This window comes from Mauremys mutica, chromosome 1 (genome assembly GCF_020497125.1).
Source record: "Mauremys mutica isolate MM-2020 ecotype Southern chromosome 1, ASM2049712v1, whole genome shotgun sequence".
Classification (NCBI taxonomy): domain Eukaryota; kingdom Metazoa; phylum Chordata; order Testudines; family Geoemydidae; genus Mauremys; species Mauremys mutica.
Window position 1 is genome coordinate 135,892,119 of NC_059072.1, and position 116,138 is coordinate 136,008,256.

Genomic DNA, 116,138 nt, shown 5'->3' on the forward strand with positions numbered 1-116,138 from the left:
ACCGTCACCCACTCCCTTCACTAGGCTGTCAGTTCCTCTGCCTAGGTCTCTAAGTCTCCCCCGCAAACTCCCCCTGTAAACTCCCAGTGAAACTTCCCTGTTTACAGCTCTGTCAAGTAGAGTAGATCAGTCAAGAAGAGTCTTATTTGCTTAAATGTCTCCCAGTGATCGTTCATCCCCAAACCTTCCTCATAGCACCAATCCTTGAACCAACTATTCATTTCCATTATCTTATTATGCCTTTGCCCAGCTTCTCTAGGCACTGGGCGTATTCTGCAGAAAATCATGTGAGCTTCCACTTCTTTAAGCATCTCACCTGAGCGTAGTCATCCTGGATCCATTCCAATGGGAATCCAGCAGAGCTGTCATTCATCCCAACATACAGCACAATCAGGGGATTTTTGCCCATCCCCATCAGGATCCTCTTTGGCCTCACATCCACATCTTGTGTCCTTGCTCCTGGCGGACAGCAGACTCTGCTGTTCTCTGGACCTGGTCTGGCAACAGGCCTGTTGATTCATTTGAATATGGAGAACCTGATCACCCAGACCTGTCTCTTCCTGACGTTGCTATAAATCTGTTTTTATGTTCTTTCTCGCAGTCCCATCCTCATTTTTTCCTTAGGCTCTGGTCCCTGGCTGTCTCCATTTCTTCCTCTCTCCTGCAGGGGACTGGCTTCTTCTTTTCTTCCTTGCCAACCCATCCTCTGCCTGTTTCTCTTTCTCATTCCCCAGTACAATAAATCTGATACTCAATTCAATTTTACCACTACTTGCTGGTCTCTTCCTCTGCTTTGTCCTTGTGGTCACATTCTTCCATATCTCTTTCCTCTTCTGGCAGTCCTCCCTCCAATCTGTTAGTCATATTCTTCTGTTTATATTAGAAATTTTGAATATAATTGGAATAACAATAATACTGACCTCATAGGACAGGTAAATTAACTGGTGTTTGTAGAGCACAATAAGACCCTCTGATGGAAGATGCCAGAGGCAAGACTCAGTCTTCCAAAGCGATGAGCACTACTTGCAAAGTGCTAGGTGCCCTCAACTTTCTTTTTATTCTTTGAGTTGAGAATGCTCAGCCCTTCCTGGGAGGTTCTCCGCATTCTGAAGAATTGGGCTATAAATGCATGGTACTCTTAATATGCCTTTTTGGGGAAAAGAGCACACCGGTAGCCCAGATCAGTTTAGTGGGATCCTGACCATCACCCTCTAGACATTTGCCATTACTAAATGATAAAATCATTTAAAGGCCTAATCTTGAGGTGTTGGAGTAAATGGGAATTTTGCCATCAACTTAAGCAGGAGCAGTAGCAAGCCTTCCTATCATAGCAATGCTTGAATAGCAACACATTTCACTGCTCTAGCTGAAGGTGTGCTGAAAGGGGAGCATACATCACTTTTTTTAAATTCCATTTTGAGCACTGGTTAATAGCGTGGCTATGATTAAGACTTCCCAGCTATTTCTGTTCCAGTATGTTCTGCCAAATGACAATGTCACATATTCAATGAACGCATAAATTTTTTATCTGTGGATTAAAATGTTGTTAGCAACACCAACAATGTGAATACTAGTCAATTTCAAAAAATGAATGATAAAATAGTTTCAGGTCCAATATCTGCTTGTGAACTCTCCTGTCAATTTTTGTGGTTTTCTTATTTTAAAAAAAGGTTTTGCTTTTGCTTTCTTCTGTTGCTGTCTGAAAACCCACCACAAACAGCATGCGCAAATGACTATACACATAGCCCCAAGTCCTCAAAGGTATTTAGGTGCCTAACTCCCATTGAAATCAAAGGGAGTTAGACCTCTAAACTCCTTTGAGGATCTGGGCCAAGGGGCTGTCAAATGCACAAAGTAAAACAATTTGAGCAAATATTTTCCTGGTCAATTGTAGTCAGCACAGTGGTTACTTGTGAAACAGTAGGTGTATCCCAATATACATTGGAGAAACAGGGACAGATTCTGATCTCTTTCCTCACGTTCAGAAGTACCTGACTCCATCAATAGTCCCACTTAAACAGATAGGACTCTCTGAGGAGTAAGGTTCCATATGCTGGTAGACTCGATAACCAACCTGGGAAAAATAATTGGCCATACCCACATCAGTTCATAGCCCTGGCCTCAGGGCTCTGTTTATTGTCCAACACAAAAAAAGGAAATGTGGAGTGAAAACAAAGTGACAGTCCTGTTGCCAACCCCCTAATCTCTGGAAGTTTAGTAGTCAAAGCCTCCACCCAGGCTACAGGCATTCACAGGGCCTCTCAGGCCCTCACAGTCCTCTGTGGCAGTTACAGGAAATGTTCTTCCAGCTCTGTCCTGGTCCCAAGCTCCCTCATGGGGCTGAAACCCACATCTATATCTCCTAGCTAGGATTCATCAAACCTAATCACCTGATGCTACCCGGATGATTTGGACTCCTCTCCAGAATCAGGCAGGTTGCTTCCCAAACCACTTGGTCCTAAAAGGAGCAGGCCACCCTGTTACAATACAATTCAGGGTGAGTAAAGACATTAGCATCTGGCTCAAAGAAAACAGTAAAAATAGCTTTAAAGGAATCATAATTAACTGCAGAGTGAACAATTTGTTTTACTGCCAAATTACAGTTTAATTTCATTCTACATAGATACCATGTACCATGATCCCAAGACCATAATCTTTAGACCATAAGAAAATGGAAGTACTGTACATTTCTCAGATGAAGTGAAAAACAATAGAAACATGTCTAAAAGGTTAAAAGCAGACAGTCGTTACACTGACAAAACAGGAACCTAAGAAAAGCTTACGGACAAGTTTACACCTTCAGCACTGTTGGCTTTTCACAACTTCTAGCCTGTTTCATTTGCAGCTGATAAAGAAATTCTCAGACAGAAAGCTAGTCAATTTTATCCAGTACATGACAAGAACACCTTTTTTTGTGCCTAATACCTTTGGTGGCTGGAAGACATACAGATGAAGACGATGAGGCAACAATTTAATAAATTACATGTGAGTAAATGCCCAATATTTATATATAATAAAAAAGATACATACATCTCAAGGAATATAAACAGTTAATATTTTAACTATAAGCTGAATATATTTAAAGTAAAATAATAAGTGGAAGGGGAAAAAAGCTACAGACATCTTCATAATACAGAAGCCACAGATTTTTTTAAAATAAACATTATCCCATTTCAGCAAAGGGAATCACTGCACTTTTGAGACTAATATCTGCACTTTAAAGTGTCCTGTCCAACACCACCAAAAAAGTAAACACCAACCCCCTGTTTATTCAGAACTAAAATGATTTTTTAGTAAGATGGTTGCTGAGAGGTAAACTGAGATGTGACGTGGCCAACAAAGCATAACTAATCTACCATTTTAAAAGTTTTGCACTCATCACATTCAAATACTGTATGCCAAATTTAAGAGGGTCTCATGCAAAATCCAGCAATAACAATTCATCACAAAATGTTCCCAAATGATGAAAAGTTAAATTTGTTTTCTAAATAACTGACAGATGTCAATCTGTGAATGGGATAGAAATCAATACTGAAAGTTAGAGATGTCAGTTTTCTAACTGATACTCTAAAATATAGCTGCTGATTTTCTGTTACCTTCTAGCTCACACTATCAATATGTAATATTCCCCAAAGCTACAGTGGAGGGCAATGAATGACAGCTGGAGCATCTGCCTAGCTAGATTAACATCAGAGCCAGTACAGCTAACTTTCTATTGTTGCTTAATGGGAAGAAAAAACTAATCACAAAACAAATTCCTATTATGAAGCAATAGAATCCTTCTGATGTACAACATAGTTTTAGATTTATAATATATTTTATACTGACTATGATCTCAGTAATGCTATCATGACGATGTGTCTCAGTGGTCTTCTGTTTTAAAGTAATCGTCCTAATTGCCTGTAGCATGCAAAGCTTGGAAGAACCAGAAATTCACAGTAAATAGTACAATTTGATTATGCATCTTCTGCCATCCTAAAATTAACCAGAGTATTGAAGACTGTTTGCTTATTTTGCCTATATAATTGACAAAAGTTATGGATCTGTATACTGTACATTCATAGCAGGATCCCATCTCCATGTGGCACCAACAGGAAGGATCAGGTTACCAACTTTCCACCAGAGTACACTTTCTAGGGTCTAATGTAATAGACCTGCAAACAATTGTTTCTAGCTTGAAGTGCAGTGGATCTAGATTTGATGCAATTCTTCTCTCTGTCTCTCAAGAGGTACTTTTGCTAGCGCATTTTGTAGTCATTAGATACAGATGTTTCACACAGCTGTCCTTTAAAATCCAAGTCTACTGTGAAATCCAGGTCACGCTGTAATGAAGATTTAGATGTAACATGTAAGTAAGACTATAAGTAGTTTTGTGTGCAAATTTGATTATTTTTATTCAAGATAAGAAAGAGTGCAGACTCAGATATGCACACAGTGTTCTTTTTACCAATGAAGTATGAGAATAAATGGCCCAACAGCATTCATTGGGTAATTTACAGCAGTGGAAGCTTTGTACATTCTTCTCAGAGGTTTCTTTATAGGCTTGTTGGGAATTTACCAAAATAGCTGTTCTGAAATAACTATTCTAGAACAGTTATAAACCACTATGTGGAGACACTTATTCTGGAATAGGAGTGTTTTCCCCCCAATTTAGCTTAATCCACTTCCAAATGAAATTCCAATTTTCCATCAAAAATAGTTTTGATGGAAAGTATTTTGGCCTGCCCTATCATGTAGTAGCCCAACACCCACTGAAGTCAATGGGAGTCTTTCCAGTCCCTTCACTCTTTTTTGGATTAGGCTATAAGGGTCACATTTTCAGAGTTCAGCATCCACATCTGGGGCCAGATTTTCAAACAAAGCTCAGCTCCCAGTTTAGCACCCAGCTGAGATGGGAGAATTATTAAAGTACTCAGCAGCCAGTAGTTGCCATTGAGACAATCGGAACCTATACACGAGCTGAGTGCATATGAAAATGTGTAACCCCTTACCTAGGTGCCCAACTGGGAGCTGCCATATGTCAGTTCTTTTGAAAATATGGCCCAAAATGTGTAACTGAAGTAATTATGCCTGATCATCCACCACTGAAAGCAATGGGAATTTTATCACTGATTTCAACAGCAGCAGAAACATGGCCTTCCCGCTTATGTTACAAAGTGAGAGCCATAAAACATACAAGATACACTGTACAACTGACTTAACACTGCATTTGGAACCTTTCTTTTTTTTTCCCAATCCTGATTTTTTTGCAATTTTAACAGTGCAACATTAGCATTGTATAAACATAGTTATTTGCATCCAGTTTCAGTGAGGTTGTGAACAGACTTCATAGATTCAAGGGCTGGAAGGGACCTCGCAAGGTCATTGAGTCCAGTCCTCTGCTTTCATGGTAGGACCAAATACTGTCTAGACCATCCCAGATAGACATTTATCTAACCTACTCTTAAATATTTCCAGAGATGGAGATTCCACAACCTCCCTAGGCAATTTATTCCAGTGTTTAACCACCCTGACAGTTAGGAGATTTTTTTTCCTAATGTCCAACCTAAACCTCCCTGGTTGCAGTTTAAGCCCATTGCTTCTTGTTCTATCCTTAGAGGCTAAGGTGAACACATTTTCTCCCTCCTCCTTATGACACCCTTTTAGATACCTGAAAACTGTTATGTCCCCTCTCAGTCTTCTCTTTTCCAAACTAAACAAACCCAGTTCTTTCAGCCTTCCTTCATAGGTCATGTTCTCAAGACCTTTAATCATTCTTGTTGGTCTTCTCTGGACCCTCTCCAATTTCTCCACATCTTTCTTGAAATGCGGTGCCCAGAACTGGACACAATACTTCAGTTGAAGCCTAACCAGCGCAGAGTAGAGCAGAAGAATGACTTCTCATGTCTTGCTCACAACACACCTGTTAATGCATCCCAGAATCATGTTTGCTTTTTTTGCAACAGCATCACACTGACTCATATTTAGCTTGTGGTCCACTATAAACCTTGATCCCTTTCTGCCATACTACTTCCTAGACAGTCTCTTCCCAATCTGTATGTGTGAAACTGATTGTTCCTAAGTGGAGCACTTTGCATTTGTCTTCGTTAAACTTCATCCTGTTTACCTCAGACCATTGAGCATTGGCCTGCTAAAGCCAAGATTGTGAGTTCAACCCTTGAGGGGGTCACTTAGGGATCCAGGGGAAAATCTATACTTGGTCCTACTAGTGAAGGCAGGGGGCTGGACTCAATAACCTTTTAGGGTCCCTTCCAGCTCTATGAGATAGGTAAGACCAAAACAAAAGTCATTAAGCATCTCTGCCAATTCCTGTTACTGTTTCTCCCTCCTCACTGAGCAGTGGGCCTACCATGTCCTTGGTCTTCCTCTTGCTTCTAGTGTATTCTTGTTTCCCTTTATTCCTGTAGCTAGTCTGAGCTCATTGACTTCCTGTGACTGATCATGAGTTCAGATCCTTTAACAGGCTCACTCTATTTACTCTTGTGTATGGTACATCTAGCATTACAGCCACAAGTTAGAACCAATGAAGCCAACCTACCACATTTTTTGCATTTGGTTTCATTGATATACTTCCATAGATTTCTTCACCTCTTCTCACAGTTAGGTAGTCCTCTAAGTAGAAGACAGTTTGCTTCCAGTGGGTATATGGAGCATCAGGGGCTACAAAACAGATGTTGGCATTTATATGAATTAGGCATTTGTGTCTGTTCTATGAATACATTAGACTTTGAAAATATTGGAAAAAATTCTCTTATGGCAGATTTCAACTCAGATAATATAACACTTGTATGGCTCCTACTTACCATAGTGTAATTTCATTGACTTCAATGGACTTACTCCAGATTTACATTGGTGTTAATCAGAAGTGAATTGGACCTCCCTTATAGTGCCTTTTACTTAAAGCTCTCAGAGCACTTACAAGAAAGATAAGTATCATTATACAATTTTCAAGGTGGATTAACTAAGGCATGCAGAGGCTAAGGGCGTATCTTCACTACTGCGCTACATTGGTGCAGCTGCAGTGCATCTGGTGAAAACGCGCTATGCTGATGGGACAACGCTCTCCTGTTGGCTTAATTAGTCCACCTCAACAAGAGGCGAGGGAGGGAGAGTCTGAAATTGTCAACATGTCCTATTTTGACATCTTCTAAATGAAAAATTTTGGTTTCCTGGTTTGAAAAAACTTTTAATTTGAAATTTAAGTTAATTATGTTTAAAAAAAATATGAAAAATGGTTGACCAAAACTTTTGAATTTTGCAACAAAATATTTAAATAGATTGAAACAAAACAAAAAAAATTTGGGTTGTTGCTTTGTGAACATTTTTGAGCTTTTTGACTTTGTCCCAATTTTGGATGGGGAAAAAATGGTCAAATCTTGAATATTTCCCCATGATTAGCAAACCATTTCCAACTAATCTTCAATAGTCTCTAAATTCTCCATGTTCCTAAAAACTATGATGTCTATAAGAATCTACCCAACTAATAATGGCAGGTTGAGGGGTAAAGTGGATAGACTATGAACCAAATTCTCTGCTGGCGTAACATCACTGAAATCAATGGCTCACAGTGTTTTTGGGAGATGTATAAGATACTGAATTGGCAAGAGAGAGCCAGTCACTACCTTAACCCCTTTGGGCCAATCCTCAGCTGGCATAAACTGAGATGGCTGCACTGAAGTCAATGTTGATTTACACCAGCTGAGGATCTAGCCCATTATCCTTTGGCTAGCTGTTCTTTTGCTTTTGCTTTCTCTGTTTTAGATTGAGTTCTTTGGAGCAGGGACGGTGTCTTCCTTTATATTAGTTCAGCAAACAGCATAGAGTGTGTGCTACCAGAAATGGGCAAACCAACAACAATAAACAAATAATTCTCCTTGAGAATCATTCCCTATAATTTCTTACTTGCAAAAGAAGTGAAGGCTCAACCCTGCAAAAGTATTTGAATTAACTGAATCTGGGGTTTCCTCTTCTTAGGATTTCAGATATTTAGCTGATCTTTTAAATGTGAAAGTATGCCCTGAATTTGTCTGCACTTCTCTATCAGTCTCAAGGCCTGAGCCTCTTCTAGGCTATAATTAGTTTACAGCCTGATATTTTTTTCAAAAGTCTCAGTACTGTTCATTGCATTTGGGAGTGGACTAAATAGGTTAGAAATCATCATGAAGACAGCAGCAGGATATAAAGCCGGATTTTGCTCTCACGCGTCCCACTTTAATGTTTAGCTTTTGTTCTAATTTTCTGAGCAAAATTCAATTTTTCAAAGCAAAAGAGAGCTATGATGGGGGTAATCCTGACTGGGGTAACCCTCTCTCCTGTTCCCAGAGGAGTTTACACTGAATGACTACATGCAGATATGTGATCCAAAGCTTATCTGTTACAGGGTATCCTTTAAGATGATTCAATATCTCAATCATTTTGATTTATTAATTTCACACACACATCCCTATACCGGAAACCCACTGACCACTATACTTACCTACATGCCTCCAGCTTCCACCCAGGACACACCACACGATCCATTGTCTACAGCCAAGCTCTAAGATACAACCGTATTTGCTCCCATCCCTCAGACAGAGATAAACACCTACAAGATCTCTATCAAGCATTCTTAAAACTACAATACCCACCTGCTGAAGTGAAAAACCAGATTGACAGAGCCAGAAGAGTACCCAGAAGCCACCTACTACAGGACAGGCCCAACAAAGAAAATAACAGAACGCCACTAGCCATCACCTACAGCCCACAACTAAAACCTCTCCAGCGCATCATCAAAGATCTACAACCTATCCTTAAAGATGATCCCTCACTCTCACAGATCTTGGGAGACAGGCCAGTCCTCGCTTATAGACAGCCTCCCAACCTGAAGCAAATACTCACCAGCAACCGCACACCATAAACACTAACCCAGGAACCTATCCTTGCAACAAAGCCCAATGCCAGCTTTGTCCACATCTATTCAAGTGACACCATCATAGGACCTAATCACATCAGCCACGCCATCAGGGGCTCGTTCACCTGCACATCTACCAATGTGATATATGCCATCATGTGCCAGCAATCATAGAATCATAGATCATTAGGGTTGGAAAGGTCCTCAGGAGATCATCTAGTCCAACCCCCTGCTCAAAGCAGGACCAATCCCCAAATGGCCCCCTCAAGGATTGAACTCACAACCCTGGGTTTAGCAGGCCAATGCTCAAACCACTGAGCTATCCCTCCCCCCTCTGCCATGTACATTGGCCAAACCGGACAGTCTCTACACAAAAGAATAAATGGACACAAATCTGACATCAGGAATCATAACATTCAAAAACCAGTGGGAGAACACTTCAACCTCTCTAACCACTCAGTGACAGACTTGAAGGTGGCAATTTTGCAACAAAAAAACTTCAAAAACAGACTCCAAAGAGAGACTGCTGAACTTGAATTAATATGCAAATTAGACACAATTAACTCAGGCCTAAACAGAGACTGGGAATGATTGGGTCATTACACTAATTGAATCTATTTCCCTATATTAAGTTCTCCTCACACCTTCTATGGGTCATCTTAATTATCACTTCAAAAGTTTTTTTTCTCCTGCTGATAGCTCATCTCCATTGATTAGACTCTTCCTGTTGGTATGCATACTTCCACCTTTTCATGTTCTCTGTATGTATAAACATCTCCTGTCTGTGTGTTCCATTCTATGCATCCGAAGAAGTGAGCTGTAGCTCACGAAAGCTCATGCTGAAATAAATTTGTTAGTCTCTAAGGTGCCACAAGTACTCCTATTCATAACTCTGATATCCTTGTACCACACAACTTGATGATTTCTATGAACACATTCCTTACTAGGACAACTATCTGGGTTCTTGGGCAAGTCACTTAACAGAGTCTCTGTGACTCAGTTTCCTATCTATAAACTTGGGGGATTAATACTTCCTTTTTCTCACTCTTTGTTTCTCTTGTCTATTTACATTGTCAAATTTTGCAGCAGAGACTTGTCTTTTACTCCCAATCACAGTAGTAACTACAGACCCCAGTAAGGCTGTGTCTACACTGCCCCACCGTTCAGACTACAGGGGTGTGAACAGCAGTGCACACCAAAGTGCTGCACTATAACTCCCCCCTCTGGACACTGCAGTTGCAAACTAAAAGGTTCCTACTTCGCATTACTGTAGTCCTCTTTGAAGAGGACTATATTAATGTGAACTAAGAACCTTTTAGTTCACACATGTAGTGTCCACATGGGAGTTACAGCGCTGCACTTTGGTGTGCACTGCTATTCACACCCTCATAGGCTGAACTGCAGGGCACTGTAGACAAGCCTTGAGATGTCTATATAACACCTAGTACACTGGGGCCCTGATCTCAAGTTGTGGCCCCTAGGCACTAAAATAACCGATTCCATGACTCTGTTCAGATATGGTACCATTTTAAGACCCATCTCTTCCTCCCAGTCATTAGCCTCATGGCTAATAAAATAATCAAATCTTATGTGAAAAACATTCTAACTTCCTCCATCATTATATCTATTTTAATCTCTCACTTCCATGGAACTAAAATACTGCTTCTTCCGATTAGCTCTCATGTCCCACGGATCTCTCTCTTCTCACATATTACAACGTAAATCCAGAGTAAATGAAGTCAATGGAGCTACACTGGTATGAGAGGAGAATCAGATCCAGAGAATAAATGACCAACCAAAGGATGGGAGCAAAGATCATGGATGAGGAGGAATGTAAGGTGAAAATCTACATTAACAAAAGGCTGGTATATGGCGCTAAATGCCCTTTTGCTGCTCCTTACTTTTCTTAGATTATCTACAGATGCTGCCTCTCTGAAATACTGTGCTTGTAAATGTGTTTTTTATGCATTGTAATCAAGAGGTCTGATTCTGCTGTCACACTGGTTTTACCTAGTATAATTCCATTGATTTCAATCCAATCACTCCTTATTTACCTCGGTATGAGAGGAGAAGGGCCAATGGCTCTGTGGAAGTGTGAAAGATGATCTTCCAAAGTAAATGAGTCATATAAACCATAGCAATATTTTTCACACGTATTTTTAACACAATAAAAAATCTTTTTAAGACTTGTATGTGATACTGTATTTAAGACACATACCCCAAAGCCATTCCACTGAAAGCTGAAAACACCAGAAAATGCCAGAAGGGCTATTTAGAAAAAGAAAACAGAATGTTTTTCTCTGGTAAATGAGTCTTCATGTTTATTGGCGAGCCTGGGTCAATAAGACCAGACAGAGAGATGAGAGACACTTAAGAATTCAGCAGTCTTTTTGCATGTCTATCAGTTGGTTCATAGCAGCCTGCTTCTCTCTTTCTGCTAAGAAGAGTCAATTTAAATTGCTGTCTGCTGGAGACAGTGATATGTGTTCAGTGTGCTCTTCATAGTAAAAATGCAACAGTCTGTGACAAGCCAAATTGAGTTTCTTCCAGTATTATTATCATGCATTCACTGAGATCACATTAACATAATCAAACTCATGAGATGATGAGAAAGATGCTGAGACCTGGTCTGCTCACAGATTTTGTACCAGTATCAAAATTTTGCTTAGGGGTGCGATTTTTTTTAATTATTATTATTTAGATGAACTGGTTATACCACCACAACCCCGAGGGTGGTTGTAATTATACCAGTAAAAATGTGCCTTATATCAGGAGAGCTTATTTCCCTTCTCTGATGGGAATATGCCACTATATGCACCTTTATACTTTTTGGCCCAAGAGCCTCATCTGGGAATAGAAATTGTATGGCGGGCCATGAATGCTCACAAAATCGGAGTTCAGGTGCAGGAGGGATGACCCAGGAGAGATGCACTGTGGGGAAAGAGTGCAGGGGGTTCAAATCATCCCTAATGTTCCTTAGAGAAGATTGACGTAATTTGACCGTCTGTTCTCCCTGAGCTGAAGAGAGTGGTGTGTCTGAATAGATGGAGGCATGTAGTCATTGATGTTCAGATCTATCAGGCAAATATCAGCCTATTCACCCATTTTAAAAAAGTATAATAATGATGTGCCAAATACCTAAATGAGGCTAATAGGTGTAATTCTGTTGACGTCCGTGGTTCTCTGCCAATGTACACCAATTGAGGGGCTGGACCAGTGTCTCTAATACAAATTTCACACACACACACACTCCATTATCATTGGGCCACATTTTAATTTGCACTAAGGTCCCTTTGTTCTGCTCTGGTTATAAATTACATTTATATTAGGGACGTTGAAAAAATTATGTCAACTATTTTTTGACAGAAAATTGGCTTTTTGACTAAACAATTTTTACAAGTGTCTGATTTTTTTATTGTAATTAAAAAAATAAATAACTAAAGAGCAAAAAAAAATTTCAGTTGAAAACTAAAATATTTTGATTTGGGTATGCCACTGAGGTGCCTCATGGGAGTCGTAGTTCAGTAGCTTCATGTAGCTATCCTCCACTATGGTTCAGGCTATGCAGCCAGACTTCATTTTCCTGGGATGCCACACCGTCTGTGTGAAACCCTGGTGCATCATGGGAGATGTAGTCAGACCTGAGAATTCACATTATAGAGGAGAATGGGTGCATGAGGCACTCAAACTACAACTCCCATGAGACACCACATTGGCATTTTGGAATCAAATTCAACTTTTCAACATATTTTGCTTTTTGATTTTTCACTGAAAAGTCAAAATTTTCTGGTGGGGTGGCATTTTCTGTCAAAATCTAAGTTACAGCCACTTTAAGGCCTGCCACAGCTGAATAATGGTGTTTCAGTGCAAATGACAATCTGGTCCAATGATATTTTGGTATCCTGTCCCTTTAAATACAGTCAGTCAATTATTTGTTTTTCTTTTTTAAAAACGAGTTATACTGGCTAGGGCAAGACTGTGAACGCCTTACTCACTTTGGCGAGTAGTTGTTCACAAGAATAGAGCTACTCCAGTAAGTATCTGTTCATCAATGTGAATAAAGGATTCACATTCTCGCCTTCAGGATTATCACACAATGGAGCTGTGGCAGTAGGGAGATAGTGTACCTGTTGAAAATCCCATTTTCTTGTGGCACTTTGTAAATTCGATATTAAAATAGGTGACCAAGGCATGAATGTAATCGTTGCGCTGAATTTGGAGGCAGAACGCAGATGTAAATGCCAGTTCTTCAGTCTTCACTGTATAAATATCCACTTCCTGCATTGAGGAAAAAGAATAAGCCATTTACATAACAGAAAACTGTATGTCTTGACTTGTCTTGACTAGCCTAGGTGAGCAGATCTGTTTTACATGTTGAGTGATGTATTTAAACATTTTATTTATTGCTTAGCAATGTAGGCTACTAGCAGCCCATTGCTCTGTAAGAAATCAGTGGCATGTTTGAGAAGAATAGCATCCATGAAATCAGCAAATGACCTGGAAGGGGGATCTTACAACCAGGCAGCCAGCCAATTAACTCACTAGCTCAGCAGAGAACAATGGAGAGGTCAACCAGTGAAAGGAAATTTGCCCTGGGGGGTTGCAGTAGTTAGAAACAAGGTAAGAAAATATGCTTTGAAATATAGAGGAAAAGTAGAAGAGGGAGCCTTTAGGGCCCAATTGTGAGACCCTTACTCTCATGTAATTATTACTCAGCATGAGGAAGGGTGGCAGAATTGGACCCTTAATAACCAGCAGAGGACAGTTAATATTACTGTAGGAGTGGGCATAAGCCTTAGGGGTTGGAAAGAAATCAGACTTTGGACTTTAAAAAAGGAGGCAGGGCCATGAAAGCTGGCAGCAGAGACAGCAAGAAAATTAAGCCATAACACATCTGTTTACCTGGGTCAGGCCTGAGAGGAGATGGAAGGAGTTTTCATCACTTGTAAGAACTGCACACAGATATATAGCTGAGTGAATAATGCAGAAAATATTCCATGAATATTCATTTGAATTTTTAAATTTATTTGCTTCAGCCATGTCTGGGCACATTGTAATGGACAACCCAGCATTGGCAGGGATGTGAGTAAGATGAGTAGACTTTGCTACCTCTAATTTCTACTTGGCAACATGGTTAAATTTGTTGATATCTAAGGCCTCTTCTGTGAATTTTGATTCGTAAGGGCATCTTTTTTCACTCTTGGATCCTCTTCACAGAAGGGAATATGCATTAGCTGTATGGAGCTAAATAAACAGAACCTGCAAAGTAGGTGACATGGGTCCACTTCCCCCGATCATGCTTTCTGACCTTGTATCAAAGAATGGATTCCAAATATTAGGCAGAGGACTTTTTTAGACCACAGAAGAAAATTATGTAAGTCTTAATATGGCTTGAATGTGGCATTCAACAATAAAGATACTGTCTCCAAGACAGTGTGCTTATGTTGATGCTCAAATCAGATCTCACGCTTCAGGGCATAAGCTGATTGCCTCAGGAATCGGGATGAATTCTCCCCACACATGTACAGCATTGCACAGTTGGTTGGGATGGTGTATTATGCATGTTCATTGTTTTCCTCAGAGGCATCAAATACTGGATACTGTGAGAGGCAGTATACAAGGCTTGGTATACCATTGTGGTCATATCTGATGGTATGGGATATCCTATATTTCAAATGGTGAATTTTAATTATATCCCTGTAAATACATCTGCCTTCACTTCCTCTTTTGTGGGTGGCCAGGCACAACTATTTGGTAATGAGTCCAATACACCATATATTATACTCTTCATATCAAAAGGAGGAAAATCAATTTCAACATTAAAATAAAGAAAAAGACAAACAGTTCATGCATTCTGAGACATAAAGTTTGCTCTACACTACTGAAGTCTGAAAAGGAAACATATGGGCTAGATTCTCTTCTCCATTACATCAGTGTAAACCTGGAGTAATTGGATTGACTGAAGCGGAATCACTCCAGATTTATATCAGTATAATGGAGATCAGAATCTTGCACATTTATATAGAATACAATTCTATATTTTGTCAAGAACCTGAAATAATATAGGAGAGGCACAGTAAGACAAACACAGACAGACTCAGCTATTAGTCAGAAATGGATTTCTTTGCATTGACCACACAATTCATAGGTTTTTCCAAGACGATGAAAACATAGGGTAAGATGGCCTGCATCTTTAACAACAGAGCTCTAGTTTTGGCTTAATATATTGGAGATATTGTTCAGGAACAGTTCAACCATATGAAAAATGTATTCTGCTTCCAAGGTCATTGAGTATCTGCCATGTGGAGACACTGACTTATCTGTCACATGTTTATAAGTGGTATAAATGAAAGCTGCCTGACTGCTTTAAAGTGCAGTACTTCTCTGAAAAGTGATTCTGCATAAAAGGCATTGCAGAGGTTCTGCGTTTATTGTCTCTTAATACCTTTCCAAATATGATTAATCTGCAAGTAAAAACATTTTTTTAACTGCCATCCTTGCAAACCCACCTGCAATGTCCTTCTCCCTCATTATCACCGGTATTGATGGCTTTCACCCAAAAAGAAGTAGCTATTCTGGATGCCTCCATTTTTGAGTGTCTGACCTGAGACATCTTTAAGGGTCTGATTTGCAAAGAGTGGTGAGCACCTGCTCTGTATAAATCAGACCCCTAAAAAGGGTCTCCAGTTGGCAACCCAAAAACTTAGGCACAAATTAGGCACCCAAAACAACTAATCACTTTTCAAAATCTTGGCCAAAGATTCTGCAAGTCAAATTGAGCCTTCAGTGACAACTGCAGTTCCATTGTCTTCAGTGGATTTGCACAGATGTAACTGACTGGAACTTAGCATACATTTTTTGTTATTGTTGAAAGACTAAAATCCAGCTCCCCCTCTCTGAGCTGCATTGGCTCTGCAGGGTGAAGCAGAATCAAAAGCAATAAAAAAAATTATTTTGTCAGCAAAGTTAGTAAAAATGTCTCTGGAAATCTATAGGAAACAAAAATACTGGTAAGAAGGTGCCATTTTTAGTCATTTTTCAGAGCAGAACCATACTTTAATTTGCCATGCAGAGTAGGAGATTAAAAACATTTTTGGTATTGATTAATTTGTACAATTTTATACTGACTCAATCCCTGTTCTTAACCTCCATTTAAGCTGCCACACATTCCTATACTAGATGTGTGTTCTGCTTCTCAGTCAAAATCCCAGGTGGCTGAATGCTAATTTTGCATAAAATTAGATGGAAAAGTCATGCTCCTCCACATTTCTCTCTAAATTATGCGAAAATTGGGCATAACTGAGCGCAGGGCTGGTCCAAATAGAGCCCTTAATTGTAATAAAGTGTTAAGTTGAGAAATAGTAAGACTGATAAACACAGCAGCTAACTACCTAGGACCAGATTGAGTCTGGGGGCCTGTGGAGAAGCACAGAGGGGAATATGGGCATAAGGAACCTCCCCTGCTATGTGTCCCACTCAGTTCTTGTAGTCAGGAGGGTGGAAGATTTGGTTTGTGCCACAAGTGGCACTAGTCACCTCAAGGGGGTGAGAATAATTAGAAGGGAAGGAGTGGGAATCACACTCCCCACTTTCAGCCCTTGACCGTTTGGGTGGCTGTGGAGAGGAAAGAAGAAGAGTCTGAGGGTGCTTTGTGCAGCTGCCTCAGTGCTCTGTTAACCCTGCCTCCATGCTGGCCTCCCAAATAAGCTCAATAACAGGAAGTGGCTGCAGTTGTAGTCTCATGCCAGCAGGGCCCTCAGCAGTGTCATCCTGCTGGGCAGGCAAGAGCCTGCAGCTATGGCTCCTTTCCTACCTGGGGCCCTCCCGCACCAGCTCTGCAGGAGAGAAAAGGCCTGGCCAGGGAAAGAGGGTGCAGCACTGGCTGGTAGCAGTTTCTCCTTTCACTTCTACCTCCCACTGCCAGTGCTTCTATGTCCTGGGAAATTTCCCAAAACCTGGGAATTTGTGAGTAAAATGTTTTGAGAAATTTCCCAGGATATAGAAGCACTGTAAAAATCTTTATTTGGGGATTTTTCACCAGTTTTGGGAAATTTTTAGCGCTAGGTTGGGAAAAGTTGGCATCATGATATAGAAGCACTGGCTAAACCCTGCTGAATGCATGATGCCTGCTGCTCAGAAGGCATGGTCCTCATGACAGATGCAAGTTGGTGGACTCTTTCAGAGGAAGATGTTATATAAGGAAGAAGCATTTGTAATGTTAGGTGAATGCAGAGTTTATTGCACTTTACATTTTGAAAATAAGCAGTTACATTTAAGACCACACTAGAAAAGTTCACAGAAGGGGTGTTCACTTTCTTTCTAAGGGCTTGTCTTCACTGCAGTGTTGACTCAATGTATAACTTAAGTGGTGCCCATAGCTCTACTCCTGTGCATGCACATAGATCTCTAGCTCAAACTAAGTGGTGCTTTAAACTCAAGCTAGTAGGCCTGTCTGGGGATGTAGGTTGAAGTCTGAGAGCTGCTGAAATCGAGTTAGTAATACAGTGGGGACTCACCTACCCTATGCTGCTAATCCAAACGCTCTGGGCAGCTAACTGGAGAGGCATTGACTGCAGTGTAGAAAATTCTAGCTAACATTGGTATGAAAAACCTTACAACAACAGGTTTGTTGCTACTTCTTACTCACTCCAGTACTAGCTTGCATAGCACAAACTTGAATAGGAGGAAATTTAAGACCAGGAACTCAGTCTGTCTTTCTATACCCTGTTGATTTCAATGAGTTTTTGTTAAAGGTTTTAGATTTGGGCCAACAAACACGCAGCTCTCACATTACGTGGTACCAGGGAAATCAAGCTATTCAACCACCTGTTCTTGTACTATGTACAGGGCCGGCTCTTGGCACTAGCAAAGCAAGCAGGTGCTTGGGGCGGCACATTTGCAGAGGCAGCAGGGATCCAGCATGGGAGCTGAGAACCAACAGGGGGCCCTGGGAGCTGTAGTTCCTTGGTTAGTTCCCTGCCTATAGAGCCAGCCCCGGAACAGGGAAAGAACTACATTTCCCAGCATTCCCTTGGCAGCGATCAACAGGAAAGGGAGGGGGAAGGAGTGAGGTACCTGAGACCTCATGCTGCAGCTTGCTGTGAATGGAGAGCTCACTGCTAGAGCGGGGTGGAACTGTGAACGAGGGAACAAGTGTGCCCAAGGAGTAGAAGGCTTTGGCCCAGATCTCCCCTTCAGAAGACAGCCCCAGACTGGATTAGGGATACTGGTGTGACCTCACCTTGCAGCCCCCAAAGAAAGAATTGGGTGGACTAAATGGACAGTGCCCCTCTATATCTGAAGCCTAGCAAGGAAGAAACGTGGATCCCACTAGAATTTAAAATGAAAAGTAAGGGAGGGGAGGCTCTACTAGAGGAGCTGGGCAGCTTTAGATACAGTACCAGGCAGGTAGGAGGATTTCCACTTCTGAGCCATGGAAGCAGAAACTGACTTTTCCTTTCCAGATTTAGCTAATATTCAGAAAGGGAATCTAGCACCTGCCTTCCAGATTTGAACACCTCAAAATTCAGGAGTGCTCAAGCTCAATTTGGGCAGCTGTTACTTCATTTCTCCCAAATCAAATATACTGATCCACTGTAACTTGATGTAGAAAAAGTAGGATAAAATTGAGCAAGAAATGCTTCCCAGTGGTTATTGGGACTGGAATTGCTATTTTCAACAGCCATTGCCTTTTTTAAAAAAAAGTTTTATTTGTTTAAAAGGAAGACAGTGATATTGCATTGGCAAATTCCCCATAGAAACAAAAAGTGGAACAAAAGAGTAATAAAGGCACCTCAACTTTTCCTCATTTACATAGGACAGTCTTATAATATGCATCCAGATATCCTCCAATCACACAAGCTGAAAATTGTTCCACTTTACTGCAGTTCTGTAACCATATGGGAACCAATCCTGTCTGTGTTCTGTGCACATCCAAAATTCCTGCTGAATGACCCGCCCTGGGAACGAGTTACCAGTGACCGAGGGCTGGGGCGGCAGGAGGGTGCGGGGGGGAGCCCAAGGCTGGGGTGGGGGGCAACTAACATTTTTTTTGCTTGGGGTGGCAAAAAACCTAAAGCCGGCCCTGACTATGTAGCCATCATTTGTTTAGTTCATTTAAAGTTCATTTTAGAGCTATATTCCATTTTAACTATCATGTGTGCAGTAGTCTATTTAGCTAACTGTTTCCCGTGTGCTATGATTTTAAATAACTAAGGCCTGTGCTCTCTACAAAGACAGACAGCTCTCTCATGTTCAACTGAGTGCAGATACAGCATGCACACGCTGTGTTCTCGCATAGAGCTTTTACTTTTGTTCTTTCCTGTTTTCATAATCTGAAATATTATTCAGTACTTTGCCTCTTGCCAGCCAGAGATACAGATAACAATAGGGAAAGTGAAATTGGCTCATGCAAACTGTTACTAACGCAAGCAGAATTTATTCATTCAAGTAACCCTATTGAACTCCCTGAGACTATTCAGGGGAATAAGGACTATAAGGATTAGCCCTAAAAGGGGGGAATTTGGGAACTTCTATGCCGTGTGTTATACAGAAGGTCTGACTATATGATCACAGAGGCCCTTTCTAGCCTAAGGGCATCTCTTCACTAGCAGCAGCGCTTTAATGTGGCTGTGTATTCTGTGGCACCAGTGCTGAGAGAGAGCTCTCCCAGCGCTATAAAAAAACCACCTCCATGAGGGGAATAGCTACCAGGGCTGGGAGCGCAGCGCTGGTGCACTGTCTATATGGCCACTTTACAGCACTGAAACTTGCAGCTCTCAGGGGGGTATTTTTTCACACCCCCGAGTGAGAAAGTTGCAGTGCTGTAAAGTGGCAGTGTAGACAAGGCCTTAGAATCTATGAACTACCGTGGATTCCCAACTTGGGGTTGTGAACAGTCATCAGGGGGTTGTGACCACCCTACCCTTCACATATTACTAAATAGGAGCTGAGTCACAGTTATATCCAAGCTAAACAGAAGAAGAGTGCTGGGAGGTTCCAGTATGAAAAAGAGTGAGAACTTGGCTACAGAAATCATGTTGACAATTTAAGGCCAAAAGTGGGTCTCATACACTGGGGTAAAACTGGAGTTATTCCAGTAGAGTTAATATCATCTGGTACCATAGTCTTTTTATTGTAACTAGAATCCATTTAACACCTCTCCCCAGTAGCTTTCCATCTCAAATTTGCAATATCTGTTCGCAGGGAAGAAGAATAATTAAAATACATATCGAAATATGTACAGTGTCTCCATTTGCCCAGTACTTGCACTGATTCCCCACCCCTCAAAAAAAAAAGATTTATTTTTAATTTGTGAGCATTTAAAGGTATGTTTGGAGATCCATTTATAGCAGCAGCCAGATGAGCACAAAATCCCACTCTCAGGTGACATCTTCCAATTTGGGTAGTACCATATGTGACCAAGGTATTAGTATTCATGTTTAGCTGAGCTGATGACACTCGACATGTGCAACATGCATATACTAGATATTATGAAAACTAAGATTATTTTCCCTCTTAATTTTATCACACTCCATACTGATGGTATCTGCAGCTTGTTAGTAGCCGCAAAAGACAGTGTTAAAGAAAAAATAATGCATCTCCAAAGAATGCCACAGTAAGTGTAAGCATTTAAGTACATTTGGAATTACCAGACCTTAATTAAACACGCATTGGTCACCACTTGCTTTGGATCTACTATGTCGACCAGGGGCTCCTTCATGGCAACATCTCTAATACAGGTCATGTCGAAGCCATACACATTCTCCCACCCTGTCAATGCAAATGGATGTGTCAAAGGTGAGAAGTAATATAAAATAAATAAATAAATATTTTGCACTTTGCTTAGCTGCTTCTGTTCCAGAATCTCAAAGCATTTCACAACCAATTAGTTAACTTTCACAGCACCCCTGTTGAATAGGTAAGTGGCAAAATCTCCATTTTGCAGAGAAGGCACAGGAAGATCAAGGCCCACAATTTTAAAAGTGGCCTCTTGTTTTGGGTTCCCCAATAACTAAGACACCCAAGATCAGTGGACACTTTTAAAAACGTAGGCATTTAAATGAGTTGCCAAAAATCACACAGCAAGTCAGCCAAATTGTTGTGAATAGAACTCAAAAACCCTGGATCCTTGTCCCTTGCTCTGTCTTCTAGATAACATTTAATCTCGGAGGCCCTGATCCTGCAGAAACATGAGTAGCCCCTATCGCAAGGGTGGCCAACCTGAGCCTGAGAAGGCGCCAGTATTTAACAATGTACATTGCCAAAGAGCCACAGTAATAAATCGGCAGCCCCCCATCAGGTCCCCCACTCTGGTCCCAGAGTCTCCCACCCACTAGCAGCCCCCCCAGTCAGCACCTTCCCTCTCCGCACCTCCCAATCAGCTGTTTCATGGCATGCAGGAGGCGCTGGGGGTAGGGGGGGGAGGGAGAGGAGTGAGGGCACTGCAGGCTTGGGGGAGGGTGAAGCAAGGGATGGAGTGGGGGCAGGGCCTGTGGCAGAGCCAGGGGTTGAGCAGTGAGCACCCCCGGGCATGCTGGAAAGTCAGTGACTATAGCTTCAGCGCTAGAGTCGGTGCCTATACAAGAAGCCACATATTAACTTCTGAAGAGCCGCATGTGGCTCTGGAGTCACAGGTTAGCCACCCCTGCCCTATCTTGTCAGTGGACTAGTCATGAGAGTAAAGTTATGCATATCTTTAAGTGTTTGGAGGATCAAGACCTTAATGCAAGTACATCATGACAGATTGCCTTCTAAAAAGCTTGCAAGCTGAGTTGAGCTCACTGGGTATTTGAACTGTTCTGATGACTGTACCAGTAAGTGCCTTTTATCTTGCTGAGTTTCTTTCTTTGAACAAATGATCCCCTAGGGGGAAAGTACATTGGCTCTGCTCTTATGGTTGACATTTCTTTGTGAAAAAATACAAAGAACTGTTACATTTTTGGATTTGTTTTTTAAAACCAAAATCATATTACACTCTCCTGAACCAGATGAGTCAAATTCCATTAAACCACACTGCCCTGTTAAAAGTCTAAACTGAAAGTTACAAAAGTCATGTGGGCTGCAGTGTGTGCTGAGTAGAAGAATGGCTGGAAAAGCACTTTGAGCATTTAAAAATATTATGCATGAGAACAAGCAAGGTAAATTGACAAACCATGGTAGGGAGCAGATTTGCAAAAGCTTCTCCTCTCAGAGCACAGCAGTTGAGTTCTTGGAATTCCCAGCAGGGTCAGAATTGGCAGCAACAGTAAAAGGTCAGTGAGTAGGATTCTAAATTGCAACATATTTGGCAAAGATACATTCTTTGGTAATGGTGTCTTTTGATGGGGTTGTCAACTTGCCCACATTTGGGAGGTGGAGTGACCAAGGGCGGCTCTAGACATTTCGCCGCCCCAAGCAGGGTGGCGTGCTGCGGGAGGTCCACCAGAGCCGCCTGCCGCCCTAACAGCGACTGGCAGAGCGCCCCCCGCGGCATGCCGCCCCAAGCACGTACTTGGCGTGCTGGGGCCTGGAGCCACCCCTGGGAGTGACTCCTGAAAATCTTTTTTTCTTTTTCCACCCTCTTGTTGCGATTTCTATCCTTACTCACCCAATATTGGTGTGTTTTCTGACAGCCCCAGCTCCTTGAGTCATGTTACTATAGGAGAATCTCAGCTTTCATTTTAAGTGCCAAGTTTATAGCCCTCATGGTTCCATAAAAAAAGCTGGAAAATATGAACCCTGAAGGATCACAGATCAGAAAGCAAATACCCCCACTCCCCCCAAAAATAATTATTTTTAAACCAATTTCGAGATTTGGGGCAGGGGAATGATTTCTGAGCACCTTCTGAAGCATCCATCACTGCATTTGGCATGTGAGAGACTCTGGTTCCCATCCCAAGAAGCACAAAGTAATGGGGAGAAACCAGGGACGGCTCTAGGATTTGCAGTGCCCCAAGCAGGGCGGCACACCACGGGGGGCACTCTGGCGGTCGCCGGTCCTGTGGCTCTGGTGGACCTCCTGCAGACGTGCCTGCGGAGGGTCCGCTGGTCCCGCAGTTCTAGTGGACCTCCCGCAGGCATGCCTGCGGATGCTCCACCGGAGCCGCGGGACCAGCGGACCCTCCGCAGGCATGCCTGCGGGAGGTCCACCGGAGCCACCTGCCGCCCTCTCGCGGGACGCCACCCCAAGCGCGCGCTTGACGCGCTGGGGTCTGGAGCCGACCCTGGGAGAAACAAAAGTGAAGCGAGACTAGGGAGGAGTTAGAAATGTAGAGGAGAGAGAATAATGCAGTGGGAGAAGAGATTTGGACAGAAAGGAGTAAAGAAGACAAAGAAAAAAATTGATAGTATAAATAGGGAAGAAAGGTGATATCAGAAAAGAAAGGAAGGAAGGAATATAGGCTGGGGGGGCGGGAGAACCAGACATATTTAAAAGGGATGAAAAATCTTACAGACCAATAAATCAGGGAAAAACAGGGATACTGGATATGCCTTAAGAAAAGATATCAAGATATAGAAGGGAAAGTAGGAAACAGGATGGAAAGAGGGGGCAAAAAAGTGAGAGAGTCCTTTTTTGGGTGACAGGAAGCAGGTTTTGTTATTTTACATGAAGTGTCCCATGATTTTATGGGATTTTGTCTGCTTCTGCAACCAAAAAAATCTGAAAATATTCCTGGCTTTGGACAAGGAGGAGATGACAATCCGCTTTGGATATTGTAGATCTGTATTTCTCAACCAGGGTTATGCATAGGGTGACCAGGTGTCCGGTTTCCGACCAGAACACCCAGTTGACAAGGGATCCTGGTGTCTCCGGTCAACACGGCTGACCGGGCTTTTGACTGTCCGGTTAGCAGCGCTGTGCAGTGGGGCTGACGGGCTCCCTGCTAGCCTCCGCGCCGCTCGGCTCCTGGAAAGCAGCCACCATGTCCGGCTCCTAGGCTTAGGGGTGGCCGGAGGGGTCTGTGTACTGCCTCGCCCGCAGGCGCAGCTCCCATTGGCTGGGGCAGGGCAGGGGCCGAACTAGCATGACTCAAGAACGCTCAGCAGGTGGCTGTTGAGAGGTCATGGTGCAGGCCTCTTCCACTGCTGCCAGCCCACTTCTCCTCCTTGCGCTCCTCCTGTGGCTGGGCTCGAGCTGCAGCATGTGCCCTGTCGCGAACCGTGGTCGGTCGCCCCATCGCCAGCACCCAGGAGATCGAGGTATGTATCCCCATCTCCAAGTGGTGGGAATGGGGCTGCACCTCTGCATCCCCCACACTGCATCTCTCTCCCCTGTCCCATCCCATCCTGCCCTGCCTCCCTCCCCTACCCATCCTAGCCCTGTACCCCTTACAACACTCTCCCACCCATCTCTCCACCTCCTAGAACCGCCCCCATGTCCCTCACCGCCCACAGCCCTGCACCTCATTCACCTCCATACACTGCTGCACTCCCATTATGTCTCTATACACTCCTGTGACCTCCACATCCTCCTGCACCTGTAACCTTCTGCCTCCCTCTGCATCATAATCAGAGAGAGAAAATAAAAAGGTAATAAAACCAGACAATAAAACTCAGACAGCAGCCCGGGGCCCAGGCAGAGCAGAGCCCCCTCAGTGCCAGGCGGCCAGCCTCTGGTCCCTTCGCTCTGGGGCTCAACCTTCACGCCGGGCACAGCAGCACTGCAGCCCCCTGGGCAAGGGGCCCGCGGGCATGGGAAGTCTCCTGCAGCTAGGGTGATCAAGTGACTGTGGGAGGGGCATGGAGTGAGCTGGAGGCGGGGCCTTGGGAACGGGCAGGGCAGGGAGTTGGGCAGGGGGCAGGGCAAGGGTGTTTGGTTTTCTGGAATTAGAAAGTTGGCAACCCTAGGTATGTGTACCCCTGAGGGTACATAGAGGTCTTCCAGGGAGTACATCAACTCATCTAGATATTTGCCTAATTGTAAAGCAGGCTACATAAAAAGCATTAGCAAAGTCAGTACAACGTTTCATACAGTGACTTGTTTATACTGCTCTATATGCTATACACTGAAATGTAAATACAATGTTTATATTCCAATTGATTTATTTTATAATTATGTGGTAAAAATGATAAAGTGAGCAATGTTTCAGTAGTAGAGTGCTGTGACACTTTTGTATTTCTATGTCTGATTTTGTAAGCAAGTAGTTTTTAAGTGAGGTGAAACTTGGGGTATGCAAAACAAATCAGACTCCAGAAAGGGGTACAGTAGTCTGGAAAGGTTGAGAGCCAGTGCTATAGATTAGTGGTTCTCAAAGCCAGTCCGCTGCTTGTTCAGGGAAAGCCCCTGGTGGGCCAGGCCAGTTTGTTTACCTGCCGTGTCCACATGTTCGGCTGATCGCAGCTACCACTGGCAGCGGGAAGCGGCACGTGCTGAGGGATGTGCTGGCCGCTGCTTCCCACAGTCCCCATTAGCCTGGAGCAGTGAACTGCGGCCAGTGGGAGCCGTGATCGGCCGAACCTGCAGATGCGGCAGGTAAACAAACCATTCCGGCCCACCAGGGGGTTTCCCTGAACAAGCGGTGGACCGGCTTTGAGAACCACTGCTATAGATGACCCTTGTAATGGGCCCAATCCTGAATCCAGTTTGTGGTGCTAATGAGTCCCATTGAGCTCAGTGGAAGAACAAGGCCCGCCCCAAGACTGCACTTCAGTCAGAAAAATCAAGACTTTTTTTTTTTTTTTTGAAAGCTGTCAGGTTGTAAGACTGGGATGAAGTCAATAAGGGGGAGTTGTGTGTGTGCATCTGACTGGTAATTGAGCCCACTAGTTCTTTTCCAAGCTCCTATATACCACATGGCCCAATAAGTAGAGCTGGTTGGAAATTTTCCCATGGAAACTTCTTTTTGCCAGAAAAGGTCTTTACAGCCAAAACAAAAATTTCTGTGAAAATTTTTTAGTAAATGTTCATGCAGTTTTTTTAAAACCTTATTAAAAACTTTTGTTTTGGTGGGGGGAAAAGTCAACTCACTCTTGCCTTTTTAATTCTCTACCCTATTTTTATTCCCCAGTGGTAATTTTTTTTAAGTAAAATTATGTTTTTCTCCATCAAAATGAAATGAAAAATTATGTTTAGAAACTTTTTTCATAAATAAATTCTCAGAAAATTTTGGACAAATTAAATACTTTTTTCAATAATGTGAAATATATATATTTTTACCAGCTCTATCAATAAGCTTTCACACATACAGTGGTTGCCACTTGTAAAAATGTTAAGTTCCTTTGCAAACTGTTAACGTTACAGTTGTACTTACTGTGCTGAGAATAGGGAAATATATTTGCTTTCCACAACGAACGCTCTGTATAACTTTTCATGAGTGATGTACTCAGATACTTGGATGCTAATATCTAAACTGCATTGTTAAATCTATTTACCTTAATTTGGGTTGTTGCTGATTATGCACTGTATGTATCTTCTGACTTTTAAAAACCAACTTTGTATTTGTGGATAATCTAAGCACTATACCCAGATGTACAGACACTCTTTTCTTAACCTGTGTATTTATTATATAATTTTTTAACATGAGCTTTAATAAAAATTATAAATTTCACCTGAGTGCTGCCTCTAGGCTACCACGACACTGCATACCTCTAGGCAGTCAAAAGTGTAGATTTTTATGGTAATTGCTCTAGATAGCACAATGGAGTGATGCAGTTTTAAAAAAAATCCCAGACTCTAAAATCCAGGAAGTTCATATTTAGGGAAGATTATGGGTGGTGGTTGTTTTTTTGGAGGAAGGGGGCAAAAATCAGACATTCAACTGACAATGTTCTATACATGCTTTTCCCCTCCCTCTTAATACAGTGTTCCATACTAATGAATGTTTCTTTGTGTTCATCTGGATATTGTATTTGTGATCTAGTGCCCACACTCCGTTAGCTTTCTCGGCAGCTTCTCTTATAGCAAGACTTTGCCAGAGGGGAGCTTGCAGCAGTGTGGCAGGATTGTTGTTCTCCGCAGGTGCAACTAAACACTGGATGATGTAAAACAAATACAGGACGAAGAATGACACCCCACCACCTTCCCCCTGCAAAAAATAGATTGAAATTCAAGGAGTTGAGAGCTATAGGCTTGATGGGATGTGACAATGAAATCAGGGGAGTGTTATATAAACACAAGGAGCTTGCTTCTCATCTCACTGACACAAGTCTAATTCAAGAGCAATTCAATTTAGTTCAATTGGCCTGATTCTGATCTCGCACCTGGTTTACACTGGTGTGATTCCATTGATTTCAGTGCAGTTTCTCTTGATCTATGTCAGTTTAAGGGAGACCAGAATCAGGCTACAATAAAGATGTGCTTATGCAAAATGCTAATATCAGCAGGGGCACTGTGCATCTTCACAGCCGCTAAGGCTGATAAAACACCTAGAGCAATAGCTTTAACTTCTGGCCATATGCTCAATTGGTGTAAATCAGTCTAACTCCATTTAATTTGATTTAGTTGGTGTTGGTCCTGCTTTAAGCAGGGAATTGGACTAGATGACCTCCTGAGTTCTCTTCCAACCCTGATATTCTATGATTCCACTGAAGTCAACAGAGCTATTTTGATTTACACATCTGAAGATCCAGCCTATTAAAACGAATAGTAATTCTTAAACTGCAGTGCATTTTCTCATTATTTCACACAGTTTGCAAATCACACACCAAGTGTAAGAAAGCCACCTGAGGGTTTTGTCTTATCTAACCTCACACTAGTGTAAATCGGGAGTAACTCCAGTGAAGTCACACTGATGTAAAATTAAGATAAGTGAAAGGAGAATCATGCCCAATGTATCTATTATGAAGAGTCCATAAGGCTACTCTATAACAATGTGAATGGGGGAATAAAAATATTTTCATGGAACTGATCACACAGGAGGAATGTATTAGACTTGTACTTACAGTGAATTTTGAAGTCCTTGTACTGTCTGTCTTCAATTGCTACCACGTACAAAGCGGCCCGGTCTGGAAACATAAGCCCTCCAGGTTTCTGTTGATGAATTGTGGGGAAATGGATCTCGTAATCTATTCACCTGACAAAGACATCACATTTTGAACTGCACATACAAAAACCAGACAAGCACCCCCCACCCCCGCATGCCTTCATTGTTCTCCTTCAGATTTTCACATCGGCTTTTAATATCTCAGCGATTCTTGCACCCTGCGGCAATGTTGTTAGATAAATAGCATCTATTGGAATTGTACCAGCTGTCACTCAAAAGCAAAGCTTACTTTTAAAATGAAAGGTTTCCCAGTTTACTGAGCTCCCCATGCTAATCTTTCTATTAAAGCCTAAGAAAGGGCACTTGAACATAACTGTGTCTTTTTGATGCTGGTGGTAGTAGAAGGGGAGGGCTTGCAACTGGAAAATAAACGACCAGACCTCCAGCAAGGAATATGACATGCAGAGCACCTACCAGCCACTTGTCTCGTGCAAAGATGACTGTGTTTAGCATTGACTCATAGAAAAGACAGTAACCCATCCATTCACTGATGATGATGTCTACTTTATCCTCAGGCAGTTCAACTTCTTCCACTTTACCTTTAAATATTGTGATGACTGAAAAAAGAATCCAAAAGAAATATGTTTCACATAATAAAAGCCTGACTAAAAGTACCTCACTGGTGAATGTCACTCTACCCTTGCTTTTCATTTTGATTTAAATATATAGACCTGATTCTCCTCTCTCTGCAGCGTAGATCAGGAGTGACTCCACTCAAGTTCATGAAGTTACACTAGTAAGGAAAAAAACAGTGTATGGGAGAAGGGGATCAGGCCCATGCAATATATAATACACAGAAAATCATTAGGGTATGTCTGTGGTGCACACTGCTTTCATCAGCATGTGGAGTACATACACGATGTCCTGTGTCTTCCACTCCCCCCACATCCCCAGCATGGGTATAATTACCATTACCAGTGTGGATGGTGTGAGGCTCGGCTTAGGCAAGTAGAGTAAAGACATGCCAGACCCTTATTGTATGCATCCTACATGGGGCTTTCTACATGCTCAAGTAGTGCCTTTCCCTGTTTTCAGCCACGTAGTGTCCTGCTGCTGGAGCCTGCTTTTCCCCACCACAGGCAGCTGCTGAAGCCTTTCCCTTCCACAGGGAGCTACACACCATAGTGTGGATACAGCCTGCTTTTCACTATGGCGTGTAGTCACACATTACGGTGTGCAGTGTAGATATACCCTTAGTAGCAATATAAAGGGACGTTGTCAAGATTAAACAACATATATTTAAAAAAACATTCCTTACCTGTTACAACATCTTCGATTACCAGCCCTTTGGAAGCTGGCATATGTCTAGGTCGTCAGTAGTGGGATGTAAAGAATTCATCCAAAACCCTGAATACACCCAACCCCAGGCTGTGCTTGGTTTCTAGTACTATTTGCCAACTCATCAGCCCAAGTCCTTGAACATTCATGGAGCTAGGAGCTGTCTGATCTCACACTGGTTTTACATGTGTTTTTCTTCCTTGACTTCAATGGAGTTACTCCTGATTTACATTGGTGCATGTAAATGAGATCTACATTGGGCATGTTGCAGTTTACACAGTTCTAAACCCACCCCCACTATCCTGCCCTCTCTCTCACAAACACATTCCCTTGTCCCAACCTCAGTCTCTCCCTAGCTATTTTTTCCAGACCTATTCCCAGCTCTGTCATAAGGGTTTATGGAAACACAAGATGTCTTCCACCCCCATCTTCCATCTTTGGAAACTCCCAAATTCACCAAGGTCTTCAAGCTAATAGGCAAGAAATGGTTCAAACCTCCATCTCTCTAAAGCAGCAGAAATGGGCAAACAGTCTCACTCCTGGTATAGCAATTGTTACACTAAACTCAGGATTAGAGACAGACACCTCAAACATCTTACTTCAATAGCTAGAGAACTGTCTTGGATTCCATGCAGCTATACGCTAGGGATTATGGAGCAATTCAGCTAGTATAAAAATGTTTGGAAATTCAAGCTATTTCATAAGATGTTTCCTCACTTCTCAACCCCAGGATTCTAAGGGTTAAACTGGAAAATATTTCTATGAGACAATTCTAATTTACTTTTTGCTTTTTATGTTGTTTTTAATGTCTTTGCTTGTCACCTGACCTTCAACAGTGAAATTTAGACTTGTTAGTTTCACTTCCTGGTCCTCATAAACAAGAACAACCTGGTGCATTTGGGTTTATAATGTTGCAGGAGAATGTTTAAATTTCAATTAAAGTATTTTAATTGAAAAAATGTTGTGATTTCAAATGAACCTTAGTCCATTTTATCCTGGGCTTGTGTAATTTTGAGCTATTTTCACAAACATCTGTCTTTCTATGTGCTGATGCATCATTGTGCATAGGGCAAAGTATAGAGAGCAAGGACAATATTCAGCCTTAAGTACAAAACAATGACTGAAGTTCAACAGCAATTTTAGGAACTGGAAATTCTTCAGATCACATCCAATCTGATTTCTTTATGAATGGTGTATACTTTTCCAGAATGGGTTGTTAGTCTATTTTGGACCCTTTTTCTCTGTCCTGACCTTGGTTTTCTTCTTTTACCTTCCCTAACAAATGTTTTTCATATTTCATGTTTCAGAAAATATAGGGGAAAAGACTTTTGTATTGAAGATTACTTAAAGTTTAGCTGGAATTAATTGAGCTGATTCTACTTCTTTAATGACATCTTTTCTGTCGCATCTCTAATTTCTGTTCTTTATGCCTGCAGAAATGAGTTCCGGGAAGAAAAGGATCTTTTTTTTGGTTTTTTTACACAAATTCTTTCTAATATCTAGCAACTTCCAAGAAGAACCTATTTGTGATTTCTGATGCCAACAAAAGAAATGATAAAAATCCATCTAGGTTTCAGTCACTGAAGTGTAATTTTATTTTTAAACACAGACTAGCAACCCCATTTCATTCTGGCCTTGTCCCCACTATGGTGAACAACCATAGTATGGGCATGGGTGTTACCCGCGGGTTTTTTATCCCAGAGCTCTTGGTAACTTTTACTCTGTGTGAGATGGTGTCAGGAAATAAATTAGGAGAGACATGGCCGTCCAACCGATAGATGGCTGGCACAAACAGGACAACACAAGAGTGCTTTCACTTAAAGCTAAACTTTACTTAGTCTCAAGCACTTATACACGTCTGTAACAGATTAGTAAAACACCCCCAACCCTTGATAATTACCAAAGCTGAGTGTGGCTTTTAAGTGACACAGTGGCAGGCTTCCGGTGCCCAAATTTTCCATCTGCTGGTGGGGACCGTAAGATGTATCCAGAGGGAGAGTCCAAAAAGAGTCCCCAAACGAGTCCAACTATCTCAAGCTTTTCCCCCTTATTTATACATTAGTAATAGAAGGACATGCTCCTTAAAGAAAACTTGTTAAGTAAGCAGTTTTAATGATCAAGCAAGAGGTTCCTTCTGATTATTGATTAACCCAGGTGTGGGTTTTTTCAGAGTTTGCAGCCTTGAGACCCCAATAGACATTCCTGGGGCACAACCTGCTCTTTTGAAATGCATGTATCAGCAACTTCAATACAATTCTTATCAGGAAGGACGCGGGGTCAAGTTGCCCTTTCTGTGGCACCCCAAACCCCCCTCCCTTCCTGCCTTGGTCAAGCTGAGACTGCTCAATGGCCAATTTACAGCTTGCTGACTAGGCTGCCTTTAACAATAAGCCATAGTGGTTTCAGGCACTTTACTGGTTTGCCAAAGTCTCCTCATACAGGGGGTTAAGTTGAACAATTTACAGGGAAAAAAGAGGTTCCACAAATGTGATGGGAATTAATCCTGACATCCTAATGACTCTCGTACTGAGACAACATATCTGATTTTTCTGTCATTCAACCCATGTTTCTGGAATAATAACTCTTTCAACTCTTCAGTCTGTGCAGCCATCCTTGACATAGGTACATTTTGTAGCTTCAATTCTTTTTGTAGCATGCATTGTTCCTCCCTGTCTATCCTTATATCCATGACTGGTGGACATTATTAGCTCTCACTTTCCTGGTAAGTTGAGAAGGGGTGTGAAGTATCAAGGAAGAAGATTTATTCATACATCTCATCTTCTTCATCATGTCCCTTCCATGGCTGGACTCTCCACAGGCTGAAAAGTGAGTCGTTGAGTCCATTGATAAAATGGAAAGCCCCAGGACAGAGAATTCTGTTTTCTTGAACTTTGATGTAATTTCTGGCTTTTTGTGTTTTTAATTCCCAACTCCAGGGGTCAGCACGAAGGGCTTTTCCCAAAGATTTTAATACCTCATCATTCCTATTAATGCCTCGGTTTTTAAAACAGGTTGTTTGAAGCATGGGTTGGAAAGCCGCAGCTGGGAGGCAGGTCAAGGAGGGTAGATGGTCAGGAAACTCTAGAAGGAAAGGCAAGCCTGACCCAAGGAAGGTGACAGAGCGCAGGTGTCCAGGGAGAGAGGAGGAGGAAACTGGCAGTGAGTGCGGGCTGAGATGAGCTTCAGAGAGTTGCAAGAGGTCAGGCAGCTGGGAAAGGATTGGGTCTCATGACAGTGGGAAAGCAAAGGATCAGCAGTCCTTTATTATATGATTATCTATTGTCATTTTGACACCCCCCAGCAAGTGCTGTTCCATAAAGTTCTTTTTAACAATTGCAGGTTTAACTTCTCTAACTACACAAGGTGGGAGCTCCTCTGCTTTGTTTATTTATGTCTGAGGGAAAAATTGCAAGTTACAAAACCAGCTTTGTTTCTTAAGCCTTGTCTTTGATGATGGAAATGTTAAGAATGTTACAGCAAAAAGTTCTCAGCTTACTTACAAAACTCTGAGGTTTGTTAACTCCCTTTCCCCCACCAAAGAGAAATACAGACAAACATGGATGAAAAAAGAAAACATGAAAAAGGAAAAGAGGATACTCCCTCTTCCGGTGAGGTAGCAGGTAGTTAAGAAAATATACTGTAAATGGTAAAGCAGGGTCACTTGAATTGGACTTAATTAGAATTGGTCAAAAATGTTCAAGCTAAAGTTTTTTTCATCTCCAAATGAGCTTTTTTGAAGAAAAAAAATCCTGTTGACTTTTTTGATTGATCTCACTTTTTGCAATATTTTTCATGTCATTTTAGTTGAAATTATTATTGAAAAAATTATAAAACATTGACATGATCATTAGAATATTTTTTTTACTCAGAACCTATTTTTCAGTAAATAAAATTTGTTCATAATTGTTTTGTTTTCTATAAAAGATTGATTAACAAAATCCAGGACAAGTTCCAGGACAAGTTTTTAAAAATTGATCAATTTATAACCCAGAAGAAAGAAAACAACTTCAACATTTGACTGGCCCCTTTGTGGTCAGGTTAGAAAGGCTTGATTGGCGTTCCAGTTCCATTGTTAGACAGTTTTCTATCCCAGAAAAATGAGCAGGCAAAATGAAATCTTGGATCTGCTAAGGTAGGTTGGTAAAATCCTGGCCCCATTGAAATGAACTGGAGTTTTGTCATTGACTTCAGTGGAGCCAGGATTTCACTCTTAATGTTCAGTAGGTTGGACACCCATAAGCTGGAGTGGAAAATAAAGAAAAGAACAGATACAAAACAAAAGCAAAGACAAGAAAAGCGTTTTCTCAGTTCATCTTGAGTTTTATAATTTTCCATTCTTGGAAAACTACTAGCCTGTTCACAGCCATCCTTTCAGAATTTTCCAATAGCTCTTAGTTCAAAATCAAGGAAACTTGAACAAACTCAAAACAAATCAGAGCCCAATTCTCAAAACAAAGTTCAGACAAGTTCCCAGCATTCAATGGGTAGTTCTTAGCATGACTCTGGTTAAATGATTTAACTGTTAAGGCAATAATTCATAGTGCATAGCCTTAAATCTGTTAAAATCTCTCTCTTGGAAGTAGGACCAGAGGTATTTGTTAAGGAGCAGGAAAGAGGAACTGAGAACATGCATCCTTAAGCTTAAATGACCAGATAAATACATCCCACCATCTCTTACAGACATACAGCCTGACTGTGATCTCACATCAGCTTTGCAGTGGTACAGCTCCTTTGGCTTCAGTGGATCCACTCCACATGTGCATTAGTGGGACTTTCAAAGTATTATTCCATCTTCACACTGAGAAGAATCAGGTCCATTTTCTTTAAAAATCCTGGACAGCTCACTCAGCAGAGAGAGGTAATTTTATCTCCATGGAACACAAACATAAAAGTCTGCACAAACACCTGCCCTGCTTTCCAAAATCATCTGCTTCTTGACAGACTCTTTCACAACACATTGGCACCTCACTCAGAAACTGCTAGCAGTTTTGGACTTGGCTGCCTTTCCCCAGCTATCTACAGTGGCTGTTTTGAAAAACAATTCCTGTCAGGTGTTTTGTCAGCAGCACATTAGTTTCAAGGAGCTGAGAAGGTTATTAAGTTTGGAGTGGCTGAAGACCTAACTTGCAGACTGCAGGGAGAGCACACAGTGAAGCTTGTTAAATTGCTGGCAAGTCACCAAAGGGGGAGGGGGGATTGAATCGCATCACCTGGATCAACAAAGAATAATAATAAGCAGTAAAACTCCGCAAAGGGAGGAAGAAATTCCATTCCGGGGATGAGGTAGATCCATCTGAACAAAGACCCAGACCCTATCCACACCAATGTGAATACAGAGTAGTATCAGTGAGATTCATTCATTTACATTAGTGGAAAACCAATGAGCTCAAAATGAGGGCCAACATTTATTAACAGAGCTTGATTCTTCTGCTTACACTGAGAGGGGAAGAAGAGTGGGTTGTAGCAAGGAAAGCAGTAAAGGAGTGTTTAAAATAAAGCAGAGCCCCGTCTTTATCTTACATTCTCTTCCTAATTGCTTTTCCTGTTACAACCCCACAACACACAGACTCACACACTTGTTCTACACCTTTAGAGTTGTTGTGCAAAATGGGTGCAACACTTCAAATGCAAAATCAATGCAAGTGACACTGCTTTGCCACTTACAGTGTATTTTCTTAACTACCTTTACAATGTGCAACTTACACCATATAAGTCATACCCCATAGCAGCTAAAGTGCAAGGATCATGTTTTGCTGATACAAGGCTTTTAAGATTCCGTTATTTGAGTTTTAATATAAAGAATGTACATGGATCATACCTAGTTAAGGGCACAGTTATATATTCACTGAATGATTCTGACATTGTGTATGTGTGGTCCCTCCACTTTCATCTGTATGGGCCAGTGCATTTGGCCCACACACTTCCCTGGGAACAGCACTCACATCAGCTCTGAATATGGCCCACTATTTGCAATTTATACTCATTTACTCTGGTAGCAAGTTCTCTGTGATTTTTTCTATAAGCACATAGAACTCTGAATCTTATGAAATAATTAGGCAACTCTTGTTTGAAAAGGGATCAAACAACCCTTGGCTCATGTTAGAAATGTTTCAAAAGTGTTTTGATTATGCAGAATACATATTAGGTGTATATTCTATTTGCCTTCATTTAAGTTACATCCCACCTAAGCTTTCAATTTAATATACCTGCCTCCAAGTACAGTGAGTTATACAAACCAGATTGGAACAACCTACGCATTCTTTCCCACTGACGTTTCTAATTCAAAGGTGTACTCCTTTCTAAATACTCGCTCGCTTTCTTTTTTAACCAAGAATGGAAATAGAGGGGGTGAGGTGAATCACAGAAGCTAATTGAATTCGCAGCACCATGTGGATTAAGTAACCCATTTGATTTGAATAAGCCTAACTTTACAGCAAAATCCAGCCTTGAGCTGTTTATTGTGTTATCATAATAGCAGGTATGCATAAAGTAATGTAAGTGCTTCGTTTTACTTCTGTGGAAGGTCACAAGTATGCTCTGATTCTCCTCTCACTTTCACAGGTGAAAACCAGGAGTAACTTATTAAAGTCAATGGAATTGCACCATGATAATATTGGTGTAAATGAGAGCATATATTTTACTTACAGTAATGCTAAAGGTGATCTAGATCTGGTTGCATTATTTGTTACAAATAATTATTTCCCTTTATAATTAGCAAATTATTCAGAAGTGTGTCCTGACTTTCTCCAGAAATATTCATTATTTGTAAGTTTTCTTCCAAATAGTTTGGACAAATAATTTTTCAAACAATGGGTTGTTTGCAAACTGTTCCCTTTGCTACAATACACCCTTCATGTTTTGTCATAGTTACTGAAGTGAGATGGCACTGGGTCTGTTCCCTGACTGGACAATTGAAATGTTTGACACAGGAGAATAAAAAAATGTAGTGATTAGAGATGAATGCACTTTCCAATATTAATTTTTAGACAAATCATTATCTGTGCTAAAATATGTTGAAACATTTAGGATTCACAGAAACTTTTCTGAACACCTAGCACTAGTACAAATACTTCTGCATACCAAATAATAGAAACCCATTAATCTTAGCAAACAGAACTCAATGTTTCTATTCACAAAAATAATCAGAAATCATGGGGGGTGGGAGATTACTGTTTGACCAGCATTAAGTTGAACTATGTGATACTAAAGCTGTGTGTTAGATGATCTGGAAAACTTGGCATTGGAAAACTAGATCCTGAAATATGAGTTTGCCTGAATTTTTTTATGTGGATGCATCATTTTGGGAAACAATGAAGCCAGTACAAGCTTAATGTCCCACTTAAACTCTATTTTAAAATTTAAATGAAGCACAGAGGTGAATTTTATCCTTCCAGAATATGATTGCTACAATCATCACTTTCGTCAATACTCAGGTATCCTACTTCTATCACATGTCAAAATGGTCCTGATGATTCCTTTGGGGTGAATTTTAGCACTGTTGACAGCTGCCAGAATGACAGGCCTGTAGACTGAAATTTTACACTCTCTCTCTCTCTCTCTCTCTCTGGGGGGAGGGGAAGGTTGCACTGCCACTAGCTGTGTTTTACCTAGTTTTTGGTAAACAGCTGTCAGTTCAGCTCCTTTCACTGGCTCTAGTCTAAATTAACTTTAAAGGATTTTTGTTTTTAATTTAAAGGTTCTATGAGTTTTAGAAGAGGAGAACTGGATCCTTGGAGTCAGGGCTTGCTCTCATTTATACCAGTGTACTGTGGAGATATTCCATTAATTTCATTGGAGTGACTCCAGATTTACACTGGTGCAACCGGGAGTAGAGTATGGCCCTTGGACTCTCTAGAGAATGGTGTGTCTTGGTAAACAAAGAAAGAGGTGTTTACTCTGGGTTTTACACTGGTGTGAACTAATTGATGTCAGTGGTGTTACTCTTGATTTCTACCTATGTTAGTGACAGCACAATGAGGCCAAAATTATTCATTATGGAGGATCATAGATTCAGAGAGGTTAGAGATGGATCTATCTGAAAAAAAAGGTAATTTGCCCAGTCATTGAACCCCATAGAGAAGGCTTGTAGGAGTCCCATTTCATTATCAGATTTCTGTACATAACACCAGAAATAGCTCTGGATCAATATCCCAGACCTCAGAGCTGAACACCTCCCAAGCATCGAATGTGTTTGAAATTGGAACCAAGTCCTAGATTAGAATATTTCAGATAGCCCCCATCTTTATATAAGAACATAAGAATGGCCATACTGGGTCAGACCAAAGGTCCATCTAGCCCAGTATCCCGTCTTCTGTCAGTGGCCAGTGCCAGGTGCCCCAGAGGGAATGAACAGAAGAGGTAATCATCAAGTGGTCCATCCCCTGTTGCCCATTCCCAGATTCTGGCAAACAGAGACTAGGGACACCATCCTGGCCCATCCTAGCTAATAGCCATTGATGGACCTATCCTCCATGAACTTATCTAATTCTTTTTTGAACCCTCTTATCATCTTGGCCTTCACAACATCCTCTGGCAAGGAGTTCCACAGGTTGACTGTGCATAGTGTGGAAAAATACTTCCTTTGGTTTGTTTTAAACCTGCTGTCTATTAATTTCTGCCCATTAATTTCATTTGGTGACCCCTTTAATAAGTTGAACAACATCCCCCCCACAGATCTAAACACCCAAGAACACATTGAAATCTATGTCCAAATTTTTGCACTTTGAGTCTTCATGCTAAAGACGAAACAGGACTCAGCTAGAATGAATATAAAGGGGATTCTTCACTGAGGCTACTGGACACAGACAGACCCTGTGGTTCTCTCTAGTTCGATAGCTCCCAGACTGTCCGGTTTAGTTTCACCACTCACAGCTCCCTAAATGTCAGTCTAGATTAAGCAGTCATGGAAGGTATTGCTGACTACATGGCAGAGACCACTGCAGCTGCTTTTAATATTTAAAAAAATAGCCTTGCAATCCTTTCTCTGGCAAAACTATAGTTCAAGTCAATGAGAGTTTTACTGGAGAGAAAACCGGTTGGCAGAGAAGAGAGTGCACTGCCAACAGGGAATTCTTCGGGTATGTCTTCACTGGAGAGTTAGCCCAGGATCTAACATGGGTGTTTAACCTAACCCCCTGCAGTCCACACAGAACCTCTTACTCATGCTTGAGGGTGCTTTAAACCCAGGTTAGCATATGCTGCTGGGCTTGAGCTTGTGTTTCTTCTCAGCCCAGGCTGGCGACCCATCTACATTGCAGTGAGGACACAGGCTAATCAAGTCCTCCACTGCATTCCCACAATTCCACCTCCGCCATATTTTCTTGCTCTCTACCTCCTCCCTTCTTCTGCACTGGAAGTCACCTACACTAGCTCGGCATTTAAACCCCAAGTTGCCTGTTACAGTTACAGTCCCCCCAGAGTGCTGTCTGCTGGCCAGAAGCTGACAGCAGCAGCTTAGCCCCTGCAGCTTAGCAGCAGCTGGCAACAGCACAGCTTAGTACAGGGCTAAGAGCCACAGGATGTCCTGCCAAAAGCCTACCCCAGCACAGGGGCACTTAGTACAGCACCAGTGTGGATTCAGCTACATGAGTCTGGCACAGGGTAGAGGTCCGCACTAGGGAACATGTGACAGGTTGGATCACAGAAACCCCTTGGTAGCTACCACCCAATGTGCCAAGACGACCTCTGCTCCTGCTTTCCCTGCCAGCTCAGGATTCCAGCACCCTGCCTTACTGAGCCAGACACTCCCGTCTGCTCCAACAAGACCCAGGGTCTGAATTACTTGTCCCAAAGCTGCAGGTTTACCTGAAAGCAGCTCACAGAAGTGAGCTTGTCTTTAACACTCAGATGCCCAACTCCCAATGGGGTCTAAACCCAAATAAATCCGTTTTACCCTGTATAAAGCTTATGCAGGGTAAACTCATAAATTGTTCGCCCTCTATAACACTAATAGAGAGATATGCACAGTTGTTTGCTCCCCTAGGTATTAATACATACTCTGAGTTAATTAATAAGTAAAAAGTGATGTTATTAAATACAGAAAGTAGGATTTAAGTGGTTCCAAGTAGTAACAGAACAAAGTAAGTCACCAAGCAAAATAAAATAAAACACGCAAATCTATGTCTAATCAAATTGAATACAGATAATCTCACCCTCAGAGATGCTTCAGTAAGTTTTTTCTCAGACTGGACACCTTCCAGGCCTGGGCACAGTTCTTTCCCCGGTACAGCTCTTGTTCCAGCTCAGGTGGTAGCTAGGGGATTCTTCATGATGGCTCCTCTCCTCCCTTTGTTCTCTTCCACCCCTTTATATATCTTTTGCTTAAGGCGGGAATCCTTTGTCTCTCTCTGGGTTTCCACCCCCCCTTACTGGAAAAGCACCAGGTTAAAGATGGATTCCAGTTCAGGTGACATGATCACATGTCACTGTAAGACCCCAAGCCTTCATTCCTCCCAGCCTGACTCACAGGAAGGTTTGCCTGCAAACAGAGCCATCCGGTCAATTGTCCTGGTTGATGGGAGCCATTAAGATTCCAAACCACCATTAATGGCCCACACTTTGCATAATTACAGTAGGCCCTCAGAGTCACATTTCATATTTCTAGTTTCAGATACAAGTGTTACATTTATACAACTAGGATGACCACACTCAGTAGATTATAAGCTTTGTAATGATACCTTACCAGAGACCTTCTGCATGAAGCATATTCCAGTTACATTATATTCACTCATTATCAATTTTGTATAAAACCGTACAGACTGCACAACAGCACACAACGTTCTACCAGGGCTGGGCTAGCCCTGACTCACCCTGCAATGAAGACACCTTCCATGAGAGACCCCTTGAGTCTTGAACTTGTCCCCAACCCCAGTTTGAAAAAGCCTCTGTAAAGGTCACCTATTTGCTGTGGATTGAGGGATCACTGAAGGTAGCATTTGGGGTCTATTTTGCTACATTGAATTACCAGCTAGTTAGGTTCATTTACTTTCATTGCACATAAGCATTGATGTGCTCCTGGGTGATTATTCCGGGGGGGATTGTGATTCTCAGTAATTGTCCAGGTGCCTAGAGCTGTAAATAGGGATTATTTTGTTTTCTATTTATATCTAAATAAAGAAATCATCAGCTGTATGTACCAAACCATCAATTACATGTAAACTATACAACAGAAATCAATCAGAGAGCGCAGGCCCCAGTCTGCCACCATTTTTCACAGAAACTATTCTTAGATGTCTTACTGTTGTCCAAGTGGTTCGCCTTGATAATTTTTTCTGAGTAGTCAGATATACTGGAGCATTCAATCTAAAGAAGAACAGGACAAAGGAGAGCTTTGTGTTAAAGACTTCAGACATACTGAACAGAAATAAAATCTATTGAACACAGCAGAATCTGTACGAAACATGCAACCATAGACTGCAGATAAATCAAAGCTTTATCTGCAGTCCCATCGTGGAGAGGGTGATATCTTAGCATGAAAACTGTGAAGTGTGTGTATTATATGTGAGATTTTCTCTAAACCCATGTGAAAATATGAAAGAAAGAGGTCATATGTAATAGACTGCATAGCATATATAATACCTTAATTTATCCCAATTACTTCAGAATCTGTTAGAAAATCTGTTACGTTCCTCCACCACCACCCAAAAAAAGTCAACCATTAAAAGAACTCAAGAGAAAGAATAGCATGTTGCAAAATTTCCAAACACAGTTGAAAAAATATGCTTCCAAACTGTTCAAGTTGTGTCTACATCCAAAAGCATTTCAGTACTTGTCTGTTTGGAAAAGCAATTATTCATCAGTTCCATCATTTACCTACTTTGATATGTACCATTGAAAGGGAATTCCAAAATTCACAGATACTAAATTATTGGTATATTTTATGTACTTTTAAAACAACCTTCAGAATTCTTATGCCTCCAGGACCTTCTTCTAGCGCTCTCTTGTGTCCTATATCAAATGCTGTGCTGCTTCCCACATCTATTTTGGAGACTCTCACAGTCAGATTCTGCTCTCACAGGGATTTTACATCCATCTGACTCCATTGGGCCTGATTATCCTCTCATTAACATCTGCATATTTCAGCATAAAACAGAGTCATGGGCTTCAGCAGAGTTACTTCTGTAATGTGAAAGAGGTCTAAACTAGTCCTTCAGTTATTCCTTCCTGGCTTGAAAAATGTACAGACTACATCTTCAATAGCACCTGATCTGTTCTGGACACACCTGAGGAGATATGGGGCATAAGTGGCTTTCCATCTTTTTTCTATTCTCCACAGTGGCTTTCCATCATCTCTCAACCCCATTTCCCAATCCTGGCAGCCAGGAGCCAGTTAGGCCCTTGGCACAAGTTACCACAACCACAGAGGTGGTTCCACTTATCTAGGATCAGTGGAGCACAGCACACTTTGGTCACGTCCCCTGCAGCCCACCAATATGCCCCTATGCTGTAAGAGTGGAGGGTGGCTTTAAACCACCCCAGCATTCGCCTATGCAAAGGGAATGCCCAGCTGTCCCCTTGTGCTACCTGATCAGAACAAAGAAGTTGGAAGTAGGAATTGGTTTTTACAAATCACACTGTCTTCCTTCCATATTGGAATGATGCTGAATCAGATCTAGGAGGCCAAGTAGAGCAGGTATTAAAAAAAAATCTGGCAGATGTGGGTAAGTGGAGTGCCTTGTTTAGTAGCTGCTCTCTATACTAACCTGGGAAATGTACCACAATTCTCAAATTCTGTCAACGAATGTTCACATATTGATATTCTACCAATAAATGTCCTTCCATATTTATGAAAATATCACGACCCACCTACACCCTCCGTCAGCTCTGTGCCCTGAGCTTGAAATGCAGACTGTCATAAGGCGGGATGTGTCTGGGACAAATTCTGAACTCTGCTTTGTACTGTAACCATCATTTTTGGATTAGGGCATCCATTTTGTAGTAGGGGCTGAATTCATGTCTAACCTTGCCCAAGGCAAGATTCCTATGATGAATTCTAGACAGCCACCCTGCCCAGGAAAGGTGCTTGTTCCCTAGTTGAATGACTATAACTGAGAAGCCATGACAGAGCTACCTAGGGTAGAGTTTCTCAAACTTTTTTGATCGGGCCCCCCTTCTTTGTGTCTGTTTACAGCCTCTTCCTCCCCCACAAGTACATAGACCACCACCTAGTTCTGAAGGCAGCTCTGCGCCAGCAGCAGCACAGAAGTAAGAGAGGCAATGTGAAAAGTGATATTTGTCAATATCCTAGTGCCCTATTGCCATACTTACTTTCTGTGCTGCTGCTATCCTGGGGTTGACCGCTGGAGCCCTGCTGTCTCCTGGTGAGGGATTGAGCGTGCGGGGATGGAGAAGAGAGTCTGGGAGGCATGGCTCTGTCCGTCCCATTTATCTCCTCCTCCCGGGTGTGCATGGCCCTTCTGCACGAGCCCCAGCCACCTGGGGCTGACAGCCAGAGCTCTTCAAAAACCCAAACCAAGCAAAAAAAAGCACATAGCTCGCACCTCCCTTGACACATTCCCGCGCCTCGTTGTTTGAGACCCGTTGATCTAGCACCATCATATTTCATTGTCTCTCAACTGCCAGCCAATCTCATGGAACAATGGTCTCTCTGCAGGGGGTGTTCCTTGTGTTCCTGTCCCAGTGTCCCCTAAGGAGTGAAACTAGAAGCCAGATTGCCCGCAGCTAGGTGGAACTCTGGGGGAGCATGTGTAAGCAACTGGGGGGCGTGGGAGATCAGTGGCACTGGTTTCAGGGATCAGGGAGGCTGGACTGCGGAGTCCCATGTCCCAAGGAAGGACTAAGACAAGAGGTCTGTGCATGAGAATGTGCCCTACAGACCCAGAGCTAAAAATAGCCACTAGAGTACCCAGGCTCAGGGGGCTTTGAAGCACATGGGACAAAGCTGCTGGATCCACTTACAACAGACTGGTGACCATCAATAGGGGGACTGGGCCAAGTTGTAACACAGATCATAACGGTTTTTTGATGTCATAAACACTTTAGCTTGCAAAGTTTGTAAGTGCTACAAGAGAGAGACTTTTTCCTGCAGAGTTTATACATTCTTCAGCTCACTCCTGTAGAGCTGTTAAGTTCTGCAAAAGAAAGACTGACGCCTTCCTCCAGCAGAGTTCAAAACTCTGCTGACACTTCCAGCCCCAGCACATTTATCTGAAACGGTTGGTTATCTAATTGAATTGATTATTTAAATAAATTGTAATGGCCCTTATTACTTGTAGATAATTAGCTAAGAAATAGTACAGTATAAAAATGAGAGAGTAAACTAATTAACCAAAATGCTATATTTGGAATAATAGATTCCTTTGGGTGGAAAGAACCTTGAACTAGGTCACCTAATCCATCCTCCAGCATTATTATGGGAGTATTAAAGTAATTATCCATTACCATCTCTCTAGGCAGCTTAATCTTCTGACGGAGCTATTCTGAGAGTTATAATAATTTTCCAGATATTTTACTTAATTTTCACATGCTGCAACTTCAAGGGACACTGCCAACTTAAAATTCACATTTGTGGCAGAAAAAGTATACCTACTGTTAGAATTAGCACCTAAGACAACTGTAACTGAAAGAGACCAATTTGTTTAGTGTGTCTATTTGAGAGCACTTTTTGATTATGGTTGGTTTAATAGCTTCCTTTGTATCATGAGTCATTTAGTCAGTTTCTCCTTCATTTATGTGGGTGTTTCACCCATAAAAAGGAGAAAGAAACATTTTCTTGAAATAGGAACTTGCATCCATAAAAGCACAAAAATTTACAGGGGGACTCAAGGGTCAGTATTGTACTTAAAATGACTTTTAACTTTTTTTGTTTTTAAACTGACTAGATTTAAAGTTGAAGGTGTCCTTGTTTTTTCCTCACTGGACTAATGGGAATTACTGATCCTTGTCTTCTTTTAAATTCTCCTTTCTCATGTTTATAGATAGATAACTTTCACCTCCAGCATATTTTCACCAGACTGCACATGCTCAGTTCTCTCCAGTTTTTCTCATAAATCTTACTTAAAGTCTTTTAATGGGCATGAAATGAGGGGTTAAGAGTCATGGCTTCTGTCCCCAGCTTGGCCATTAACTCTGCCTGACTCTGCATGTCATTTAACCTCTCTATGCCTCAGTTCCTTCACCTGGAAAATGGGGATCATGACAGTTATCCATGTTTGTAAAAGTGCTTTAATATCTGTAGAAAACTATATGTTTTTCCCTCTGAAGTCTACTAATTTGTGTCTCTTTTTTAAAATGTGGCACACAAAACTATGCAGTAAACTGATCGATCCCTAAGCATTGCTGGGAAGTGCACAATAATAACCTTGCTGGATTTATGCCATTCTTATTATTACAACCCAAGATAAACATATGCTTTTTTTGTAGTAGCATCAGATTGTTGACAAGAATTCAATTTATATCCCACTAGAGTTGCTTTAATCGCAGTACTGCTGCCTAGCCAATGTCCCTCCATTTAAAATGTGTGCATTTCATTATTTCTTCCTCCATGAACCACTTTACATTTGCCTTTATTGAATTGCCTTGATGGATTTTTCAGTCCATGTCACCAGCACACTTATGATTATTGTTATATTATATAGTGGTAGCACCTAAAAATTTTCCAGTTCCCGTAGCTAACTTGGCAATGTTACCTCAATATTTGGAGTAAATACTGAGGCACAAGTGGAAAGTTTTAAAGTGCAACCATTATACCTATCAAACTATCTGGGATTCTGTCCAAACTTTGTGTCATCTGCTAGTGTGATTAGTGCAATCTTTTCTTTTTCCTCCAAGTTGTAAATCCAAACACTGAGTAGTGCTGTACCTTGAACAAACCCCTTGGGAAACCACATGCTATATATCCTCCAAATTTGACATCAAAGCATCTGTAATGCTGTGTGTAATCCTCATTGCTCTAACTTTAGGAATGTCATATGGAAGTCTCTAAAATGCCCCGCTAGAGATACTATGTCCAATGAATTTCTTTTAATCACTAAAGGCTGAGTTATGGTTGGCCCTTTGAAATTGCATGGGGTAGGATGGAGGGACTGCACGGAGCCTCCCCTTTTTGTGTAGCCCACGTAAAGGCCAATCATAATTGCACTGTGTGCACTCGAGAACACTACGACTGCTCCCTGCGAGCACCCTTGTGCGCATAAACCACCCCAAAAGGAAGAGCTGGTAGAGTCATGGCCTTACCCCCATCTTTTGCCTTTGGTCCTGCAGCAGGACAGGCATGTAGAAGGGAATAATGAAGGGCTGTAACAACAGGCACACCTCAGAGATCCTAGGGAAGAATTCTGCTTCCTTGAGGTGGAATGTCTTTCCTAGCTTCATTAAGGCATGGCTTCCCTTGCTGTGGGTGGTTTGCACAGTCCAGCCCTGCCACGGTAATCTTAGCAAAGAAAGGGTCCAATTTCACCACCCTTACTTACATTTCTCTATGTCTTATGTTTTAATTAGACTTCTAATTCCTTGTGTTTATTCATGCTACCTCTTGAATTGGGTACAGAGACATCTACACATTTAGAGGTTGCTACCAGCCTTTCTAACCAGAGCTGTGCAGAGTTCCTTTTCATGAAGAACTTTGAGATTTTTTAAATTTAGGTTCATTTCAGCTAGGAATAAAAATCAAAAGATTCAAAATTCTTCACACTGTAAAGTTCTGGTGAAAAAATTGTTTTGGGTCAATCCAAATATTTTGTTTCAATTTCAACTTTTAAGAAATGGTATCATATTATAATATATAATGCAAAATAAAAACGTCTAAATAAAAAGTAATTCAAAACAAAAAACTGAAATGTTTCATTCCAGAAATATCAAAATGGAGCACTTTGACATTGTTGGAACTTTTCCCCCCAGATTTCTTCTAAAACAAAATTCCAGCCAAATCAACCCAATTTTCTAAGTATTTTGATTAGACATAATTTCAACTTCCGATGGAATATGGTCCCATTTAAGTTTCTCCAACCATTCTTAATTCTAACTCCATCTGTCTCTTCCCAGCTCTGCCTTTGATTTGCTTCTCAAATGTGAATTTGATCCCCTAAACCTCTATTCTTTTTACTATGGATTCTCCTGATACACTGATCATCAATTTGCATAGCCAGGTTTTAGCACCTCACTGTGTCCCTACCACTTCCTTTTTAAAGAGTCCCACTCTTGCTAGCCTAGAACACAGGAGACTATGTGCTTCGCTTGATGTTACAATGGAGCCTGTGTGATATCAATGGTTCCTGAACTTTACACACTTGATTTCAAATACCCTGGCAAGAAAACCAACAATTCTAACTAAACCATTGCACCCAGAAAACTGATACCTGGGTCATTTGTCCAAGAAGAGAGGTAGCATATACCCTCATGCTAAAGAGTTAGAAGCATTCATTATGTTAACTTGCTGTTGCCCTATAATGTTTTCCATATCATGTGTTTATCTCTAATTTAATTAATACCCAATTAAACTAATGTCAGCCATATGTCTTCATGTCCTAATGGATCAATTCATAATTGCCTTTGCTCCCTGGTTTGGCTAAAAACACCATAGAATGCGGATAGTTTTGCTGCAGAAGATGATTCACATTTTGCACACCTGCAAAACTGGAGCTGGTCTCAGGTTTCAAAGGCTAAGCAAGAACTTCAGCAGCTCATCACTAGCCCACTCCAGCTAGGAACAGGCCACACTCCTGCTCCCTTCCCTAGGTTCTTACACCAAGTCACCCAGTAAGCTCCTGCTCCACCTCTGTACTCGCTTCCCTGGTCACACTGACCCTCCTTCACTTGTTTGAAACTCATGGATACTACTAGAAGGTCACTAACGAAGAAGGCAGTGAGAAAGGAATACATTCAAGACCTTGAACTGGGAGACAAGAGGAGAACTAGATAAGTGAACTGGGACTTGGATGAGAGGAGAAGAGGATGAGAGAACAGTTAGAAATAAGAGAGTGTTGTTAGTGACTCTCTGGCTCATAAGTTAGGTGTGTACATGGTTAACATTAAAAAGTCAGCATTTACCAATAATTCCCACAGGGGCTATCTGAGGCACCACAGTTATTTCCTATTTTACATCTAGAGAAAAAAGCCCTGTGTGATAACTCTTTGAAAATGTTGGCTTTTTAACATGCACTCAGGCCCAGGGTGTTTGAGGCTCTTAACTACCACATAGGCAGCACCGAGTTCAGTTCTGTTCTGAAAAGTGGCCATAAAAACAGAATTGCCTGGTGCTCCATCTTTATTGTCACTGAGGCTTCAGGTCAAATGTGCTCAGTTTACAGGCAAAAATATGTGCTTGCCAACTGCCAGCCCTGCATATTCAGTCTAGGCTCTAAAGCTAACATTTTCAATAGTGGCTTCGAATTTGGCTGTATCCATTTTGCACACCCCAACCTGACACACCTGGTGCCTCAGATTAGGCACCCAAAAATTGTGGCATCCAAAATCTAGGGCCACTTTTGAAAATTTGGGCCTAAGAGTCAAGCTGAGTTCTTTGCATTTCATACTTCATCAGTAAGGCTACCTTTTAGTCACAGGTATTTTTAGTAAAGGTCATGGACAGGTGATGGGCAGTAAACAAAAATTCGCAGCCCGAGACCTGTCCATGACTTTTACTGTATCCCTGACTAAAACTTGGGGTGCGGCGGCTCAGAGGGGCAGCTCAGGGGGTGCCGTGGGTGCTGAGAGGATGTGGGCTGGGGGGCGCAGAAGGTACTTGGGGGAGGTGTGGCCTGGGTGGGGGCACCACGGGTGCTGGGGAGCGTGGTGGAGGGGCCATCGTGGATGTAGTGGGGGGGCACTGCGGGTGCTGGTGGGGGGAGGTTGGCAGGACCCGGGCAGGTTCCCTACCCAGCTCCCGGGAAGTGGCGACCTCCAGCTCCTACCTCCACATGCTGCCTCCACTCTGCCCCAAGCCCTGGTTCTGCAGCTCCCACTGGCTGAAAACTGTAGCCAGTGGGAGCTGTGGGCGGAGGCAGCACATGGAGCTAGGAGCTGAGGGAGGGGAGTTCCTGTTGCCCTTCCGGGGAAGCCCCACTCCAGGTAAGCACCGCCCCACACTCCAATCCCCAGCCCTGAGCCCCCCACCCACCCAAACTCCTGCTGCTTGGGGTTAGGGGGGCCTGAGCATGTCCCAGCAGCAGCCAGTACGACTGGCACAAGGGCTGCCCAAGCTGCTCAGGCGGTTCCTGAGCCAGGCAGGCAGGCCGCTACAGAAGTCACGGAGGTCACAGAAAGTCATGGAATCTGTGACCTCTGTGACAAACATAGAGCTTTATTCATCAGTAATAGTACAGATCCTTCACTTAGGCCCTGAATTAAATCTGTCTGGGCAACCCTTTTGTCTTCATTTCACAGCTGTAACTAATTGGAACTTAGAAAACAATTTTGTCAATGGAGGAATAAAAGAAGGAATAAAATCCAGCTCACTCTCTGAGCTGTTTTGACTCTGCAGGGCAAACAGGAGTGAAAAACAATAAGAACTTTCATCAATCACTTTGAAGTCACCAGAAATAGCTCTGAATACAGAAAGGGAGCAGACTTGTTGAGTAAGAAGATACAACTTTTACACAATCACTTCTCAGAGTAGAACTGCACTTTAGTGTTCCCTACGTACAGTACATTTAAAGTAATCATTCCCTGCCTTTTCTGAGAAGTGGAGTAATGGATATGGAAAGGTTACAGATGCTTTCTGTTTCAGCTCCTTTAGTTGTTATGCACAGGGAGGCTAGATTGGAGGAATTTGTTTTTGGTGCTTTGAAGGTCCCAAGAACATAAGAAAAATCAGAAAAAGCAGCACACTCCCTATCAACTTTTCCATGAGGAGCAAATGCCTTTAATGTTTGCAGGAAAAAGAGACTGCTTTTTTTTTTTACTAGGATCAGTGCAGGCCACACACACAACAATCACAAGGAAACACGAAACAGCTAAAAGAGGGATCCCTTCACTCTTTTGAAAGGATGTCATCGGCCAGATCCTTAGCTGGTGCAAATCGGCATAGCTCCACTGAATCAATGGAGCGGCACCCATTTATGCCAGCTGAGGATCTGGCCCACAATGTAAGGTTGTAGGTCAAAACAAGACATGGAAACACATGAAAAAATAAAAGAAAACCTACGTTTCCCCCTCTCTCCTTCTCCAAAATAAAGTTGTTAGGAAAAATTCTTCTTACCCCGTACACCTTCTTGGCTCCTGCCTTGGCAGCAAACATTGAGAGGATTCCTGTGCCACTTCCAACATCCAATACAATCTTATCCTTAAAAACATGTTTATTGTGATACATGGAGTTTCTATATGTTAATGTGCGCACCTCATCCTTTAACATTTCCTGTGTTGAAAGAAGGCATCACATGTTTACTCATGGGGTAGGATTCATTGCGTCATTAAAATTTAACATATTCACCAGCTGAAAAGTTTTTCAGGTTGTTTGGGACACAACCAGGATTCATTACAGATCAAGACAACTTTAAAATGCAAACCATGAAGAACTTGAAATAGTAAGAATCAGCATTGTCTCATTCATCTATTCTTATTTCCCTCAAATATTATTTTACTGTTAAAAATGGTGACCAGAAATTATAGTCAATCCACAGTACTGCTGTGAGCATAGGCAAAAATGGTGCAAACCTCCTCACTCTCCTCCCCTGTGGGCTTTCTGCTGAGACCACAACCAAGAATGAACATTGCAGTGGTTGTGGCAGTCTTTATAATACAGACACCTCCACAAGGAACTGGGCTTAGACTATCTCCAATAGGTTTCACATAGGTCACCAGACAGACTGTAAATAGTACGACTGTCACTACTCACCTGGATATGAATTGGTGAAATAAGATAATTTTTTTTCACATCATAGTGTGTTTCCCCAATAGGTGGGGTAGTTATTATTATTCCTCTTTTACAAGTTGGGGGTGAGGACTGGAGCGCAGAGAGATTGAGGACTAAATATTCTATTGTCCAATAATTATGGGAGCCCATCTTGAGATTCCTAGGTGTCTTTACTTGGGCACCCAAAAAACAGAGGAACTCAAGTTGAGTAGACACTTGTGAACATGTCAGCTCAACAGACTTGCCCAAAGTTTCACAGCTAATAGTTTCAGACCTAGGAATAGCACCCAAGGGTACGTCCACACTTCCCGCCGGATCGGTGGGTAACGATCGATCTATTGGGGATCGATTTATCACATATCGTCTAGACGCGCTAAATCGATCCCCGAACGCTCTGCTGTCGACTCCGGAACTCCACCAGGGCAAGAGGCGGAAGCGGAGTCGACAGGGGAGCTGTGGCTGTTGATCCCGCGCCGTGAGGATGAGAGGTAAGTTGATCTAAGATACGTCGACTTCAGCTACGCTATTCTCGTAGCTGAAGTTGCGTATCTTAGATCGATCGGGGGAAGGCAGGGGCAGTGTAGACCAGGCTCCAGTGTAGACGAGGCCCAAGTCTCCTGACTCACATTTTACTCTCCTATTCCCTGCAGCTCACTGCCTCACTACTAGAAGGATCTTAGTCCAGTTTCTAGTGGGTATGTGTGCAGTATCTAGAGGTTAACTCTTGATCGGTCCCTTTAGGCATTCACTTCCTTCTTCTGAAGTTGCCACTGTTAGGGGCCAATTCCTTTCTCACACCAATTGTACATAGGTGTAACTCTATTCACATCAGTGGAGTTAATCCTCATTTGCACTAGTGTGAGGAAAATCAAACAAAATGGGGAAATATTTTCAAAAACACAAGTGATTTAGGCACCTAAATTCCATTTTCAAAAGTGGCTTAGGCACTAAGGAGCCACTCAGGTGCTTGTGAAAATGTTATCTATTATGTCTAAAAGGCAATAACTTTGATTACTCCTGCTGTCCTCTGAATAATTTTAGGCAGTAGGATGAATGCGTGTTGAATGCCAAGATGTATGAAAGCCCCAATGCCTAGCAGATGGAAGCACTAGTGCACAAGATTACTATACATTGGTTGCTTGTCTGTCTGTCTGGGTGGGTTACTTTTAAGGAGACTGGTTATATCCATAACTGTTGACCTGTAAGGGGACGTTTTCTCATGGAGTGTGGCTTGATATAACATACTGAAAAGGGTAGAGCGGAAGTCTGATTCCACTTAGCATGAAGTAGGAGCTGCTGTGGCAGTATTAAGCCTGGTCCAATCCATGTTGCTTGTTTCTCACTACTGATCTGACACATTATGGCACCATTTAATGTTTCCTGAGCATGTGCTTTTATGGCCTGATTTTCAAAAACAAAATATATTTTATGAATGCAAAATTTGACCTTAGGGATGAGATTTTCAAAGCTGCCTAGGGGATTTGCAAGCCCAACTGTCATTAATTGGAATGGGAATACAATGTCTAAATCTGTTTAGTGGCTTTGAAAATCTCAGCCTAAGTATGGATTTAGCAGCTTAGCTTTAGGTACCCAGATTTGAAATATGTTCCTGTAACTCTTTATAGACAGAGAGGATGACACATCCTTTGCTCCAAGCTGCTTGCAAGCCAAGGCCCAGATCATTTCCTCCATATTTTTGCATGCAAAGGATGCTATTAAACTACCCAATAACTGTCAGAACAGGGAGGCAGTTGCACTGAAGTGGTAGCAACCTTCTCCCTCCCTTCCTGTGGAGAATCCCTTTTGTGTTAATTATGCATATTTGGGGTGAATTATGCATATTTGTAGATTTCAAAGGTGGAGAGGTTGTTAGGCAGGGAGGGGCTGCTGTCTCAGCGACCCTATACCAAACTTGTTCAATTTATTTACAAACATAAAAATATTTTTCTAACTACTACTCCTGAAACTCACCCTGGGATCTGAGAGACAAGCTGGGCTCTTTCTGTCTCATGCATCACCACTAGTATTAAAATTTCTGCTGTTCTAATATAATCCTTAGGTACAACTGTACAATTCCATTGTTCTCACATCATGTTATGCCTTCTTCAATACCTTTTTGGTCTCCTTCTCTCACAGCTGTCTCTGTGTCTTCTTCCATAATGCCCCTCGTGCGTTGAGTGCCCTTCCAAAATCTATTTGTCAAGCTTCCATCCTGACCTCATTCAAATCGCTATTAAAAGCTGCAGCATCTCCTATAAAATGCCTAAAACCCTCTGAACATGGCACAGAAAAAGATGTAACTAAGAACAGGAAAATTCCAAACAGCAACAAGATCCAGTAGCCAAACAAAATACACAAGTGGCGGAAAAAAACTCCCCCACAATGAAAAATCCCAACAAAACACAAATCAAAATAAAGGAAACAAATCCTAGTTAGCCACAGCTGAAAGGATGCCACAGACTTTGATGACCTCACTGTAATTACTGCATGGGCATTAAAGATTCCATGATGTGTCTTCTAAATGACAGATTTCTCTGGAGTCCTTACCAAATTTTCCCTTAGACAAATGCTTGTATCTCCCATTGAAATCAATAGGAGCTTGGCATGCATGTCTGAAGGGAGAATATGGCCCACTGTGTACTGTACGCAGCATCTGTGTTACTAAATTGGTATGTCCTTTCCATGAGGGTAGACCATTCTGCAAACCTTATAGTCATGCTAAGTACCACTTACTTTAAGGTGAAATTCCTCACTGTGCAGAGAGCCAGTACAAGTTCCATGCACCCTTGCCAGCTTCTTTTGAGAATTTAAATGATACATAGGCCTTGAAGTGGCCCTCTGCCCAGGGGTGGAGTTCATCATTAGCACTTAATCAGAGGAACCATTGCCATGAGTAAAGATTGCAGAATCAGGTCTTTAGCAAATTGGTGCATCCAGTAGGAGGGGGGTGGGAAATCAACCATGAAATCACTGAAAACATGTTGCCTTTCCATATTTTTACCAAGAAAAGAAAGCCTTACCTCGTGGATTCCAAAGTGAGCATAGGAATCAAAATAGTAATCCCTGGATGTCATTTCTTCTGGATTCAGGAGTTTTGCCATCTTGCCTCGGCCTGGGCAGCTCGGTTGCAAAGGTACATGAATGACTGATTGAACAGGCTTCGGAATGACAATAGGCTGAGGAGGCTGTGAAGGGCCACTACAGACCTAGAAAGATGTGAAATATTATTGCAATGGTCATTAGTCACAGAACATTCCTCTGCATGTTCATTGCTGTCTCTGTCTTACCAGCGATACTATTATTATTACAGTAAGTTAGCTACAACGCAGGGGTGGCATGGTCCAATGAATGGAATGTAAGGATGGGAGCCATGAACAGCTGCTTTTTAATCCTCTTTAATTTACTTGCTGTGTGGACCTTGGAAAAGTTCCTTGCCTGATTCTCCATTGCCCTGAACCTTGTGTAGTCATGTACAACAATGCAAAGAGGGTGAAAAGTGGGTATAAAATGCTAGCACTGGTATGAGTGGAGAACTTTGGTGCGTTCTTATGTTCACCACCTTTGCACTTATGTCAATGACTATACAAAGTGCAAGTCAATGGAGATTTGGGCCTTCTCTTTTAGCTTTTTCCTCTGTAAGACTGTGGCAATAATCTTTACCATCCTACCTCATAATATGTGAATTTTGGTAAACAAAAAGGGTCCCTGCACAGAAGAGCTCGTAGTCAAAGGACCATCCTACAAGATACTGAACACCTCCTGCAAGGAACTGAGAGTTCTCTCTTCATCTGAAAGTCCCTCAAGGTTCAAAGAAACAGCTGCTGGGGGCTGAGCAGGATATGTTACCCCTAACTTTTACTCTTCTGATGCTGATGGCATGCTCAGCATGGATATAAGACTCATGTATCTCCACTCCCCCACAATTTTCTGTGTAATTGCACCTCTTTCAGCACAATTTCAATAGGGACCTGAGGGCACACATCACTTCACAGGATCAGACTTGATAGCTACAATGAGTAGAAAGGATGTTTGAATACAATACAGAACACAGAATGTTGTATTAACATTATATCTGGAAAAAGTCATGGATGATGTGGGTTCTTAAATATATCTCCATCTTTAATTCTAGCATGAAGCAAAATTCTGAACAGCGAGAAAAATTACGAGAGGCATCAAAATCTCAGAGGAATGTGAAAGTTGCCCTACCGTTTACGGATCATCACCATTAATTTATTTGTACAGAAAGCCATGGAAATTCCTCCACCTAAAATATTCCATCCTTATTCTACTTGTTCTCGGGTTTAAAATTCACTAATTCCCCAGCCATGACTTCATTTGATGCAACTTCTGCTAGATATTTTTTCTGAGGTTTGAATTATCATTTGCAGTTTAGTGTTGCAAGAGATCAATCACTTGTACTGTCTCTGAATAGCACCAATTAGCCTAGTTTAACTTACTTTGATAAAAAAAATGGCTTTAACCTTTCTTTCCTGGCTCATGTATAATTTTAAACATGTCTTCTTTTGATGGTTTCTTTGGTCCATCTGTGTAAAATGAATAGTAATAACTTACATTCCTGCAATGCCTTTCATCCTGAAGGATCTAAAAACACGTTCATCATAGAAGCTGGAGATGGAAAAGACCTAGCTCACCCAGTCCATCTCCCAGCCACTGCAGGATTGTTCCCTATTATTGGTTTGTTTTAATAGTCCCATGCAATGGAGCTTCAGCTACTTCTCTAGGGAGACTATTCCACATCTCATTTCATTAAGACTTTTTCATAATAGTTATCTACATTTTTCTCCTCGTAATTTCATCCCATTACTTCTAATTATACCACCATGTAATACCCTAAACAATTCCTTTCCCTCCTTGGTGTTGCACCTATCAAATGTTTGCAGACTGTAATCATTTCCCTCTACCCCTTTTGCTTCCTAAATCAAGTTATCTAGACCCAAGTTCATTTTGTCGCTATTCTTTGCACTTTCTCCACTTCGTTACTGTCTTTGAGATAGTGAAATGCTCAATGCAATAGTCTATGGGCAGTTGCACAAGAGCCATATATGGTACAGGAGAGAGAATCTATCACCCTTTTGTTCAATGATGCCATGCCTATTGTATGTGAAACCTAAAGGGACACTGGCCTTTTTTATGGTCATAGTGTAAATTCATGTCTAATTTGCTGTCAACTGAAGATGCTTATCTATAAGGAGCCAATATGGCCTTATGGTTAAGGCACTTAGCATAGCTCTCAGGAGATCGAGATTCAATTCCTGAGTTTATCTCCAACTTCCCATGTGAGCTTGGGCAGGTCATTTAGGGTTTGTCTATATTAGGGTATGAGGTCAAGGTTTACTAACCACAAACTTTTTCCATAATGTAGACACAGAAAGGAGGGAACCTCCGTGTTCCTGGTTGGAGAGAGCTGGTCTTACACCAACTGGTTCCTCTCTTTACAAAGGAAATGACGGAGCACTGCCATTCTCTGCAATCTCTCACAGAGCAGCCACTATATTTTTCCTTTAGACGCTGCAGCTGGTTTTTGGCAAAGGCCTGTATATCCAGACAGTGCCAAGTTAATAACTGTTATCATACTATTAAGACTGCATTATTTCTGAAAAATTGCACTTTGCATTACTAGTACACTGGAGATTTTCCAAATGAAAGAGATATAAATATTGAAGCACCTGGAATAAGCACTGTAATCACTTCTGTAGATGATACTGTAGTACATGGCTATGGGTTGGAGAAGAATAGTCTTGTGACTGGAACTCAGGAGACATGTGTTCTGTTCCCAGGTCTGCCATAGACGCTGTGACTGATCTTAATCAAGTCAGCTAATTTTTCCGTGCCTCAGTTATCCATCTGTCAAATGGGGAGAGTAATAATTCCCTCCTCAGAGGATGCTGTGAAAACAAATTCATTGATGTATGTGAGGCACTCAGATACTATGACAATGAACACCATAGGAAAGCCAGCGAATGCTGCCAGAACACTGGAAAACAAGGAAGAGGAATATGTTGAAAGAATGTCTATTGTCTTGGAAACAATAAAGTCTGCAAGTCTGAAGCTCAGCGAAGAGAAGTGCTTGCTGAAGCAGAAACAGCTAGACTTCTTTGGACATGTTAGAAATGCTCCAGATGAAAGCCAAGCTCCAGAGAAAAGCCATTAAAGAAAGGCAGCTTCCTGAATCTATTCTAGAACTGAAAAGAAGCCTAGGTTTGATTTACTAGCTTAGCAGATGTATATCTGACCTGTCAGAAACAATACATCCTTTGAATAACTCCTGAGAAGGACGAGCACCTGGATTGGAGCCAGCACCAGAGCAGGCATTCTACAGAGTCTAACAGCTCCTTTCTGAAGCCCCAATACTTACTTCCTATGTTGCCAGTAAGCCCAACCATTATAGGTATGGATGCCACTGATTATGAATTAAGGGGACTATTACTGCAAGATCTTAATAGTCTACTGAAACCAGTCACATACTGCTCCAGAACACTGATTAATTCGGAGACCTATTGACATCCAAAATAATATGGTAAAAAGCTACCCAGTGAGTCATCCATCAACGCGCCCAGCAATTCTGCCCACCTGCAGAGGACACTGTTGTTTGGAGACACTTGACGATGACCTACAACCAGGCTTTCCAGTATTTGGGGTTTAAGTTTAGAAGAAAGGGTGAAACAAGTTGGTCCTGTCACTTCTTTGGCAACATTGTTAAAGAAAACACTAGGTAAGATATATTGAACCTAATACACATGCCCAGGGTCATATTGATCTCCAGATTTGGGGTTGGCAAGGAATTTCCCCCCAGGTCAGATTGGCAGTGACCTTTGGGGTTTCTTTTTCCTTCCCTCTGCAGCACTGGGTGTGGCTCTCCTGGTAGGATCATCTGTGTATATCTCACCTAATCAATTCCTTACCATTGCAAAGGCCTTGACCATTGGTGGCACCTTGGTCTCCCCTGTTCTCTGTCTGTGGCACGTAACAGTTAAATTTCCTGAGGATTAAAATGCTTTAGTCTAACTAAAGTCTTTGGGATCACTATAGAGTTGTGCTGGGATAAACAAACCCCATATGGGACAATATGGGGTTAATGAGCTAATGTGGGCTCAGGTGGCTCTGCTCCTTTGCACGTGTGAGAAATGTTAGTCTTGGAGTGAGGAGCTTAAGAGGAAGAGTCCCTGCTAGTTGACGGCACACCAGGAAGGAGAGCAGGCCCTCAGTGCTCATCTCCTGAAGAGAGGGCTGACCAAAGGCAGGAGCTCCCCACCCAACAGTATGCGCTCCTTCATGTGCCCTTCCTGAGGAAAGGGATGGCCGGATGCTGACACACCTTGAGAGGGAACCATTCCCCACTTTCACCTGTGAACTCAGTTTATTTATGTTAAGTCTCCTTGTTCTTGTTAGTTGACTACCCTGGAAGGAGCAAGACTGTAAAGTGACCTGGCTGGAGGGCCAAGTCACAGGAAGAGGCAGATGTCTGCAGGCCCAGAGCATTGGTTGGCAGGTGGTACCCGATCAGAAGAGAGCTGCTATGCCATGCCTGGCCATAAGGAGGTGCTAGCATTGAGTCAACCCTTTCACAGGGGTAACTGGGTGAAACTTAATGGCCTGTGATAAGCAGGAGGTCAGACTAGATGATCTATATGACCTTCTCATAAAAAAACTGGGGAAATACAACCTAGATGGAGCTACTATAAGGTGGGTGCATAACTGGTTGGAAAACCATTCCCTGAGAGTAATCAGTGGTTCACAGTCAAGCTTGAGAGCATAGCAAATGGGGTCCTACAGGGATCAGTTCTGGGTCAAGTTCTGTTCAATATCTTCATCAATGATTTAGATAATGGCATACTGAGTACTGTGACAAAGTTCCTCCTCTACCTTGGTGGGTCCTGCGCTTATTGGAGGATTTGCTCACCTCAGTGATCTTCCCCTCTGGTGGAACCCACAATCTGAGTCAACTCCTCCTGTGTCTGATCAGGTGTTGGGAGGTTTGGGGGGAACCCGGGCCCGCCCTCTACTCCGGGTTCCAGCCCAGGGCCCTGTGGATTGCAGCTGTCTATAGTGCCTCCTGTAACAGCTGCATGACAGCTACAACTCCCTGGGCTACTTCCCCATGGCCTCCTCCAAACACCTTCTTTATCCTCAGCACGGGACCTTCCTCCTGGTGTCTGATAATGCTTGTACTCCTCAATCCTCCAACAGTACTCTCTCTCTCTCTCTCTCTCTCTCTCTCTCTCTCTCTCTCAGCTCCTTGGGCCTCTTGCTCCCAGCTCCTCACACCCGAATCTCACTGACTAACTGGGAGGCTTTTAACTAGTTCCAGCCAGCCCTTGATTGGCTTCAGGTGGCCCAATCAAAGTAGCTATCTCCACTGCCTTCTAGAAAGATCTTAATTGGCCCCAAGTGTCTTGATTAACCTGGAGCAACTGCCATTTGGTTACCATGGTACTAGGGATTTGGTTAGCCTAGGGCTAACATACCTGTTCCTTACTACTTTACTGTAGCCATCTGGCCTTGCCCCATCACAGTACACATAAAGTTTGCGGACGATACCAGGCTGCGAGGGGTTGCAAGTTCTTTGGGGGATAGGTTTAAAATTCAAAATGATATGGACAACCTGGAGAAATGATCTGAAGTAAATAGGATGAAATTCAATAACGACAAATGCAATGTACTCCTCTTAGGAAGAAACAATCAATTGCACACATACAAAATGGGAAATGATTGCCTAGGAAGGAGTACTGCAGAAAGGGATCTGGGGGTCATAGTAGATCACAAGATAAATATGAGTCAACGGCATAACACTGTTACAAAAAAAGAAAACATCGTTCTGGGATGTATTAGCAGGGTGTTGTAAAAAAGACATGAAAAGTAATTCTTCCGCTCTACTCCGCACTGATTAGGCCTCAACTGGAGTTTTGTGTCCAGTTCTGGGTGCCACATTTCAGGAAAGATGTGGAAAAATTGGAGAAAGTCCAAAGAAGAGAAACAAAAATGATTAAAGGTCTAGAAAACATGACCAATGAGGGAAGATTGATAAAATAGGGTTTGTTAAGTCTGGAGAAGAGAAGACATGATAACAGTTTTCAAGTACATAAAAGGTTGTTACAAGAAGGAGGGAGAAAAACTGTTCTCGTTAACCTAGGACAAGAAACAATGGGCTTAAATTGCAATAAGGGTGGTTTAGGCTGGACATAGGAAAAGCTTCCTAAAAGTCAGGGTGGTTTAGCACTGGAATAAATTGCCCAGGGAAGTGGTGGAATCTTTGTCATTGGAGATTTTTAAGAGCAGGTTAGACAAACACCTGTGAGGGATGGTCTAGATAATACTTAGTCCTGCCATGAGTGCAGAGGACTGGACTAGACCTCTCGAGGTCTGTTCAGTTCTATGATTCTATAATTCTATCTATGGTCCTCTCTGGCCTTAAACTCTATGAAACTAACATGTCCTTTTCCTTCGTGGTCTCCAGTAGCATGGAGTCTTATGCCTGCAGAGTCCCTTTGAAGCCAGCAGGATTCCTCATGGGCCTAAGGCTCCATCTTAGATCTTGCTGCATAAGTGGGGCCTTACTGAGTATACAAAAGACTTTGGCTGAGATTTTGAAAGCCACCTATACGATGTGGATGCCCAATTCCCATTAATTTTCATACATTAATTTAAATGAGACTTGGGCATTCAAATACCCGAGGCAGCTTTGAAAATCTCAGCTTTTTTCATGCACCACCATCTGACTCTGCAGTGAGGCAAGAAGGAGTTGGGGGATGGGAAACATGCAAAACTCTTTTAATTACTTTCAATTTTTAGGAAACTGTGAAGAAAATTGAGGTGTGTCAAGAAAAGAAAATTAATTTCCAAGGTTACACAAGTCCTGCTCTTCCTTGACATTGCCATGGAGATAGGGTCTTGGAGACTAAGATTCAAATCTTGAAGAGAAGACTGATAAAACTGATGCTCAAACTGCAATTTTCTTTCCTGTCAAACTTATTTATGAATACAAGTAATATATTTCCATGGGTACTGAGCAGGCTAGTGATATTTTATATTCAAAAAATCCTACACCATCATTAAAAGAGATTCAAAATGCTAATAGAGTTTGATTTGTAAAAATTCAGATCATTCAAAATTCTGTGTCAAATATTTCTGTAGATTTTGAATTTCAATGAGCCAGATTCTCTCCTGTGTCAGGACCACTGGAACAAAGCAGCCCCAGACGGATCTCCCCAGCACAGTGGGGATTATCACTTGGTTTAGCACACAGTCACCATAGCAGATCCTGCAATGCAGCTCTCCCTGCAGTGGGGAAATGGCTCGTGACCAGGGGTGGATGGCAAAGCTGGGGCATCCTGGTGAACACTGGCTCCCATGATGGCCTCTTGGGGCCTCATTAGCAGATAGCACAAGTTATGGCAACCTTTAGCTTCTTTGATTTATGTACTGTGGGAACCAGACTGGTCCCAGGTTTAGGGGAGTGCAAACCCCTCCTGAGTTTTGTTGAGTGCTTATTGGCCTGAGCAGAGTACCTCAGCCATTGTCTATACACACTGAATTTTTTCTGTCAGGGATTTATTTCAGTATTTGAAGTGCCCCGGTACTACAGTAATGTGTGGTATGAAAATCTACATAGATTATAGATATGGAATCTAATCTAAACAGACAGACAATATTCCTTGGATGTGATTATTTAAATGTACCACCTATTTGGCAACGTTTGTTTGTTTTTTTCAAAAAACAGGGCCTTGAAAGTCTTGGCCCAAGTGTTTCTTGTCTTTTCTCTGTTGGATTCTTCTTATTGTGTTTAATTTGTAGCCTTGGTTTTTCTGTTCTCAAAACTAGGACTAAAGGGCCTGATCCTCAGCTGTAAATCCTCTAATTATTCCAGTTTACACCAGTTGGAGTTCTGGCCCCATACGTTTATGTAAGTTTTGTGAAAAATACAGATCTACGCAATGTTAACAATTTCTCAGGAGTCAAACCGACTCGGTAGAATAGTGGGGTATATAGCTGTGAATTACAGGTGCTTGGATGTAGCTTACTACTTTGCCGGACACTTAAGTCACACATTTACCTGACTTTTCTAGCTTGAGTGCCAAACTGTCTGGAGAGTATGTTTGCACAACATCAGATGAATTTGTTATGGACAATGATCCACAATTTGTCAAAAAGCAGTCATATCCTTTATGAACAACTGTAACTTTGACTGCATTGTAACCATTTCACATTATCCCCAAGCTAATGGTAAGCCTGAGAGAGCTATGCAAACTGTAAAGCATGCTCTGAAACAAGAGGATCAATTTTTAGCTTTCCTCAGTTATAGAACATAAATGCCACCAAGTATGGCCCAGGCCCAGCACAGCTGAATCTGGGCAGACAGCTGGGGACACCAAATTCCACCCTATGTGGCAAAATCTCAGACAAGCCAAAGCAAAAGATGCATATAAATTTCAATTTGATCAGGGCATGTCTGACATACTGGGATTTAAGGGGGACGGAAATTAGACTTTGAGAAGGGATGGGCAATGCCTACTATTGTGCAAGATTTGTAGGTTCTGCACTGTCAAGACATGCACATTCCACCTTTACTACACAGGAACTAGAGACAGGACTAGCGTACAAACTCCTTTGCAAAACTGTCCAGATCATCAAGAACAAATGAAGATTGATTCTTCCTCAAGTGTTATGATCAATACCTCCAGAAGAAGAGTGATCAGGAAACCTGAGCATTGTGGAGACCACAGGTCAGATTATGTCCACTGTCCAGCCCCTAACATTTGCACAAGGGATGGAGTGGATATAAAGAGCATCTCCCTGGAAATTAAACTTTCATTATTATTATGAGAGCATTCAGATGCACAGCTTAGAAGTGAACAGCTGGTGATTGTAAGGCTACGTACGAAATAACCAGTAGGAGGTGACTGCAAATGAGATGATGTAACATTATAGGCATGCAGCAATTCCCCATATTGTTGGAGTTACTGTATCCACCTTACACATAACCACATCATATACCATTTGAAAGTTTATTTTATGTAGGTTTAGAAAAAGTATGATGTGGAGCTGTCAAGTGGTGCTGTAAGCTTCTCAGTGGGGTGAAACAATGGTACCCAAAATGAGAGAGTGTTATATTTTTGCACAACTCCAGAAACACTACAACATGAGTATGCCTACAGTTCTTACCGTTAAGTTAATTTCACCACCTTAATGTGGGCAAAGCTACCAAACAACAATGTATTAAAAGATTTGTATTGGTTTTGTATGGGCAAGTATTTTTTTTCTCCCAGAAATGATGGAGCTATTTAGGACATGGCAAAAATGGCCAATTTTAACATTTTGCAAGATACTAACATGAACTGTTTCATATTGCATATTCTTAATTGTCAAATATCTCACAAGTGATTATAATAGTTTTCTATAATTTTAACTGAAATTTGCTGACCACATCAGTCTCACACCAAAGGGTGTGCACTAGTAGCAGTAGATTGCGTGTCCATAGTTTTTTACTGCATAGTGGGTAGATATTCCTAATGTAATGCTTCTCCATTTGTAAGTTTTTGTACATGCAATGTAGCATCTAGTCTGCCTGGTAGGAGGTTTTAATTTGTAATTGTGTAACCATGCAGTCCTAGCCTATGAAATATTCTAGAAACTAGCTTTTTAATTCAATCACACTTATGCATGGGTCAGTATTTGGTGTTAGAGATAACACTATTATGACTATGCAAAAGCTATGAGAGAAAGATGTGGCCTAGCAAGAAGTAGTGAAGACAGTTCACAAGCAAGTCCTTGCCTCTGCATTTTAGAGAGATGAAGAGCGTGTTACAGCTCTTACCAGCCATGTCATCAACAATACAACAAAGCCATCTGATCCTGAATCACATCATGAGATGCTTATCAACATATCTATTGGACTGCATGAAGCATCATATGTACAAGAGTCACTACTGAAAATAGTGAAGAACAAATGGAGAGATTTGTTAAAGAGGCACTTGATACTGATGTGACATAGCTTCTTCAGTCCAATCAAGAAATTTGGCATCAGAACATTTGATGACATGGCCAAGAAGACCAAATTTAAGTCTGGCAAGGGAGAGACAATCACAGAAGCTATAAGTCCAGAAATTGTTTTCTGCAGAGCCTGGTCCTTAGCAAAATGCAGAGATTATGTTTCAATGGCAACTATTCTTAGTCACCCAATAGGACAGTGCCTATGTCCCTCTTCCATACTGATGAAACAATGAGAAGAGGAGACAAAGCTGAATTAGGGCATCAGCTAGAAGCTCAGACTGAAAGAATCCATGAGCTAGACCAGTGCTTCTCAAAGTGGTGGTCCGTGGACCAGTGCCAGTCTGTGAGCCATCTGCTGCTGGTGCGTGGAGAGTTTCCTCATAAGAGCGTCGAATAGGATAATAATATGGCACCGGTCCCTGGCACATTGGGAAAAAAAATTGCCAGTCCCCCACATCAGATAGCTTGAGAAGCACTGAGCTAGACCATGCAACAAAGAAACCACAGTGTGCATCAGAGATGCCATGGCTGTTATACAAATGATGATTGGAGATAAATTCCACACATTCAGTGACTTGGCTGCTAAGTACTTGAGGCAGGTACTAAAAGGATTTGACAAAGCTAATTCTATAATCCAAGTCTTTGACAGCTACGACAACAGTAACTCTATGAAAACTGCAGAAGGACACATCAGACAGGATCTAAGGTTGGATGCAAGAAATACCAGGTGATTGGTGGATGCCCTGTGTCTCCATGGGAAAAAGTTTCTAAATGTGGCATCCATTTGTAAAATTCCTCTGTGAATTATGTGGTTCACAGTATACCTGAGAGTGTAGGAGCACACCCAACACAAACACTTTTTGCTGGAGGTGAAGTAGCAAAATCCATCACCAATAGACTTTTAATCATTTTTGTTGTTCTCCTCTGGACTTTCTCCAGTTTGTCCACATCTTTCATGAAATGTGGTGCCCAGAAATAGACATAGTACTCCAGTTGAGGTCTTATCAGTGCTATGTAGAGTGGAAGAATTACTTCTTGTGTCTTGTTTACAACACTCCAGATAATACATCCCAGAATGATTTTTGCTTTTTTTTGCAACGTATTACATTGTTAACTCTCATTTAGTTTGTGATCCACTATAACTCCCAGATCCTTTTCTGTGGTACTCCTTCCTAGGCAATCCTTTCCCATTTTGTATTTGTCCAATTGATTATTCTTTCCTAAGTGTAGTACTTTTGTATTTGTCCATATTGAATTTCATCCAATTTATTTCAGACTATTTCTCCAGTTTGTCAAGATCATTTTGAATTCTAATCCTTGTCTTCCAAAGTACTTGTAACCCCTCTCAGCGTGGTATCATCTGCAGACACTCTCTATGCCATTATCCAAAAGATTTATTAAGGTATTGAATAGAACTAGACTTGGGACAGATCCCTGTGGGACCCCATTCTATATGCCCTTCCAGCTTGACTGAAACCATTGATAACTACTCTCTGAATACAGTTTTCCAACCACTTGTGCACCCATCTTATAGTAGATTCATCTAGGTTATATTTCTTTAGTTTGTTTATGAAACGGTCACACGAGACAGTATCAGAAGCTGATATATATCACATTGACTGCCTCTCCGCTAGCCATGAGGTTTGTTACCCTGTCAAAGAAGGATATTAGTTTGGGTTGACATGATCTGTTATTGACAAATCCATGCAAATTTACATATCACCTTATCTTCTAGGTGCTTACAAATTGATAATGGAGCAAATAATCTTTCCAGGTACCAAAGATAAGCTGACTGGTCTGTAATCCCCTGTGTTGTCCTTATTCCCTTTCTTACAGCTAAGTATTATATTTGCCCTTTTCCAGTGCTCTGGATCTCTCTGATCCTCCATGAGTTCCCAAAGATAATTGCTTATGGCTCAGAGATCTCATCTGCCAGTTCCTTTAGTATTCTAGGATGTCAACTGTCAGTTGAAGACATCTAACTTGTCTAAGTAATTCTTAACTCTTAATTCTTTTAGACTCAGGTCCTGCCCCATTTAAACTGATGTTCACTATGTTAGTTGTCCAATCACTGCTAATCTTTTTGGTGACAGCTGAAACAAAAGAGGTGTTTAACACTTCAGCCATTGCTATATTTTCTGTTATTTTCTTTCCCTCCTCATTGACTGCTGGACCTACTCTGTCCTTGGTCTTCCTCTTGCTTCTATTGTATTTGTAAAATGTTTTCTTGTTACCCTTTATGTCCCTAGCTGGTTTAATCTCATTTGTGCCTTGGCCTTTCTAATTTTGTCCCAACATGCTGCTGTTGTGGGTTTTTTTTAATGTATTCATCCTTCTCATCATTTGACCTACTTTCCACCTTTTTAAAGACTCTTTTTTGAGCTTCGGGTCATTCAAGATCTCCTGATTAAGCCAAGGTGGTCTCTTGCCATACTTCCTATCTTTCCTATTCATTGGGATAGTTTGCTCTTGTGCCCTTAATAAGATCTCTCTTAAAAACTTCCAGCTCTCCTGAACTCTTTTTTTGTCTAAGACTTACTTCCTATCAAATATTACCTACCAATTTTCTGACTTTGCTAAAGTCTTCCTTCTTCAAGTCCATTGTCTTTATTTTGTTATTTTCCCTCCTGCCATTCCTGAGAATCATGAACCCTATCATTTCAGGATCACTTTCACACAAGCTGCTTTACACCTTCAAATTCTCAGCCAGTTCCTCCCTATTTGTCAGAATCAAATCTAGAAAGGCCTCTCCCCTAGTCACTTTCTCCATCTTCTGCAATAAAAAGTTTTCTCCAAGCATTCAAGAATTTGTTGGATAATCTGTGCCCTGCTGTACTACATCCTCAGCATCGTATCCACTCGTTATACTCCACACCTGAACATAGCCATCATATGAACAACATACCCTCCTATCTCAGTGTCTGTACGTTGACCCGTTAACCTTTTACCCCCAATCGGGGCTATTGCAGATTATGTATTCCTTACGCCACCTGATCTTAAACCAAACTTTGCACCTCTTCAATAATCTGTACGTTATTCCCTGATCACCAGAAACTTCTACATCTAAACTCTGTAAACTCTGTACCATACACTTTTTTTTTAAACATCATCTTAATAAAATGTTGACATTTTCTCTCCTCAAAACTCTCCTTTGCCATGATAACTACATGAAACTTGACAATGGCTAGGCTGATAGCCATGCATTGTCTCATTGTTTCCCTTCTACAGCCCCATCCATCTGTATCGATCTGATATCTCTTGTCTTATACTTAGATTGTTATCTCTTTGTGAAAGGGACTGTCTTTTTGTTCTGTGTTTGCACGGCACTTAGCACAACAGTGTCTTTCTCCATGACTAGGGTTACTAGGCACTGTGGTAATACAAATAAATAATAATAATGTCGATGCCGAACGCTTAATAGGTTTAAGGAAAATGTTAGACAGTTATATGAATAAAAACTCCACATGGGATAAAAATTATAAAGGATATAAAACTTGTGTTGCAGGGCATAATCAATCCTTAACTGTTTGGAATATAGAAGAAATTTCCCCTGTATAGCAGGCTATTCTATCACTATCCATTGTGGGATTTTTTTTAGTGCACCTTCCTCTGAAGCATCTGTTATTGGCCACAGTCAGAGATAGGATACTGGAATAGATGGATCATTCATCTGGAATGGCCATTTCTACCAAGGTAATCAGAGAGATTTCAAAATCCAGTATAAATATGTGCACAAATATATTTGTCTCCCTTTTGCTTTCAGTGAATGGTTTTCCAAATACAAACATCCTCACCTGAATGTTCATGAGTAAAAGGAGTTGGAAATACCAGCAAAGCAAATTGGTTATGTGACAGTGTGTATAAACCAGGGGTCAGCAACCTCTGGCATGCGGCTCACCAGGGTAAGCACCCTGGTGGTCCGGACCAGTTTGTTTACCTCCCGCGTCGGCAGGTTCGGCCGATCGCAGCTCCCACTGGCCGCGGTTCACCATCCCAAGCCAATGGGGGAGGTGGGAAGCCGTGGCCAGCACATCCTGCAGTGCTTCCCGCCGTCCCAGGCCAGTGGGAGCCGCGATCAACCGAACCTGCCGACGCGGGAGGTAAACAAACTGGCCCGGCCCGCCAGGGTGCTTATCCTGGCAAGCCGCATGCCAGAGGTTGCCAACCCCTGGTATAAACCATGCACTAGAACTGAAGGGGTCAAAGAGTAACTCTGGGCCCAGATGACCCCCACCAAGCCACACTCACAGAGCAGGTTCCAGATGGCGGTGGAGTTTAAAAGGGAAGCCAGGTAGCTCAAAAAGGGGCTGACAAGGCAGGGAGAAGGACCTGCCCTGGGAGCTTCTGAATAGGGATGCTGCAGAAGCTTATCTTGGAAAAGACCTTCTGGGCCCAGACAGACTGAACATAAAGTTAGTACCTTTATCTATTACCTTTATGCTACAGACTGCAAAACTTGGACAATGGAGTTGGTGGTAGGAAGGGGCCCAGGGATGGCAGCCTTAAGGTGCTGCTGAGTGCCAGACCTTCATTAACCTGCACTGGGCTAGAGCCTGGTGGAGTGGGAGGGCCCGGGATCCCTGATCAGCCCTTCTCCTTACTAAGAAGGAACTCACCTCCAACCACTATGCGATGCTTCCAACAAGCGCCAGCCATCACAGGTAGGTTGAATTCAACCCAATAGTCACAATTTTTTAGAATCATAGAATAGAATATCAGGGTTGGAAGGGACCTCAGGAGGTCATCTAGTCCAACCCCCTGCTCAAAGTAGGACCAATTCCCAACTAAATCATCCCAGCCAGGGCTTTGTCAAGCCTGACCTTAAAAACCTCTAAAGAAGGAGATTCCACCACCTCCCTAGGTAACCCATTCCAGTGCTTCACCACCCTACTAGTGAAAAAGTTTTTCCTAATATCCAACCTAAACCTCCCCCAGTGCAACTTGAGACCATTACTCCTTGTTCTGTCATCAGGTACCACTGAGAACAGTCTAGATCCATCCTCTTTGGAAACCCCTTTCAGGTAGTTGAAAGCAGCTATCAAAACCCCCCTCATTCTTCTCTTCTGCAGACTAAACAATCCCAGTTCCCTCAGCCTCTCCTCATAAGTCATGTGCTCCAGCCCCCTAATCATTTTTGTTGCCCTCCGCTGGACTCTTACCAATTTTTCCACATCCTTCCACATCAGATGAGGCCTTTTTTCTTGTATTCATCCAGTTCTAGCTTTGACTTCTAGCCTCTCTGACTACAATGTCTGTCTTGAGCTGCAGGAAGTAGATTAATTAGAAACTGATGCCAATCTGTTGGATTTGAAGCCCTGTGAACCTCATTGGGGATGAGCTTTGCCTGACAGTGGGGAGTACGTAATGTGCTGGTTAAGGTCCCTGTCCTGCTCCCATTGAGTTCATATGGCGTTTTTCCATTGTTCAGTTCAGTGGAAGCGGGCTATTTGACTATGTCGACCTCTAGTGGACAGTATGAAATCCTAAGTATGACTGGTAGCTAACAGAATTTATTCTTAAACTCAAATACGGAGGCCTGAGTTGTAGGAGTCAGTAGTCTGAAATTAATCTCTGACAACCACTGTGTGTGTGTGTGTGTGTGTGTGTATACACACACAATATGCAGCACACACATAATATGCAGCATATGGATTTATTACTTTCTGATGATCACATGATGCAGGGGTCTGAATACAGAGAGAAGGAGAATGAAATAAATGCACGTTATAAAAGTTGTGAAGGAGTCCAGTTACAGTTGTGTAGTGCTGGATACTATGATGCTTTGTTTCAATGCTCCAGTTTGCTCAGGAATGGATGCTATAGATATGCGGCAATCAGTGTACCTGGGCTTTCCTGATTTGGGAACACCACCCATCCCTCTTAGTAGCATGTAGCCTCCTGCCTATAAAAGAGTGAGTTGGGGTTGGTGGGGGACGGGGACGGGCGGGAGGTGGTAAATAGGTTTTGTACAGGCACAGTCATGGTAACAAACCAGAGAGCTGTAAATAAACTTGGCTTGCTAAGAAGTGGACAACGGAGAACTGGGGATATTTTGTAGATGGGAGCTAACTGCCGGGTTGCTCGACAGTCTTGCAATGAGCACATACATGGTCTCCAGTGCTAGAATATTCACCCGAAAGCAGGACTGGCATTTTCACTGTACCAAAACACAAAAGAGAACCATGTTGTGTTTTTTCTGGAGAAATGCATTGGGGCTAGAGGCGTATGGCTAGGGATGGCAACTTTTTAATCGCAGAAAACCAAACACCTTTGCCCTGCCCCGAGGCCTCAGCCCTGCCTGGCCCCTTCCCCGAGGCCCCATGCCCCACTCACTCCATTCCCCCTCCCTCTGTCGCTCGCTCTCTCCCACCCTCGCTCACTCGCTGATTTTCACCGGGCTGGGGCAGGGGGGTTGGGGTGCGGGAGTGGGGTGAGTGCTCCGCTGGGTGTGTGGGCTCTGGGGTGGGGCTGGGGATACAGGGTTTGGGGTGCAGGAGGGGACTCCGGGCTGGGGCAGGGGGTTGGGGTGTGGAAGGGGGTATGGGATCTGGGCTGGGGTTGCGGGCTCCTGAGTGAGATCTAAACTGAGGGGTTCAGGATGTGGGAGTGGGGGTGCGGGGTGAGGGCTCCAAAAGGAAGTTTGGGTGCAGAAAGGGGCTCAGGGCTGAGGCAGGAGAGTGGGGTACAGGAGCGGGTATGGGGTGCAGGCTCTGAGTGGCGCTTATCTCAGCGGGCTCCTGGAAGTGGCCGGTATGTCCCTGAGTCCCCTAGGCTCAGGGGTGGCCAGGTGGCTCTATGCACTGCCCCCACCAACAGATGCCACCCCTGCAGCTCCCATTGGCCACAGTTCCCAGCCAATGGGAGCTACAGAGCCGGCGCTCAGGGTGGAGGCAGCACACAGAGCCCCTGTGGCCATCCCTCTGCCTAGGAGCAGGAGGTGCTGGCCACTTCCGGGAGCCGTGCGGAGCCAGGCTGCCCAGGTAGTGAGCCTGCTAGCCCTGCTGCACCGGCAGCGCCGCCAACCAGACATTTAATGGCCCGGTCAGCAGTGGTGATTGGAGCCACTAGGGTCCCTTTTTGACTGGGTGTTCCAGTCAAAAACTGGACCCTGGCACCCCTATGTGTGGCAACTGAAGCGAACTACTGTCTGCCTTCATTAAAAAGAGAGGCCCAGGCAGCACTCTCCATATTTATACTAAGAAGCTATTAACATTAATTGCACAGCCACCGCCACTCCACATACATTTTCTGCAAGGTGGAAAAGCTGCGACAGGTTGTGCATCCTGGTCTCAGACAGGGTTATGGTGATGTGCAACATGACGATACAGCTCTTAGCTCCCTCTTCCATTCTAGCAGTACTGTCCCCTTCTTAAGGCTGCTCTAAAAGCAATCCTGCTGCAAAAAAAAAAAAAAAAAAAGAATGCAAAACAGAAACCTCCCACTTTTCGAGTTTCTCCTTCAGGCAAAGGAGGGCAGGATTTTGGTGCGATTGCCATTCTTTTTAATTAATTTGTGAGAAACTGAGCGATTACAGTGATGAGGGTCATATAAGTACCTAGATAAATTGATCAATCATCCAGGGAACAACTTCCAGTCTCCTTTGTTCCCTTCCCAAAAATGTGAGGAGGCTACAGTGAACCATCAGGCAAGCCACGCTGTGTGCATTTTACGTGACTAGACTTCCCACCCTGAAACACCTGGTGCTAAGGGGTTTTGACAGGGCCAGAAATCCCAGAATGGCCTGTTTTGTGGCATTTCATCCAGATCAGGTAGTAAAGAAGTAATCAAGGCAAAAATGCTAGAGGGCAAATGGCCTGGACCTCTGACAGGGTATTAGAGTTCATCTTGATTTGAGAGGAGAGGTTAGAGTTAGGTTGGGGTATTTTATTTATATATTTTTGCCTGTCCTTAGAAAGTGAGAAAGAAGGAAATGCGATAGCCCAGTTTTCCTCGTGAATCTAGGCTACAGCCTCTGGGAAATATAGAGCATCTCCAAGTTTAACATCATTTTAGTTCACATTTGTGTTTCAGAGACCAGCATAAGAGGAAGAATGTCTCTGCTTTATTAAAATGCATCAGGTGTTCCAGCTGATTTTTAAAATGTTGGTCACGGTCTCAGGGAGTCTAAAAATAAACCATATCAATTGCATTCCCAGGCATTCGCTGCAGAGTCACCTCTAAATCTGGTACAGACCATTGTTAGTGTTAAATATATATTACTGCACAGATATTGACTTTTTAATGTCCCATCTGGCCTGATTCCTGCTGATCTTTCAAGGGCAAGTGCTCGTATACCACCCAACAATTACACCATGTTATCCCATACTGTATAGGGACCAAACCCACCCCACTGCTCCAAACTCATGTAGCCAGGCATGGCACAGGGCTTGTGGAGGTGTGATACTCTCAGACCAGGGTGGAGTTTTGAACCATGGGAATTAATCTTCCCTCCCTCAGCCCATGGAGCATAGAATCATAGAACTGAAAGGGACCTTAAGAGGTCATCTAGTCCAGTCCTCTGCACTCGTGGCAGGACTAATTATCTAGACCATTCCTGACAGGTGTTTATCTAACCTGCTCTTAAAAATCTCCAATGATGGAGATTCCACAACCTCCCTAGGCAATTTATTCCAGTGCTTAACCACTCTGGCAGTTAGGAAGTTTTTCCTAATGTCCAATCTAAACATCCCTTGCTGCAATTTAAGCCCATTTCTTCTTGTCCTATCCTCAGAGGGTAAGAAAAACAATTTTTCTTCCTCCTTCTTATAACAACCTTTTACATACTTAAAAACTGCTATCATGTCCCCTCTCAGTCTTCTCTTTTCCAGACTAAACAAACCCAGTTTTTTCAATCTTCCCTCATAGGTCATGTTTTCTAGACCTTGAATCAATTTTGTTGCTTTTCTCTGGACTCTCTCCAATTTATCCACATCCTTCCTGAAATGTCGTGCCCAGAACTGGACACACACTCCAGTTGAGGCCTAATCAAAGAGGACTAGAGCAAAAGAGTTTGTAACCTGTCCTTTAACTTGGCTTTGGTACCCAATGACTGGAAGTTAGCTAATGTAACACCAATATTTTAAAAGGGCTCTAGAGGTGATCCCGGCAATTACAGACCGGTAAGTCTAACGTCGGTACCGGGCAAATTAGTTGAAACAATAGTTAAGAATAAAATTGTCAGACACATAGAAAAACATAAACTGTTGAGCAATAGTCAACATGGTTTCTGTAAAGGGAAATCGTGTCTTACTAATCTATTAGAGTTCTTTGAAGGGGTCAACAAACATGTGGACAAGGGGGATCCGGTGGACGTAGTGTACTTAGATTTCCAGAAAGCCTTTGACAAGGTCCCTCACCAAAGGCTCTTACGTAAATTAAGCTGTCATGGGATAAAAGGGAAGGTCCTTTCATGGATTGAGAACTGGTTAAAGGACAGGGAACAAAGGGTAGGAATTAATGGTAAATTCTCAGAATGGAGAGGGGTAACTAGCGGTGTTCCCCAAGGGTCAGTCCTAGGACCAATCCTATTCAATTTATTCATAAATGATCTGGAGAAAGGGGTAAACAGTGAGGCGGCAAAGTTTGCAGATGATACTAAACTACTCAAGATAGTTAAGACCAAAGCAGATTGTGAAGAACTTCAAAAAGATCTCACAAAACTAAGTGATTGGGCAACAAAATGGCAAATTAAATTTAATGTGGATAAATGTAAAGTAATGCACATTGGAAAAAATAACCCCAACTATACATACTACATGATGGGGGCTAATTTAGCTACAACGAGTCAGGAAAAAGATCTTGGCGTCATCGTGGATAGTTCTCTGAAAATGTCCACGCAGTGTGCAGAGGCGGTCAAAAAAGCAAACAGGATGTTAGGAATCATTAAAAAGGGGATAGAGAATAAGACTGAGAATATATTATTGCCCTTATATAAATCCATGGTATGCCCACATCTCGAATACTGTGTACAGATGTGGTCTCCTCACCTCAAAAAAGATATTCTAGCACTAGAAAAGGTTCAGAAAAGGGCAACTAAAATGATTAGGGGTTTAGAGAGGGTCCCATACGAGGAAAGATTAAAGAGGCTAGGACTCTTCAGCTTGGAAAAGAGAAAACTAAGGGGGGATATGATAGAGGTATATAAAATCATGAGTGATGTTGAGAAAGTGGATAAGGAAAAGTTATTTACTTATTCCCATAATACAAGAACTAGGGGTCACCAAATGAAATTAATAGGCAGCAGGTTTAAAACAAATAAAAGGAAGTTCTTCTTCACGCAGCGCACAGTCAACTTGTGGAACTCCTTACCTGAGGAGGTTGTGAAGGCTAGGACTATAACAATGTTTAAAAGGGGACTGGATAAATTCATGGTGGCTAAGTCCATAAATGGCTATTAGCTAGGATGGGTAAGAATGGTGTCCCTAGCCTCTGTTCGTCAGAGGATGGAGATGGATGGCAGGATAGAGATCACTTGATCATTGCCTGTTAGGTTCACTCCCTCTGGGGCACCTGGCATTGGCCACTGTCGGTAGACAGATACTGGGCTAGATGGACCTTTGGTCTGACCCGGTACGGCCGTTCTTATGTTCTTATGTTATGTAAGAATTACTTCTTGTGTCTTGCTTACAACACTCGTGCTAATACATCCCAGAATTATGTTCACTTTTTTTGCAACAGCATTACACTGTTGACTCAGATTTTAGCTCGTGGTCCACTATGACCCCCAGATCCCTTTCTGTAGTACTCCTTCCTAGGCAGTCATTTCCCATTTTATATGTGTGCAACTGATTTGTTCCTTCCTAAATGGAGTACTTTGCATTTGTCCTTATTGAATTTCATCTTATTTACTTCAGACCATTTCTCCAGTTTGTCCAGATCATTTTAAATTTTAATCCTATCCTCCAAAGAACTTGCAACCCTTTCCAGCTTGGTATCGTCCACAAACTTTATAAGTGTACTCAGTATGCCATTATCTAAATCATTGATGAAGATATTGAGAACTGGACCCAGAACTGATCTCTGAGGGACCCCACTTGTTATACCCTTCCAGCCTGACTGTGAACCACTGATAACTACTTTCAGGGAATGGTTTTCCAACCAGTTTTGCACCCACCTTATAGTAGCTCCATCTAGGTTGCATTTCCCTAGTTTGTTTACGAGAAGTCATGCAAGACAGTATCAAAAGCTTTACTAAAGTCAAAATATACCATGTCTACCGCTTCCCACATCCACAAGTCTTGTTACCCTGTCCAAGAAAGCTATCAGGCTGGGTTGACACAATTTGTTTTTGACAAATCCATGCTGACCATTACTTATCACGTTATTACCTTCTAGATGTTTGCAGACTGATTGCTTAATTATTTGCTCCATTATCTTTCCAGGTGCAGAAGTTAAGCTGACTGGTCTGTAATTTCCTAAGTTGTTCTTATTTCTCTTTTTATAGATGGGCACTATATTTGCCGTTTTCCAGTCTTCTGGAATCTCTCCTGTCTTTCATGACTTCTGAAAGATAATCACTAATGGCTCAGATATCTCCACAGTCAGCTCCTTGAATATTCTAGGATGCATTTCATCAGGCCTTGGTGACTTGAAGACATCTAACTTGTCTAATTAATTTTTAACTTATTCTTTCCCTATTTTAGCCTCTTCTGATCCTACCTCATTTTCACTGACATTCACTGTATTAGATGTCCAATCACCACCAACCTTCTGGGTGAAAACCGAAACAAAGAAGTCATTAAGCACCTCTGCCATTTCCACATTTTCTGTTATTATTTCCCCCCCCTCATTGAGTAATGTGTCTATCCTGTCCTTGGTCTTCCTCTTGCTTCTAATGTATTTGTAGAATGTTTTCTTGTTCCCCTTTATGTCTCTGGCTAGTTTGATCTCATTTTGTGCCTTGGCCTGTCTAATTTTGTCCCTACATACTTGTGTTATTTGTTTATATTCATCCTTTGTAATCTGACTTAGTTTCCACTTTTTGTAGGACTCTTTTTTGATTTTTAGATCATTGAAGATCTCCTGGTTAAGCCAGGGTGGTCTCAGCGTCAGCAAAGCTACTTTTCAGTGGCTGCTGCAGTAGTCCATTCTCATTGCTTTACTCCTGCTTTGCTGGGGGCACTTGTTAGAAGTTGATCCACCAGCCCCCCAGCCCCATTCCTGCCTGCCCCTTTGAGCCCCAGAGCATGCGGAATTGGAAGGAAGCACTGAAGAACTCGACTCTGCAGTATGGCCCTCTTTGCTCCAGGGCAGCAGCATAGCAGTGCTTTCACAGCACCCAGACACCTTAATGGCTAATACGGAGGGAGCTGGATTTGCCCCTAAGGCCTTTAGACCAGTTGATTGCAGCCACTGGTATGGCTATTAATCCTGACACTTCATGTGTCTTGTGACTGATGCCCTCAGTTGCCCCCTTTCCCTTGGGGCTGGATTGACACCTAGCAGTCAACTTAGGTAGGAAGGGATGTGTAATTGTGCTTCCCCAGGAGCAGAGTAGTGACCCAATTGTGATTCAGTCACGATCCAGTCCCTGCTTCCCCTTTCTCCAGGAGGAAGTAAGTATCCTCAGCTGTCTTCCTGATGCATCGTACTTCTGAGCCAGTTCAGCAAGTAAGAGCCAATCCTCTGACCCTTCTGCTTCTGCCTGACTGCTTCCCATCCATGTGCCCAAGACAGCCCCTCATTGGCTGCTCTGCCCACCACAATGCAGGTAGCCTGCAGAGGAGAGTAAAAAGCACACAGGAGGCTCCATCCATTCCTCTGTGCCGGCATGTAGGTTGGCTTACTACTGAACCTGTGTGCCAGCTCTTGGTACCCTGCTGCTGTTCCCTTGCCATTCACAGGCGTGTTCGCTAAAGTATAAAGGGAGCTTGGGCTGCCCCAAACCCATTTCACAATTAGACAGAGCAGCCCAGACTCCGCCAGGGGTTAAGCTTATATACACAGGTGGTTAGCAGGAAACGACTCGTACCACCAAGGTCTTGCCCTGGTAAGTTATACAGTTGCCTGCAAAGTTTAGGAGCCCTCTGAACTACAGACTGCAGTAGTCTTTTGTCATTTTGGGGTATAGCTGCATGAATAACCCAGATAATTCAGTGCTCAGGGCTTCAGGCACATGACTCTCATTTAAGCTAACAGGTCATAGTTGTGTTTAAGGCTTGGGAAGCCACTCTGGTAGGGAATTCAGCTCTTTCTGAAGAAAAATGAGACTTAAGGATTAGGTCATTCCAGAATCATAACACAAAGATAAAAAGCTTTCTAGTTGTATTAGCATTTGTTTTCACCTTGTAATGCACAACAAGCCAGAGATGACAAGTTGCTGTTCTATGGAGTCTAGCAAGTACAGATATTAATGGGACTGACATTTTTTACTCCCCTTCAGGTGAAGGGAGACTTTCACATGTGAAATTTCCTTACAGCGCCTCACCTCACCCAGCACAGATGGCTGCAGAAGCGGCAGCAGAGGTCATTAGCATCTGTACTGACACCACAGTTGAACACAGTGAGGAACAATGCTGAACTGTGCTATATAAAAGGTTACGAGGCTACATATGAAAAACGGACTCAGAGAAATTTAACAGAGGGATTCAAATATTAATTTAGATCTGGCTTAATTGCTTTCTTATTCATTACTATTATCATTACTGATGATGATGATGTCCTGAGGTGCCAGCTAAGATCAAGGCCCCACTGTGCTAGGTACTGTACAAACATATAGTAAGAGATAAGCCCTGTTCTGAAACGCTTACCCTCAAAATAGATGAGACAGAGAAAGGGTGGGAAGGGAAATGCTAAGGGCTTGCCTCTTATTTATGCTAAGGCCGCTTTACCTGACAGGATTAAGGTGCCTTAAATTGGCAATAAAGCGCATTTACATTTACTTTAAGGCCCTTTTGCATTACCTGAGTGATGTAAAGTGGCCTTAGTGTAAATGAAAATCAGGTTCTAATATTTAAAGTAACTATTTACTAATTATTAGTAAAAGATAAGCAGAATAGTCTGGCAGTACAAGTTGTTTTCTTACATAAGCAATAAGAGTCTGATCCAGTGCCAATCAAAGTCAGTGGAAGTCTTTCCATCCACTTTAATAGCAGATAGATCAAACCTTAAAGAGAAGGAGAAGGTATCGCATGCAGAAGATAAAAGACTATAGCAGAGCTGAGACAGTGAAGGACGGGTAAATACACATACTATAGTCTTATATTTATTTTTAACCAGTTCATCCCACTTCATTTTGATTTATAACTTAGGGGCCTATTGCAAAACCTAGCTGTTCTTGCAAATTTAAAAATACCAACGAAAAATTACTAAGGCCTGATTCAGCAAAGCATTTGAGCACATGTTTTAGTGTTAAACGTGCTTACATTCCATTGGCTTCAGTGAGATTGAAGCATGTGCTTAACCTAAGTGCTTTGCTGAGTGGGAGCCTGTATCACCTAGGCTGTGGCAGACCAGGCAATGGTGGAAAATAGTGGGAAATGAATTCCAGAGCTGAGGAGTTCTTCCTTCATATTATTCATTGCTTAATCCAATACAGGCAACAATATCATTCCATTTCTCCTAATACTTTTATTCTTGTCACCTTTCTATTTTTTTTCATTTTCAAATGAATTTTACTGCTCATGAAAGATGTCAGCCTGATAGCCCAAGAGGATAAAGTCCTCTGTTTATCCATTGAACAGGTATGGCACAAGCAGTACTATCCCACCCCACCAGAGTATCTCAATCCTGACCTGAAGGAGAACCCGTTGGAGTGAGAGGAGAGGTCAGACTCACATTCACTCCTTGGCTTATGCTCAGACAACAAAGGGACCATTTTGGTATCAGCTGTCTTGATGGCAAACATAATATCAAGGGCCCAGTTCTATGACCCTTACTCAAGGGTCGTCTTTACTTATTCAAATAGTCTCATTTATTTTAATGTTATTACTGAATGAGCAAGGAAAATGTGCATGAGTAAGGGATGCAGAGCCGGTGTTTCATTATATTTCTTATAAGAACTAAAAGTTAATAGGCCGTAGAAGAAATATATTGCAAAACCCAGATTAGACGTTGTCACAGATCTGGTCGGATGCCCCCTTTCAGGCACCCACCATGCTGCTGTGAAGGGAATCTAAGTCTGGAGTGTTTTCAGCCTCTGGAGGCTGAATGAAGTCCAGCCATTGACCCAATCTTGGGGACCCGAGGCACACTCTCAGGGTACAGAATTTATATTCTGAGAGTTGGAACCTGCTGACCAGCTGACCAGCCCCTGAGCACAATGATGACATTCAGACTTTCCCACTCCCAAAACTCCACCCTAAAAGTGTGATGCTTCAGGTTTACCTTTTAACTCTCTCTGGAGGCACACACTAGTTATGAAGCATTTAATAAAGACACTTTGCACAAGTCTAACACATTATTGCTCTTTCACTTAATCATCTAAAGCACAAACATATATAAATCATATGGAATCTAACCAATATGATAAATGCAGTGCTCCTCACTAGCTCACCTTTCTCTTGGGAGTCTCTGGGGGCCATCTGTGTCCAGGAAAGCAGTCAGGGTTTCCCTGCCTCATGTAGGCTGTTACATGCTGGGTGGCTTCTCCTTCATGGAGTCTCCTTCCCCAGTTTCTGTGACTTTGCTTTCTCCTGCCCAATGCTTCCTCTCCCTGTCTGGCCCCTTCTGTTCCTGTGTGTTTCCTTATTTAAACGTCTGCCTGGACACCTGGCCTCTTTTGTTCTGTTCCTGGTAAATTTCCACTGCTCATACCTATACACACACACACACACACACAAAGATAAAACTGGTTTTCCAAGGATGCAGCTAATCTTTAGAGTGACTGTTGTTGGACAAAGCGTGGTTGTTTAAAGTTAACGACCTTCCCATAGTATCAGTTCTAGGAAGAGGTGACACAACCATACTAGCCGATGGAGGACAGACATACCGAGAGCAGCAGATTTTCATAACCACATTGTTAGTCTATAGGCCTGTTTGTTAGCCTGAGATAGAATTTTCGGTTTGATTTTTGATACACTTATATCCTTACTAATATGTGTGAACAAAGAACAAAGACACTGTATGTTGCATTTCCCACACCCAGATGGGGCTTTTAGTACCATGAGAAAAGATAAGGAATAGAGCTAAAGTGTTACTGGGTATGGTGGGAGTATAATATACGAGCGTACATTTGAAGACTGCCTCAACTCCTATCTCAAGGCAAGGTCGAGCAACCAGTCGGGAGGGGCAAGATGGGAGGGGGGAAGGTATAAGAAACACTAAAAGGCCAAAGAAATGCCTGTCCTTGATCGTAGCACAACCTCACTCCTTACCCCTCCCACGGGACACAAAAGAGGTCGTATGAAGCCCCCAGACTCACAACCCCCCAAAACAGAACATGACCCTAAATTGTAAGGGGTGGGACCAGGGGTGTGCACTGCAGGTATATTTGGGCCTGCTAAAAAGGAGGTGGGAACAGGAACACTGGGGAAAAAGGCTCTGTGGTGTCAGAGCTCTGGATACGCTTGCTTGAACCTAACCCCAATAAACATCGCATTGCCTGCACTTCAGACTTCCAGTCTTCTGCTTTCTGTCCGCATGACAAGAACCAGGGGAAGGGGTGAAGGGAAAGCCCCTAACAAACATTTCCTAGTAACTCCATAATATCAACCAGAACTGATAAGCTGTACAGAAAGATTCCCAGATTGTCACAGACACATTTTGTCTCCTTAAAGTCCAGAGTAAGAGCCCCACATTGTCTCTTAGTACGGAGTGAATCCAGCACTACTAAGAACAATGGAATTCTGTTATGAAAATCACATTGGGGTGACCCTAACTAAATGATCACTATGTACAGATCCATAAAACAGTGAGGTTCCCAAACCAGATGTACAGAAGCCTCCATCTATGGAGAACTCAGTGAGTTTATGCTAAGGAGGGTCAGCCAGGCTGTAACTGTCTGCCCACGAGCTGTTAAATACTTTACCTGCAGGCAAGAGCTAGTCAGACAGATAAAACAATTCTTCCTTGCATTTGAAAACTACAAAGAAAATATTTTCAGTTTGTTCCTACACTGCTCCGTGGAGGAAATGGCAACGAGTGCCCTAGGGATTTCTGGCTAGGTTGAGCTATGGGATGTAAGTTTTTTCCAGAGGAGGTTGCTTCATCGGCTGAGCTGTTGTGATGCTTCTGAGAGTACTGAGCTCCCCATGGCTTGTACATTTGCCCCTGTCTGTGATCGTTCTATTTGTGAAAGGGGAGCCTGACAATCTGCTTCATTTTTAATGTGATTTGTGGATACAATCTTCCAGGCACTTAGCAAGGCTTTTATGCATTGACCCCTGAAAGTCATTTTGCATCTGATACCCCAGCCACACTCTTTCCATGCCATTGAGATTCACACATCTAAGAGTGATAGCTGTAGGAGCTCGGACGCATTTATTCCCTGTAGGCCTGTATCTAGCTTTAGGACTGGGAGGGAAACTCTCCACTATCTCAATTACCTATCATACTTCCCAGAAATGCTTTCCTTTTGTTTCAGATTTAGATTCTGATGTAGATTACCCACACAGGAAGAGACTGAGGAAAGCATGGATTTCCCCACTCTGATTTTTCAGCCTATTCAGGCCAAATGAGAATGGGAAGGAGAGGAGAGTGGAGGAATGACAGGTCTTGAGCTGTGGCCTAGGAGGAACTCAGCATACTAATTTATACAGTTCACTGAAGCTTCAGAAATTTCAGTTCACAGACACTGACTACAAGCCCCACACTTGTCAATTTAGTCTGGAAAAAAAAGTCAGATCCCATATTCAGAGCAAAGGCACTCAGACCAAAGACACCTGCTCCATCCCTACAGGACTGTGGCTCTCCAAGTCAAAACATATTACTTATTCATGCAGAGACTGCCTGTAGTCTAGTGGTTAGAGTAAGAGTCAGGATGCCTGTGTTTTAATTTTAGCTCACTGTGTGTCTTTGAGGAAGTCACCCAACCAATGCTGTTCAATTTATTCATAACTGATCTGGAAAAGGGATAAACAGTGAGATGGCAAAGTTTGCAGATGATACAAAATTACTCAAAATAGTTAAGCCCAAAGTAGATTGCGAAAAATTCAAAGGGATCTCACAAAACTGGGTGACCGGGCAAGAAAAGGGCAGATGAAATTCAGTATTGATAAATGTAAAGTTATGCATTTTTGAAAACATAATCCCAACTATACGTACACAATTAAGGAGACTCAATTAGCTTTTACCACTCCAGAAAGAGATTTGGAGTTACTGTGGCTAGTTCTCTGAAAACATCCACTCAATGTGCAGCATCAGTCAAAAAGGGGAACAGAATGTTAGGGACCATTAGGAAAAAGAGAGATAATAAAACAGAAAATATCATAATGCCATTATATAAATCCATGGTATACCCACACCTTGAATACTGCATGCAGGTCTGGTCTCCCCATCTCAGAAAAGATATATTAGAATTGGAAAAGGTTCAGAATCATAGAGTCATAAAAGATTAGGGTTGGAAGAGACCTCAGGAAGTCATCCACAGAGAAGGGCAACTAAAATGATTAGGGGGCTGGAACAGCTTCCATCTGAGGAGAGTTTAAAAAGATTGGGATTTTTCAGTTTGGAAAAGAGACAACTAAGAGGGGATATGATAGAGCTCTATAAAATTGTTAATAGTGTGGAGAAAGTGAATAAGGAGGTGTTATTTACCCCTTCACATAACAGAAGAACAAGGGGTCACACGATGAAATTAATAGACAGCCTGATAAGACAAACAAAAGGTAGTACTATTTCACCCAAAGCACTGTCAGCCTGTGGAACTCATTGCCAGGGGATGTTATGAAGGCCAAAACTATAACTGGGTTCAAAAAAGAATGAGATAAGTTCATGGGGGATAGGCCAAGATGGTCAAGGAAGAAACCAGGCACTAGGTGTCCCTAAGCCTCTGGCTGCCAGAAGCTGGGACTGCACAACAGGAGATGGATCATTCGATAATTGCCCTGTTTTGTTCATCTCCTCTGAAGCAGGGGAGGGCAAACTTTTTGGCCCGAGGGCCACATCTGGGTATTGAAATTGTATGGCAGGCCATGAATGCTCACACAATTGGGGTTGGAGTACAGGAGGGGGTGAGAGCTCTAACTTGGGGTGCAGGCTGGGTGGGAGAGGGATCAGGGCTGGGGCAGGGGGTTGGGGCATGGGAGAGGTTCAGGGGTGCAGGCTCTGAGTGGCACTTACTTCAATCACTGCCTGGAAGCAGTGGCATGACCCCCCCTCCCCCGGCTCCAATGCAGAGGCACGGCCAGGTGGCTCTGTGTGCTGCCCCATCTGCAGGTGCCGCCCCTGCAGCTGCCATTAGCCGCAGTTCCTGGCCAATGGAAGCTGTGGGGGTGGTGCTTGGGGGTGTGTGGAGCCCCCTGGCTGTCCTTATACGTAGGAGTCGGAGAGGGGGCACACCACTGCTTCCGGGAGCCATGTGGAGCTGTAGCATGCACATGCAGAGCAGCCCCTCACCCCGCTTCCTGGCTGGAGCACGAGAGCAGGGCAAGCACCAGACCCCGCTCCGCAGTGGGAGCGCGAGGGCCAGATTAAATCAGCTGGTGGGGGTCATCTGTCGCTATTTACCACTGAACTGTCTCCACTGTGAGCTTTGTTGCCTTCACTTTCTTGCTGTTCTCCTTCTACACAGGACAGGGTATTTTGCTTCAGATAGCATTTTCCTTGGTGCTGACTCATTAGGCAACATATGTTACTGCATGCTGACAGAGTGTACACTTGGCTGGGGCTGAATGGGAACTCCTGGCCTGATTTATGGAGGCAATGTAGAATTCTATGTCCACGGTGAAAATAGCAATCTGTGACTGTCCTGATGGGACAGCAGTGTGTTTTATTGCATCTTCCTGCTGAAGTTAAATGGGGAATAACCAAACAGCCGCTGAAGAAGCAATTACTGTGCCATAAACCAAGGTAAGTCATGAAATATGTGCTATTCTGAGATCATGCACCTAGGCACGTTACGTTAACTTCAGCTGAAAAGCTACCTCTCGAGGCACCTTTGATCATCAGCGTGAGAGAGACCACAGATGGTTTGTGGGACAGCTGAAGATTTAGGGTGGCTGGTTCTTGTTTTAGCTGACCTGGTTCACCCAGTCCTGCTTATAATAAGAAACTAAATCATCGAGCATATACAAGAGGCGGATGATCATTTGAATCAGTTGCTGCAGCGAAAAGGTAGTTCAAATGAATGGGCTCAGGTGACTGTCTTGTAGCTTTCAGCCACACCGCTGTGTTAGGAGGTGGTGAAGGAGCTGCAGCAAGCAACCAAGATGAAACAAAGGGAGTCAGTGGGCCCAAGGAAGGAACAATGCCTCCTGCAGCTCCCATCTGTTGCTACAGCCGTTCAGGGTCCTGCATACCCTCAGTTGCACCCTCAGTCATCTCTGTTTGTCATTGTGGGATGCGTGGGTCCATAGTCCTGATTCTTCCCACTTGTTTATAGTGGCATGGGTCCTGCATAGCCCACTCTCAAGACTGCACGGACAGCAACTTTGGCTATGTCTACACAGGGATAAAAAACCCACGGCTAGCCTACATCAGCTGACTCAGGCTCCCAGGGCTTGGGCTCCAGGGTGGTGAAATTGCTGTGTAGGCATTTGGGCTCAGGCTGGAGCCCAAGCTCTGGGACCCAGCCTGAGCCCGAACATCTGCACAGCATGTTTTAGCCTTGCAACCTGCACCCCAGTCAGCTGATCCAGTGCCATGGGGCTTTTATCCCTGTTGGATGTACCCGTTGGAGGACTGTACTGTAGGTGGCTCGGTGTAGCTCATTGCACCCTTCCCCTCCCTTGTGCGCTCATACAAAGGCCACCCAAAATAGTGCCCCAGAATTGATACAAAGTCAAAACAGAATCTAGAAAAGATTTCTGCCTAAAAAAGAAGTACGAACCTAGAAGAAAAAAAGGGAATGTAAGCAAGTGAACAGCAAAGGTATTTGTGGCAGAAAAATCTTTGTAACTGGGCTTTTAATCAAATGAATATAGCGTTGATGCCTGTGTAGCTAGATGGCTGGCTTGAAGACTGAAATTCTCTATTTCAGTGTTTCCAACTCTTGTGATTTTATTGTGAATCTCATGATTTGGGGGTTTTTTTCTCTTACCTGATCCCAGGTACTGAGGCTTTACCTGAAAGTCTCAGCTTTTATATTTTTAAGTACGTTTTTAAGCCTTCATAGTCGAGGAGAAAAACTCGAAAACATGACTAATAAAAAGTCTCCAGTATTAGATGGCCAACAAAAAGAAGCCAACATATATTATTTTTAAAATCTCATGAGATTTTGTTTTGTTTTCTACGGTGGATGTTGGCAGTCCTCCTCTTTAATCATAGAATAAATGCAGCGTGGTTAGCAGCAGTGTAAATTTTCTCAACACACTGCCCAACCAGTGTGTAAAGAGAGGGGACTTCAATCTCTCTTGCCCGTTCTGCCTTTGGCCGCTCCTAAATATTGCCAGCATAAGTGCCAAGAAATGTCCAGTGGTGATGGTGGTTTTTAAAATGTCCACCAAGAACTAGACTAAGATCATCAACTTATTGCATGGGGGCTACCAAACAGCAATCACTACTGACATGGGCTGGGTTGGAAAATGTGTTTACCACTCGCCTGAGCCATTAGCTCATCTGTGAAATTGTGTTTGATAGAAACTATATGGAAAAAAGTAGAATGAAAAATCATTTCTCCCTTTAATGTGCTGCTGGCTGTATCACTGAGTTTTAATCTGCCAAATTTTATATCACAGAGTCATAAATAACAGGTTCCCCAGGGGATCATTTGTGTCACCCCAATGCTACTCATGTCTCATTCCCACTAATATACTACCTAACTTGTTCCCAGATCTCTGCACGGTGTTCAAAGCTATTGTAAATTAACACAGAAAATGGGGAAAAAATAAAGATGTTATTGAGACTGAGGGTTGGGGGTTTTTTTGGGAAATTTATGGGTCCTCCTGGGATCTTGTCTCTACAAATGTTTCTCTTGTTCGGAGAATGATTGGCAGCTGAGGGGGGCAGAGGAGGGGAAACATCAGTGAGCACTTTCTGAGCTGATTGTGTATTTAGAATTAACTGGGAAGAAGAAGTGAGAAGAGGAGCTCTCTATTAGGAACAAGATTCTGAAACAAAGAGTAGAAGAAACGCTACTAAATCTGGACTCTATATCTTATTGCATCCAACAAATCTGTGTTAAAAGAATATTACGGTGGCAAACTCAAGTGCTCAAAAGTTAGGAAATGCTCACGCAACCTTAATTTGGCTCCCTTGTGCATATGCATTATGATACATTCTTTAGTTACATGATCACATACAATTCTTTCCACACCACCGCTGCCTCATTCAGTGAATAGGTAGCTATTCAATATTTCTTTTTATCCTCCACATTCTTTGTGTGGTCCCAGGCCTTATTTAATGGCCTGTATCCAACACCTGCACTGAGCACATTATCGTTATTATTATGTATTAAAAACAACTGAAAACAGGGTCTTAGAATAGGATATATCAGGCAACCTTACTTATAGGCAGCACTACCAGCATTGCCTATAACAAATGCTGGAGGAAAGGGGAACCAGATCTGGGCTCCTAAGAGAAGAATAAATCAGCCCGCTTGCCCAACCTTTAGAGTCCCAGAGAAAAATCTTCATTAAGCTGAAATTATGGCTCTGCAGAGGTGTCACACTGCGGAAAAGGCCTTAAAGGAATTACATTGATTCTTTTCTTTTTTTTTAATCACCCTTTGGAAAGCCTGGAAATACATAACTAAATTTCTATTAAAAAATTAAGACACATTGGAAAATATGAAAATGCAGAGTTAGTCACCCGAGCCTGGCAACAGCACAAATAGGTTGAAACACGCAAGCCGCACTGTCAGAGCATTCAGTAGAAACTTTAAGGTAGCAGGGAGAGGGATTTGAAGTGTTTGAGAGGACAGTCAGCATCTCATCAGACTTGGGTTGGACTTTTTCATTTTAGGGATGACAATGGTTTTCAGCAGAACAATTATGAAACACAAAAGGAATGTATCTGACCATTTTGCTGCCAACAATCTGACTTTCAACACAGCTGAGTGCGAATCCCACAAGGAATATATACATAGGGTTTCTTTGGACATTTTTCTCTTCACAGCGTGGCATTCAAAATGATCCAAAGAAGGCTCATGACATGAAAGAAGCAGCTGTATCATAAATTGCCAGTTCATAAAAACATTTTCTTGGCATGATTCGCCTAACTTATCAAAGTTTTCATATGCAAGTGCTCAGTAAAGGAAACTAACAATAACAAAAATCCTACTACATTAGAAAGGTCAGAACCATGTCAGTTTGACTCCATCAAGGATTTTCTCAGTAATGAGGCTATGTCACAGTTTGATCTTAAATTGGCATCTAAGTTAATGGTGGAGGCAAATCCAGCAGCTTCCAGAAGACCAACTGAGTCAAATTATCAAGAGCTATAAATCTGTCCATGTGATCACTAACAGCTCAAGAAATTAACTCTTTTGAATCTGTTATTCCAGATTTACATCAGTGAAACTGTCAGAAATAATTGGCCCTTTGTATTTTTTTTCAGTCCTTTGAGGTGCTCAACATAATCAAGTCCTGCTAAAGTCAGTGGGCCAAATTCTGCTCTGTTACACTGGTGCAAATCCAGAATAATTCCATTTGCCATCTGAGTTGCCCCAGATCTAGATTGGTGTAACTCACAGCAAAATTTGGCCCATTGAGACTTGAGGGCCTACAGAACCGCACAGGATTGAAACCTTGGGGAGCCATGGGGACTATGTTCATGTGTGACAGATATTCCTACAGTTATTGAATCTCTTCTATATCAAACAGAGAATTTATAGTTACATTCTGAGCCTCATTTAAAAACTGGCATTTAATTTACTTACCCAAATACATTTGGAGGTAAAATCAGTGTCTTGGCTACACTCTGGTCTTTCTCAAGATGTGTGATAACAAGGAAAAAGAAATGGATAAAAATATGGGATTCACATACAATAATCCCCCTCTCAGACCAACATGGTCACATTCTGCATTGGTATTCTGCTCATCCTATATATGCATAACTCCTTTTGACTGTGTACATGTCTCTTTAAATTTAAGGGAGATGTTCTGAGTCTGTTTTTTGCTTAGTGTTCCTTTAAAAACATGGAGCCTGATTCTGCATTGCCCTGCACCTCGTATAGTTGTTTACATCTGTGCAAAGTGAGTGTAAACTGCTATGATTCTGTTCCATTGACTTTAATTCAAGCTGCAGGTGCTCAGTTCTTCTGAAACTCAGGCCCCTGGTGGCCTCTGGCCTGTTGCAAGCATTCAGTTTTTTGCATCACCAAAACCCCCCTGGTAATTGGCAGTGTCAGTCTCAGCAGAGAGGCCCTAAAATATCATCTGTTTAGCACAGAACATACACTATGTGCTTTACAGAATGTGATGAATATTCATGCACGTTACCATGAAACACATTACAAGACAATATATTGCAAATGACTCAATAAACACAAGCAACGAGAGAACTGTTCTCATCTTTATACAAAAGGTGCTGTGTCTGCCCAATAGCAATTAAAAATTATATTGCTATGCTAAACCCATTTGAAAATGATCACCATAAGTAGATAGCTGTTGCATATTTATCTGTCCTTGTAAAATCAAACTGACCATGGATTTATGTAAGGATATAATTCTGGCTTCCGAGAATGAAGGACCCCATGGGCTTTGATCGTATAGTAGGGAAGAATTGATAGTTTAAAGTTGCATTAAGATTTCCATGTAAAGCATTGAGATTTCCAATTAAAATCCCTTTGTTTTATATTTTAATGATTTAATTTAGTGTCCACGTTAGGCACAATAACTCTTCAAGGGACAACTGACTTTTTTACATAATTTTTTTAAATAAATGATGAAGGGTAAAATTTTCAAAAGCACCTCAATGAGACTTAGACTTCTAAGTCACTTGAGGCCAGATTTTCAAAGGTATTTAGGTGCCTAAAGGTGCAGATAGGCACCTAGTGGGATTTTCAAAAGCACTTAAACAGGTTAGGCCTCTAATTCCTACTGAAATCACTGGCAATTAAGCACCTACCTGCCTAGCTGGCTGTAAAAATCCCATTAGGTGCTTAACTGAACCCAAGGTCAGAGTTAAGGTTGTGCAGTTTACATTTCAGTTCTGTGATGGTGAAGGTGATAGCACTATTGAACTGAAATTGCGTGTTTTAAAGAAGTTAGTGTGTTGGTGTGATTGAATATCATGCTGGCAGTGCGCTCTAGATTGGAGACTAGAACTGTGTTGGTGTGACTGTTGTCTTAATATAATATTTCCTTGCTTTCTAGTGATCATTCTGTGAGAAAAATACACATTAGTAACCTAAACTTTAAGTTAGCAAAGTTGTTGTTTTTTTTGTAGTGATAACATACCGTTTATGAAAAGCTTTTTGCTTCCAGGTATTTGAGATAAATAGTCTGTTTTCAGATTGTTAGGGTAATAATGCATTACATTCTGTAGCTGTCTAATCCTCATCTGATTATACATAGGGGATATGTCTCCTCCAGTCCTATGCTCATGAAACCCTAGGAGGCTTTAACTTAATGAAGTAGACTTACTTATAGCTGGTCGTTAAACAATCTTTAGCTTTGTTTTACCAAGTCCAAAAACCTTTATATGCAAAGAGAAGTGAGGTGCCAGACATTAAGAGTTAAAGATACATTGTTGTTTTCATGTTAAATAGAAATCTCATTGAAAGAGACTGAGATCAGCAACCCACAGCTTCAGGCCTAAGGCGTATATTCCATTCTCAACCTGTATACAGAACTCCTATTAATGTCACTTTAGTGCCTGTTCCAAAGCCCAGTGAAATCAATGAAAAGACTGCAGCTGACTTCAATAGGGTTTGGATCAGGCTCAGACAGCTAGATTCACAAAGGGACTTAGGTACCTAACTGCCACTTTAGGTTCCTAAATCCCAGATTTAGATGCCACTGGTATTTACAAAACCCCCATTCAGCTGCTGTCAGGGCCAGCTCCAGCTTTTCTGCCACCTCAAGCTGCAAAAAAAAAAAAAAAAAAAGAGCGGCGGCACTTCGGCGGCAGTTCGATCGCACCACTTCTTCTGCAGCAGTTCGGCAGCGGGTCCTCCTTCTCTTCCTGTTCGGCCACAATTCGGCAGCAGCTCAAAGAGGAAAAGAGGGAATGAGAGACCCGCCGCCGAATTCCTGCTGCAGACCCAGACGTGCCGCTCCGATACCAGACAGAAGGCTGCCCCTTTGAATTGGCCGCCCCAAGTACCTGCTTCCTATGCTGGTGCCTGGAGCCAGCCCTGGCTGCTGTCTAACCTTGTAGGCACCTAAATTCACTCAGAGCCTACATTTTTGCACTAGACATTCCTTAGGCACTTCTGGGCATGCACGCTGCTGCCTCACTTTTGTTGTCCAGACACCTAAGCCCCAGTGCAATGCAGGAACCAGGGGAAGATAGGTGTCCTGCCTTTCTCGCCTGTGGGGCCTGATCCTGTAGGGGTGTTCGCAGCATGCCTACCTACATGCAGAACAGTTGGGGAATGGGGGAGGACTTCCCTCATAACTTTCAAAGAGTAGTTAGGCTACTCACTTGGGATGTGGAAGACCCCCAGTTCAAGTCACCCTCCCCCACCTCCACCTAAGGGGGAGAAAGGATTTGAACAAGGATCTGCCACCTTTCAGGTGCATTCCTTAGCCACTGGGCTATGGGATATCCTGACAAGGGGTTCCCTCAATATCTCCAGTTGAAGCTGTTCCACTGTGTATAAATAATTAGAGTCATGGGAGCAGGGGTCTGGCTCCTGGGTCTCCCACCCCACAAATGGGTGCACTAACCACAAAGCTATAGAGTTGTTCTCACTCTCTTTCTGGCCCAGTTAATATTTATATATTTATTTCTCCAAAGTGGAACAGCTTCAACAGGAGAGACTGAGGGAGACCTACATCAGACTACCCTATAGCCCATTGGCTAGGCCAGTCACCTGAGTGGTGGCAGATTCCCTGTTCAAACATCTTTGCATCAGGCTGGGACAGGGAAGACGTGAACCAGTGGTCTCCCACAGCCCAGGTGAGTACCCTACCAGGGGCGGCTCTAGCAATTTCGCCGCCCCAAGCACGGCGGCACGCCGCGGGGGGCGCTCTGCCGGTCGCCGGTCCCGTGGCTCCGGTGGACCTCCTGCAGACGTGCCTGCGGATGCTCCACCGAAGTCACGGGACCAGCAGACCCTCCACAGGGATGCCTGCGGGAGGTCCACTGGAGCCGCCTGCCGCCCTCCCGGCGACTGGCAGAGCGCCCCACGCGGCATGTTGCCCCAAGCACGCGCTTGGCGTGCTGGGGCCTGGAGCCGCCCCTGTACCCTACCCACTGAGTAGTTTTGAGCTGGTGGCTACAGCTACTGCTTGCAAGATGAAGAAATGCCTAAAGAGGGTTCACGGCTGAGAATCCTGAGCAGAGGTAGATGCTTCCCTCTAGCCTGGACTTAGGTGCTGAACTCCCTGAGAGGGCAGGGTTTAGGACATACCCCTCTCCTTCACATCTCCCATTGGCTAGCTTAGTTGAGGAGCCACTTAGCATGCTGACTTTTGTGAATCCCAGTCTTAGGGGTATAGGAAGCCTGAGCACCTAACTCAGGTTTTGTGAATCCCAGTGGTTTTCTAGATGTTTAAAAGTTAGGCGTTGCAATGCTGAGCATCACAATGTCTGAATCCCTTTGTGAATCTAACGTTTTAATGCTTTAAGCCCTGATTCAGCAAGGGGCTCAGCCATGAACCTAAATGGGAGCACATGTTAGTTCCATATACGCCAATGGAACTACTGGTGCGTAAAATTAGACTCACGCTTAATATCTTGCTGAACTGGGGCCTAATTCTAATTAACTGATCATATTGATTAGGTCTTACGCACATGAATAATCCCAATGAGTTGAGTGGGATTTCTTGCCTAAGTACTACCCAGTGAGAATAAAGATTAAAGAATGGTGCCCTCATACATCTCCAATACTAAAAAATGTGTGGTGTGATCCAAAGCTCATTGAAGTCACTGGAAGCCTTTCCATTGACTCCAGTAAGGTTTGGATTAGGCCCATGAAAAATGTTACCTATAATACTAACTTTATTGTATACCCTACTCAGTTGTTACTAACATAAACAAGAGTACAACAACAATGTGTAGCTTCACATTAACACAAAAGCCAGCTCTTGATAGTTCCAAAATGTCTTTCCACAGGTTTGATTGTTAAATGCAAAAGGGATGCAAGAGACCATATCACTAAAACTTTTATATACCCATGGAATCGTGTACCATAAACTTTAGAGCCTGCTGAAGAATCCATAATATGACAAAAACCAATTTAATATGACATTTGCATACTTAAGTAGACTCACAGGGGTACCACTGTAAATCACAAATAATTCCATTTAAATTGATGGATTTACACCAGGGTACAAACAGTGTGAGATCAGACTGTCTCCATTTATTACTCAGTTACATTATCTGGAAACAGATCATCCAAAAAACAAATATTAAACTGGATACCTTTTTCTGCCACTATACAAGGCAGCAACTTCAAAAAATATTTTATGAGCACTTAGGTGCATTATTGGCCTAGTGCTGAGGAAAGGAATGGAGAGCTGGCAGGTAGAGAGATGACATGAAGGGTGTACAGAGATATTTTTCCAATGAAATAATTGCCTAGAGGCTCTCTAAATGTATGTCTCTTGTAAAAGAAAAGAATCCCCAAAGAATACAATTCCACCCTTACAGTAACAATTGACAGCACTCTCATAGCCTAAAATCCTCCTCTAACTATTTTAACCTCCTATTACATTCAGGAATGCCAAAAAAAGTGTTTTTTTCTTTAAAAACCAGGTAAAATGGAATGTAAGGTAGGAAAAAGCAGAAATGCAAGAAATAATTTTGAGACTTATCCTACTTCTATTATACAGGTTAACCTTTTCTAAACCAATGCTCACAAAAACACTGCACTAGTGTCACACTTGCTCTGCCCCCAGTGCTTGAAGGAAGAGTAATATGCAGGGTGGTAGATAAGGAAGATAGATACATGTAAGAAAGACAGATCAGGCCATATATAAGGTGCTCACATTGCAATCCATCTTTGTGCAAATACAGGGCTTACTTGGACCACCAAGAGACAACTTAATGTTGAAGGCCATGTGATACATACTCTCTGTGCTACAGAGTACAAAGCTGATCCAAAAAGTGGGATATTTTTCTGCAGAACATTTCAGTACTTCACCAGAAATTCAAATACTGAACAATGTTGACCTAAAATTGGAAAAATTCAGCCAAATTTTAAAAAAAATCTGTTTGAAAATGCTGCTGCAGCGCTGCATGGGAGTTGTAGTTCAGGTGTCTCATGCTCCCATTTTCCTCTATAGACAGGGTTATTTGGTCAGACAACATCTCCCATGATGCATCAAGGTCTTGCCTTTCAGAGAGACTTACTACACTATATTTGAACCCATTTCTACGAGTGCAGAGGACCAGTAGTTTTTCCAACAAGTGCCACTAAAAAACAGTCAGTTTTTCCCTGTGATTGTTTTGCTCTTCTCTAGCTGAGATATATCCTTAACTCACTCAGCCCTTCTTAAGTCTAGTATTAATGAGAACACTGTGTGGTTTAATATTCCATACAGGGTGCAATATTTAATGAAGAAATAAGTTGAATGGAATAACAGCCTTAATTTTCCATATCCTTGCTTTGGAAAACGAGTCAATCCTGCCAGCTGCTGAAATGCAGAGCCAGAGCTCAGGACTCAGATTTTGCTCAATGACAGGACAGAAAAGCTTCCACCCTGTGAGAGAAATATACACAGTGCTCAGCAAGGTGAGCAAAGCTCAATCCTGAACTGAAACTGAAATGAGCACAGCTGGAGAAGACAGGAGAGCAGAAATAAGCCATGGTTAGGAGATAGGTGCTTAACGCAGCACATGCAAATGATGTCCCGAGAAGCCATTTTAAGGATTTTCTCATATGACTGCTGCCAATGAGGAGAAGTGGCTACCTGAATGCAGTTAGGAGAAATTGAGAGCAGAAGAAGCTGTGAGGGCCAGACGCTGACAGAAGAGTATATTCAAGGGTGCTGTTGACTGCCTCATGACATCAACTGGGTACAGTGGTCTAGCCAGCCTATGAGCCTGCATCACCTCCTCTCCTCAGCTTACTTTGCCTTACTGGATCATGAGTTACAAAGCTTCAGGTCAACACACAATATTGATTCAAATGAAACTTATCAAGCTTAGATTTGGTTAAGCATTGGCAAAATGCTGCTGGAACTGGCAAAAGGTTAGTTTAATGGAGATTTCAAGGGAATGCTAAACAAAATTCACCTGAACTAACTGAAACAAAATGTTTTGTGCTTTTTTGAATATCATGTTCTTATCTCATCTCAGGTTGGTTGGGATGGATCACATGACTAGTCACATGGTGTGCTTTCTAGTTCCATGATTGGGCAATCCTGCATTGTGTGATTAAAGCCTAGCAGAAGGAAATCTCACTCTGGTTTGCAAACAGAGAGACTGTGTTTTGTATGAGTCTCTAGGAGCTGTTGCAAAGTTCTAGTTGTTTATTTACAAGCAGTATAAAGGGAGCATTGACCCAGTCCCCTGGAAGTCTAACCCATCACCCAGGCCTTTGGCTCCCTGATTCTTGACATTTCTGTCAGGAAATTGAAGGGGAGAATATTTCCTTTGCTGCTGTTGCTGCTGCAACTGATGATAATGAATGGCCTTAGCAGCAAGTTGATATGAACACATCTCCCCATTCTCTTGTTTTCTACTTTGCTCCTTCCATTTCAGTTCCCAACCCCACTAAAAACTTTGTTAGGTGGCCGCTCCCCTACAAGATACAATGGCTTTTCACTTAAGGGAAACTTCACCTTCAACATGTTTAACTTCAGCAACATCAAGATAAACCCAGAATTACTAAGTGCTGAAAATGGTTGAAATGAAAAGGATGAAGCATGCATGATATTCTGTACCCAGTGAAATGTGCTTCTTTTTCCCGTCTGCTCACCAGCCACACCAGTGGCTCAGTGCTGCTATCACACAACCTTGCCTGTCGTGAGGAAGAGTGACCTCATTCTGGTACAGAGGGGATTAAGTGACCCTTTTGGGCACAGCAAACTCCACCCCACCCTGCCCCCTTTACAGGAAGTACAGGGGCAGGATAGAAAATATAAATACTATACCCCGCAGCTCAGCTGGGGCTGGACCAGTGAAGGAGGCAAATGTCCCTCCGAGGGAGCTGAGCCACCAGCACAGCGCACAACCAACAGTGGGCAGAAAAGGCAAACCACCACCCTGGGAGGTGGACAATACTGCAGAGGGAGTGAAAGAAGGGCTGTGAGACTGGGAACCAGGCCCCAGCAGCGACGGAGCATCCCCACCAGGAGCCAGTAGGAAGTAGCCCAGGATAACGAGACTTTGGTCCCGTTGTGCTGTCAGGAGGCAATGCAGTGACCCCACGTTTCCCTGCTGACCCTGTATTGGCAGGGGCGGCTCTAGGCATTTTGCCGCCCCAAGCACGGCAGGCAGGCTGCCTTTGGTGGCTTGCCTGCGGAGGGTCCGCTGGTCCCGCGGCTTCGGGGGATCTCCGCTGTGGACCAGCAGACCCTCCGCAAGCAAGCCGCCGAAGGCAGTCTGCCTGCCGCCCTTGCGGCAACCGGCAGAGCGCCCCCAGTGGCTTGCCACCCCAAGCACGCGCTTGGCATGCTGGTGCCTGGAACCGCCCCTGTGTATTGGGGCCACCCATCATGTCAAGTGCCCTGGGCTGGGATTCAGTGGAGCTGCATGGGCCCAGTTCCCCTTACCCCCCCAGCCTGTTCACAGGGCTGGATGCACACTATCCTTTAGGCCAGAAGGCCAGAGATAGTGTTTATTTCCTCGGCCCTCAACCAAGTGCTCCAAGCCATTGACAGTGGCCTGCTCAGCCCTCGTCCTAGAAGGCCTGAGCCATAGACTATTGTTGTTTGCTCACCCAGGAGGCTGGAGCTATAGACTGTTTCGGTGCTCAGCCCATTTAGGAGGACTGAGTCCCACATGGCGTTGCTTAATCTGCCCTTCCCTGGGAGGGCTGAACTTTAGCCTGTTGAATTGCACAGCTCTCAACCTGGAGTCCAGAGCCGTAGACGCTAGTTGTTTACTCCAGCTAGGAGGCCTAAGAGATGGACTGTTTAATCGCTCAGCCCCCATCTACAAGGGCAGAGCCTTAGCTGGCTTGATTGTTTAATCCTTGGTCAAGAGACTGGAGCTATAGACTGCCTGTTTATTTGTTGAACCCTCACCCAGGAGGTTTGAACTGTCATTTGTGCAATTGAGCAGCCACCAGACAGGCTGCCCAACAACTTCATCCAGTGAACATACCAATTCCCGACACCACCACCGGGGGCGCCCTGGCCTTGAGACACAATAGGCTTACACTCCCCCTCTGTAGGATCAAGCTTTCAGTCCACAAAGGCAGAATGATCTAATGGTGATAGCAAGGAATTAACATATTGGAGGACAATGAATTCAAATCCCAGATGAATCATTCCCTGGTGGAACTATCCTCTCCAAATACATGTTACTCTGAATAACACAGGCAGGAAGTTAAGTTCACAGTGTGTCTACACTGCAAGTGAAGGGGTGATTGTAGTAGGCACACCTACAGTGTTTGTGAAGGCATACTGATGCAAGCTTTAATCTAGCTAGCATGGATAATAATAGTACTGATGACACGGTGGCACAGGCTAATTGCTCATGTAAAATGCTGCCAGGGACCCCGGATACATACTTAGGTAGCTAGCCCATGATACCACATCTTCACTACTATTGTTACCTGTGCTAGCTAAATTAAATCTAGCACAAGTATACCTGACACCTTCACTTGCAGTGTGGACATACCGATGGGCCTCAACCCCCAGAAATGCTGCCTGAGAAGTCAATCAGAGTTGATGGTGCTTAATATTTCACAGGATCAGGACCCTAGAGAAGAGACTAGACCCCGATGTGACTGAAGGTCAAATATGATGTCTCCTTTTGCATCAGTTGGCTGAGCTGTACAATTAGGCAAGAAGCAAAATCTGATTGTCAGGGGGAGGGAATAGAAGTGGCTTCTCAGATGTGGCCTTGGGTAAATGAATGAACAAGAAGTGTTTGACCCAAAACATCACTTTAACATAGAAGTCTGTGTTTACTATTTATTTATTTTTAAAAAACCTATTTATTAAAATATTCATCCTCCATAAACACTGTAAGAAAAATCATCAAAGCATGCAGGAGAAAAAACAACATGCCAGATACTCAGCTTGTGTCAGCTGGCAGAGCTCCATGGACTTCAATGGACTATGCTGATTTACACCAGCTGCCGTATGCAGCTAGACAGAAATTCTGTTTCAATAGAGAAAATGTACTCTAATCCCTGTCTCCCTGTACTCCCCCAGAGATTTAATAAAGAGGCTCTCAGCTTGAATGAGAGAGAAAAAAGGATAGATAATACATCATGGACCTGATTCCAATCTCCATTTACACCAGTGTAACATCATTGGCTTCAGTGGAGTACTCATGTACTTGCCCATGGTCACACCGGAAGTCTGTGGCAAAGCAGGGAGCGTAATGTGGGTTCCCAAGTCCGAGGGCAACACCTTAACACTTACTTCTCTATTTTTTGTGCTCAAGTCTAAGATTTTAGCTAAGAACTTTTTCTCTCCCTAATTTCCTTGCATATGTTTTGTTACTGGAACCTTCACTTCTGACTGGAAAGCCAAGACATTCAGATTTATTTATGATGCTGTAACGTTTCCCTCTCAGAATACAAGGATAAATTATTTTCCATCACTGCACTTAACGGAGTTTTCAAAAAAGCAGTCTTGGCAGTGATTGCCTGAATCCTCCTCCTTTCCAGTTCCAATGTCTAGCTCTCCAAATTGTTAATCCAATGAAACCAAAATAATCCATCTTCCATTCCAATTTTTCAAAGCAAGACTCAATTTTTGTGTTTGCAGACAAAAGGGACAAAATTTTCGCTGCCTTTTTAAATTGTCTTTATTTTATTAGATTGTCTGAGGCGAAAGGCATCTCCAGGACCACCAGGTTCAATACTCTCTCCATCATAAAGCCCCTATAATTTCCTATTACATTATAGGAGCTAAATTCTGTCCAGCCTTGTGCAGATGCTCAAGGGTGGGGGAAAGGCTCAAGGAACTTTCCACTCCTTCGTGCCTCTGTGCAGCAGCAGAACACGGTCATATTCTCTGTGCTCCAGACACACAAGATCTCCATGAAGACAGTACTTGCAAGTGACACTAGCTGGCCCTGAGTAGGGGTAGAGGATTGCCCATTGCATGCTTTCTAAGAGTGGGCAACTGCTGAACTGCAGGTGGCATTGTACCTCTGTGAGGGCACCGCGGTAGCATGCCAGTACGGCTAGTGGCTGAGGAGTCACATCTGGTTCTAGGAGTAGTTCCCTTGCTCCTTAATATGGACATGTTTTTCTGTTATTGTATTTAGAGGATATTCCCACAGAGGAAAGAAAAATGGGGTAGGAAACCCAAGTTATTACAGAACTTAAAATCTGTCTGACCCTTCCTTTCAGTCCCCAAAATACAGTCTTGACCGTAAACCAGGTGCTGTTGCTGAGCATCCAGCATGGCCAGTGAAGTCAATGGGAGTTGCAGGTATTTAGCTCATATCTGGCTCATTCACTTAGGCTTCAAACTCCCAGAAACAGCCTATGAGTCTGCTGAATCACAGCCAGCTTCTCTGCCCATAGGCTTTAGATTAAACACTTGTGGCACCACGCTCAGGAGCGACGCACAAAGAATGCTGCGCAGCTTCTCCACACGCATAAGCAGCCATGCAGAAGCAAGTGCTGGCGCAGCTCAGGGAACCAAGCCTAGATCAAAGCCAAGCTGCTGCTGAAGCTGGTGGGCAGCGTACTAACCAGCAGAATGCTCTGAAATCAGAGCCCAAAGCAACTGACTTCGCCATTCACCTGCCACTACTATTTTTATCAGTGATCTAAAAATAGTTTACAAGTAAAAGAGGTTAGTGTAATGTCATGACTAGAATGTGCCCTGTCCCTTGTCCCCTGCTGGTACCTTTGGAGACAAAAGTCTGCTACCCTCTTAGCACAAATCACCACAAGCAGGGCAAGGAGGGCTGGGGGGCAAGGGGGGCAATAGTACTAATTCCATTCTCCATTGTGACCCAGCCACCCAAGCAGCAGCAGATTGGTCCATCCTAAAAGGGACAAGTTATCTCCCACTGAACTAGGTGGACCCAGGCTCAGATCCAGTATGGCAATTCCCATGTTCCTGTGTAGAGTACACACTCTCCATGCACCCCTCCATGCATGCTCCTGGAGCTCTCTTGGGTTAGTGTAAAACCACAACATCCTCAAAGCAAGCACAATCTGTCCCTTAATGACCCCAGGACAAACAGCACATTCTACATTACCAAACAGTATATAGAATCACAGAATATCAGGGTTGGAAGAGACCTCAGGAGGTCATCTAGTCCAACCCCCTGCTCAAAGCAGGACCAACCCCAACTAAATCATCCCAGCCAGGGCTTTGTCAAGCTGGGCCTTGACAATATGTGTAATTAGACCGGACATTAACAAATGTGCTGTAGTGAATGACCCTATACGGGCAAGGAAACAGACCAGAGGATCCAGTAGTCTTGTCTATCTCTAAGTTCTATGATTCTTATTAAATAAAAACATTCCTGGATCTTATTTTATATTATTAATGCACACCCCAAAATACCTTCGATATGCAATGGGTCAGGATAACAATGTAGAAGATACCCTAATTCTAGGAATGTCTTGACTTTTTAGTGTTTGATTTCACAACCTGAACATTGTATGAACTCTGAGTAGGGATAGAGAGCATTTAATTACACTGGGCATAATCCTCACCTGAGCCAAAGGAACTGAAGTGGGGAGGGGAAGGTGGTTCTCAGCCAGAGTTCCATTCCCCCAATCCTGGATTGGCTAAAAACCAAAACAGCCCCCACTATAAATTAGAGCAACTGAAGGGGTAGTCTGAGTTATACTGGCCGCAGAGGCAAGGCACCAGCTGAGGATCAGATGGAATGGGAGGCGCTCTGCTTTGCTCTCTAATCAAGCTCTACACTACTTGAGCATTCCCCCGTGTCAGTGGGAATTCTCAGGTGCCCCTTTAGGATAGCTTTCTGGCTGCTTTTCATTGTCTCAGCAGCACAAAGCAGCTGGAGTAGAGCTAGCTGGGACTTTTCTGAAAACATGCGGGGGTTTTGTCAGAAAATGCTGATTTGTTGAAATCAAAACTAGTTGCAGGGCAGGGTCAATTTCCATGACTCTCCCGATTCAAAAGCTGTTTTAACCAAAGTTTCAAAATGATCAAAACACTTGACCCAAGGTGAAATTTTTTTGGTGTATTGGTTCACAAACATTTTCATGATTTTGACTTTTAATCCCGATTTGGGAAGGGAAAGATATTCAAAATCTCTAACTCCCACAGGATGGAAACACTGTTTCCCAGCCAGCTCTGACTGGAACATGGGCTAAGGATCTGGTCCATATAACTCAGATATGCTGTTTATCAGCACCACTGGCGTTGCAACTGTCTGTTCTCCAGTGTTACAAGATTTTGGGACATGTGACCTCTCTGTAAAGTTGAAAGACAAGCTGTTTTCTCAGTGGTGACATGCTACAACCCGGTCAGCACCGTGCCTCGGAAAGAGTCAGAGTTCGTCATCACTTCCACTACCCTGCCGTCTAGGGGGACCAGACAGCAAATGTGAAAAATCAGGACAGGGGATGGGCAGGGGGTGGTGGTAATAGGAGCCTATATAAGAAAAAGACCCAAAAATTGGGACTGTCCCTATAAAATCAGGACATCTGGTCACCCTACTCCCGTCCCATCTCTCTTGGTGTAAGCAATTTCCACTCAGTGGTATTCTTTCATGCATGGAGTTCTGAAGTCATGTACTGAAACAAATAACATTATGCTTATATAGTGTTTTTCAGCAGTCGGTCTCAGAGTGCTTTACAATGGATGTCAATATCATTATCCCCATTTTACAGATGGGGAAACTGAGACACCGGGGGGAATGATTTGTCCAAGGTCACCCAGCTGGCCAGCAACAGAGCCAGGAATAGAATCTAGGTCTTTTCAGTCCCAAACCAATGATCTAGCCACTAGGCCATACTGTCTCTCTCAATAGCAAAAATCTTCCTAATAGGTTTTTAGCTTGTGTTGAGTTTTATTTTAATTACTCATTAAAAAGCAAATCCTGTGCCACAGGAGTGACTGGGAAATGAAATCTTACTCCTGGGCCACAAAGTAGTTGTGAAGACTCAGGGCTGCAAGTAGCCCTCACAGTTTTTCCACCCATTCATCCACAGTGGGGTGGCTGGTGGATTTGTGTGGTTGCAGATCCACTGACCTTCTCATTCACACAGACCACCTTAATATCTTCATCCACAGTGGCAGAGAAGGCGCTTTCACAGATCTGGGCTCTGCAGTGCTCAGTTCATATCCACATTTAAGGACTACTGGCATCTGCAGGGGGTATAGCAGAATCACACGATTTTCATTGTATCTATGGCCCTCTGTATCCATGGAAGAGAATCAGGACTTTCTGTAAGTATAGAGGGAGGGTGATGTAACACTGTAAATGGTGGATTCTCTGTAACTTGAAGTCTTTAAACCACAATTTGAGGCCTTCAGTAACTCAGCCAGAGGTTAGGAGTCTGTTACAGGAGTGGGTGGATGAGGTTCTGTGGCCTGCTATGTGCAGGAGCTCAGACTAGGCTGGGACCCAAGAGATCTAGATTCATTTCTTGGCTCTTCCACACACATCCTGTGTGACCTTTAGCAGATCACTTAATCTATCTATTCCCCATCTGTAAAATGGGGATATTAGTACTTCCTTTCTCCCACCCTTTATCTAATCTCTTTAGATTTTGAGGTCTTCAGGGCACAGACTGCCATACTGCATGCTTGTACAGCAATTAGCACAATCGCCCAGTTTCAGCTGGAGGATCTAGGTTCTATTGTAATAAAAATAGGACTATTACAGGGACTGCAAAGTGCAATTTAAAGTGGGTGGCATAGATTTCTCCCCTGCCTGACCTTCCTCTTCCCCTCTCAGGCACCCCATCACCACCAGCAACCTGACCCTCCTCCCCTCACCCCATCCAAATTTGAGTGAGTGGTGTTGCAATCTGGCACACAAGGTTGCAATACCACACAAGTCAGAGCCAGCCAAGAAGTGGTTGGGCCCTGGCCCATGTACTCCTGCCCCCAAATCCACAGCCTCTGGATTATTATATCAGTCAGAGGTGTAAATGGTACGGTACGTATGGATGAGTATAATCATTGGATGGTTTATTACAAGGGACTTAGACTCCAGCTATGTATATAACCCCTATCACTGTAACAGTCAGGTTATAAACTCCTTGTATCACTCAGGCCTTCATGCCTTTTTTTCATACTACTCCCTGCACCCGGACCAGCCACTGGCAAGGGTCAGGAAGGGATTTTGTTCTGCCAATGTATGCTGGGAGATTTTTTTTAAATTTCCTTACTCTGAAGTATCAAAGATGGTCACAAATGGAGATAGACAGGGTGGGCCAGGGACTCTGAGGTGACCTTGAGTATTCTCTCTCTCAGGTGCTTGGCTGGCTGGCTCTTGCCCATATACTCGGAGTCTAACTGATTGCCATATGTGGGCCAGGAAGGAATGTTCCCCCAAGTCATACAGACAGTGACACTGGGGTTTTTTAGTCTTCCTCTGCAGCATGTAGGTGCGGGTCACTTGCCAGGATTATTTCTGTATATCTCACTTAATTATTTCCCTGACATTCCAGAAGTCTCAGACATTGGTGCACCTCAGTCCCTTCTAGTCTCTGCCTGTGGCACACAATTATCTAGTTTCCTGACGTCTGTAATACTTTGGTCTTGGTTCAGTTTAGTGTGCAGGTGCTGGGTGGTGTTGGTGGCCTGTGATGTACAGCAGGTCAGATTAGATAATATGGTGGTCCCTTCTGGCCTTAAACTCTATAAGACTATGTATCAAGCACACACCCTCTTCCTGAAATCTCATTTCTTTAGACTTGTTTTCCATTGCTAAACTCAAATCTAGAACTGACATCTCCTTCCTCCATGCCCATTCATATTAAAAGCAGGGCTTTGGAGCTGTGCTCCGGCTCCACTCCAGCTCCAGGCAAAAGCCTGCAGCTCCACTGCTCCGGAGCTGCTCCCGTGCTCCAGCTCTGGGCTCTGCTCCAAAGCCCTGATTAAAAGCATAGACCAAGCAATCCATGCAAGTGCAACAATAGGGATTTTGGGGACACTTTGCATAAATGTTCTTCCAAAAGCAATTTTCCTTTTCCCTTTATTTTCTATCTTTCTGCCTTCCATTATTCCTATAGGGCCCAAGTCTGAACCTATTACTCACACAAGCAGTGTCAATGATGTAAATGGGACTGATTAGGTGAATAAGGATTTATAAGATCAGTCCCATAATTGAGGCACTGATCCAAAAGCCCTATTCACATGAATAGCCCTACACTGAAGTCAAAGGGATGGTTCCTGAGAGTAAAGCTCTGTAGTATTGGCTTTGGGACTGTACACTAGTTAGGCAGAGACCTTGAGCCAAATCTTGCAAGCCAGCCATGAGAGGAACTTCCATTGATTTCACTGTGAACACTGTGCACAGACGGCTTTTGGTTTCAGCCCCGTCTTTTATTTTTTCTGTAAAGCACCATGCCCAGGGTGCTGTATACATAAAGAAATATAAAAGGCCCTGAAAATGAATTTCTCTGTAGAAATGTTGGCAAATAGCACTCTAATGGACTTCTTGTATATAAATACAGGGCTTGATACAATGTTCATTGAAGCCGATGGCAGGACTCTCATTCACTTCACTAGACATTGAATCAGGCCCATAGGACTATATCCACAAAGGGGACTTAGACTCAGCATTGCATTGAGTAATTTCAGCTGCCCTGCTGGCCTGTGAAAGCCGCAGCCCCAGGTTAGGCACTCTGGCTCCCCACATACTGCATGGGGAGAATTAGGCTCCTAAGAATGTGATTCAGAGAAGCCAGCATGCTGAATGGGGGGCCACCTAAGCTAGCCAGAAGTGAAATGCTGAGGAGAGGGATATGGCCTAAGCCTTGGCCTTCAAATGGAGTTATGTGCCTAAATCTGGACTGGAGGAAGATGCCTATCTCCACTTGGGCTTCGCAGCCGTGAAGCCATTAAGTACCTAAGCCAGGTCAGTTCTTTCTTACAAAAAACTCAGGAGGAGGTGATTTCCTTATAGTCCAGTGGTCAGAGCTGTAGTCCAGTGGTTGGAGCTGGGACTTGGACCCAGGCCTCCTACCTCCAGGTGATTTCCCTATTCCCTGAGCTATGGCATATTCTGATGTAGGGCTCTCTCAATTTCTCCTGTTGGAGTTGTTTCACTGTGTGCACAGTAATTAAACATTTATTGGCGTTGGAACCTGGGTCTTCTAGGTGGGTGCCCTAACCACTGGGGTATAGAGTCATTCTCAGTCTCTCATCCTGGCCCAATGAATATTGAATTCTTTATACAAAGTAGAATAACTTCTGCGAGTGTGGAGCACCACTTCCTCCTCCAGTTTTATTTTGTGCAGGGCCCAATGCAGTAGGCATGCTCTTAAGTGGCCTCTAAAAATCCCTTCTAGATCAGGCCTCACAGGGTTTTGAGGATCCCACCAGGGCTTAGGTGCTGAACAGCCAAGCAGCATCAGAATTTAGACAGCTTTGTGCATGCCCACACGCAGAAATTTAGGCACCATGTTGACTTTGCCAGGGCAACGTTGGCATCTAAAGAATATAAGTGTCTACAGGGTTAGTCAGCAGATGAGCAGGGGAGTTGAGGATCTAAATTTTTGTGTTAGATGCCTAAAGTGGCATTTTGGTACCTACATCCTGTTGCGGGTCTAGCCCATAGTGTATATAAAACAGTGTTAACACTGTAAATGTCTAGAAATTGATAAAATATGGGCCTACTCCTGTAAATCCCCCACTGGCATGAATAGTCCTCCTTTACTCATGAGTAGTCCCATTTATTTCACTGGGGTTTCTCGCATGAGCAAGGGTTTCTGGAACTGGTTCTATATTTGTTTTTTTAAACTCAGCACTGTATAAGAAAAGTGCTTGACATACAATATTTGTACCCATAATGATCTGAGATAATGCTGTTACATGCATGGTGGAGTTCTGTAATCTAGTGTCCTATGGTAATCACAAAATGGTAATGCTACATGTATGTAATTGTCTTGGTAAGAGCTTGAAATCAATATGAGTAAGATGCAGATGATTTTAGAATAATTTGGCAGTGACATGTTTGGCCATTTCTTAACTGTTTTAATTGCTCATCTGTCTGAGTGTCTCACTTTTTTTATATACTGCCTGTCACCCTAGTACCTTAGTACTTTAGAAAATTAAGAGTATGGGCCAGATCATCAGCTGATGTAAATCAGTGTGGCTCCATTGACTTCAGGTGGAGTCATCTGACACCAATTGAGGATCCTACATAACTTCATTATGATAAGAACACAAATGAAGGGCCCTATCTTACATTCTTTCTGCTTCCAAAACATCCACTGTCTTCAGGATGAGTTTGGGGAGGGAGGCTCAGGGAATGCAGGTTGGAGCCCCAACTTGGCATCTTATGGTTTTACTGAATAAGGATGTTTGGTAGCTAACTAGTTTCAAAAATACACCAATATTTTATCTGTTGCATTTCTAATTATGTGGGTTTCTCTCTCTCCTTTTTAAAAATTAAGAAATGTTAACAACTGAAAATTAATAAGCCAATAAATGTGAGACAATATTTTACCAGATGTTATCAATGCATCCTTGCTGGCTTCATGCATAGACAAATACAATAGAAAATGTCTATCTGCAATATGCCAGTCTATAATTTTGCTCTCATTTCACAAATCTTGCATTTGCATAGATTATAAGGAGCAAAAGACCTAGCATTCTGCTTCTCACGTAACCAGGATACACTTCCTTTCCGAGTGGATTTTTTTTTAAGAAAGCCATTCCTGCAGATACATAATGCAGTGGGTGCAGCATTACACAAGACAGAAGGAGAGGGGGATAAACCCCCCAAATGCATCAATATCAAGTTTAGATGGAAGAGAGAAAGTTAATGAGTTCAACTCATATTCCCCTCCCCCATTTAAGGACAATGAAGGGTTCTGAAACTAAGCAGCTGGGCTTATTCTCCTCTGCCTCCAGTACTGGCCAGGAATCTGGGACCTCTGGTACAGTACATGCCATCAGTATTAGGACAGTTCACAGATGTGCTGCCTGACTCCTTGCTATTTATAGCAGCCTCTTCTACCAAGGTGCTCGAGGGGGTTGTAACGCAGGAACAGGCATGCTCCTTTGTTTTATTGCTGGAATTATATTCGTTTTAAGAAAACCCCACTCTTCTCATATGAGGGCGAGTGAAGCACATCCCTGGAGATTTACCACAGAGACACTGTTGGGATTCACTGCAAGGGAGACTGGGAGTGTTTGGGGCTAATACCTTTTAAATAGCTGTAAAACAGTGGAAGCAGACAGAAGCTCGCTCTGGTCTCTTGCCTCTGCAGGGATATTAAGGGAATGGAGGCCAGCTGTGTGCGAGAGAGGCTGAAGAGGAATAGGAGTGTGAGTTGGTTAGCATGCAGTGCCACGAGGGATACACATTTCACGGTGCTGCATATCGGGTAACCATATGTTAAATATTCAGCAAGAAGAACACTAGGCATAGCCTATTAATAGAAGCCGAGAGTTTGGCTCTCGCTCGCTCTCACACATGCAGGCAGCCGGGGGATCTGATTCTGTCTCTTCTTCCCCGGGAGCAAGAGAATAGCCACAGCCCCTGGAAAACCTTAGCCAGGTCCAGGAGAGCTCAGTGAGTATCAATTGCTACTGACCCCGTTACCGCTCAGATGCTTCTCCAGAGGAAACCAGTGCAAGGCTGGGGAAGGCAGCTGAAGGACATGGAGCTAAAGCGAAAATATTCTCTCTCTCTCTCTCTCTCTCTCTCTCTCTCTCTGCAGCACCCTGGATAGCTCCTCGGGGAGCCTCACCAAGCCATGCGAGAGCCTTCTCCACCGCCCCGGCCAACTAGCCAGCTTGCAGGCGGAGCCGGGGGCTCTGCTCCCCGCGGCAGCCACGCTAGGAGCTCTCCCAGGTGCTGCAGCGACCCGGCTCCCTAACTCCCTGGCAGTTCAGCGAAGGGCTGCCCGGGATGCTGCAGAGCTCTGCCTCCTCCCCCTCGGAGCTCGCGGAGCTATCCCGGGCGCTGCAGAAAGCCAGCTCCCCTCCTCCCCTCCCCAGCCCCTGCACACCCGGCTGCCCAACGCTTGCAGCAATGGAGTGCACCGAGCGCCGGACTGAGCAGCATTGCTACCTCCAGGAACGGCCCAAGAGCCCAGCGCTTCATTTTACCAAGCCGCAAAGCACTTGGAGCCGCTTCAGAGCAAAACCTGCTGCTTGAGGGCAGGGCAAATTGAGGTGGAAAGTTCTTCACATGTAGGGATCGACGCACTGCTGGAGAGGAAACCAGCCAGAGTAGGGGCCATGCAAAAACGCAGCAGCAACAGTGGCGGGAGCAAGCAGACGCAGGGGGGGAAGTTTTGCACTTGCTGCTGCTAGCGGGGTGTGTGTCCGGGGATAGGGGTCCGGGGGGCAGGTCCCTGTGCCTCGCTTCCTTACCTCGGTGTTCTCAGTAGCATTCTCCGCCATTTTCCTCCTTAGGAGCAGGCAGCGGGAGGAGTGTTTCATTCCCATAAGAGCCAGCCAAGGGGTTGGGGCTTGGGGATGGGTGTTTGGCTTTTTGGTTTTTTGGTTTTTTGAAAGATCTCCAAAAACTGGCACACACACAAAAAGCAACAAATTAATTTGCTTTGTCCTTTCTGCTGCCTCCACTGGCACCAATTTTCCTTTGACACTTCCAAGTTCTTCTTCCCTTTCCCCCTCTTTTCCGCCTCCTCCAAGCTCTTGAGATGAGTTAGGAGGCAACCCCCTCTTCAGCTGACACTAAAGGCTGCCGGGCTGCGCGTCCTGCTCCCTCGGAGAAAGCGATCGGGCTAAAAAGGAAAGAAGCACCAACTAAACTGAACTTGGGCGTGCAGTGACCAGCGGGGCATCTTTGTGTCCTGTGGCTAATCTTCCAGAGGCAGAAGCAGCCAGAGACAAAGCAGCGGGGCCAGGAAACCATAGCCCCGTCCTTTCTTCTTTGGGCTCCTCTCTCTCTCTAAGTCTCCACTCCAGAAAACTTGCTTTTAAGGAAGGAGCCCACACTGCTCACGCTGGTAAAGCATTTGCTAGCTTCTTTCCGTGGCTATCTTCAAAAGGAAACAGCATCCCCCTCCTGTTCTTGGGCTGGGCTCCTGTCCTACTCTGGGAGTTGATCTCATGTACCTTTCTTGGGAGGGACAATTATATCAGTCCCCCCCCACACACACACACAACTTTCTTCCTTCCTTCTCCCCCACCCCTTCGGATCAGCCCCACTTTTCTTTCCAAAGCCTCGCTGCCCCTGAGAAGGATTTTATGGGTCAGCTCATTAACTCCTTCTGCTCCGGCTTCTTTTCTCTTTGGTTTTGGAGGAAGCCTCTTTCGCTCCGGTTTTGTGTGTGCGCCTCTTCCTCCCGGCTGCTGTTTCCTGACTTACATCTTCTAGCCTGAGCCTGACTCCCAAACAGACTCCGGGTGCAGAAAGATCGCTCTGGTATGAGCACAGCTGCTCAGCAAAGCCAGAACAAGCGTTTTGTTTTTCAAGCCCTTCCCTCTGTCCATCCTCCTCCGTGGGAACTGTCGTTAAGTGCCCCCTTCCCACACGTTTCTCTGGTTCTCTCTCTCCCAGCACTTTTTAGATTCCTGTGGTCTTACAGCGGAGCTAGATTTCCTTGGCTCGTGTTGATGTGTCTAGGGGCGGGAGGGGGTGTATGTTACACACTGTCTTCCTGGGTCTTCACTTTATTCTAGTGTTGAACTCTAACCCACTGTGATCGCGTTGATCTCGTTGGGGGGGGGGTGAGAAAATAAAACTAGAGGGGTTTATTTCACGTTGGATGTAAGTACCTGACCAACTTCACCGCCGTTGGTTGTCCTAAATCATTTTTCTACCCGTCAAGCCAACAGACGTCCAAAGAGGCTTCAACATTTCTTTGGGTGCCTATTTTTAGTACACACATTCATACCCCGCCCCCCACTCCCTGCTCTTTATCCTTCTCTGATTCCGAAAGATTTTTTTTTTTTTGCGCAGCCTCTTTTATGATCTCCTGTAACAAAAGAGTTGCAAGAAGAGTTTATCCTTAGCTGACCTCTGAAATGCTGGCAACACATCAGATCCCATGCCAGCAACAGGAGCCCATAGGCGCATAGGAGGCAGGGATATTCCTGGGGCAGGTGTTAGTGACTTATGGAGCCGACAGCGAGACTGGCTGTGCTGCCTTCTCTCCACAGGAATGCGGCTGAACTGGCAGGACAAAGGAAACAAGTAGAGGAAAGGGGTCGGAACATTTTGTATATGCTCACTTACACAGAGATGTAGCTACTCCCCCCTTAAGCGGAGATTCTAGCCATGTGGTACATTTCAGGGACGTGATAAATGTATACATACAGACCAGGGAACTGGAGATGCTAGCCATGTGATAAATTGCAAGGAGATGTGACACATAAACATATACCACTTAGGTGGCCATGATGCTATGAGTTAAATTACAGAATAATGTATTAGACTCATACCAGGTAACTGGAGGTGATACCCCTGTGAAAAACTGCAGAGCCAGTTGATAAATCCATGTGTCTTACACCTTAGACTGCCCACTAACCCATCCCATATTATCCTAACATGCCAACCCTTTTAGTATTTTAAAAAATGGCAGTTGTTTGAAACTGACTGTTTCAGAAAAATGTTTCCTTCTCCTCTCAAATGTGGGATTTAAACCCTGCCCCAAATCACATTGGCCTGTATGCAAGATTCAGTACTGTACCAATAAGAGGTTGAAATAACCTGGCAGAGCTAGAAATGGGGCATTCTCTTTTTTCCGGCGAGACACACATAGAGAACTTGAAGCTCCTCTGATGTCAGTTCTTAAAATTGAGACAATTTTGGCTTTTGAAAAGCTCTTATAGATCATTTTAGAGGTTTTTCTGGCTCTCCCAGAGCCTTGTATAGTTGAACTCAGAGTAATCAAATAACCCAATAAAAGTTTAAATCTAAAACAGTTGCCAAATGCATTTTCTGTCACATACAGAATAGCAGGTGGTATGAAATTTTTATCAGCATGAGTTTGGGATGACCTGCATAGCTCAATTGTGGTTTCCCTATTTATGAGTAATATGCCCCGCCAAAAATTATGCTGCTAACCCCTTTAGACTATACAACACAGGCCTTGTCTACACTGGCAAGTTTCTGAGCAATAAAGCAGCTTTCTGCATTGTAACTCCTGAGGTGGACACACTGCCAAGCCACTTAGTGCACAGAAACTGTGCAGTTGCAGCACTGTAAAAAAAACACCCCGATGAGAGGTGTACAGCTTTCTGTACCCGGGGTACAGCACCGCGGTGCCAGTGTAGACACCCTGGTCAATTAAAGCACTGCAACTGGCCTCCAGGAGGTGTCCCACAATGCCTTTTCTTGCCTCTCTGGTCACAGTTTGAACTCTACTGTCCTGCCCTCAGATGATCAGCCATCATCCCCACACAGTCCAGTCCCAGCAGCACTCCAGCCATGGGAATTATGATACCTATGGACAGATTTCACGATATATGACAGAAAGGGGCCATGACCGGGACACATTGCAATGCAGGGTCAAAGTGAAGGAGCTGTGGAATGCCTACCACAAGGTGCAGGAGGCAAACTGCCACTCCGGTGCTGCACCCACGAGCTGCCGGTTCTACAAAGAGCTGGATATGATACTCGGTGGCAACCCATTTCCACCGCAAAAGCCACCGTGGATACTTCGGTGAATCACATGCCAGTCAAGAATGGACCGAGCCAGGAGGAGGAAATCTTGGATGAGGATGTGGAGGGGGACCCAGAGGTCAGAGATGCATGCAGCCAGGAGCTCTTCTCTACCCCCGAGGAGGCTAGCCAGTCACAGCTGTCTGATCTTGGCAAAGCGCAAACAGGAAAGGAGGCCCCGGTAAGTGGATTTGATTTGGGGAATCGCTGAAGCGAGTTGTTGGGGGGAGGAGGGTTGCAGAAAGCAGGCTTGGGGCTATATGACATGTGTACCACCACATGCCCAGTCTGAGTGGCAGAACAGGGTGTTGATTGACTCCCTCACTTCACGGGAATCTGCCTCAGAGATCTCCAGGAAACTCTCATGGAGATACTAGGCAATCCGCGACGCAGGTTCTTTGGCAGAGCTGCTTTGTTTCTTGTCCCATTAAAGGTAACTTTCCTGCGCCACTCTGCCGTCACTGAGCAGGGGGACCATTGCTGCACACAAGCGAGCCAGGCTTGGAGAAGACCCTCCCTTGAATCCCCACTCACCATCAGCAGTGAGATATCTTCCATAATGAACACAGCCTGGGAAAAATGAGAGGACAGGAATGATTATCAGGCCCCCCCTACAGTGCTGGCTCTCCCCAAGAGTCACGTGCCCAGTGTACAGTAGGGTCCAGGTACACTGATTTCCCCTGCCCTTGTGGCTACTCACCATTTTGGGGGTCTTGTGGCTCATGTGTGCTTGCCTGGGGTCAGTCAGTTAGTGACAGGTATGGGAATAGTGGCTGTGTGTTAAATCACTGAATCAGTGGTCTGTGTGTTGCAAACAATACTGCTTCTGTAAAATGTTGTATTTTGGCTTCACACAGATGACCTTGAGAGCCCAGCCTCCCTCTTTGTTATCACCAGCTGAATGGCTGCGCAGAATTAGAAAGGGGCCTGTAGTGAGGCAGTGTGGCTCCCCACTGCCCCAGAGAGGGAAGAGCCCATCTGAAGGCCGGAGTGGGCAGAGCTAGGGAGCTCTGAGCCTGCCCCTCAGAGGGTCAGGTGGCAACCCAGAAGTATAAAGGCTGGCCCTCAGAGCTCAGTAAGGCCCGAGCCGCCGGAGAGGCCAGACACCTCCAGCCTAGCCTGCGACTGGGAAAACCCCGTGGCCCAAGGCGGCTGCCAGGACTGGCCGGACCTACCCTGCACCCACTACTCGGAGGAGTTGCCGAGCCTGCCCAGTGCCCGCTACCCGGAGGATTTGCCAGGCCTGCCACTCACCAAGGAATCTATGGTGTTGGACCCCTCAGAGGACAACACTCTGACCCAGGTACTACCCGAGGGGGAGTCTGGAAGTAGCCCGGGGGCAGCTGACCCTAGTCCGGCTGCAGCACACCCAGAGCCCATGTCAGTGTGTTGCGGCCAGGATCCCCACTGACTAAGCAGTGGGTGTTCTGCTGCTGCTAGGGCCCCGGGCTGGGATGCAGTGGAGTGGGAGGGCCTGCGTCCCCCCTGCCACCCGACTCGTGGATGGCAGTCTCCCCCTCTCCCAGGCCTTTGGAGGCTTGGGGCCTACTATTGTTGCTCAGCCCTGCCTGAGGGCCTGAGCTCCTGACTGTGCACTGCCCCACCCCGACCCAGGGCCTGGGCTTACGATGTTTGTTCCAGTACCGCAAGGGCTGCCAAGGAAGACCCCGCGGACAGACTAATTCCCCAAGCGTCAACTGCGGTTAGCAAGCCAGTGTGGCTCTCCACCGCCCTGGAGGGGGACGAGCCCCAGCAGACCCTTGTACAGGGCCACGAAGAACTAAAGAGGACTTTCTGTGTGAGATTATGATGCACTCTGTGGCCGAGAAACAGGCACTGAAGCAGTGGCGGGATAGAGAGAAGAGGGACCAAAAGGAGAACACAGAATGCCAAAATGAAGTCTCAGAGCGGCTCTTAAATGTTATAGAGCGCCAAGTTGACATGCTCTAGACGATACTAGCACCACAAACCAACCAGCTCTGCACCCACCCTCCCCTGCAGCCACTGTCACAAAACTTTCCCATGCGCCCCCCAGACACTGCCAACACACTCTTATCAACCTCCTGGCTCCAGTCTGTACCCGTGGCATTCCACTCCTCCCCCGTCACAGTCCAGCACTGCGGACTCCCAGTACCCACTGCACTCAACACCCTCTGAAGTTTAGCTCTGCTGAAGTACAGTACCCGCTGCACTGTACTCCAAAGGAAAAGGTTGAATATGATCCCTGGACATACACAAATCTTTAAACATCCCAGGACCCCACCTCCTCCTAAGACCTTCCCTTCCCTCATCCCCCTCAGTGATGAGGTGTTTTTTTGTTTATCTCTCTCCCCAACTTGTTGTTTTTTAATAAAAGAATTGTGTTGGTTTGAAAGCAATCTTTATTTTATTAATTGAAAGCAAACAGCGCCCTGAAAAGCAATAGACAATTATCTTAAACCTTCATATTTCATCGTCTGAACCAATCACAATCACCTCCTAGCATTACAAGCACTGCACTCCCGAGCATAGCAACAAATATTAGTGGCTTTCAGGTTCAAATTGATGCCTCAAGGCATCCCTGATCCTTATGGCCCCACACTGTGCCCCTCTAATAGCCCTGGTCTGTGGCTGTTCAAACTCAGCCTCCAGGTGCTGAGCCTCTGCAGTCCAGCCTTGAGTGAAGCTTTCACCCTTCCCTTCACAAATATTATGGAGCGTACAGCACGTGGATATAAGCGTAGGAATATTGTCATCAGCCAGGTCTAGCTTCCCATAGAGGCAGCACCAGCGGGCCTTTAAATGGCCAAAAGCACACTCAACAGTCATTCTGCACTTGCTCAGCATGTTGTTGAACCGCTCCTTGCTGCTGTCAAGTTGCCCCATATATGGCTTCATAATCCATGGCATTAAGGGGTAGGTGGGGTATCCCAGGATCATAATGGGCATTTTGACTTCCCCTACGGTGATCTTCTGTTCCAGGAAGAAAGTCCCTGCTTGCAGCTTCCTGAACAGGCCAGTGTTCCGAAAAATGCGTGCATCATGCACCTTACCAGACCAGTCTGCATTAATGTCCATGAAATGCCCACAGTGATCCATAGAGTGCCTAGAGAACCATAGAGAAATACCCCTTCTGATTAATGTACTTGGTGGCTAGGTGGTCGGGTGCCAGCATTGGAATATGCGTGCCATCTATCGCCCTACACAGTTAGGGAAGCCCATTTGTGCAAAGCCAGCCACAATGTCACACATGTTGCCTAGACTCACGGTCTTTCAGAGCAGGATGCAATTAATGGCCCAGCACACTTCTGTCAATACGAGTCCAACTGTTGACTTTCCCACTTCAAACTGGTTAGCGACCGTTTGGTAGCAGTTTGGAGTAGCCAACTTCCACAGTGCAATCACCATGCGCTTCTCCAATGGCAGGGCAGCTCTCATTCTCATGTCCTTGTACTGCAGGGCTGGGGAAGTCCCATGAATGTGGCTTTCTTCATCCGAAAGCTCTGCAGCCACTGCTCATTATCCCAGACATGCATCATGATGTGATCCCACCACTCAGTGTTTGTTTTCCAAGCCCAAAAGCAGTGTTCCACTGTGGTCAGCACCTCCATGAATGCCACAAGCAATCTCATGTCATGTTGGTAAGAGAGAGCAGCATACTGGTCAACAGTTTGGGATCCATTCCTTCAGACCAAAGAGGCAGAGCACACAGTACACAAACCATTGAAAGATGGCATCAATGCAGACGGAAGCACAGGGATTGCTGGGATCTGAAGCAATGCATCACAGGGCATTGGGACAGGACCCAGGATGCCCTGCGACCCCGTCCGCCTTCCCACAACTCTGACTGGCAGAAGAGGAAGAGATGCTCTGTGGGATAGCTTCTCAGAGTGCAGCGCTCTGAATACTGTTGCAAGTACCGCAAGTGTGAACACGCTATTGCACAGGCAGCTGACGATGTGAACACACAACAGCGGTTTCCCTTCAGCGCTCTCTGCCGGCGCTGTAACTCTGCCAGCGTAGACATACCCACCATTAGTATTGTCTCTTATGCAGAGAATAAGGACCAGATTTTCCATTTTTCTTCGCCAATAGTTAGGCCAAGATTTCCAATATAGCACATCTCCAGTATTTAGGCAGATAAATAAAAGTCAGGTTTTCAAAAGAGCTGAGTATCCAGTAGCTTCCATTCAGATAGGTATGCCCAGAATTTCAAAAGAGCTCAGCTCCCATTTAGGCAGTTAAATGAAGACACAGATTTTCAAAAGTGCTCAACACCCAGCAGCTCCAATGAAAATCTTGTTGCTTAAGATACCTAAATGAGAGTTGTTGAGGTCCTATGAAGGCCTGACCTCTCACAAGAGCTTCTAACACGCCATTCCTTCCTCGTAGTACTATGTGATCTTATAGAGAGGGGATCTAGGAAAATGTTTTAAAACCCCGTGCTACTTGGGGCCATCTACTTTATACCAAAGGCAAATGATTTGTTCTTCAGAAGTACATGTATTAGTCAAGGGGAAAAGTCATCCCTTGCAGGAATGAATTATTCATATAGGAGGAGGGGCTCTGAATTCCAGCTGAGAGGCAGGGAAATGTCTCACATTTTGATGCTGCAGCACTTTGGTAGCAAAGATACACTGCCTAATGCCTAGAATTAAATTCTGCCCTCAGATATGTACATGCAACTCCCATTGCCATCAGAGAACAAAACTGACTATAAGTGCTGAACTTGGGGCATATTCCTGGTACTTGTGCTTTGTTTCAGACATCAAGCAAGACACAAACAATGCAAGTATATTAATTTATTTATAACACTCCCAGGAAATGGCCAAAACATTTAGATTTTAAATAAATAATGCATGTGAAGTCCAGAAAGCATAAAAAAGGGGGTGGGAGGATACAAGAAATGTTTTACTTTTATTTCTCCAAGATGGTAGGTGCTGTGATTGCTGGATCTCTGCTATTGGCTGAGTGCCACCGTGTGGATAGAGCACTGAGTGGGGACTCAGGAAACTTGGGCTCTATTCTTGGCTTTGCCACTGGCCTGCTGAGTGACCTGTGGTAAGTCACATACCGCTCAGTGCCTCAGTTTCCCCATCAGTAAAATGTGGATAATGATAGCGACTTCTTTTGTAAAGTACTTTGAGACCTACTGATAAAAAGACTGTATAAGAACTATGCATTATTATTTATTCACATGACCCCATGAGGTAAGCCAAGGAAGCTGTAGCCCACATATTTCAACACTTTAAAAAACAAAAGACAGATTGACTGGCGTTTTTAGTACCCGGGCGAAAATAATGCTCCTTTGAACTGAAAATATGACTTCCCGTGGGCTCTGTACCTCAATGGCAGCTACTTTTCAGCCCAAGTATACACACACATCTGTATCCGTGAATGACACAGCTAGGGTACCTGGCTGCAGTGTTAATCTACAACTGGTGTAAAAACAGTTAGGATAATTGACATCCAGAATTACAAAAGTGGGTATTGGATGTTGTCACTACCACAAATTACTTCAAACCACTGATAGCAGCTTTTCCTGTAAAATTACTAATCTGGCAGAATTTGAAGCAGGTCAGCTGTTGTGATGGTTCAAATGGAGCTGGCATGGCCACAACCAGTGTGGGAGCACATCCAATAGGATCACGACAGTGCTCCAGGCACTAAAGTCAAATTCAACAATGGAAGGTTGGACAGGAGAGGAGAGGGTCTTGCACAGAGAGGAAAGGAGAATGGGAGGAAGAACAGGAGACAGGAGGGGCAGGAGAAGAATGGAAGAGACAGCAGGAAGGAAAGAAGGAGAAAGTAGGGAGGTGTAGAAAAGGGGCAGGAGAAGGAAGCATAGGGTGGCAGCAGGAGAATGGAAGTCAAGGGAAGACTGGAGGTTGGAGAGGGTACAAGAGAAGAGCAGCCTCCCTCCTCCCCATTCCTTTTTTTCTACAAGTTCGAGAAGGATTTGACCAGGAAAGTTCCCCATCCTCAATACTTCTCATATTTGTGGGAGAAACAGGAGACGAAAGGATCAGGTTAGGAAAGGCCAATCCATCTCCTACTTTTTCCCTTACAGCAGAAGGAAGCATTGGGTATTGGCACTCCCCTTTCACTTCTCCTCTTCCTGTGTGGGGGTGAAGAACTGGGCTATGAGAGGGCACAGGGCCCCAGCTTCTTCTCTGCTTAA

General features: G+C 43.5%; 1 protein-coding gene across 1 annotated transcript; it reads right to left on the bottom strand.

Annotated features, from left to right (window-relative positions):
* Positions 1-2,685: 2,685 nt before the first annotated feature.
* Positions 2,686-107,366, bottom strand: PRMT8 (protein arginine methyltransferase 8). The gene is made up of 10 exons (XM_045004386.1): positions 106,720-107,366; positions 52,960-53,145; positions 49,286-49,441; positions 40,368-40,431; positions 28,267-28,409; positions 27,752-27,839; positions 20,547-20,662; positions 13,018-13,168; positions 6,539-6,660; positions 2,686-4,322 (listed from the first exon to the last, which is right to left on the bottom strand). The coding sequence occupies exons 1-10, from the start codon at positions 106,792-106,794 to the stop codon at positions 4,239-4,241; spliced, it is 1,185 nt and encodes a 394-aa protein (XP_044860321.1). The 5' UTR covers positions 106,795-107,366; the 3' UTR covers positions 2,686-4,238.
* Positions 107,367-116,138: the final 8,772 nt, after the last annotated feature.

What these genes read in the sequence shown, in the direction of transcription:
- PRMT8 (XM_045004386.1), bottom strand. Translation starts at nt 106,794, where the DNA reads ATGGGAATGAAACACTCCTCCCGCTGCCTGCTCCTAAGGAGGAAAATG. An exon ending in ATGCTACTGAGAACACCGAG is followed by an intron (nt 53,146 to 106,719) that starts GTAAGGAAGCGA and finishes ACATCTTTCTAG; the next exon opens with GTCTGTAGTGGCCCTTCACA. An exon ending in GGCGAACCACTTGGACAACA is followed by an intron (nt 28,410 to 40,367) that starts GTAAGACATCTA and finishes TTCTTTTTTCAG; the next exon opens with TCATCACAATATTTAAAGGT.